At 43.0% G+C, this 144179-nt stretch overlaps 5 protein-coding genes across 6 annotated transcripts; 2 read left to right on the top strand and 3 right to left on the bottom strand.

Annotated features, from left to right (window-relative positions):
- Nucleotides 1-19584: 19584 nt before the first annotated feature.
- Nucleotides 19585-22376, top strand: LOC308361873 (olfactomedin-4-like; the record flags this gene model as incomplete). The annotated part of the gene is made up of 5 exons (XM_080834347.1): nt 19585-19644; nt 19986-20108; nt 20666-20884; nt 21239-21392; nt 21547-22376. The coding sequence occupies 5 exons, from the start codon at nt 19585-19587 to the stop codon at nt 22374-22376; spliced, it is 1386 nt and encodes a 461-aa protein (XP_080690473.1).
- A 17496-nt stretch (nt 22377-39872) lies between these two features.
- On the bottom strand, nt 39873-49846 carry LOC308362621 (adhesion G-protein coupled receptor G7-like; the record flags this gene model as incomplete). The annotated part of the gene is made up of 17 exons (XM_080835352.1): nt 39873-40085; nt 40284-40443; nt 41306-41464; nt 41594-41675; nt 42337-42671; nt 43162-43274; nt 43503-43655; nt 44072-44244; nt 44339-44449; nt 44923-45059; nt 45266-45354; nt 45552-45704; nt 45812-45921; nt 46032-46136; nt 46393-47096; nt 48075-48345; nt 49810-49846. The coding sequence occupies 17 exons, from the start codon at nt 49844-49846 to the stop codon at nt 39873-39875; spliced, it is 3105 nt and encodes a 1034-aa protein (XP_080691478.1).
- Nucleotides 49847-59563: 9717 nt separating this feature from the next.
- Nucleotides 59564-66121, top strand: cnppd1 (cyclin Pas1/PHO80 domain containing 1). The gene is made up of 8 exons (XM_080835905.1): nt 59564-59717; nt 60431-60533; nt 60971-61052; nt 61251-61371; nt 61750-61878; nt 62503-62564; nt 62825-62942; nt 63082-66121. The coding sequence occupies exons 1-8, from the start codon at nt 59655-59657 to the stop codon at nt 63706-63708; spliced, it is 1305 nt and encodes a 434-aa protein (XP_080692031.1). The 5' UTR covers nt 59564-59654; the 3' UTR covers nt 63709-66121.
- A 1990-nt stretch (nt 66122-68111) lies between these two features.
- Nucleotides 68112-72290, bottom strand: mylz3 (myosin, light polypeptide 3, skeletal muscle). Its single transcript, XM_080834883.1, has 6 exons — nt 72140-72290; nt 71584-71677; nt 69562-69705; nt 69075-69245; nt 68872-68949; nt 68112-68620 (listed from the first exon to the last, which is right to left on the bottom strand). The coding sequence occupies exons 1-6, from the start codon at nt 72209-72211 to the stop codon at nt 68592-68594; spliced, it is 588 nt and encodes a 195-aa protein (XP_080691009.1). The 5' UTR covers nt 72212-72290; the 3' UTR covers nt 68112-68591.
- A 3043-nt stretch (nt 72291-75333) lies between these two features.
- Nucleotides 75334-98963, bottom strand: lancl1 (LanC antibiotic synthetase component C-like 1 (bacterial)). Of its 2 annotated transcripts, none has more exons than XM_080834191.1 (10): nt 98865-98963; nt 96467-96566; nt 96062-96179; nt 94414-94618; nt 93739-93886; nt 93279-93425; nt 92030-92212; nt 79854-80030; nt 78716-78788; nt 75334-76632 (listed from the first exon to the last, which is right to left on the bottom strand). In XM_080834191.1, exons 2-10 carry the CDS (start codon nt 96542-96544, stop codon nt 76556-76558), a joined length of 1206 nt encoding a protein of 401 aa, XP_080690317.1. In that variant the 5' UTR covers nt 96545-96566; nt 98865-98963; the 3' UTR covers nt 75334-76555. The 2 variants fall into 2 exon arrangements, with proteins under 2 accessions (XP_080690317.1, XP_080690318.1); XM_080834192.1 differs by lacking the exon at nt 98865-98963 and adding an exon at nt 96955-97006.
- Between the last annotated feature and the right edge of the window lie 45216 nt (nt 98964-144179).

The following is a 144179-nucleotide window of genomic DNA, read 5'->3' as shown; positions in this document are numbered from 1 at the left end:
AAAGAGAGTGCTTGGGTTCTGTCCAGATGTGGTTCTGTCCTTTCAGGATTATCTGAATAATTAGGCAGTGTAAGCTTGTTTGTGTGTGTGAACGTATTTAGGGAGTGCTTGACTGTGTTGACAAAACAGGAGCAATACTTTTTGGTAAAATGATCCCATGATCCACTGGCGCCTTCCAGTGTCCTACAGAAGTAACTCCCTGTCTGACCATAGTGAAATAAGCCCTTTTATACTGTACGTGCCTTTCCAGTGAACTTTGCTGGGTTGACTTTTCCAGCGTGGCGGATGGTGTCTGAGGTCACCGCGGAGCACTGCGGACAGTGAGGTCACTGTCTAGAGAGGAAGAGGAGGTGTGATAGAAAAGATCAGAAGTACAGCTGAAGGACCAGACTGCAAACACCAAAGAGGAACACACATTGTCCCCTTGGGCCAGAGCCCTCAGACATGGGACAAAGCAGGTCAATATTTCTCCACTTTTTTTAACCCTTACAAAGAGTCTCTGCCAGGCATGTAACAAGAAGGCCATTTGCTAAACTGGTTGATGCCTTGTGGCAGGTCAATACATGTGAAGATACGTGCGTGCGTGTGTGCGTGCGTTCATGCTCAGTAGAAAAAAATTGCCAAGCATATAAGCACAAACAACACGATAATTGTAAATATCTGTATACAGTATATCTTGCATATCTTATGTACTTAAAGTAGACATTTACAGTGGGCCACTTTGAAAAGGGCATGCTCTCAGAATCATGATAAACCTTTTTTTCTATTGGCCCTCAGATGTACAGAACCAGACGTGAAGTATTGGATGACATTCATTGAGGCAATATGAGGTGACTGACTGCTGTTAAAAGTTGTGTTTGCAATAACATTTTGCAATCATGATAAAAGATCATTACCCTCAAAGAGGGTCCATCCACACGTCTGCTGAGCTAGTTATCTTGCACCTGTGATAAGGATAAAGAGAGTGAAAGAGAAAGCAACCCGGTGTAACAGGCCATAGTAAACCCCGCAGCCCGGACTATACCTGGGGTTTAAGGGGCCTATAGGCTAGATTTTACCCCGGGTATAATATGGCCAAGGCCAATTTATACTCCAGGGTTTAAATTGGCCTAGGCCAATTTATACGCCCTCGGGCCAGATTATACCCCCATGATATCAGAAGGGTTGAGTGATATACACAAGAAGTATTTAATTTTTCAACATTTTATTGGGGGTTCAGCTTTGTCAGGTAAGTTAAGTGAGAAAGCTAACTGACTTAAATCTTCAAACTCCTAAACATAGACTTTTATTACTTCAACCAGAAAAAATATTAGACTTTCTCAAAGATCAAAGATTACTACGTCCTGAAACTTCAACTTCTCAGACTGGCAAGTCCTCCCTACAATATAAATGTTCAAAGTTTAACACTGAGAACAACATCAAAACATCCACAAAGATCAAAGATTACTTCAACACTTCACGACGACATCACATAACATAATCATTGACAGTTACTAGGCCTCTCGAGGATTTTTGTGTTCTCCAAACCTATTTTTGAAGCCACACCGTTTATCTCCCGTTATTGGAGTGCATTGTGTTTTATTATGACCGTCGCGCGACAGCGGCCATATAGGTTTAGTCGGATTTTTTTCTTCTTTTTTTTTTCTGTTTGCCGATTTTCTGTCAACGATTCCCGGGACAGTGAAACACCGGGGTGCACGAATTTTGGTTGTCATGTAGCCCCACTAGATTAGCGTGGAACCATTGATTTTTGTTTTGATCCGTTGCACCCCCGTCGGACTGGACCCCTTTTAAAGAGGGTTGGGCGATTCAGTTTTCTGTGAATAAGTCGAAAACCGCATTTTTTGTATGTTGGTCTTAAGAGGCCACGTCAACCATTCCACTACCACTTATTTCATGTAAAGAGCCACATAGATACAAATGAAAAAGCAAAACTGGAGTGTTGTAAAAAATGTGAATTGTAAGTTGACAAGGTCAGAACTGCACGAAATCGGAGGTGTGGAATCATTATGACACCTTCTGATTGCACGTTAAGTTTTGTGGAATTCCGTTCACGGGGGGCATGCAATAAATTGATTTATATGGTTATACACCAACTGGCCTGTAGGTTCAGTCTCCTGTTCCACCAAACACTAGATTGTATTGACATTATATTGTATACAAAATGCTTACAGTTTTTTCTCAATTGCTTACACACATTTTTTGAAAGCATGCCTCGCTTTCTCAAAACTCTAAACACAAATCCGAAAACATCTGACAAAAAATACAAAACCCTTTATATCTCCTGCAAAATGCTACTTTGCTTTCAAAAAATATTGAAAGTGTGTGTTCTTCCTCCACAGTGTGGGTCTCTTTGAGTCTTGCAAAATACAAATACTGTGAGTACTGTGAGCACTATATTCTATTGATATGCAGTATTACAAGAACAAGGCAAACAGATTTCGTACCTGTTCTCCATCCTGAAGGTTCTAATGAAAAATCATGAAAACATGGTCTACCACAGCGGCCCAAATCTCATTAGAGATGACCATTCTCATTCTTATGTCTCCTCCTCCTCCTCCTTCTTCTCCTTCTCCTCATTCTCTTCTTCCTCCTTGTCCTCCTTTTCCTTCTCTCGCTGTCGATCTTTTCAAAGTTCTCAATAGTTTACCAAACAAAACAGAGGCTCAAGACACTTTTATGGTGCAGTCCTCACTGCAAATTTGTCAAAAGACCTGAATGTTTAGAGATTTGACTATTTGTGTCTTGTAGGTTGATGCTTTGAGATTTTACTTGAGAAGTGTGTGCAACAACTGTACATCCCAAACCATGACACAGCCTAGCAAAGGACATACACATTGCCATTCACTATTCCCCCGTTTCAGATACAAGAATGGTAGGGAGTGTGCAATTGGGCTAGTAGAGCAAGTTAGGGGATATACAGTGGGTTGCCAAGATGGGGATCTTCCCAAATAGTGAGCCCGCATCAATGTATAAAAACTGTGTTTATAACTCATTTATAAGGGCTTATTTATGACTTACAAAGGGTTTACAACCTAATTAATAACCTATTTATAAACAATTTATAATGGAGTCTTATTGTAAAGTGGTACCCAACAAACTGTATAATAAATTCTTCACGATACACAATAACTTCATCAAACACATCAGACCAATATATTCCTCAAACTACACCTACCTTAAGGGTATCTACGTCAACACCATTCCAAAACACAACCCAAACTAATAAAACACCACACCACTTCAAACTATTTAATTTACATTTCTCAAATATGTCCAAACAAACTCATGAAACACATTGTACTTCATACCAACCATGGATCAGAAAGGCTTTGGCATTTTATACACAGTAAAACAAATATAAATCAATGATCCTTATTTACGATATCGTTAACAGAACACAACATTACAAAAACAAAACTACAAAACCTTACACTCAATCAAACAGTATATTTAAATATTTTTTTTCAAGTGCTCATTACAAAACCCAAAACCCAAATGTTGCCAGTAATAAAACATACCAATTACACAGTCATTATATTATGACAGCATTGCCAAAAGTTGAGATGAAGGTTGCATTAATACATACATACATAATAATAATAATAATTCATTTTGTTTGTTGAGCACTCTTCATTCAGGTAGAATCATAGAGTGCTTAAAACAGAGCTCAGCAAAAGCACATTTAAAAAAAATAATAATACGTTTTTTAAAATGTAGGAAATGCTTTTCTGAATAAAAAGGTTTTTAGGCCAGTCTTCAAACAGTCCAGTGTCTGTGTTGCCCTTAAGTGGTCCGGGAGGCTGTTCCACAGTCGCGGGGTTGCAGCGGAGAAGGCCCGGTCGCCCATGGTGCGGAGCCTAGTGTTTGGGACCTGCAGGAACAAACTGTTATTGGATCTGAGGGGGCGGTTTGATGTTTGGGGAGTGATGAGTTCTTGCAGGTAGGGGGGGGGGGGCATGACCGTTTATGCATTAGTGGGTGAGTAGGAGGACTTTGTAGTCAATGCGGGACGAGAGAGGGATCCAGTGTAGTGAGTGTAAAATAGGGGTTATGTGGTTGTATTTCCTGACTCTCATCAGGATCCTGGCAGCGCTGTTCTGGATGTACTGAAGCTTTTGGATGTCCTTGCCAGTGGTCCCAGTGAACAGTGAATTGCAGTAGTCCAGTCTTGAGGAGATGAAGGCGTGGACGAGCTTCTCAGCATCTGGCAGGGTTAGAGTGGGGCGGAGCTTGGCAATGCTTTTGAGATGGTAGAAGGAGATTTTGCACAAATGCTTTATATGATCTTTGAAGGTCAGGTGAGGGTCAAACCTAACTCCTAGATTTGTGACTGTGGTGGAGAGGGGTATGACCTGTCTGTCGAAGGTGAGATGAGTTATGGAGGATGACTGAACCTGGTGTGGAGTGCCAACAAGAAGCGCCTCGGTTTTGCTGCTGTTTAGCTGGAGAAAGTTGTTTCTCATTGATAGCTCTGAATCCAGCAATAAACTGTAGACAATGGAACCACGAGGTGAATCAAATATCTTGGTGTTTATTTCCTCACGTGCGCCTTCAGGGAGTCAATTCCACATCAAATAGACAGGGTAAAGACTCAATGTCGATGTACAGTATGACTTTTTATAAGGTCAGCTATGGGAGGTCACAGGTCAAAATGGGGGTGTGTGTTACTGTTTAGGTACTGATTAATCATGGGATACCTTTGGGTGATAGGCCCAGTTGGGCAAATGGGGGGTGGGAGTGGGAGGGGAGGTGAGGTGACCACCAGCCCCCCACGGAATGTTCCGGAACATGCTTACCTAAGGTCCTGGTATGTGTATTACATAGGCCATGAATAGGGAGGGGATGTCTAGAGAGGTTCCGTTTAGCATAGGCCATGGGTGAGGGTGGGGGACAGATTGTGAGTACACATGGCACCCACACACACAAGAGCATTCATGTATGCAATGGTAATTATATGACTATATCAATTTCCATCAGTCCCCTATTTGAATATGTAAATATTCACATTTAAAAACAATAACCTACTCAGCCATTGGATGGGACTTCTCTCCGCCATGCTCACACCTATGCAATGTTTCTACGCTGGGGAGCTGACCCAGAGGCAATAGCCTGAACAGTAACTGGCTTGGAGGGGACAGTGGTGACTAATACAGAGACATTCCATTGTCTTGTAGACGGCTAAGATAACTGTGATTGCCAGGAAGATACCCACCAGGCCTGACACCGCTGCCCACACTCCCTTGGACGTCTCCAAGGTTATGTGGGACGGGCATCAGTATAACCTGAGAGCATATTCCGGCAGATCCAACAGTTAGTATTATTTAAGCTCTCTGCATAGTCAACCATCATCCCAACAGCCAAGTTTTCAAGGTAGCTATGAGCATAGGCAGGGAGGAGTGCCAAAGTAACGTACATAAGGGGTGATAACTATGGTATCCCACGGCCGACCAGACCGAATATTTGAAAACAGAGGAAGCGAAATGGATGTGGAGAATGTTTCAGACACCCTGCATTAAATGGAAAATAATTCCGTCTATTTTGAGGGGTTGGTCACAAACGACAGGATGTTAGCCCTTCTCTCACAGGCAGAAGCGAAACCTCATTTAGATGGGAAATTCTTCTGCAGCCTTGCGATGCAACAACTCTTATTGTAAGCTGTGAGTGATAGTTGCACATCCACCAACCCAACTCACCAAATTAATTCCTTTCCCTGCACAGACTACTATATTGACATATATGAGCCTTAACATTCAAGGGCAATTCAGTTCATTGAGTGGTAGTGCCGACAACGTCCAGTTGGAGAAGGGGTTGAAGGAAGTCCGTGGTTGATGGTAGGACCTCTTGTAACCGCGCCTTGGGTGTGACTGAGACAGTTGGGGGGGTGGGGGTGAAATGGTAGAATCCTCCTGGTCTGCGATGCGCCCTCTGGACCCAGATGATGGAGATGGGGTTGTCAGCCTGCGACTGTGGCGGTCAGGAGGTGATGGTAGGATCTCTCCTGGTCTGCGATGCGCCCTCTGGACCCAGATGATGGTGATGAGGATGGTTGCAACAGCCTGAGTGTCTCCACGTCCGAACAGTATCTGAGGAGACAGGGAACAGGTGACAGTATGTATAGCAGAGGCGGTTGGCAGAGCAGTGCACTGATTGACATAGGCAGATTTACGGAATATGCACATTACATTTCACAGTAGACACAGACAACCCATGGGACATGAACATAAAGACGAGCAGGGCCATACCAGACCTACTTACATATCAGGTATGACCGTCATAAGCAGTAAGTTAGTACAACATGCAACATTTAGCCGGCGAGTAGTCAAGCAACCTCTTGATTTGGGAAAGATGGTACCATATAGATTTTGATATGCACGTGTCCACTAACACTGATGTGGGAGTGGCCAAACCTATTGGGCAAGGTCCCTTAACTTATCATGGAGAGTCTAAAGCATCTTATCTTATTACCAATGTAAGCATTATATTAAAATTCCAGATCAAATTGAGTTTAATCATCTGTTCTATGCTGGAAGGAAAATGCTTCAAAGTGGTCATTTTGGAGGGTTACAGACAATGATTTATTTTTCTAACATATTCTGATTTGTACATTCATTTTAAACCAGTTACATAGGGCTGTTAGTGTTGGAGCTAATTCAGCGACGCCTATATTGACTGTTACTTTCGTTTTTATGTCTGCTTGATCGTTCCCCTCTTGTTCCATACAATACACTGTGCGGTAGTACTTGTGAAAGCAATGCCACGACAGTCGTGATTTTGTTGGCGAGACTAATCGGTGTCTATAGTCGTCAAGTATCCCCTCTTTTTCCAAACAGGTCTATAAGAAAGGGCTGTGTGGAAAACATAATTGTCGGCATCTGTTGAGCTGTCCCCTATTAGATTGCATTAAACCATTGCCACCTTTAAAATTATTATTGAGAGGTTTTGCGATGACGCTGTAGTCGGGAATGTATTACGCTTGTAGTTCAATAAGCCTAGAAGAACGAAAACCTGAAACAGTCGTGGGTACAGGCAATTTACAAATAACTTAAATTCGTTCTGGCAAGGGGCTCGACCGTGGCTACCAATACGTGACAGAAAGTAATTTCAGATAACCCAATCGGAAGGTTACGGAGATTCAGTTTGACTCATTTACATTTTACATTTAGTCATTTCACTGACGCTTTTTTTTTGGTGTAACAATATATAACGACATAGAAAGAAAAGAAGTGCGGCCTGTTACTGCATAAGGGGAGGTTAAGCCAAGGTGCCAGTTAGGAAGGGAGGTGCTCTCTGAAGAGTTGGGTCTTCAAGAGCTTCTTGAAGGTAGAGAGGGACGCCCCTGCTCTGGTAGTTGTTAATGCATTTATGTCGAATTAGGAGTTGCCACAATCATGAGCTTGTGTGGGGATGCTATCAATAAATTATCACAATATTGCAGAATACACGAAGGTGCACATGAATTAACAATACTAATAACTGATTTAAGCGACAATGTGGATTCGGGAGTAAAAGGCAAATAATCATAAAGCCATTAACTATATATTAAGCTGAAAACATAATGGGGGGGGGGGGGGGGGGGGGAAGACCTTGGCTCGTTAAAAATCGTGAATGGGTCAGAGAAATGTGGCTGGAGCGCTCACCGATGTTTCGGGGTTCGGGCACCTTAAAAGTTTCTGAAGCATAGGCCACTAATCGTTATGCTGACTGAGGTTTAACGTTCAGCAAAGAATTTTCGTACTTGTTTCATAAGCTTAGCATCTCTGTTTAAGTCCGATTTACTGGTAGAATTACGCTTGTTATCCCGTTTGAAATTCTTAATCTTATTGGGACATTTGTCAGCCCAATGTCCATCCTTTCTGCATACAAAGCACTGTCCTGGCTTAGGAGGGTTCACTTGCGATGTGTTACCTGCGGGAGTAGTATACATGAGAGAAGGGGCTGTTAAATTTGAATAGGAATTGGGGGAGTTCTCTGTAGCACATTCAGCAGCGGCTATGCGTGTGGCCGACACATTCAGAGAGTGCATTCTCTCAACTAAGCTGACATCAATTCGCTGGCCCCGTTGTATAAAGTCAGGCCAAGTGTTGAGCGGGGGCAGGGTGTTAAAATATCGGGCCTTCAGTTCAGATTTAAGACCTGAAATTGCGGTGAGAATCATTACATCAGAATTAAATATAACCCAGTCTCCCGTCACCTCACAGTAACGCCTATAGCAATCTTCGAAACGTTTAACATAATCAAAGAATGGTTCTTCCTCAGCTTGCCTGACCGCACATGAATCAACAGCGCTGGCAAAGCCATTTCGAGACAATTCTTGTTCATTATATTTAAAACAATGGTGATAGTCTGCAGTAGTCTGTGAGTAAGTGTCCACTGGAAGTTCGTGTCCCTGAAGTGGAACTGGAGCCATAGGGGCGATCAAAATATGCGGACAATGAACAACGGGAGAGCATAGGAGAGCAGAAACATTACGGGAGTTAGGCCTAGTTGCATGGGCTGGAGGGGGCGTAACCTCTGGTTTAACTGCGGCAATAGTCGCATTTTTGTCCTGCTCTGCATCGATAGATTGACCGTTAAGGCCCAATAAAATACCATTTTGCTTATCAATCAACAGAGCACACAAATACATGCCATAGTTTGCCTTTTGTTGTTGGTTCTTTAAACCCTACCACCAGTCCAAACTCTGTCCAATAGCCCACCCGCTACTCCATCCATCTCTTTTCATTTCATCGCATCTCTTCTTTTGCGTGTCGAGAACAAAGCGCGCTAAAGAGACAGTTGTAGGTTTTAAAGTATCCATATTATTTCAGACCAAGAGATTGCTATGACCAGACAACAAAGTTAAACACAATACAAAGCACGCTTGAAACAGACGGCCAAGATATCTGATTCGTTATGGTTCTAGATATAAACAATATAAATCAATTATAGTGAACAGGACTTTTTATTTTATGTGCAAAGGTTTCTTTTGTTTGATGTGAGATCTCCCTACTTCTTCCGATTAAGGTTCTTCAGGGTTAGCACCCGGTTGGAGAGGCTTTACGATAGAGGACGTCTCTGTATGTACAGCGTTACACACAGAGTCCACCGGTACTCTCGGACTCACTGTTGTCCAGACACGTGGCCACAAGTACTACAAATCCGACGCCCGCGTCTGTATGGGGCGCCGTTTGTAAAATGTTGCACGTTCTAAAATCCTGCTCAGTTTTGGCACATTTAGCATTATAATACGGGGGAAAAGCACGACAATATTCACATGTCACCTTTTCAAACATTTAGAGAGAAATTGTTGTTTAAGTTGTTGTAAATAAATGTTAATGTTAATGTTAAATGTTATATGTAAATGTTATATATATATATATATGTAAATGATAAATGTAAACGTAAATATTAAATATAAACTTAAATGTTTAATGTTATATATAAATGTTAAATATAAGTGTTAAATGTAAATGTAAAATATAAATACTTAAATGTAAACGTAAATGTTAAATGTATATCTAAATGTTAAATGTCCGAATTATGTTCAGTCTACATTTAAGATTTGGCGCCAGAACATTACAATATTTACGGTAATTCGCTCGTGGAGCGGGATGTGGTGTTGGTTGCAGCACTTGTTCCCAATGTAGGTCGGTTTTGGAGAGCCGCCCTAACGCCAGCTGCAACAGCTCTCTCTATAATTAAAGCTAAATCTAATTAATTTGGACTTGCCATCTTGTTGTCTTGTCGTTATCTCGTGAATAAAAGACCGCGCTTTTCTCCATTCAAAAAACCCGTTGCTTCACGAGCGAATTACCGTAAATATTGTAATGTTCTGGCGCCAAATCTTAAATGTAGACTGAACATAATTCGGACATTTAACATTTAGATATACATTTAACATTTACGTTTACATTTAAGTATTTATATTTTACATTTACATTTAACACTTATATTTAACATTTATGTTCTGCCCCCGCTTCTGTGTGTGTGTGTGTGGCTAGGTCCGTCTAGCTTGCTACATCAGCTCGGCAGATAGTTAACAGTCTTTCCCCAAGTGAAACGCTGAAGCTTCAAATTCTTTTGAATTCTTTACTGAAGAAAATACTGTAAAACTAAAACAGACATACAGAATGTATTTTAGTAATAATAATACGCAACGTTGTCTTCAAACCACAAGAATCTACAACATCTAAATCTAATTTATATGGGAAACTATAGACGTTAGCGATTTAGCATATTCATATTCATATTAATATTCATATTCAAACCTTTTAAACAAACTTCATGTCACTACAAATGTATACAAGTAATATTTAAACAACTGTTATCAGGAAAACACTTACAGACAAACGCTTTTTGACCATTTAGATCGGCAGGAAAAATCGTACTGCTCAACTTAAATTTGTATCGTGTTGTTACCACGGAAACACTGTCAGATTAATACAACTGTTCGGTTGGAACTCTACACCACTAGAGGGTGCTATTTCCCTGCACAAATGACAACAGAACAGCACACTCCCCGCCTGTTATATTGCAATATAACATTATTCCCCTTTAACAAGTAAAACAACTTCAGAAACAGGTCTAGAATATACCCTTAGAGTACCCTCTCTCACAACCCTTAAGTCCACTTTGCGAACTTTAGAGTCTTTGCTGGGAATGGCTTTCACCACAACTCCGACAGGCCACTCATTCCTCTTGACTTGTGCATCTTTGAGCAACACGACATCTCCTTCGCTCAGGTTTGGCTTGTCTGTGTGCCACTTCCTCCTTGGCTGGAGTGTCACCAAGTATTCTTGACACCAGCGTTTCCAGAAAGAATCAGCAAGAGCCTGGACCTGTTTCCACTGTTTGCCATAGAGGTCATTGAGGTAAGCTACTGCTGATATAGCCATGGTGGAGGCGTCGGTGAAGACACAGAGTTCTCTGTAGTTTGCGGAGCCTAGAGAAACGGGTGTGTAGGGTCTTTCAATCTGAAGCTGTTCAAGCTCACAGAGCGAGTCTCTCCACTGCGTCCACTGTTCTTCTTTTAGTACTGGGAGGGGGGCATCCCACTCAGCTTGGTCGGCGGACAGCTCTCTAACCAATGCTTTACCTTGGATGGTTACAGGTGCCACATATCCCAGGGGGTCGTAAAGGCCATTAACAGTGGATAAGATTCCTCTTCTAGTAAAGGGCTTCTTCTCTCTGGATACGCAGAAGGTGAAAAAGTCAAACTCTAGGTTCCAGGTGAGTCCCAGACTGCGCTGTACTGGCAAGGGGTCGACGGTCAGCTCTAAATTGACCATGTTTTTGGCCCTCTCTTCGGGGGGAAAGGCATCCATCACTGCACGTCTGTTAGAAGCAATTTTATGAAGCTTGATGCTTGACTCAGCTAACATTTCTTTTGTGCTTTCAGGACAGAGATGGCTTGATCCTCGGTGGAGAATGAAGTGAGCCCATCATCCACATAGAAATTTCTCATTACGTACTGCTTAGCTTCAGCACCATGTTCCTCTTCTCCATGCAGGGCCGCTCTTCTCAGGCTATATATGGCTACTGCGGGGGAAGGAGAGTCTCCAAAAACATGCACTTTCATGCGGTACTCGATGATCCGTTTGCTTGGGTTGTTGTCTTCAAACCACAAGAATCTGAGGAAGTCGCGGTGTTCCTCCCGGACGATGAAGCAATAGAACATCTGCTGCACATCCGCAGTCACTGCAACAGGCTCTCTGCGAAAGCGCATGAGGACCCCGAGGAGGGTGTTATTCATATCCGGGCCGCGGAGGAGCACATCGTTGAGTGAGATGCCTTCATGCTTGGCACTGGAATCGAACACTACTCGTATTTGGTCCTTTTTCTGTTGGTGATAAACACCGAATATTGGCAAGTACCAGCATTCTTGTTGGGGCTTCAGCGCTGGGGCAGGCTCTGCGTGGTCTGCGTCAAGCATTCCTTGTACGAATGTGAAGAATTGTTCTTTCATGCCTTGTTTTTTCTCCAGCATGCGGCGCAAGGAGGTGAAACGGTTAGCAGCATGCTGTCTGTTGTTGGGTAGACGAGGCCTGTTTGGCCTGAAAGGCAGTGGTGCTACCCAGCAGTTTGCATCGTCCATGTAGACTTCCTTGTCCATGATATCGAGGAACAGTTCGTCTTCAATGGACATGCCAAGCTTGTCGTCGTGCTGTGTCCTCTGGAACACATCTCTGCCCAGGCTGTCTTCGTTCTGGCCACCGCTAGCTGTGTGAGAAGCACTTGGAGTGGCGTGGAGTGGAGCAGGGCTGTCAATCTTCTCTTTCACCACTAAGCGGCTGGTGCACGGACGCAGTATGGAGTGGCGCCCGGTCATCAGCACGCTGGTTCTGAAGATGCTGGCGATGGCAGGTTTGTGTGCTCCTCCTAGACACACATCTCCGATGATCACCCATCCGAGGTCGAGTCGCTGTGCAAACGGTGCGTTGTGAGGCCCATTACACTGCTCACGTACCTTGTGCACCTGGATAAGGTCTCGTCCGAGGAGGAGTAGGATGGACGCATCTGGGTCCAAGGCTGGGACTTTGTCTGCCAGGTGCTCAAGATGAGGATGGTGTCTAGCTGCCTCCGGCGATGGTATTTCGGACCTGTCGTCTGGCAGCATGTCACACTCGATCAGCGAAGGCAGGGGGATGTGTGTGTTGCCGTCCAAGGATTCCACAATGAAGTTGCTGACTCGGCGTCCGGCAGTCTCCATCACTCCTGAGCATGTCTTCAGAGTGTACCTTGATCCCGCTCCATCGATACCAAAGTGATCGAAGAATTCTGTTCTGCCCAGTGACTTGTTGCTTTGCTCATCAAGCACAACATAGGTCTTCATGGCTCTGTGTCTTTGTCCAGCAGGATACACAAGAGCAAGACAAATTTTGGAGCATGATTTTGATGTGTTCACACTTCCACAGATTTCCGTGCATTTGGAGGTCACAAACGGGATGGTCTCCCTCCGCTGATGCTCCCCGCCATGCTCTATACCGCTCACCTGGGCAGCAACTTTCCATGGGGCAGGTCCTGGATGCAGGACTGATGGGTGTCTGTCGCTGTTGCACTCTTTGCACAGCACAGGCTTGTCACAGTCTCTAGCAACGTGGGTGGACGAGGCACAGCATTTGAAACAGATGTGTTTTTCCATCAAGTAAGCTTTTCGTTCATCCAGTGTTTTGTTTCTGAAGCTGCGGCACTTCCTCAGTGGATGAGGCTTGTTATGCAGTGGGCACTGTTTGTCAGGGTCATCATTTCTCCTGGCTGCTGCGGTGCTGTCACCGTCGCCGCCATTAGTTGAGACTTCGGTCTTTCTGACATCAACTGATGTTCGTGCATATTGACTGCCAGACTGGAGAACACTCTTCTCAATTTTGGAGGGACACCATGCTCCTGTTATGCTGGCAAAGCTAGGATCATTGCGTGTTTGAGCTTGATCAGTGACAAAGTCCACAAAGACTGCAAATGGAGGGTATGGCACCCCGTGTTGTTGCTTGTAGCGTGATCCAACAGTAATCCACCTTTCCTGTAGGCTGGTCGGAAGTTTCTGGATTATAGGGCTGACGCCGCGGGAGGTGTTGAGGTACGAGAGACCAGGTAAGTATCCATCCGCCCTCGCTACTTCAAGTTCCATTAGAATGTCTCCCAGTTCTCTTAACTTTAGATTTTCTTTGGCTGAGATTTTGGGAAAATCCTCAACTTTCTTGAGAAGCGCGTCTTCGATTACCTCAGGTGACCCATAAACGCCCTCCAGTCTTTGCCACAACATCTTGAGGCCTGCAGGTGGGTTGTGGATGTTAACTGCTCTGATTCGTTTTGCTTGCACAGACGATGAAGGCCCAAGCCATTTGCAGAGCAGGTCAAGTTCCTCTCTGGCAGAAAGCTTTAAGTCATCTGTAGAGCTGAGAAAAGATGCCTTCCAGGCCCAGTAATCCTCTGGTTTGTCATCAAACTGCAAAAGACCTGAACTCACCAGCTCACGCCGCATCAGATATTTCCCCAGGTCAGTTGCAGCCGTAGTATTTGATAGGCTTGTGTTGTACACAGGGAGTGAATGTGCATAGTGGGGCTGGATAGGCTTGAAGTCATCGCTGCAGTGTTTTGAGTCGTGGGGGAAGTCTCTGAAACCGCATGCTTTTCTTGGTGCCTCCACAGTGCTGGTTGCCTGATGTGGTATCCAGGTAGCTTGTCCTCTGAGCGAGCGATGTTGAGCCCAATTCAATTCATGGTCACTGATCACACTTGGTGGCCTTTCACCCTGATTGTCACGTGTCCACGCTTCACCGTTGTCCATAGTGGGCTGGCGCGCTGGTGAATGTGGAGTCATGAGTGGTGTTACATTTGGTTGTGAGCTTGTGACTAAATTGGCTGTTGTTTCCCTCTGATAGGACAGATGGCCTGGATGTATATAAGGTCTCTGTGTTACAGCAGTTACACCATACATTTCAGCTGAATTTGAGGTCTGAGACAGCCTGATGTTTCTGATGGGTTGAAGTGGAGTTAATAACTGACATTCCTCTTTAGCAGCTGCTTCTAGCATTTCGGCTTCTGCATTTGCAGCTGCCATTGCCTTTTGTAATTTCAGTTCGTGTAAACTGGCATTTAGAATGGCTTGTTGTTTCAATAGCTCCGCCTCTCGTTTGGCGAACTCTAGTTCAGTCCGTGCAGTCTCAGCTTTGGCTCGCGCTTGCAAGGCTAGAGAATTAGCTATTAAATGTCTACTGGTCCTTGAGCAGTTAGATATTTGTGACCTTGTTTCTAGATCCTCAAAATCCTCTTCTTCTCCTCTATGTGTCATGGTGACGGTTTGTGTTGGGTTTTTACTCACAGAAAAGATGATCGCTGGCCGTAGAAAGGGTTGTCTTTTTACTGTTCTGCCCCCGCTTCTGTGTGTGTGTGTGTGGCTAGGTCCGTCTAGCTTGCTACATCAGCTCGGCAGATAGTTAACAGTCTTTCCCCAAGTGAAACGCTGAAGCTTCAAATTCTTTTGAATTCTTTACTGAAGAAAATACTGTAAAACTAAAACAGACATACAGAATGTATTTTAGTAATAATAATACGCAACGTTGTCTTCAAACCACAAGAATCTACAACATCTAAATCTAATTTATATGGGAAACTATAGACGTTAGCGATTTAGCATATTCATATTCATATTAATATTCATATTCAAACCTTTTAAACAAACTTCATGTCACTACAAATGTATACAAGTAATATTTAAACAACTGTTATCAGGAAAACACTTACAGACAAACGCTTTTTGACCATTTAGATCGGCAGGAAAAATCGTACTGCTCAACTTAAATTTGTATCGTGTTGTTACCACGGAAACACTGTCAGATTAATACAACTGTTCGGTTGGAACTCTACACCACTAGAGGGTGCTATTTCCCTGCACAAATGACAACAGAACAGCACAATTTATATATAACATTAAACATTTAAGTTTATATTTAATATTTACGTTTACATTTATCATTTACATATATATATATATATAACATTTACATATAACATTTAACATTAACATTAACATTTATTTACAACAACTTAAACAACAATTTCTCTCTAAATGTTTGAAAAGGTGACATGTGAATATTGTCGTGCTTTTTCCCCCGTATTACAATGCTAAATGTGCCAAAACTGAGCAGGATTTTAGAACGTGCAACATTTTACAAACGGCGCCCCATACGTCTGAGACTTTGTTTGAATATATATTGGGATTTAAACCTGAATACGATGCCTTTCACTGTGCTGCAGTGTCGGGTAAATATATATAAACTACTTTACTCAATGTGTGGAAAAGCAAGCGCTTTCCACAACTTTATCTCACTCACTCCAAACAAAAAAAACAATTTTGCACATAGAATGAAGCGTAAGTCGCTTACCTGTTCACAATGTTATGAGGATTCAGTGCTGATTCTTGGAGAGTGAATTCTCCCAGCTGCGAAGGACCAAATATGATAGCTCTGAATCCAGCAATAAACTGTAGACAATGGAACCACGAGGTGAATCAAATATCTTGGTGTTTATTTCCTCACGTGCGCCTGCAGGGAGTCAATTCCACATCAAAGAGACAGGGTAAAGACTCAATATCATTGTACAGTATGACTTTTTATAAGGTCAGCTATGGGAGGTCACAGGTCAAAATGGGGGTGTGTGTTACTGTTTAGGTACTGATTAATCATGGGATACCTTTGGGTGATAGGCCCAGTTGGGCAAATGGGGGGTGGGAGTGGGAGGGGAGGTGAGGTGACCACCAGCCCCCCACGGAATGTTCCGGAACATGCTTACCTAAGGTCCTGGTATGTGTATTACATAGGCCATGAATAGGGAGGGGATGTCTAGAGAGGTTCCGTTTAGCATAGGCCATGGGTGAGGGTGGGGGACAGATTGTGAGTACACATGGCACCCACACACACAAGAGCATTCATGTATGCAATGGTAATTATATGACTATATCAATTTCCATCATCATCCATGCCTTTATCTCCCCAAGACAGGCAGTGAGACATGACATGGCAACAGAGGGGCTTGGGGCAGTTTTGATGTACAGCTGTGTGTCATCGGCATAACAGTGGAAGGACATCCCATGTCTGCTGACAACACAGCCGAGGGGGAGCATGTAGATGATGAAGAGGATGGGGCCGAGGACAGACCCTTGTGGAACACCACAGGAAACAGGGAGCTGTCTGGAATTGCATCTTCCCAGTGAGACATACTCAGTCCTGCCAGACAGGTAGGACTGGAACTACTTGAGTGCAGAGCCTGACAGTCCTACGGTGGTGTGGAGGCGCTCTAGGAGGATCGTGTGATCCACTGTGTCGAATGCAGCAGTAAGATCCAGGAGGCTGTCATCAGCAGGTCATTCGTCATCCTGAGCAAGGCGATTTCAGTGCTGTGGGCTGAACGAAATCCTGACTGGAATTTTTCAAACAGGTTGTTGTGTTTGAGGTGGTCCTGAAGTTGAGAAGCAACTACCTTCTCTAGCACTTTGGACAGGAAGGCAAGGCCGGTAGTTGGCTAGGACCTCCGGGTCCAGGGTGGGCTTCTTGAGAAGGGGACGGATGACAGCGACCTTGAGAGCCGGTGAGACACAGCCTGACTGAAGGGAAAGGAAAATAATACATACTTAATACATATTGATACCTGTGGTTAAACTTTTATTAACAATTAGACAACAAATGACAATACATACATTTACCATTGGCCAAACATAAAAGATTTTAAATGAATGTCTGATCTTGATGGGTGTGTGAACAGTTTTAAATAGATAGTACAATTCTGAAAACAACATATTGTGTTTGGGTCAATTCAACTTCCTTAAAAACTTTATGTGACCTGTTTTAACAAACTACATTGCAAAAGAAAAATATACCAAAACCATCCACAAAAAAGTAGTACACAAAACATTACATAACCAAATCATCAAAATCTATCACAAATAATTCCTTTAATACATAAAAATGAAACACAAACCAATTTACACACACTAAACACATAAAAACACACAAACACACTGACAACCATGACTCATTCTGTGCCCAAACCTACTGAACAGTTCGGCGGTCATATTTTGTAACGCTTTGCGTTACGTCTCGTTAGTGTAGGGCATCATCTTATCTGTTAAACCCTCATTACTCACACTAGGTCCTGTCTACATGACATATTATAGCTATACTCACTATCAATATGGATTGTGGCTTCTTTGCCCTAAACCTGTGTAGTTCTTGGTGTAACAAGAGTCTGATGGACCATAGTGTTACCTGCAGGTTAGTTCTCTTCCAGCTTGGTTTGATTACACTACAAGCTGATTACACTACAATCTGATTACACTACAAGATGATTACACTACAAGCTGATTACACTATAATCTGATTACACTACAATCTGATTACACTACAACCCCAAGGGAACCATACCACTGAGTTCACCCATCAACGGCTGGGCATCCCTCTACTCCCTCATATCTACTCTTTCAAAGCACTTTCTTGTTGTATGTCCCTTTTGGCTAGCCTGGCCATTACCAGCCTGTGACTCCACTTCTTTCCATCAGTCAGTCTGGCAAAGCCCTATGCATTTTCGTTTCCGAGATAGGCGGGTGCTTAGCTTGAGGTTTAAAATCATTGGAGTTCCCTTAACCAATCAGCAATGTTTGGTAAGCATTCGGTCTCCCGTCTCTCCATTACTAACGGGGCCATCTGGTAGATTAAACTCTTCCCAAAGCCAGTTGGGAGAAGAGCTACGACGTCCTTTCCAATCATAAAACTTACAAGACAATCCTCTTGTTCTCCTTTTAATTTTCTGATGTTCTCGAGAGTTGAGACAATGCTGGTAAACTACAAACTCTGCTGTACTACATGCACCTCGGCAAGGCGAGTTTTGCATCACAGCTCTGAACTGTTCGCTGATTGGTGCGGTTGTAGGGTGAAGCCTGGAAACGATGTTAGGCGGGCCTGGGCCAGACTACGTATGAGCTTGAAATCAAATCAGGCGGAAATACGTAGGCTGGTGTCACCAGGCTACCTTTTGGCCACAACTCCAGCATGTCTGCAGGCCATTTCCATTATACTGTATATTGTATTGTTGTACTGGGCAGGGGCAACTGCACCCAATATGGATGTCCGTATGCTGGTGGTAGGAGTCCGTAAATTGTAAATTGGGGAGGGGATGCTGGCGGTAATGGCGGCTGCAGTGGGAATGGGGCATATACTGGAGCAGGCGTGACATCTGGCCACAGTGCCTGGGCTGGCGCACTCACCATTGGTGCTTGAACCTCCTCTTTGGCCCTTCTTTCATCATCCAACTGCTTTTGGACCAGTTTCCTCTGCCTCTCTGTGTCCTGCTTTTCCAGGCCGGCCTCTGTCCTCCTACGCAGATTAATACTTACTCGGTGAGGGATTTCCATTTAAATAACATTCAGTTTGTTTAATTTTTTGTGTGTTGGCAGACGGCGAGGCAATTATCTGTCTCAGAGATGTATTTTTACTGAATAGTTTTTTCAACTCTGATTTTTATTCATGTTTGATATCTTTGTCATGTTTGATTTTTATTCATGTTTGATATCTTTGTCATGTTTGATTTTTATTCATGCTTGATATCTATATGAAGATGAATAAGATGAATAAGTAATACTCGTCCTGATAACGGCTGCATGTTGAAGACACACTGGAATGCCCTGGATGAAGCCAGAGAAGCTGTGCTGTGACATCACACCATGTTTTGTGGCTCTTAAAGACTTAAACAACACATTGGGCTTATGAATGGAGAACTAGAGGGGCCACAATATGCATAAAAAGGAACTTGGGAAAAGGGAAAGAGGAAAAGAACATGTCTACAGTGGCAGTTTCGTACGTGTCAGCACCTTGTGGTTCCAAAGTGACCCTCATCCGTGTATCTCTTTGCTGACCATACAATTCATATTTCACAACTCCTTAACTTCTTCATTTGAACCCGTTTGGAAACATGGGCATGTCATCCAATCAGAGCACAGCCCCTCCGGAGTGAATTTGAAACCTGTCATGAGACTCAAGGGCAGAGTGGTTCTTCTGGGTTCTGAGGAAGTCTAGTCCATTTCCCTCTCTTCATCCTTCTCTCATCGGGAACATCATGTCTTTACTGGCGTCTACGTGGAGGACAGTCGGGGTGTTCTTCATCCTCCTCATGCAGGTAGATTACACACACACACCTTTTTAAAGAAAAAACACTACAAAGCCCAATTTACAGATGACCCATGACATTCCCTCAGATACTGACAGGGCTTGAATCAGGTACAAGGAAGAAGTACATACAATAATTCTTGATTTTAAAAATGTTCTCTGACCTTTGATGTCTGAGATGCATAAAAAACATCAGTTTGTTGGGTGTTTTGCAGCCTTAATTCATACTCTATAGTGAAATTAAATGTTTGCTTCTTTGCTACTTATAGTGTGAAAAATGTGTCCACTTCAGCAGTTTTATATAGCAACCGAATGTCTGATTGAATATGTTTCCTTTTTCTGTTTGGCAAGAGTGTGAGTGCCACTGACTGCACTTGTGAGCTGACCAATGCTGAGAAACCCTTCCCTAAAGGGGAGCTGTTGAGTATTGAGGCCGCTGCTGTGGAATGCAATCAGAAAATTCAGTCAGCAAAGGTACACGTTCAATCTGGGAAGAAAGACATGTACAGCACAGAATATGCATCAAACAAATGAATGATTAGAAAAGAGTTTTGGCAATCGGTATTTGAATATTTCTTGGGTTATATAGTGTACATATTTCATATCATTTATTATATATTGCTGTATTCAAGACCATCAGAGTAGCACACATAGCGAGAGAGTAGAACTCATTTAAAAGTTTCGAAGAGCCTTTGATAAGTTCTCATTTACTTGATGTCTTAGCACCTTAAACAATTCTTTATTATACTTTATTAGCATCATCTTTTTCATCCATCTCTTGATGTGAATACTCATTTTTCAATGAGCTGTCTACTGTGTACATGTATGTACTGTAGATGTCTGGGATTGTCACGTCATGTGTAGGGGTCTAAAATCCATGTTCTATCTTTCTGTTGTGGAGTTTCAAGGCAGCTGCTCTGTTTTTTCTGTTTCTGGGAACTGATGTATTTGCCTGTTCTTTCTCCACCTCACTAAGCTGTAGATATCTGACCTGCCTGTCTCTGTCGTCTGTATTCCTTTGTGATGGGTAGAGGACGGAGGAGGCTGCCCTGCGGCTGGGTCTGCACCAGCGTCTGCTGCAGCTGCAGGGTGACGTGTCAGCGCTGGAGCGGGAGGATGACGGTGGGCTATATGGAGCCGTCTCACTGAGGATCATAGAGCTGGAGCTGGCAGAGATCCTGCAGCTCCTCGACAAGCTCAACAGAACACATATCACGCACCGAAGCCTCAGCACTGACGTCAACGCCACAGTGAGTTGCAGAGTGTTGTGAAGACAGAGAGAGTGGTGGCATGGTGTTAGAGGATGTTAAATGTCCCTTAGTCAAGACAGAGAGAGTGGTGGCATGGTGTTAGAGGATGTTTAATGTCCCTCTGTCACAGAGAGAGTGGTGGATGGTGTTAGAGGATGTTAAGTAATTTGATACCGCACCTACACTGTTTGTGAATACATGTAGGATTTTAACTGAAATCAAACTTCAGATATTTCCACCACTTCCCATGAACAACCATCTGAGCATCCATTCAAAGGGCACTTATGAAAAACCACTGGAATACTTTTTTTCTCTTGAGAAGCTAAAAAAAAAAAAAAAAAAATTCAATTCTAGATGCATGAGGTAAGAGCTGAGCTGAAGCAGCTGGAGAAGTATGATCACATGCAGATTGCACAGAAACTGGAGGAGAACAAACATCTGCAGAAGAATCTGGCCCAATGCCAGGAGGAGCTTCAGGCAACACCCCCACCTCCTTCACCTACCCCAGGTAAGACTGCATACACCCTACACCTGCCTCAGTTAAGACTGCACAGACCACACCCCCTGCACCTAACCTCAGGTTAGACTGCACAGACCACACCCCCTACACCTTACCTCAGGTAAGACCTTATTTTCAGGTTTTGTTTTTTTGTCACCCCCAGGAAACTGCCCTCAGGGTCACCTTGTAAAGGTGGAAGGGCCCAGAACGTACACGATCACCCAGTATGGTACCTCTTATCACTATGGAGCCTGGGGTCGAGACCCGCGGCCCGCACCCGGAAAGGAGAGCTGGTACTGGCTGACACCACTGACGAGCAGTAACGCATTCGCCAACTATGTTCGTCAGTACACCAGCCTGAGTGCTCTGATTGCAGGGGTGGCTCCAAAGGATTTCCCCATAGCCTCTGGCAACCCCACCACCAACACCATCCAAGGGCCCAACATGGTGATGTATGGGGATGCTCTGTACTACGGCTGCTACAACAACCCATCTGTCTGCCGCTTCAACCTGACGTCGCGAGCGGTCACTACAGCCTCCCTCCCCCAGAACTCTGGGATCAACAACAAGTTCCCCTTCTGCCACCTGGAGGCCTGCTACGTGTACACCGACTTAGACCTGCTCACAGACGAGTCTGCTGTGTGGGTGGTGTACACCTCAGCGGAGAACTACGGCAACCTGATGATCAGTGAAGTGGAGCCCGGTGACACCCCAAGGCTCCGACCCCCCATGAAGACCTCCCTTCACAAGCGCACTGCCACCAACACCTTCATGGTGTGCGGAGTTCTCTATGCTACTCGCTACGTGGACAAGGAGACAGAGGAGATCTTCTACTCCTTTGACACACAGAGTGGGCTGGAGCGCTACAACCTGAGTATCCGCTTCAAGAAGATGCAGACTAACATACAGTCCCTCAACTATAACCCTTTAGACCACAAGTTGTATGTTTTTAGCGATGCATACGCCATCACATATGACGTCATTTTTGAGTGAGGTTTTAAATTAGACACGGTGCTTAATCAGATTGGGTATCCTCACCGTCAAAAATACAGTTAGGCTAAGACCTGCATTATTTTATTAAATGAATTCAAATTGTGCTATGAGTGAGCTTGAATAGTACCAGGCTCAATGTAAACTTTCTGTTCCTGGATCAATTAACCTTTACCACAGTTGTCCTGAAAGATCACTTTAGAAGGACTTGGAAGTGAACCCTTTATATCTGCATATACTAATTTCATCACTGAGCTCATTATACTCAAGTAGATTTGGTGGGTTTAATGAGACTCTGCAGCCAATCCCCTGAATGATGAAAGAAGAGAGAATTTGTATTGTATTTCATAAAATCCATGGCAAATACTTGTCTGAACAAGAAAATAAACTATGAGGAATCTGATGCTTTGTTGTGTAACTGACTGACTGACACGACTTCTTTACATTTTGTTATGTTGCAGTCTTATGCTAAAATCATTTAAATTCAATTCACAAATCCCCATTGTGCCACTGTGCTCTTGGGAACCTTAAATACAGCAAAATCTTCGGTACCACTTAAACCTAGTCTAAAATCTAAAACTTTAGATTCTAAAGCATTATAAACACATTTACAAACAATGACGCAGCATTTCACATAAGGCATTCTTAGAACTTTTCCAAAGTAGTCACAATCTTCTTAAAAGAGATAGACCAACACAGAGTCTGACACATAAGACATCCACATCACAAACATATGAACATATATTAATTCCCGTCCCCACCCCGTGTACATGATGACAAGTGATTCTGGGTCGTAACTTTAATGCTATCGATGTAGTTTGTTGAGTGCGGTACTGGCAGAGGGGACAAAACGTTTCCATCTTAAATTGCTGCATCTGGGACCAGAAGGTAGCAGTGTGAAGAGAGGATTAAGGGGATTATCAGTGTTCAAATTACCCTGCACTTCCGAGGGGGGCGTACTGTAACTAACTTTTACACAGGCAACAGCTATGCAGAGCAATACAGCCAAGGCATAAACTGCCATGAACACTGTCACATCTTGGAGGAACCTCTGCCACACACAGGTAGCACGAATACACAGCAATAGGCCATAAACATCACTGTCAGCCACATCTACTGTATTTACAAAACATGGCACTCACCATAACCACAAACAGTAAGGAAACCCACCCAAATGCATAGAAAGATTGCCATCACTATAAGTGCTGAACCTAAAGGAAACTGTTACTACCTAATTGGTTGCCATCAACTGAGCAAGTTGTGGAGATAACTGGCTAAGCTCAGTGTAACTGAAGAGTAGAACTAAAGGTCATATTGGACACTGCATCTTTCATAACATTGTTGCCATGGTCATAATTCCCTTTGCTTTTGTTTTTTACTTCCTCTCTCTGTTATTAATAATTTAGCGTCTAAAGCTTGGTGATGCAGCAGACGATTCATGTAAACCACCAGAGAGTAGCTGGTGAGCTGAAACAGCGCCCCCTGCAGTGTGGCTTAAAATTACATCCAATGAGATGGCATTTCATCACATCAGTTTGAGAAATGAATGAATATGAGATCAGAATGATTAGTCATCTGCTATTATTTGTGCCAGACGTGTGGTGTCTCTGTCACTCATGTCTGACTGGCTGGGAGTGGGAAGGCTGATGATTATGGAGGCATAATGCATCATGAGGAGTTTAATGATGAGTGAGATGCCATCTGGTCAGCCTTAGTCTGGTGGTAGCGCACAAAGTCGTTTACTCTTTCACAATAAATGTGCTAAATGTATGGAATGGTCTGTGAGAAAGTTCCGACAGACAGTTCTGCGTCTGCACTTCTTGACAACTCATGTGAGCGTTTCTTGAGGTCCTGCAGGACGTACTTCTGTCTGTGGAGACCAATCTCAGGAGCTGATACTGAATGTGTGATGGACAGGAACATCTTCCTGAAGTAGGCTGTCCTCACCGTAAACAAAATGAAGATCTGTAAGCCCTGCGTAGGCACAGCGTATGGACAGTCAGACAGACAGGCCGACAGATAAAGGGTGTGATACAGCAAGACAGATTACAGTTACCCACATATTGCCTTTAAAAACTGTCTGAAAATACATCAAAGGTTCAATCAAGTGTCTGTTTGGGCTATGAAGAAATTGGTTAGAGTTTATTTGTGTATACATCTATCTTTACTGACCTGGGTGGTGTTACACACACAGAATAATATGCTGAAGATGTTGCTCAGTGTGGGGTCACTGGTAGAGATTACCAGGTAGCCCAGAACCCAAGTAAGGCCAAGGAGAGCCCCCAGAGAGAAGCTGCTCATGAACAACTTCTTCAGTGAGGTGCTGTTTGTGCTGCAAATAACATATAAGAGGAACTACTGTAGTGAAGTGCTGCACTGCCATATTATGCTTCACTCTAACTGGAATTAGGCTACACAAGGCATATGGTAACGTACATTTCATTGTGTCAGGATCCATGTGACGTGTGTGTGTGTGTGTGCCTTGTCTGTGTCTGTGTTTGTGTGTGCATTTAAGTGTCAGCCAGACATGCAATTGTTTGTACTTCTATAAACTCTCTTTCAACATATACAGCCGCGGAAAAAATTAAGAGACCACTTCAAAATTATCAGTTTCTCTGGTTTTACTATTTATTGGTATGTGTTAAAGTAAAATGTACATTTTTGTTTTATTCTATAACCTACTGGCAACATTCCTACCAAATTTCAAATAAAAATATTGTCATTTAGTTCATTTATTTGCAGAAAAATGACAATTGGTCAAAATAGCAAAAAAGATGCAGTGTCTTCAGATCTCGAATAATGCAAAGAAAACAAGCTCATATTCATTTTTAAACTACACAATACTAATGCTTTAACTTAGGAAGAGTTCAGAAATCAATATTTGGTGGAATAACCTTGATTTAAAATCACAACTTTCATGTGTCTTGGCATGCTCTCCACCAGTCTTTCACATTGCCGTTGGGTGACTTTATGCTACTCCTGGCGCAAGAATTCAAGCAGCTCGGCTTCTTTTCATGGCTTGTGACCATCCATCTTCCTCTTGATCACATTTCAGAGGTTTTTTATGGGATTCAGGTCTCGAAATTGGGCTGGCCATGACAGGGTCCTGATCTGGTGATACTCCATCCACACCTTTACTGGCCTGGCTGTGTGACATGGAGCATTGCCCTGCTGAAAAAAACACTTCTCAGAGTTGGGGAACATTGTCAGAGCATAAGGAAGCAAGTTTTTCTTCCGGGACAACATTGTACTTTGCCTGGCTGAGGTTTGTAAAAGACCATAAGGATTGAACCAAAGCGGACTGGAGGGTCTCCTAGTTCGTCTTCTCTGATGAGTCCAATTTTCAGCTTTGCCCAACACATGGTCGTCTGATGGTTAGACGGAGACCTGGAGAGGCCTACAAGCCACAGAGTCTTGCACCTACTGTGAAATTGGACTCATCAGAGAAGACGAACTAGGAAACCCTCCAGTCCGCTTTGGTTCAATCCTTATGGTCTTTTACAAACCTCAGCCAGGCAAAGTACAACGTTGTCCCGGAAGAAAAACTTGCTTCCTTTTGCTCTGACAATGTTCCCCAACTCTGAGAAGTGTTTTTTCCAGCAGGGCAATGCTCCATGCCACACAGCCAGGCCAGTAAAGGTGTGGATGGAGTATCACCAGATCAGGACCCTGTCATGGCCAGCCCAATTTCGAGACCTGAATCCCATAAAAAAAACTCTGAAATGTGATCAAGAGGAAGATGGATGGTCACAAGCCATGAAAAGAAGCCGAGCTGCTTGAATTCTTGCGCCAGGAGTAGCATAAAGACACCCAACGGCAATGTGAAAGACTGGTGGAGAGCATGCCAAGACACATGAAAGTTGTGATTTTAAATCAAGGTTATTCCACCAAATATTGATTTCTGAACTCTTCCTAAGTTAAAGCATTAGTATTGTGTAGTTTAAAAATGAATATGAGCTTGTTTTCTTTGCATTATTCGAGATCTGAAGACACTGCATCTTTTTTGCTATTTTGACCAATTGTCATTTTTCTGCAAATAAATGATCTAAATGACAATATTTGTATTTGAAATTTGGTAGGAATGTTGCCAGTAGGTTATAGAATAAAACAAAAATGTACATTTTACTTTAACACATACCAATAAATAGTAAAACCAGAGAAACTGATAATTTTGAAGTGGTCTCTTAATTTTTTCCGCGGCTGTATGTGGTGGGAATATGCATCAGGGCTGGAAATCATAAGTCTGGTAAATAAATTAATTCTGTGATACATCTGTACAAAGTGTTTTGTCTATCCCATGAACAGCTAACCTGGTTTGTAAATTAGTTTATCATAGACACATCATAAAAACTGACCAACAATGTAGTTATTATTCCATAAACACACCTGATGATTTGTACTAAATGTAAACAAGTTACCTGCTTAACAGGGGATCCTTCTTGCATGTAGAATTTCCAAAGTATATTAACACTGCAGTATTAAAAAACAGCATAATAGCTACTGGAAGCAAAAAGCCCCAAAAAAGTGGCTTTCCAAAGCCAAACTCCCCATCTTGGTTCAGAGCCGAGAGCCAACAGCTGGAACATTAGTAACATCTGTACATTATCCACCTTCACCTGGACCATCTTAGTTCACCAAAATAACATCACTGATGAACTTAAATCAGTTTGTATTATTTCTTTTAACATCTTCATTTATGACTTTATTGGCTGTTACTACTCACAACTCTTCTCGTCGATAGCCCAAAGGATCATCCATTCTGTAAGCCACTCCCAGTGTGATTGCAACCACAACAGCAGGGAATCCTGTGAGAGAGAGAAGAAGATGACACCTGTAGCATTCTATCTCATATTATACAGATAGACCTGGACATGCTAAAAGAAACTCCCAGGTCCAGTGAGTAAAGAGTTATTTAAGGCACATAAATGGCTTAGCATAGTGTTCTCTGTTTTATGTAGTCGCTCTGGTGCATAAGCAACACAAGTTCTTCTTTGAACACCTCCCTCCATATACCAAAGCACATAACCTTTGTTGTGGGAAATGTCTCCTTGTGGTGCCCTACTCTGAACTCAGCATAACTTAGCATCTCTGTTACCTTACCGCTGTCATGTATGTTCACATTCACAAATACCATCCCAACAATTAAAGCACAAGTGTATCTGGTTCACCCCCAACTAGACTAGTGCTCTCTTTGTTGCTCCTGTTTCTGTGTTAGATGTGCATATATAACCTTTTCTCGGTCTGTGTAATTTCCATTTTATGGATTTATGGAGAGATCTGGCGCTGTTACTTACCCCAACCTATAGCTATGGACACCGCCAGGAATCCTCTAGGTGGACCTGAGAGGGTTTTTCTGATGAGTAAGAATATGTGCACAGCGTAGAGTGTGTTCCAGGTGAAGGTGGCTAACAGGAAGTACTGCATCAGGGCAGTGAGTGCAGTGCAGGGCCCTTTGTCAGGCTCCTGGTAGAGGTCAGAGGACGGGATGGTGTTCTCCTCTGACGCTTTGATGTCCCGGTCTAAACTGCCGTTGGGGTAATTGATTCCAAACAGGAAGAGTAAGTAGAAGATGGTCATACACACACAGATGCTGACCAGGAGGACTGTGGGAGCACTCTTTCTGGACTTTCTGTGAAGAACAAAAAACATTGTTTCTCCATTAAGGCAATGGGACTAGAAAGACAAAGTGTGTCGTCAAATGACCAAATCAGTATATACAGTATAGCAGTAGGTTATGTTCTAAAGCTGTTGTTATGACTTCTGAACACCAAATTAGTTTCTTTTCCAAATAATACAAATGAAATCAATTAATGCCATGTTAACTCTTTCCCAGTAGATGGCACTATCTTCTCAATATCAACATATTGAATTGGACGAGGGAGAATGAAAATGTTCAGGGGCGTGGAATCATTTGTAAATGTTTATGGGTGTGTTGTGCACACAAAAGGCTTGGTGCAATATTTTCTGTTTAATAAATTATGGCTGCTTTAAATAGCATGCAAATTTCCAGAAACACATGCAACTATTGGTTGAAATCGAATAACAAAGGTCTTAATAGCAAGCTTCTGTAAGCACCTACCTGGTGACAATTTGGAATATTATAGTTAATATCAGTCCCACGATAGATAAAGAGCACCCCACAATGCTGATCAAACTCAGTGCCTCAGCATACCTCGCATCTGCCCTAAAAGACTGGAAAATACAGATATGAATAAGCTCTCTTATAACTCACAGTAGCACACAGATGAATAAGACATATTTTAACATATACAGTATTTTTGGACACAATATATAATCTGTCACTTGAAATGTGCAAATTAAATGAAAAATTAAACAACTTTAATACACAAACCCAGAGGAAGTTCAGGTCGTTTTTCAAAGGTTAAGAGTGAAGTAAGCGATCAAACTGAACTCAATTGCAGTACTAACCATCAGCACAGCGAAGTTAGTAGTGTGGTTACAGCGACACTGGAGACTCCCAGTTGAGAGTCTCACTTTGGAGCAGCCCTTGGTGCTCCAGTCATTCAGGCTGTAGTTCCAGAACACACAGGCAAAGTCGTGCAGGACTTTGTTAGATACATTCTAGGGTAAACAAACCATGCATTCGACCATCTTAGTCCACAAATGTAAACAAACACAGATGCACTCATTCATGTTTCCCAGAAGGTTTAAGCTAGATTGGAAAACATCCAATTTTGCAGGCCACCAGTGCGTGACTGGGAACTATCAGAAATGTTGTTATTGTTAAGTTATTTAGCAGTGACTTCAGAACATATTCAAAATGTGGGTTTCGCTCCTCATGACGCTTGGCCTCATCCTTACTCTTAAAGAAACCACAAAGAGGTAACTTCTCCTTACCATGGGCATGAACCGTAAGTTAACTTGTTCGGCTTTGACATTTCCTAGACTTCCAGAGATCACCATCCTCCTAGTGTCAAGTGAGGGCTGGAAGGCTTTTGACCTGAAGAGGAGGTCGTTCTCATAGAGCACAAAACCAACACTAACACTTTGACTCCGCTCTGGCAAAGAAGCAGACAGAGAAGGAGAGAGAGAAATTGCAGTACAGACGACACTGACCAGACTATGCAGATACTATCACCCAACATGAAGACCATCAGTACATACCTGGGGGAAGTCTTATGAAAATCTGGACATCAGAGGGAAGTTGAGTATCTCCAATTTCTGAGATGTTCTTTTCCAGTTGTATTCTGTTTGTTGTAAAGTTATTTGATGTGCCTATTGTTGACGGGTCGGGAGAATGGGATCAATACTGAGAAACAGGGGCGGACTGGGACAAAAAATCGGCCCGGGCATTTTGAACCAGACCGGCCCACTAAATTCGATAACACACCTTTTCAGTCTTTTTGGTCTCTCGAATGTCTACACCAACCAGGCTTTTAGCTAGCAGGGCATCTGCCCTATAGTCTTCTAAAAATTAAGAAGAAATGGGACGCCCTACTTTTGGGCAGGATGGCCTAAAGAGGCCCTATTTTTCTCCCGTTTTACCTGTTAACTTCTCTGAATGTGACAAAATTCACAGTTTCAGTCGCTTCAGTGCTTAGCGAAGTCTAGAATCATACATATGCCCTGCCAATTAGAAAATAGCATTGCTGTATTCCCGCTACAACAACGTTACATCATGATTCCAACGAAACATTGATTCACGGGCTCGCAGATGCTACAGAATACAGGTGTCTCACCGCACGTCACTGAACCTACTACTTTATGAGTTCAACAAGAGTTTGTGTGTTAAGGTGGTGGTCTTAATTAATCTAAATTCAATACAATACAATATACATCATACACTTTAAAGTTGTGTAGAAAGTTGTTACTTTTTCTTAAAGTTGTTACTTGAATTTTGTACCTTGTTACCTAGTTTCAGTTACACTCACTGTTATTATTAGGGTGACCATATCCATAACACCAAATAACACCAAAAAGGAGGACACTATGCGGAATTTCGGAATACGGAATTCCGGAATCACGGAATTTCGTGGTGCTGTGAATAATTACATAGGACTCTGGCGTGCTCCCCTCTACAATACAACTTTGTGTAGTAGAAACAGGTTTATTTGTGTTTAACCTCCAGCGGGTTGATCAAGTGCATTAAGTGTTTGCAGTGGAATAATCATACATTAAAAGAAGTATTTGTAAGTGTTTGTGTGGTTTCTATAGAATAAAGAAATACAGAGTATAACATAAATATACATAACTCGCAATCTGTACTAATTTACGTAAATATATAAATATCTGAACAAAATACACAATAACCTATCAGTTATGAATAATGTATAATATATAATTCACTATTATGCACATCAGTGTATCAGCAACACTGTAATTGCAATGCTGTCACATTACTATACCACAAGCTACCAGCAATATCAAAACAAATGGATCTCCGTATTAGCGTCGTATACAGGCTAGAACAAGTCTGCGATAAATTACTAGTTATAGCAGCTAGTGCTTGTAAACATTAATATAAAGAAAGTAAAGCTAGCAGATACATGAATTACACTTACATTGTCGGTAACGCACACGGCAACACAACGTTAATTGTATGCTAGCATGATACAGTGAAAGCATGTCCACTCGTATTAGCAGCTGGCACGAGAAAGAGGAGGAAAGTTTGTGCGCGTTTACCTTGACTACTTATTTCAATGTCACAGCAACAGAAAATGCAGAAGCCATGCAAGGAGTCTCGACTGCTTTTTGATATAAAGTTGTGTTCTTTTGCCCACTCTGGATTGAAAGACGTCTGGCGTTTAGGCACGTTTCTTCTATGTGTGTTAACTGTCCTTATGTCAATAACAGTTTCTGTCAATGTAGCCAGCAGCATATGTATGACGTAGCCAGCACATGGAGCCTTTTTACATTTTTAACCAATGATATAGGGTTAGAATTGAATTTAAGCCAATCAGATATTAATCAGACACAGCTTTAAGCCAATCATGTGTTAGACTGCGATCCAGGCAAATATTCTAGAGCGCAGCTCTTTAGGCCCAGTGCAACTCCAAAAAGGAGGACAAATATGCGTCCGGTTTGATGCTGCGCCGGACGCCGGACAGGGCATTGGAAATCCGGACTGGCCGGCATAAATCCGGACGTCTGGTCACCCTAGTTATTATGTATTAAATTACTAAACATATAAATAAATCAGTGTAATTGCTCCAGACTTGTCTTGTATTTAAAATGCAAACGAACTTGGCCATAGAACATAGGTCCTAAGTCAAACATATTTTAGAGACGTTTTAATTCATGATCAGTAAGCTTACCGTAGGTCGTTGTATCGTATCTCCCTGGCTGTCATCCACGGGAGCTGATGATGGCCCTGCCGTGGCAAACATTTCTGATATTTTGGCACATTTGGCAGCGTTGGCTTGAAAAGCAAGCCTCTTCTTATCTCGCGGTTTCTCTGCACCCCCTTTTCGCTTTCTCTCCATTTTGGACTGGAGGATTCTAACGAAACGTGCGTTTCTGTGCACCGACCAAGCTAAAGGTAGAAGGTGTTTGGTGATATGATTGGACGAGCCCCTAGTCACTAAAGAAGACAGCCAATGGGCCGCAGACTAGCGTGCACCTGTCAAGCCATGGGCCAGGCTGAGTTTGTTTACCGTCCTAATGCATTATGTAGGCAGGTCCAAATCGAAAGGTGTTGGTGTTGGGTCAGCCCAGGGGATGTGATTGGGCCAGCCCAGTGTCAATAGGGCCGCTGATGAACTACTTTCGTGGGCCAGCCGGTTAGACCATTATATGGGGAAAAATAAAATATTTGAGTTTGTTTACCGTCCTAATGCAGTATGTAGGCAGGTCCAAATCGAAAGGGGTTGGTGTTGGGTCAGCCCAGGGGATGTGATTGGGCCAGCCCAGTGTTAATAGGGCCGCTGATGAACTACTTTCGTGGGCCAGCCGGTTAGACCATTATATGGGAAAAAAAAAAAAATTGAGTTTGTTTACCGTCCTAATGCATTATGTAGGCAGGTCCAAATCGAAAGGGGTTGGTGTTGGGTCAGCCCAGGGGATGTGATTGGGCCAGCCCAGTGTCAATAGGGCCGCTGATGAACTACTTTCGTGGGCCAGCCGGTTAGACCATTATATGGAAAAAAAAAAAAAAAAAAAAAAAATTTTTTTTTTTTTTTTTTTTTTTTTTTAAATCGGGACTGTCGGCCCATATTGCACGTCGGCCCACCGGGCAAACGCCCGGTATGCCCGACGGCCAGTCCGTCCCTGCTGAGAAAGGCCACCCCATTTGAGGAGCAAGCGCTAAAGACCCCAAAGCAAAAACCAACCAAGTCATCATATTCATGGCTTATTTGTTCTGTAATGTTTTATATGCATTAACAATATCAACTGAACAAAGGGATTTGTCAAGTCACAGCATAAAGCAGCAATTGAGACAGATATGAGATAGTGTAAAATAACTCCCTTCATCTCTTATACAGATTTGGGGCTGGTACATTCCAGGCCTTACAATGAAGGCAATGCATATATTTATGAGGCCTAGCTAGCACACTTTAATTTTACTGTGTTTATAACTATGTGTCCAACCTCAAAATACACTTATGCTTGTATGTTACAGCAGTTTGCCTCAGTAAATAATGTAACAAATGTATCTTTGTATTATCCCTTCAATGGACATGTGGGCAAGCTAAAGGAAAGGCCTGACTTGGGTTGTAATATGTATAAATATAACTCACCAGAGAGTGCACTGAATTGGATGCCTCCTGTCTGGTCACTTCGCACCTGAGTAGACTGAACCACCAGTCTGGGCTGAACCACCAAGGATGCATTATGACTCTGACTTACTGAAAACCTTTCCAAGGTTCCTGTTAGACTGAGGAAAATGGAGGTCAACACCCTCATGCACACACACAGGCACACAGTTTATATATCATCATGGGCAGACGTACACACACAGGTCTTAGTGTCTTACCTTAGGGTGGCATTGCTTTGCTCAGGGAATTGTTGAAGATCAGCAGTCAGTAGTTGACTAATTGTTGTCACAGCAGCTTCAGCTATCCTCTGTAAAGAGATACAATGCTGTTAAGAACACCTTAGTAAGGATGCTGCCCTTGTCTTGCTTCAAACAGGAACACTGTGGAGGATTTTTGTGATAGAGCACTGGTTACATCAAACAAACATACACCTGATCAAGGACTGCTGAAGTTATTCTGCTGACATTTTAATACTTGTGGCATCTGCTTGCCAGTTTCGGCACAATTTCACCGACTGGATATGGTTATGGCGGGCAAAGGATGTTAAGACTGTGTAGGCCAGTCTGATGGGTATGCCCAACAGTAATCCCATCATTGAACCACCACAAAGGGTACAATTAGTGAAAATTACAACAAAAGCCATTGGTGCAACCTAATGCAAGCTAGCCTGTTACATGACCTGCATGAGCATTACCTCTGTAATGTTGATGCTGTTGGACAGGATGGTATTTACTATCTGCGCTGCTGAAGTGATGTTTGAGGCAGTCAACTTCTCTGGTCTTGAAGTAAGGATCTGTGTACTGCTTGTTAGCTGCTGTGCTTCCACTGCCCCAAGTGAAAATGTGACCTGATCGGAGGACGTGGAAAGATTTGGATAAACTACAAAGATTTGGAGGAAAAACCACAAACAAAAAGGATGCAGATCTTCAAACTACTTACCATTACCTCAGTTACTCACATTGACTCGAATATTCTCAAGGGTTAATTCACATTCAATTTTTTCAATGGAATCAAATTTTGGGTTTCCATTGTTGTATGAGCACCTGGCTGAGGCTCTGGAAATACCAGCTATATGTAGTGGAGGTAGAGGAGGGGAGGGGAGGGGACACATCAATATATTTGATTTGCCCAAATGGCAATAATTAACTAAACATGTTACCAATCCTTGTCAAGAGGTTTACATACAGTTGGTTGTACCAGGTAGACACATTTGTGAAGAGTAAGCAAACCAGCCTAATACAGTTCGTGGGAACTCGAAATCTTCCAGTTGAGTCTTAATACAGAAGTTAGCTAAAATAAAGAAAATATAAACAATAGTTTAGGAACATAGCAAAAATCTGTACATACTATGCAGATTCGGCACATTAGTGAAATTAATCAAACTGTATAATACTTGTGCATGACCAGTGACAATGAACATGTCGATAATAATCTCAAACCCCAACTGAACATTACACGTTGGACATCATTGTAAATCCAAAATCAGCCAGTCAAATAGGGAAATGTACTGCCATCTTGCACATAATGCAAAGGAATGATCAGGAAATGATTCGCACCAATAGAGCAGGTGTCACCACTCCACTCATCTGGACAGATGCAGACTCCATCTTGCACCATACCACCATTGAAGCATTTTAGTGGGACTTGAGGGGCTGTGGTATTAGTAGGGGGAAGTAAAGTGGTATTGGGAGTAGTAGTCGTAGTAGTAGCTGCAGTACTTGATGTTTTGGCAGGAGTAGAGAGAGCTGTTGTCATAGTAAGCGTCCTTGATTGAGTCCCAGTAGACTGTGGACTGTCAGATACAGCAGTTGTTACACCGGCGAGTGTAGTATCAGCTGGGGCAAAGCTAACAGTGCTATAGTTAGTTTGGGCTGTATTGAATAGTGCTGTAAAAGAGATACAGGCACATTAGACGACAGATAAATAAGAAAACTCAACATAACATTTTAAGCGTATTCATGTTATGGAAATAAAAAAAATAGTATGAACCTGTCTTGTCATTGAGAAAAGTTAATTATTACCTTCAGTTTAACCTTAACTTTACTTTTTTCGTGACATTCAAATTAGGGAGCTTATTATGTGGCCAAAATGTCAAAGGGCTCATGTGGAATAAGAAGCTCAGCAGCTTTACAGCAATAGCTATTTTCTTGAAACACAATGGTGGCCAAAGGAAATAATTCATGAGGATAAATTATTCTTAATTTAAAGCTTAACATGTATTTAATACAATTTAGTTTAACTTTTGTCTATCATAATGTGCAATACATTGTGGTGGATAAATTAGGGTCACAACTATTGATAAATCTTTTAGTACATTTTTAGAAACACCACGTATGTCAAACATAGACTAAATGCTAATTGTTATCCATTTGGCAAATGCCCATGCTGAGATGATTAAGTAGATTTGCTTAAACAAATGAAAAACCTGCATCATACTATCAGCAGCCTTTGAAAGCAACTACAAATAAGGACAAATTAGTTGAGAGTACTTTCACCATGTTTGAAATGTATTGGTCTGTTAATAGCCAAGTGACAGCTGATTTTCCAAAGTGAAGTTAGCAATTTTGCATATTCTCCGATGTGCCATTTTACCGAACAGTTAGTCAGAATATTTTATTCATCATGACCAATGTTCTTTAATTGAGTGTGGCGTAATACTAACCATACTTCGTGGATTATACAGTAAAATACTTGCGAAATGAAACAAAAACACATCAAGTTTAATGAGTATTGATTAATTCACATCGATATTTGGATGACATGACAATTCTAAATTATGTCTACATGTATGCTATGTATGCAGTGTATTTACATTACTCCAACCAAAAGGTTTACAAAGTAATTTTCCACTTGTAAATAACCACTATAGGCTACTTGATGATATGACAGCTTTTTCAACTTTCAGGAATCTATTTTAAAGTACCTTACCTGACAACAGCACAAGTATCATGGAACAACGCTGCATTGTCCAGCTTCTTCTGTGTGGCCTCTAACTGAACCACACGTACCTTTTTAGATATAAATTTCCTGCGAAAGTGAACTATCTTTGCAGTGGGATGCAAAAAGACGAAATGACGAAATGAAACCAAATGAGTCTCAGATCACATAAGGGTAACATGTATAAATGGCACAAGGATATTATTTGTGGATGTTGTGAAAACAGTGCTGATGAAAAAAAAATAAAAAAAAGATTCACATAAAATGTTAGCAATTGTCAAATTATTCCAAAACACAATTCATTATTGATTAATTCATCATCATTATGGGCTTTTTGGCATTATGTAACAACTCTTTAGTACATATTTAATACCTTGATTTTCACAGCAAAATTACTATGGTCTGGGGACTGTATTTGCAGTTAAAAGCAGTACTATACAAAAAACAGTCAGCCCCACATCTGTTTGGCCATTTACTGATGGCTACTTGCATGCCTTTATTTTTTCTGTAGATTAAAGGAGGGGGCATGACAGGAGCAGTCTGCACTGACATGACACCTTGACAATGTGAAAGATGATGAGGGTTTACAGATGGGAGTTTACTTTAGCCTGTTGAATTGCAACATATCATTCTTGCATGGCAACTTTGCAGCATTGGCAATTTAAAAAAAAAAATCCAATTAGCTAATTCATTCCATTCTTTAACCTTTGCATCAATGTGTGAAAATGTCTCTCTCAATGTCTCTTCATTCAAGTGTGGAGCAAAACAACGGTAGCATTGTAAGGAGACTAGAAATTCTGTACTCACAACTCTTCCCGTCAATAGCCCAGAGGTTTATCCACCCTGTAGGTCACTCCAAATGTGATTGCAACCACAATTGCAGAGAACCCTGCAGCAGAGACCAAAATGACATATTCAAATAATACAGGCTGTGACGGTACGCATAGCGTCTGTCACGGCAGTAATATACTGCCTCCTTTGATGAACATGTAAAAAGGTGCAAATTTTTTCCTATGTGTTGCATGTCTGTTATCTGCTTCATATATCGTTTTTATGTTGGGTAACCTGATCATTCAACATCCAAACCTCCGTGATTCCCGTTGCATATGCTTCCTACAATCATTACACCTCTACAGTTTAAATGACCACACCATAAAATGTTTTGTGTTAAATGTTCCGTTTATTAAGTTTAAGAAATCATACATAACAATTTCATAGCGTTTTTCTGTATACAGTTGTTAAGTCTTGTCTTACGTTAGTTTGTTTATTTTGTGAATATGCCGCAATTATGCGCAAGTTTTCTAATGGAATATAACTTCCGGATGAACTCAAGTTTTTATAAGAATATTTATGCTGTGGTATCATGTGTCGCCTGTGCCTTTACCAAGCCACTGTTGTACTACCAGGGAGTAGTCTGTTTTCCCAGCTGTTTGGGTACGTTGTGTTAAAGTATGGCTGCTGATAGCCAGTGGCGCAAAAAGTGGGTATGCGCTGTATGCGGCGCATAGAGGCGCCGCACCATGGGGGCGCCAAAGCGATGGTAAAAATAAATAAAAATGTTTGGGGTATTTTCTATATGTAGCTGCTATTTTGCGTTTCTAAATCATTTCTGCATTTCCTTAATGTTATATAACATTTTAGAGGACTAAACAGGCTACAGTATAGGCGCCTAATCTCTTAAGATTCCATAGTACAATTTTGACATAGAAGAGGGAGCGTGAGCGCCGTGCCCGCTGAACACACAAGCAGTTAGAACTAGGCTACGAGTAGTGTGTTGGTTGGATGGAAGATGGATAAAGCAAAAAAGGTGTCTGGAGCTGAAAACAGAAAAAGAAAGAGGGAAAAAGAGAAGAAATGTCAGGGGATGCGACAGCAATTAAATACGTGGATGGTTAAAGGAAACAGGTAGGTTTTAAGGTGACTTTACGTTTGTGCTGCCTTGGAGGCTTGCAAATAATGTTAACAGACTCGCTAGCAGGCTAGCTAGCGTTTGCTAACATAGAAATGTAGCAGCCAAATGGGGGTTTATGGCTAGCTTAAGCCTCATCAATTAAGCTGATGAAAGCTTCATTTAGATTTTGGTTAAACCCTACCTTACCAATCCCATATATGACATTTCAATTTTATTAAGGCAAAATAATAACTGGTAAATATAAGGTGGCAGACGGGCTCTGGTAGCATTCACAGTAACTAACAAGAAGCTGGAAACATAACTCTGGTTACCATGGTTACCATTAGCTATTCATGTTAGCTGTGCTGTCAAACATACAGTGTGGCACGAACTATTTCATTTGATGCAATACTAGATAAATGGGCAAGTGCAAAGGCACGGCATGTTATTATTTAGTAGCAACTAAAGAGCACTCTAGAATATTTTGGTAGCAGCATTGTTACACCTGTTTTAATTACTGTATCGTACTGAATGTATTTTATGCCATAATTCCATCACTGAGCTGATTATACTCAAGTAGGTTTGGTGGGTTTCATAAGACTCTGCAGTCAGAAAGAGAAGAAGAGATGTGATTCTCAGGTTCTGACATTTGTATTGTATTTTATAAAATCCATCCTTTTTTACATTTTGTTATGTTGCAGACTTAAACAAAAAAAAAAATCATGTTTCCCCTCATCAAAGAATCACAAATCCCAATTGTGCCACAGTGCTCTTGGGAACCTTTAATACAGCAACATTTTTGGTAGCAGTACCACTTAAACCTAGTATCTAAAGGCAGCATTTCATCAGTGCCGTTATCAAGAGGTAAAAGAGGCTTCATTATGCATTCTGATACATAATGCTTTCTGTTCTGTACTGTTCTGTCTTAATGTTCATAGTGATGGATATGGACACAAAAATAAACAACTCAAAAGCATTACCCATTTCTTCTGCATTCTTAAAACTTTTCCAAAGTAGTCACAATCTGCTTATAAGAGATAGACCAACACATAGTCTGACACATAAGACATCCACATAACAAACGTATGAACATATATTAATTCCCTACCCCACCCCGTGTACATGATGACAAGTGATTCGGCGTCTTAACATTAGTGCTAGAAATTGGTTTGTTGAGTGCGGTACTGGCAGAGGGGACAAAACTTTTCCATCTTAAATTGCTGCATCTGGGACCAGACGGTAGCAGTGTGAAGAGAGGATTAAGGGGATTATCAGTGTTCAAATTACCCTGCACTTCCCAGGGGGGCGTACTGTAACTAACTTTTACACAGGCAACAACTATGCACAGCAATACAGCCTAGGCATACACTTCCACTTCATAGACGCACCTCTGCCACACACAGTAAGGACACACAGGTAGCATGAATACACAGCAATAGGCAAAACATGTCAAGGTCAGCCACATCTATTGACCAAAAATGCCATGTCACCACAACCACAAACAGTAAGAAAACCCACCCAAATGCATAGACAGATTACCATCACTATTAGTGCTGAACCTAAAGAAAATGATGTCTTCCTGAAAAGCCGGCAGAAGAAGGGACCTGCCTGAAGGCATTAAAGTTAATTAATGAAATAATTAATTACAAGTCGAGGTGTGCACACTGTTACTAGCTAATTGGTTGCTAAAAATGGTCATAATTCAAATGTCTTTTTTCGTTTGTTTTTCACTGCCTCTCTCTGTTGTTAATAATATAGCCTAAAGCTTGGTGCTGCTGCAGACGATTCATGTCAACCACCAGAGTAGCTGGTGAACAGAAACAGCGCCCCCTGTAGTGTGGCTGAAAATGGCACTTCATCACATCAGTTTTAGAAATTCATGAATAAAAGATCAGAATGCCTCTCTCTCCCTCCCCCCCCCCCCCCCCCCCCTACTTTTTCACAGTTGTGCAAAGACTAAACGTATGAAGTGGTCTGTGAGAAAGTTCCGTCAGAATGGTCTGTGTCTGCACTTCTTGACAACTCATGTGAGCGTTTCTTGAGGTCCTGCAGGACGTACTTCTGTCTGTGGAAACCAATCTCAGGAGCTGATACTGAATGTGTGATGGACACGAACATCTTCCTGAAGAAGGCCGTCCTCACCGTAAATAAAATGAAGATCTGTAAGCCCTGCGTAGGCACAGCGTATGGACAGACAGACAGACAGATAAACAGATAAAGGGTGTGTTAGAGCAAGTCAGATTACAATTACCTACATATTGCCTTTAAAAACTGTCTGAAAAAACATCATAGTTTCAATCAAGTGTCTGTTTGGGATATGAAGAAATGGGTTACAGTTTATGTGTGTATACATCTATCTTTACTAACCTGGGTGGTGTTACACACACAGAATAATATGCTGAAGATGTTGCTCAGTGTGGGGTCAGTGGTAGAGATTACCAGGTAGCCCAGAACCCACGTAAGGCCGAGGAGAGCCCCCAGAGAGAAGCTGCTCATGAACAACTTCTTCAGTGAGGTGCTGTTTGTGCTGCAAAGAACAAATAAGAGAACCTACTGAAGTGAAGTTCTGCACTGCCAGAGTATGCTTCAGTCTAACTGGAATAAGGCCACACAGGGCATATGGTAACATACATCTCATTGTGTCAGGATCCATGTGACGCGTGTGTCTGTGTCTGTGTCTGTGTCTGTGTCTGTGTCTGTGTCTGTGTCTGTGTCTGTGTCTGTGTCTGTGTCTGTGTCTGTGTCTGTGTCTGTGTCTGTGTCTGTGTCTGTGTCTGTGTCTGTGTCTGTGTCTGTGTCTGTGTCTGTGTCTGTGTCTGTGTCTGTGTCTGTGTCTGTGTCTGTGCCTGTGCCTGTGCCTGTGCCTGTGCCTGTGTCTGTGTCTGTGTCTGTGTCTGTGTCTGTGTCTGTGTCTGTGTCTGTGTCTGTGTCTGTGTCTGTGTCTGTGTCTGTGTCTGTGTCTGTGTCTGTGTCTGTGCGCGTGCGCGTGCGCGTGCGCGTGCGCGTGCGCGTGCGCGTGCGCGTGCGCGTGCGTGCGTGCGTGCGTGCGTGCGTGCGTGCGTGCGTGCGTGCGTGCGTGTGTGTGTGTGTGTGTGTGCATGCGCATTTAAGTGTCAGCAATTGTTTGAACTTCTATAAACTCATTCAATATGTGTTGTGGAAACACTGTGGTTGTGGTGGGAGTATGAATGAGGGCTGGAAATCATTAGTCTTTGTAAATAAAGGAATTCTGTGGTACAAGTTTTTTTGTCTATCCGATGAACAGTTAACCTGGTGTGTCAATTAGAGAATTAAAGACACATCATAAAAACTGCCGAGTGAACTTGTAAGAATGTAGTTATTATTCCATAAACACACCTGACGATTTGTACGAAATGTAAACAAGTTACCTGCTTAACAGGGGATCCTTCTTGCATGTAGCAATTCCAAAGTATATTAACACGGCAGCATTCGAAAGCAGCATAATAGCTACTGGAAGCAAAAAGCCCCCAAAAAATGGCTTTCCGAAGTCAAACTCCCCATCTTGGTTCAGAGCCGCAAGCCAACAGCTGAAACATTAGTACATCTGTACATTACCGCTGACCAACTCAGTTAACCAAAATTACATCATTGACAATCAGTTTAGTTTATTTCTTTTAACATCTTCATTTATGACTGCATTGGCTGTTACTACTCACAAGTCTTCCCGTCGATAGCCCAAAGGATCATCCACTCTGTAAGACACTCCCAGTGTGATTGCAACCACAACAGCAGGGAATCCTGTGAGGGAGAGAAGAAGATGACACCTGTGGCATTCTATCTCATATTATACAAATAGACCTGGAAGTGCTACAAAAAAGCCGATAAAGCCCCCCACTTACGGGCTACATTGCCCGAGGGGACACAGGTTCAAGTCTGGCCTGATGTCATTTCCCAATCCTCTCCCCACCTCTTCTGCACGCCTCGCTTTCTGTCATATCTTCAACTGTGCTATCCAAATAAAGGCATACAAAACGCCCCCCCCAAAATCTCACAGGTCCAGTGAGCAAAGGGTTATTTAATGCACATAAATGGCTTAGCATAGTGTTCTCTGTTTTATGTAGTCGGCCGTTGCATTAACAACATAAGTTCTTCTTTGAACTCCTCCCTCCATATAACCAAGCACATAACCTTTGTTGTGGGAAATGTCTCCTTGTGGTGCCCTACTCTGAACTCAGCATAACTCAGCATCTCTGTTACCTTACCACAGTCATGTATTTTCATATTCACAAATACCAACCCACCAATTAAAGCACAAGAGTGTCTGGTTAACCCCCTACTAGATTACTGCTCTCTTTATCGCTCCTGTTTCTGTGTTAGATGTGCAATCTGTGAACTGTCCCTTATTTTTCACAGTCTGTGTAATTTCCATTTTATGGAGAGATCTGGCGCTGTTACTAACCCCAGCCTATAGCTATGGACACCGCCAGGAAACCTCTAGGTGGACCTGAGAGGGTTTTTCTGATGAGTAAGAATATGTGCACAGCGTAGAGGGTGTTCCAGGTGAAGGTGGCTAACAGGAAGTACTGCATCAGGGCAGTGAGTGCAGTGCAGGGCCCTTTGTCAGGCTCCTGGTGGAGGTCAGAGGACGGGATGGTGTTCTCCTCTGACGCTTTGATGTCCCGGTCTAAACTGGCATTGGGGTTATTGATTCCAAACAGGAAGAGGAAGTAAAAGATGGTCATACACACACAGATGCTGACCAGGAGGATTGTGGGTGCACTCTTTCTGGTCTTTCTGTGAAGAACAAAAAACATTTCATCTCCATTTAGACAATGAAACTAGAAAGATTAAGTGCGCCGTCAAATTATCAAATCAGTATATTCAGCAGTAGGTTAAGTTCCAAGCTGTTGTTATGACTTCTGAACACCAAATTAGTTTTTTTCCCGGGTAATCAAAATGAAATCCATTGATGCCATTTTAACTCTTTTCCAGTAGATGGCACTATCTTCTCAATATCAACCAATTGAATTGGACGAGGGAGAATGGATTTGTTCAATGGCGTGGCATCATTTGTAAATGTTTATTGGTGTGTCCTGCACACAAAAGGCTTGGTGCAATGTTTACGGTTTGATAAAGTATGGCTGCTTTAAATTGCATACACATTTCTAAGATCAATTCTACAGATAGACAGGACTTGATCCACATCCACATCTAGAAACACATGCATTTATTGGTTCAGATCTAATAACAAAAGTCTTAATCGCAAGCTTCTGTAAGCACCTACCTGGTGATAATTTGGAAAATGATAGTTAATATCAGTCCCACAATTGATAAAGAGCACCCCACAATGCTGATCAGACTCAGTGCCTCAGCATACTTTGGATCTGCCCTAAAAGACTGAAAAAGACAGATATGTGTAAGCTCTCTTTAACCTCACAGTAGCACACAGATCAATACGTCATACTGTATCTTGTGTGGACACAATATATAATCTTTCACTTGAAATGTGCAAATTAGATGAAAAATTTAACAACTTTTAAACACAAACCCAGAGGAAGTTCTGAATGTTTTTCAAAGGTTTAGAGTGAAGTAAGCGATGAAACGGAACTCAATGGCAGTACTAACCATTAGCACAGCAAAGTTAGTAGTGTGGTTACAGCGACACTGGAGACTCCCAGTTGAGAGGTTCACTTTAGAGCAGCCCTTGGTGCTCCAGTCATTCAGGCTGTAGTCCCAGAACACACAGGCAAAGTCATGCAGGACTTTGTTAGATACATTCTAGGGTAAACAAACCATGCATTTGACCATCTTAGTCCACAAAAACAGATGCACTCACTCATGTTTCCCCGTAGGTTTCAGCTAGATGGAAAACATCCAATTCCACAGGCCACCAGTGCGGGACTAGGAACTATCAGAATTTGTGTTACTGTGGTTTACTACAGTATTGTGTCTGTAGCTTTAACAGAGATTTTTGTGATGGCTCTCACTTAAAGGCTGCACTTTTCCTATACCAAACAATGGCAGCTCACATACCAGAATAGAATATATATTTTTTCTTCTTTCTTTACCGGATCTCACCCTGTCTTGCAGGCTGTGATTTAGCAGTGACATACTGTACATATTCAAAATGTGGGTTTTGCTCCTCATCACGCTTGGCCTCATCAAGAAACCACAATGAGGTAACTTCTCCTTACCATGGGCATGAACCGTAAGGTCACTTGTTCGGCTTTGACATTTCCTAGACTTCCAGAGATCACCATCCTCCTAGTGTCAAGTGAGGGCTGGAAGGCTTTTGACCTGAAGAGGAGGTCGTTCTCATAGAGCACAAAACCAACACTAACACTTTGACTCCGTTCTGGCAAAGAAGCAGACAGAGAAGGAGAGAGAGAAATTGCAGTACAGACGACACTGACCAGACTATGCAGATACTATCTCCCAACATGAAGACCATCAGTACATACCTGGGGGAAGTCTTATGAAAATCTGGACATCAGAGGGAATTTGAGTATCTCCAATTTCTGAGATGTTCTTTTCCAGTTGTATTCTGTTTGTTGTAAAGTTATTTGATGTGCCTATTGTTGAAGGATGGGGAGAATGGGATCAATACTGAGAAAGGCCACACCATTTGAGGAGCAAGCGCTAAAGACCCCAAAGCAAAAACCAACCAAGTCATCATATTCATGGACATATTTGTTCTGTTACGTTTTACATATATTAACAATTTCAGCTGAACAAAGGTATTTGTAAAGTCAAAGCATAAAGCAGCATTTGAGACAGATTTCAGATAGTGTAAATAAATTCCCTACTTCTCTTATACACATTTGTACATTCCAGTGACCTTACAATGAAGACAATGCATATATTCCTGAGGCCTAGCTAGCATGCTTTCATTTACAGTTTGTAACTACGTTACCAACCTCAAAATAACTGATGCATGTATGTACCAGCAGTTGGCTCACTAAATATTATGTATTATCCCTTCAATGGACATGTAAGCAAACGGAAAGGTTTGACTAGGGTTGTAATATATATAAATATAACTCACCAGAGAGTGCACTGAATTGGATGCCTCCTGTCTGGTCACTTCGCACCTGAGTAGACTGAACCACCAGTCTGGGCTGAACCACCAAGGATACATTATGACTCTGACTTACTGAAAACCTTTCCAAGGTTCCTGTTAGACTGGGAAAAAATGGAGGTTAACACCCACATGCACACACACAGGAACATAATTTATATATTATATCATCATGTGCAGACACACACACACACACACTCACGCACTCTCACGCACTCTCGCGCACACGGACACGCACACACGCACCCATACACACACACACACACACACGCACACACAGAAAGATCTACCTTAGGTTTTAGTATCTTACCTTACGTTGGCATTGCTTTGCCCAGGGAATTGTTGAGGATCAGCAGCCAGTAGCTGACTAATTGTTGTGACAGCAGCCTCAGCTATCCCCTGTAAAGAGATGCAAAGATGTAAAGTACATCATAGTAAGGATGCTGCCCTTGTCTGTCACACTGAAACATGCTTCAAACGGAAACACTGTGGAGGATTTTTGTGATAGAGCACAGGTTACACTGGTTAAAGCACCCACACCCCTTCTTTGAAAATAAGTGCAAGCTAGCATGTTACATAACCTACATGAAAATTACCTCTGTAAGGTTGATGCTGTTGGACAGGATGGTATTTACTATCTGCGCTGCGGAAGTGATGTTTGAGGCCGTCAGCTGCTCTGGTCTTGAAGTAAGGATCTGTGTACAACTTGCTAGCTGCTGTGCTTCCACTGCCCCAAGTGAAACCGTGACCTGATCGGAGGACGTGGAAAGAAATAAACTTCATAGATTTGGAGGAAAACACACAAACAGAAAGGTTGCAGATCTTCAAACTGCTAACCATCACCTCAGTTACTCACATTGGCTTGAATATTCTCAAGGGTTAATTCACATTCAATTTTTTCAATGGAGTCAAATTCGGGGTTTCCATTGTTGTACGAGCATCTGGCTGAGGCTCTGGAAATGCCAGCTATATGGAGTAGAGAGAAAAAGGGAGGGGACAAATCTAAATGTTTGATTTGCCCAAATGTCATGAAATAACTCAACATGTTATCAATCCTTGTTAAGAGGTTTACATACCGTTGGTTGTACCAGGTGGACACATCTTTGAAGAGTAAGCGAACCAGCCAACTACAGTTTGTGGGAACTCAAAATCTTCCAGTTGAGTCTTATTACAGAAGTTAGCTAAAAAAAGGACATTAGTTTAGGAACATAGCAATAATCTGTACATGCTATGCAGATTCAGTACATTAGTGAAATTATTCAAACTGTATAATTCTTGTGCATGACCAGTGACATCGAACATGTCGATAATAATCTCAAACCTTAACTGAACATTACATATTGGACATAATTGTAAATCCAAAATCAGCCAGTCAAAGAGGGAAATGTACTGTATCTCCCACATTATGCAATGGAATGATGAGGAAATGATTCGAACCAATAGAGCAGGTGTCACCACTCCACTCATCCGGACAGATGCAGACTCCATCTTGCGCAATGCCACCATTGGAGCATTTTAGTGGGACTTGAGGGGTTGTGGTAATGGTAGGGGGAGGAAAAGTGGTATTGGGAGTAGTTGATAGAGGATTTGTAGTATAGGAGACAGTAGCTTCAGTAGTAACTGCAGTAATTGATGTTGTGGTAGGAGAAGAGAGAGCTGTCATAGTAAGCGTACTTGATGGAGTGGTTGTGGTATTGGTAGAGGGAAGTAGAGTGGTATTGGGAGTAGTTGATGGAGGAGTTGTAGTATAAGAGACAGTAGCTTCAGTAGTAACGGCAGTACTTGATGTTGTGGTAGGAGAAGAGAGAGCTGTAGTCATAGTAAGCGTACTTGATTCAGGGGTTGTGGCATTGGTATAGGGAAGAAGAGTGGTCTTGGAAGTAGTTGATGGAGGAGTTGTAGTATAAGAGACAGTAGTTTCAGTAGTAACTGCAGTACTTGATGTTGTGGCAGGACTAGAAAGAGCTGTAGTCATTGTAAGCGTACTTGATGAAGGGGCTGTGTTGTGGGCTGTGGGAAGTAGAGTGGTATTGGGAGTAGTTGATGGAGGAGTTGTAGTATAATTGACAGTAGCTTCACTAGTAACTGCAGTAATTGATGTTGTGGTAGGGGAAGAGAGAGCTGTAGTCATAGAAAGTGTACTTGATTCAGGGGTTGTGGTAATGGTAGAGGGAAGAAGAGTGGTATTGGGAGTAGTTGATGGAGGAGTTGTAGTATTTCTATTAGTAGTACTTGATGTTGTGGAAGGAGAAGATAGAGCAGTAGTAAGCGTACTTGATTGAGGGACTGTGTTGTGGGCTGTGGGAAATGGAGTGGTATTGGGAGTAGTTGATGGAGGAGTTGTAGTATAATTGACAGTAGCTTCAGTAGTAACTGCAGTAATTGATGTTGTGGTATTGGTAGAGGGAAGTAGAGTGGTATTGGGAGTAGTTGATGGAGGAGTTGTAGTATAATTGACAGTAGCTTCAGTAGTAACTGCAGTAATTGATGTTGTGGTAGGGGAAGAGAGAGCTGTAGTCATAGAAAGTGTACTTGATTCAGGGGTTGTGGTATTAGTAGAGGGAAGAAGAGTGGTATTGGGAGTAGTTGATGGAGGAGTTGTAGTATTTCTATTAGTAGTACTTGATGTTGTGGCAGGACTAGAAAGAGCTGTAGTCATTGTAAGCGTACTTGATGAAGGGGCTGTGTTGTGGGCTGAGGGAAGTAGAGTGGTATTGGGAGTAGTTGATGGAGGAGTTGTAGTATAATTGACAGTAGCTTCAGTAGTAACTGCAGTAATTGATGTTGTGGTATTGGTAGAGGGAAGTAGAGTGGTATTGGGAGTAGTTGATGGGGCAGTTGTAGTATAATTGACAGTAGCTTCAGTAGTAACTGCAGTACTTGATGTTGTGGCAGGACTAGAAAGAGCTGTAGTCATAGTAAGCGTACTTGATGGAGGGGCTGTGTTATGGACTGTGGGAAGAAGAGTGGTACTGGTAGTAGTTGATGGAGGAGTTGTAGTATTTGTAGTAGTAGTACTTGATGTTGTCGAAGGAGTAGAAAGAGCTGTAGCTATAGTAAGCGTACTTGATTGAGGGGTTGTGGTATTGGTAGGGGGAAGTAGAGGTGAATTGGGAGTAGTTGATGGAGGAGTTGTGGCAAGAGTGAAGATAGCTGTGGGAGAAACAGGAGTGCTGGATGGAGAAGTTGGGTTAGGATTGGAGATGTTGATGCTTGTTTCTGATGGTTGAGTCCCAGTAGACTGTGGACTGTGAGATACAGCAGGTGTCACACCGGAGAGAGTAGTATCAGCTAAGCCAACAGTGCTAGAATAATTAAAGCGAAAAAGGAGAATTGTTGTGCTGTAGTCTGGTTTCGTGGTTGGAATAGTTTGGGCTGTATTGAATAGCGCTGTAAAAGAGATATAGGCACATTAGAAGACAGATAAACAAGAAAACTCCTCATAACATTTTAAGCTTATTCAGGTTATGGAAATAAAAAAATAGTATAAGCCTGTCTTGTCATTGAGATAAGTTAATGACAGCTATAACCTTCAGTTTGACCCTTAACTTTACTCTTTGCATGCCATTTAAACTAGGGAGCTTATTATGTGGCCAAAATGTCACGGGCCTATGTGGTTTAATAACAAGAAGCAAAACATCTTTATAGCAATAGTGTTACGAATTGGAGGTGGGGTGTTGAACTCAAACGCACGACTCAGACACAAGGGGTAGAATGAAGAATAAACGCTTTACTGTCCAGGGTTCGGCACACGAGAAATATCAAATAATACTGTGAACACGGAGGAACACTCAAAAAACACTGAGAACACTGGGAAACAAACACGTAACATTTATGACGAACCAGCAACGAGAGACAAGAACACAAGGAGTATGAATACACACACAACAGATAACAAGGGACAGGTGAAGACAATCAAGGCGGGGCAGACAATGAAACACAGGTGGAACAAACAAGGGAATTAACAGGAACATATAACGAGGGACAGGTGAGAACAATCAAGGCGGGGGGAGACAACGACAGCAACGAGGGCACATGGTATACACAAACAAACACAGGGAAGCACATGGTGAAAAGCACATGGTGGGAACAAGGAAGCACAAAGACTAGACAAGGAACAAAGATCACATGACACACAAGGGAGACAAACTAATAACCAGCACAAGCAGAATAAGAAGGGAAGGGCGTGAGGAGACAGACACGAGGAGACAAGGGTAAACAAACACAAATGAAGACACACGTGAGAACACAAGGGATACATAGGGAAACAAGACAGGGACAGAACACAGACCTTACAAATAGCTATTTCCGTGAAACACAATGGTGGCCAAATGAAATGATTCATGAGGATAAATTATTCTTAATTTAAAGCATAAAATGTATTAGATTCAATTTAGTATAACTTTTGAATATCATTATGTACAATACCCTGTGGATAAATAAAGGACACAGCTATTGATACATCTTTTAGTACATTTTCATTTTTATGTCAGACATAGACTAAATGCTAATAGTTATCCATTTGGCAAATGCCCATGCTGAGATGATTTATCAGATTTGCTTAAACAAATGAAAAACATTACATCGTACTTTCAGCAGCCTTTGATACCAAATGAAAGCAACTCAACCAAACTAAAACAGAAATGGTACACTGATGAAAGACATTGAATAACACGGAACGCAATCTGTAACATGATATTCACTTCTAAATTATGTCTGCATGTATATATGTATGCAGTAATATTTACATTACTACATCCTAAAGGTCTACAAATGAATGTCCTACTCTAAACCACTATACTGGATGATATGACAGCTTTTCTACTTTCAGGAAAGTATTTTAAAGTACCTTACCTGACAACAGCACAAGTATCAAGGAACAACTCTGCATTGTCCAGCTTCTTCCGTTGTTCCTCTAGCTAAACCATATGTATAATTTTAAAAAACAATTTCCTGCAAGACTCTGTTACAACACCCATCGCTTGTTAATGATTAATAAAGCTATAAGGAAGTCCTAACTTATCACTCACCTCAGCCCACTCAGAGTTGAAATACAGTGCAGTCAATAAAGTGCAAACAATCCTTAAATACCTCAAGATGTACAGCATGTATTGTCTTTTGTCAGTAGCATGGATGACACTGAATAATATTTCTGATGTTTGTAGCTCAGAGACACAGTGGGTCAGTGTTCCTGTTTGTCATATCCGATACAAAACAGGATAGAGGATTTTATGGCTGCAATAACTGCATACCCAGGAAAGCACCGCAATAAAACAAGCACTTTTGGTCAGTAAACAACATAGGTTCAATACTTCACTAGACTGACACAATTCATATATCATTTCATACCAGATTGGGTTACATTTCATCTGGGCATGGCTCATTTGTGTACCGGTATATCAAAAAAATAGTCGAGCAATCCCAAGCCATAACAATTCATACAATCATATTTGGGACAGGTAATTTACAATGATTAACATTAGGATGACATCAGCTTTAAAAACAGGAGGCATTTGGCCAGTACTGCATATACCGTATATATATTTTACTTCAACTACCTCTTTTTTTATTTCATCTGGCATGTCAGCCAACGATGACTAACCATAACTCATTAAAACTAAACAAACAAAATTCCCACACATCATGCTGGGAAGCCTCTCCCTCTATATCATATTAAGCTGATACTGATAGTAATATCCTATATACTAATTATACTTGATAGGTGAAAATTCACCCTAGTTACCTCAGGACTCTGGTGCTGTATTTCAGAACATTTATTAGAAAAACCACAACAACAATTGCAGTCAGGCTCCCCTCCCAACACAAGGCTGAAAGTGAAGCAAGGATAAACACATCACACAAGGTTTATATAGACAGAAGTTAAGCATTCAGCAGGGACAACCACGTGGTGGATCTCTGACGTCCGAGGCTCCCTGTCTTGCAAGGATGCCAGTTTTGCACAAGGTCGGAAGAAGCAGTTCCCTTCTTATCACCTCTGGTCTAAACATGCTCTTGTACATATGCAGACTAAGTGGCACCTAATACACACACACACACACACACACACACACACACACACACACACACACAGAAAAGCCATGTTCCTGCTTAAGCACATGATTCATACAAGGAATATATTAATACAAGGTACTTGATTAATATATTCTTAAGTCATTAACAGTGCTTGGAAATTATCTCCATCAATGCTTTTGTTAATTTTAATTAAATTGAGTATATACTGTTTATATCTTGCATGTCTTAAATATACATGAACTTAAAGTAGACATTCGCAATGGGACACTTTGAAAAGAGCATGCTCTCAGAATCATGATATACCTTTTTTGTGTATTGTCCCTCAGATGTCCACAACCAGAAGGTGACTGACTGCAGTTAGAAACTTGTGTTTGCAATAACATTTTACGATTATGATCATATATCATCACCTCAAAGTGGGGCCATCCGCACTTCTGCTATGAGCCAGTTATCCTGCACCTGTGATAATGATAAGAAGAGGGGAAAAGAAAGTGACTCGGTTTCTTTACGTGTGTGAGTTTGAGAGTCAGCAAATGTGGGCAAGAAAGGAATATGTGCTACCCAGAATGGCACCAGTGCATGATTAAAAAAACAATAAAACAGAAGAGTGTTTTTAGTAAGAGATATTTAGGATTCTTTTTTCACTCTAAGAGGTGAACAGGCAAGTGTCATAACAGCAGCATTTTCTTAACTGGCAGTGAGTTGATTACTGAAACGTTATTGCACTTATTGAACAACCCTCAGAGGTGGGTCCTATGGGGCATCAGTTGGGCTAATATCCAGGCAGTTCACCAATCAGATTAAATGTTATAAAAAACATAGTAATAAACATTTGTATCCCATTATAGCCTAAAGACACAATGATACTGAGTTTTGTGATGTTTGCCGTTGATGCAGCCAGGGTAGCACAACTAAACTGACATATTTTTGTTGGCACATGCAGCTTGTGTGCATTTTATACACTATTCACATTCACAAAGGCCACTGTGCCTTTCTGGTAACCAATCTTATTTGATGACTTAGGATAGGGGACTTTCCATCATTCCCCTCAACAAGGCTCCCAATTATGTGAATCATGACTATCGAGGCTGCTCCAATGAAATGGCAACGTTGGTGGACACTGTAAAATCAAAATGTTTGCCTGATAAAATCAGGTGCATTTGGCATTGCATGGCAAAAAGCTGAGTTACAGATGACAGGAAAGAATCCAGAGCAAGACGGACTGACCAAAAACCACGCTGTTGCCTATCAAGTGTATTCTTTTGAAACACAAGCAAGACACGAAGGAGTGTTAGAAATAGTCAACACCTTGGACATAGTTATATTAGCAAAGAACACATTTTCTCCAGTTACCATACATATGTACGCATCAAAACAATGTGATCTGCATTCCTGGCTGGTACATTGCATTGATGTTGCATTAGCTTGAGTCATGATTCTTTCTGTTTTTCATACACTGCAAATATGCAAACATGTAGCAAAAGTGGGAAGTGAGAAGTTACCACTAAACAAGAGAGCAATGCCTTATTTGCAATGACGGAATAACCTCAGGAATAGTTATACGCTTGGATCATTTATTGGTGCAACAGTGTTTCTCAAGGTTTTAATAACTATTGTGTGTCCCTCCATACAACATGAAATAAATGTATCTTTGCATCAATCTGATCACCTATGCAGGTTTTCTTTAATTTTTTAACTACCTTGGAAGAAATGTTTATCACATACAATGATCAGCTTTTGTGTACTCAGAGCTTTTTTACTACTGATTCTGGGAAAAAATCTTAGAGGAGAAGGAGACCCCCCCCCCCCCCCCCCCCAGGCAACAACAGCAACTACCACGTAGGCTATAGCCTAATATATGTGTGACAGTGGCGAGGAAATTTGGACAAGATACTAGATGTCGACTACGCCACCTAGGGAGTCACCCTAGGAATAGACTTTATCTTACCTCACATATAACAAGGCAAACAAGTTCGTAACACTCATTGGCAAGAGACAGGAATTCCATAAATAATCATTTATTAACAGGCGTCAGGAGAATAATAAAACAGGACAGGACAAATACAGAACAATTTCAACAAGGGCCGTTGCCTCTCACACAACTGACCATATAGGGCTGTTTTAGACACACCTGCATATCATAGCACACACAGCAACTAATGTAGTACTTCCAGCCATAGACATACAGATGGAAATGGCATTCGATAGGCTAGGGCCCCAATAAGGAGTCTGCGAGAAGGGTCGAAGCTTTGCTGATGGGCCAGTAGCCTGGGATAGTGTAGGTGGAGCAGGGCAAGGGCTTACCACGGCGAGCAGGACTTCCCGATAGGGGGAGGGGAGAGGCCCAAAAGGCACACCACACGTGTATGGAAACAAATATGCACTGCAAAGTAGGGCAACCGTTGTGCTCACAGCAAGGGAAAAGTGAGAGGGGGGAGCTCCACCACCTGGGGGTCCGCCTGTCGCTCGGGTAGCACCCACTGCACCTGTCCAGGGGGAGGAGAGGGGTAGAGAGGCACTGGAATTAGTAATATCAACCAAGAAGGCATTAAGGGTAGCCGAAGTAACTACACTGCGCTGCGCTATGGATAGCTACTTAGCTTTGGGCAGGAGGGTTAGGGACAGAGGACCTCTGGCAGTCCACTGGAGCCTCAGGGGCGGCCAGCAGGAACGAACAGTCCTGATAACAGTGACCTGTAGTACTTCACACACACACACACACACACACACACTTCGAGAAGCAGACTTAGGTTATGTGATGAGCAAGCCAGTCCCACAACCACAATTAACAAAACAGGCAGTAAATCAAAGAAACAAAACAGAATGCACTAAAGCACCAGAGATCATGCACTAATGTAAAGACACAGACCAAGCAGATGCGCGAACACAAAAGAAACCAACCAACAAAACAATCATGCGCTAAAGCAAAGCAGCAACCAAACGAGATCATGCACTAAGCAAAATAAACAAATAAACGGGATCGTGCGCTTACGTAAAAGAACCAAACAAAACAGAATCATGCGCCAAAGCAAAATAAACGAACGAAATCATGCATGAATGTCAAGGAACAGGCTATACAAGGTCAGGCGGAAATGGACAGCAGCATCACCAGAGCAAGCCCCGTACATGCGTAAAACCAATAGGGACACCGACAAGAAAACATGTACTAATACAGTCACACAGAACAGCAGCCTTGAAGTGGAGCGGGGACACTTGTTGGGTCTCTGCGTTGTAGACCGAGCAGCAATTACTGCAGGCTCAGGAACAGGCCACGAACGCAGCTATGGAAGCTCTGCTCCGGCTAACGCAACAAAGAATACAAATAGTATTGTCATTCATGCCTTAAAAGTGCACGTAGAAAACACAGCGCGGTATGATTAAACGAATCAGCCTACCTCCAGCTGATTCCCACTGAGCACCCGGTATCCACGCAATGTAACACTAGCCTTGCTAGTAACCGCAAATTAATCCCACTGCAGACATGTAACACAGCAGTATTAAAACCTATGAAACGGTCTAGCACTGGCCGATGTGGCTAAACGCCAAAAGTGGCTTACCTTAATTAGCATTCGTCTGAACGTGCCAGATAAGAAAGCCACCCCACCATTCCAACTAATGGGGCACCCCGGAAGCAACCACAACAGGTAGGCAAAGAGTATCTACTTCTTCTTCTTTAGAGTTTTGTTGGCAGTTTGCAGACTTATGCATTACCGCCATCTGCTGGGCTGAGGTATGATCCTATTAGGTTTAAATGACTACCATTCTACGTAAACGTAAATAAACAAATAAATAAAACAAAACAAAACGAACAAAAAAAAGAAATAAAAAGAGAAAATAAAACAGTAAATAAAAAATTCAAACCAAAATTAAATCCTGTTAGCTAAATGAGTGTTCTTTAAATAACTGATGAGAGCGGTTTCTGTATTTTTTCCCATGGGCTGAGTTAACATATTCAAAGTTACTTCTTTCTTTATCTTCTGTTTCATTACTTCTCTTTCCCTGGAGTATTTCCTGCAACTTATCAGAACATGTTCCACGCTCTCTACCTCTCCACAACTCAAGCACTCTCCAGAAGGATGTTTCCCTACTATAAATAGACCCTTATTTAAACCTGTATGTCCTATCCTTAATCTGGTGATCCAAGTCTCCTCCTGTCTCCTCATTTTGCTCTTTTTAACCCTGATTTCCTTCTGTATGTTATAAAGATGTCTTCCTTTCTCTTCTTGATCCCATCTCTCCTGCCATATATTATTTACTTTGTTTTTGATAATTGATTTGATTTCTGTTTTGCTTAATGAGATATGACACTCCACCTCCTCTGCTGTGACCCCTTCTTTAGCTAATTCGTCCGCCTTTTCATTACCCTCTATACCTTTATGTGCTGGAACCCATATAAATTCCACTGAAAGATTTTGTCGTCTGACTGAGAAAAGTATCTGATTTATGTTATCCAAAATATCCTGCCTGCTTGATGATATGCCACTCTGCATACTACACAGTGCTGACATAGAGTCAGTACATATTATTACCCTATCCTTTTTGTTTTCCTCTACCCATTCTAAAGCTAACAGGATTGCCACCATCTCCACTGAGAAGACGGCCAGGTGATCTGAAGTTCTTTTCTTGATCTTAATATCATATTTTGGAATGAATACTCCTACCCCTGTTTGGCCATCTAAATCTTTTGACCCATCTGTGTATATCTGTACCAGATCCCCATACATCCAATCCAGGTATTGATTGACATCCTCTCTGCTCTTAACCTTATCTTTGATCTCCATATGTATTATTGGCCAACTGAAATGCCAAGGTGGAATTACAGGCATGCTGATCGTTTTGCTGCATGGGATGTTGTCTATCCCCATTTCCTTTGCCTGCTGATTCCCCTCCCATCCGAAACTCTCAACTTTTTTGCGGCCATATTCCCAACATTCTATTAAAACTTTCTTAGTTAAATGATTTCCCTCATGTCCCTTCAAATGAATCCAATATGTCATGGCTATCTGTAACCTTCGTAAGTCTAGAGGCATCTCTCCTGTTTCTACCAGAATTGCTGGGGTTGGTGATGTTCTAAATGCACCACAACAAATTCTTAAAGCCTTTGCTTGTACCCTATCCAATTCAATCAAAGTCGTCTTTGCTGCAGATTTGTATACTATGCACCCATAGTCTAGTACAGACCTTATTAGTGCAGAATAAATCCTGCCTAGTGATATTCCTGTCGCTCCCCAGCTACACCCTGAGAGACACTTCAGAATGTTGATCCCTTTCTTGCATTTGTCTACCACCTTTTGTATATGCGTCTTAAATGTTAATCTTTTGTCTAGCCATACCCCTAGGTATCGTATGCAATTGACCTGGTTGAGTTTCTGTCCTTGTAATCTTATGTCCAAACACGGATTTGTTCTCTTATTTGTAAAGCATATTACCTGTGTTTTTTCGATTGAAAGATGAAACCCCCATTCGAATGACCATCTCTCCACCTGGGTTACTGCATACTGCATTTGTAACACAAGATTGTCAATGTTTCGGCCCCTCACCCACAGAGCTCCATCATCTGCATACAATGCTTTGCCCATCCTCCTGTCCGTTTTGTCAAAGATGTCGTTAATCATTATATTAAACAGCATCGGACTACAAACACTCCCCTGTGGGGTGCCATTTTCTGTTGCAAATATGTCTGATGCCTCTACTCCTACTCTTACCTCTATCGTTCTGTCCTTTAGGAAATCCTTGATCCAGTTAAACATGTTCCCGCCTATACCCATTTTGTTTAGTTTAATTAAAAGACCCTCCTTCCATAGCATATCGTACGCCTTTTCTATGTCAAAGAAGATGGCTACCACAGCTTCTTTGTTTACTTGTGCCTTCCTAATCTCATTCTCCAAACATACAATTGGATCCATAGTTGACCTTCCACTCCTAAACCCACTCTGGCAAGGAGAGAGGAGACCTTTTTTTTCAATTTCATATCCTAGTCTTTTAGTTATCATTCTCTCCATTACTTTACATAGGTTAGAAGTCAAGGCTATTGGTCTATAACTCTTAACCTCAGTCCTGTCTTTACCTGGTTTCCCTATTGGAACAACTACTGAATGCTTCCAACTACTAGGCAATCTTCCTTGCTTCCAGATTTTATTGAATAGTTCAACTATTACCATCTTTGCTAGATCTGACAGATTTTCAATCATCTTATAACATATCCCATCCTTCCCTGGTGATGTATCTTTTGCACCAATTATTGCCTTTTTTAACTCAAAAAGTGTAAATTCTGCGTTAAGAGCACAGTTATCTGATTCTTTCTTTTCCAGTATAATTTTATTATCCTCTATTACTTTTGTTCTCCACACTATCTCATCCGCTGTTAGGTTTTGCATACTATGTACTTTAACAAAGGCTCTGGCAAGTATCTCAGCCTTCTCTGCATTTGTCACTGCCTCCTTACCATTTCCTTTAATGACTGGCAAAGAGAAGTCCCTTCTTATTCCTCCCATTTTTCTGATCATTCCCCAGACCTCACTTATCTTAATTTCTGGACCTATGCTGCTGCAAAAATCTCTCCATGATTTCTTTTTGGCTGCACGTATGGTCATTTTAGCCTTAGCTTGGGCTCTCTTATACTCAACTAAATTATTGAAGGTATGATTTGACTTGACAACTCTAAATGCCTTGTTCCTAACTTTTATAGCTTCTCTACACTCCTCTGACCACCATGGCACCATTTTCTTCTTCTTATATCCAGATGTTTTACCTATTGTTTCTTCTGCTCCTTCATATATTATATTAATTATCGCATTATTACTTTCTTCAATATTATCACTTAAATTACTAATTTCAATTAGTTTGCTGCTTACTTTAAAATCATAGAGTCCCCAATTAGCCCCTCTCATCTTCCATCTGGGAATCCAATTTTCTTCTAAATTTATGTTTTGATTCCTTATTTTAATCCAAATTGGGTAATGGTCACTGCCTATTGCGTTTTCACTACTCACCTCCCACGTGCAGGATCCTGCTAATTGTTGTGAAACCAAAGTTAAATCTAATGCAGACTCTGCACCCTTAGCCGTATCATATCTAGTTCCTCTTCCATCATTTAGACATACTAACATATTACTATCCAAGTATTCTTCTATACTGTACCCATTTCCATCATTTCTTACACTTCCCCACAAGGTACTATGTGCATTGAAATCTCCACACACAATAATTTTGGAATTTTCCACATCACACACTCTATCCAACATTTCAGTAGATATTTTTTGGCAAGGATTATAAAAGTTGGCTATCCTAATTTTAGTTTTATTGACCCACACTTCAATTATAACTAGCTCAAGCTCTTCATTATAGCTAACAACTCTATACGGAATTCCCTGTTGGATAAAAGTAACAACTCCACCACCTGCAGTTGAAGTTCTATCCTTCCGCACTACTGAGTATCCATACATAATAAAATCAAATGAGGGTTTTAACCATGATTCCTGAATACATATTATATTCGGTTTATCTTGTAGCTCTTCAATGTGTTGCTTTAACTCTTGTCCATTGGCAATCAGACTCCTGGCATTCCATTGTAAAATGTTTAACATCCTTCATTTCCGTCTCCTGTAGACTGCGATGATACCCCAGCTATCCCTGCTATTGTTGCATTGATCAGCTCTATTGACAGCTCTTCCATATCCAGATATTTTTCCGCTGCCTTTGCAATAATCTTAACCCTTTCTGTTCGGCAAGAGTATCTACTGGTGCTATACCACGGACTTATACATCAACACATGAGCTCAACACATGAGCCCGCCAGCCAATCGGTGTTGCCATTACTCAACGCATTGCACCTGGGAGGTCAGGTTGCCTGGGGGACTAACTGTGGAGGCGTTGCCCAACCTGCCACATATGCACACAATACACAAGGGTGACACTATGGATAGTAGGCTACTGGACAACAGACCAAAAACACCCACTAAGTCAGCATGCACTTGTATGATTTGTGTGAGTGTTTGTGATTTGTGATCTCAACCAACCTCTCTTGTCAGCTTGCTGCAAACATTGGCAATTGCATGAAGAATAGAAAAAACATTTGACTTCTGCGACTTCCCACAACCGAACAGCATCTCAGGTTACTCAAAGGCTTGCAAAGCTTTACTGACAACATAACTTAGCTGAAGATTAACAGGTAGACATCCATATTCTATACAAAATTAAAATGTGTGAAATAGTGCAAGAGTTGATGAATATAATGTAGGCCTACTATTTATGTATTTATTTTTGCATGCGCTAAAATCTAGAGTCTTCTCTACGTGACCATGAAAAATTACATGCATATTTCAAAGGTCATTTGAAATGTCACGTGAAAAATGATTTTTTAAAACGCGTTGGTCCGAAAGGTTAGACTTTGCACGGCAAATGAGACCACCAAATGAGAAATTCTGGCGAAATAAAGTGGTTTATCTTTACGCCATACGGTCAAACAGCAGAGGCCGACTCCTCCTATCACTTGCCCACATGAGGATGTGCAATCATGTACAGTACGTGCTGTGTTGTTGTTGCGTAACGTGTTACGTTCCAAAGGAGGGAACCGTCAGAGGGCTTAGGAGCAGGAGAACGCCCTCGTGCCGCGCTGTGTGCTTTTTACGATTTTTATGTTTACATGTTGATGTTATTCGGAGAAAATGGATTTTGGTGAGCTATTTGATGAGCGGACATTTTCATTTTCGGACTTCCAGGAGTTTACGGTATGTGACTACAAATTCTGTCGCTTAAGGCTGTCTAGCTAGCTAGTTCGTAGCAGTGGTTGCTTGTCACCTTAACGTTAACATGCTAATGAGCTTTACCAGCTAAGTGATCAACAAAGGCGAGGCCTAACTTATACTAACTGAGTAGTAAGACACCTAACTTTAAAGAGTACCTAACATTGCATTAACCGAATATGACAACTGCAGCTGGATGTTAAGTGTATTTCTAGCAACGTTTATAGCTAGCTATATGATTTCAGGAAATAGCATTGGCTGGCCCTTCCCAATTCGCTAGCTAGCATGTTTCAGACTAGCTACTGGCATTAGAGTCTATACGCATTTCAAGTTCTTGCTATGTTAGCTAGCTAGGTAGCTGTAACTTCAGTGTGTTAGCTACAATAGCCGAAGCAAGTTTAATATGGCCGTTCCAGCTTTGAAAGGATTTGACGTTGGACTACAGCTTGAAAACAACTTTAATGGTCTAAAAACGGTTTATTTTATATGTGTTGATGCCAGAAAACATCGATGTGTTCCGCCATATGTCATTATAACGTTAGATTTAGATTTCCTCATACAACCGATACTGTCGAACACGCTAATACGTGGAGCTAGAAGTGGTTAACTATATGACGTTGTCAGATGTACCGTTTCCCTATTGTGTCTGGTATCACCAGATAGATGGATGTGTATCTAGCTAATTGTTTTTGTTGCAGTTTCTACCCGGTCACCAACAACTGGCAGACCGTGTTCGTAAGCGTTTATACTACGGCCTTGATCCGGATACTTCGTTGGATGCCCTGACGTGCCCAGTAACAGGTGAGTTGCATTATACTGAGACAACAAATGATATTTAAAACACCCTGGGAATAAATGGTTTGCACGAAACTCCTAGATTATGCTGCATGGTACAGTACTACATTAATGTCATGCAAGTTGCCTGTTATCTAGATATATTTTGTAGACACATTTGATATGGTTTACTTGTGTATAGTGACAAATAACTGAAGGTATGGTCTACACAGCTTTATCAGATGGCTGTGTACAGTCAGTAAATGTTCATGTGTTTTACTTATTTTATACTTATTTTATCTCTTTTTCTGTGTGCAGCACTTTGGAAACCCGTGTGTTTGTTTAAACTGTGCTATATAAATAAAGTGGATTGGATTGGATTGGAGTAAAGATGAGCTTGTTGTTTTATCATTCACCTCTGGTGAAGTCGGTCACTTTATATATCACATTTCTCCATTCGCTAGACATTGCTGTGGAGCTGCTCCAAAAGTCAGCGCCAAGCCCAATCCGCAAACTCCAGAAGAAATATGCTGCCCATGTGGCCAGGTGAGTTTCTCTAGCCTAAGGGCCCAGGTGTACTCCAAAACTTTCAAATGGACAGGTCATGACTATGCTAGACAGGGTTCATGGAAATGTGTTCGATTAAAGTTAGTTGAGCTCTGAAAGCAGACCAGTCTCATCCTAACTGTTTGTTGCAGCTCTTGTCTTAAAAACTGAGCTATGGTGTTTTGTTGTCACTCTCAGGGAAGCCTGCATCTCACCCTGTGCAATGATGCTGGCCCTGGTGTACATTGAGAGACTACGACACAGAAACCCTGAATACCTGCAACAGATATCCTCCTCAGACCTCTTTCTGATATCCATGGTACGTGTGTGTGTGTGTGTGTGTGCGTGTGTGTGTGTGTGCGTGTGTGCGTGTGTGCGTGTGCGTGTGTGTGCGTGTGTGTGCGTGTGTGTGCGTGCGTGTGTGTGTGTGCGTGCGTGCAGTGCCCATGACTACTTCTTCATGATAAAGCAATCTGTGTGTGAGAATGTTTTATTTCTTATCTGCCAGTTAACGTATGTTTCAAACAGCTGATGCCATAATTATGACGTAATAAACCAGCTAAAAATGATCAAACTGTCAAATGGCTCACTCTCATTTGGCCACTTTCTCTGTAATAATCCTGAAAGAAAAATGTTTCTTGATTGGTGCGAATAGTCAGTGGTGAAAAACAGTAATGTTAATTTTGCTCATATCCAGATGGTGGCCAGTAAGTACCTGTACGATGAAGGTGAAGAGGAGGAGGTTTTTAATGACGAATGGGGAGCCGCTGGGAAGCTGGACGTGCAGACTGTCAACACCCTGGAGATGAACTTCCTCAACGCCATTGTAAGTGTGGGATCACATTTCACATGACACAGCATGTCCAAGTTACATTGTTTTTTTTAAAGATTTTAGCTTATTTTAGTAAAAAATAAAGAGCATATGCCTGAGGGCAAAACAAGTTTGTCTAATGACTTTTTGGATCAGGGAAAAAGACAAAGGTAAAGGTCAGGTATGTAGCAGACAGTCTTATCTAAAGCAAATAAGAAACACCTAGAGACAGTTAGGGGACGAACCTGCAGGGTCTGCTGACAGGGTGGCTGTGCTGCTAACCATGGTGCCCCAAAAAACTAAGCTAAACTCACGTCATTCTTATGAGTGCATCGAACCTGTGTTCCTCAGGAAGAAATTACGCTGAAAATTGAGGGCTGTATGTATGTGGTCTGAGGGCACTTGATGAAAATAAACTCTAATTCTTCTCCTCAGTGCCTTTCACCAGACACAAATGTATTATTGCCAGTGTAAAAGCCTTTCCATACTAACTGGCGATGTTAAACCTTGCAGCCCAGAAGAAGTGAATGTTGTGCGTATCGTGCTTGATGTTAACCATTAGGTCTGGTATGAAGGTTTTCCATAGCTGTAAAAATGTACACACAGCAGATTGTGAGGGTTGTGCCTGCTGTATTTCAGGAGTGGAGCCTGTACACTGAACCCAGTGAGTTCTTTGACATCCTGAATCAACTAGAAGCAAGGTTAGTGACTCGCAGTTCACACACACACACACACACACACACACACACACACACTCAAACATACACATACACACAGTGCCGACATTTCTGCCTTTCTAGCTCGCTAGTCTAGAGTTCCAACCTGTTTCAAAACCTGTGCAATAGGGGACTGGGGTTATTTTCCTAAGGTCAAAGGTGTTATTTACGAGAGAAAGAGTCTAGTAAATATTATAACCTCTCTACACTCTACATTTTTGTTGATTTCTCTGTGTCAACCTCAGTATTGCAGAGCGGCAAGGCTTAAAGCGCGGCTGGTTCACCTACACAGACCTGTGCGTGCTGTTGGAGCAGTCGTCATGGCGACAGGCTCTGATTGCCATGTACCAGCACTTTACCAAGGTGAGCATCTCCGCCTCCCTCCGCACTAACCCCCCCCCCACGCCCACATACACACTCTGCTTCAGAGACTCCAGCTACCAGCTGCATGTCCCTGTAAATATGAACATTCTTTCTCTCTTCTCTCTTCTCTTGCTCACAGGTTGCCTGCATGCTGGGTCTCCTGTACCTGACCAGCGTGGCCAGTCTGATCGCCCTCTCTGCAGTGCTCCACCAGCTCAGCACCAGCTCTGCCCGCACCGCCCGCACTGCCCACCTCGCCCACCTCGCCGACACTCCCCTCATCCCTGTGTCGCCCACAGGCCACTCCAACTGCTGTGTCCCGGACAACGAGAGTCAGGACCACCACGACCCTTCCACCTTTACCTCGCCTTTCACCATCGTCTCCCACACCCGCCCGACTGACGCTATTTCCCCGAACTTGGCGCTCTGTTTCTGGGACTCGCTCCTCTCCTCTCTGGCCTCCTCCGATCCAACTGTACCTCCCTTGCCAGACCCCCAGGTCGAGTTCCCCTCATCTCTGCTCAAGGTGGGATGCACAGACCTGCACAGCCCCTTTCAGTGTCAAAATGCCTCCCTTGCCCACTGCAGCCACTGGCTCCCCTCTGCACTCCGGGGTCCCTGGCTTCCCCCTTCAGCCCTGCTCAGCGGCTCTCCTCTGGTCCCGGACCCCCACCCTAACAGATTGGTACCCCTGTCGGGGCACAGGTGCTGCCTGCAAACTTCACTGCCCTTTGGGAAGGTCCCGACTTTGCTTGTCCCTGGCTAGGCAGGGCGTGAGCAGCTTCTTCACATTACTGAGGAGAGGCTTTTACACATAATAAAACCAGCGCAACTGCATTTCTCCCCTCCCTGCTCCTTATCTTCTAAACCATAACACCTCCTTTTCAATCTACGGCACTTAAGTGAAAGACAACCCACCTTTTATGAAACGTTAATGGCCCACAAGACGTTGTGGCCCACAATTTTCAGTGAATTCTTTTCAACATTTTTGCCTGAAAGCAACAGGCCCAGTCACGTGTCCGAACTCCCTATCAAAATGATTTCAAGAGTCCTAATTGATTATTGAATAAAGTTCACCCGGAAGCTTTGCAGCTCAGAGATACTGCAGGAAGTAGAGAGCTCTAAGGCTTTGTCGACCAGTGTCTGTTCTGGTGTCGTAAGGAGCAATGGTGGCTTTGCTGAGGTGTCTTGTGTCGTGTGTGTGTGTGTGTGCTTTGCATTGTTTGGTATGCTTCTTGAGGCTTGGTTTGTTGTTTAAGCTGAAGGGACATGAGGTGTTTGAGTGCTTGTCCATTACTTTAGAGTGTCTTTGTTCATTAATACAGTTTCACGAAGAAAGTCTTTGGCTTTGTGTGTGTGAGTGACTAGTAATTACAAACAAAAGGGTTTCTTTTTTTTCAGCATTGGTTTGGTCAGGTGATGAATGAGATCAGGTAGTGCTAAGAGAATTTTGCATTAAATTGGGTATAAGTTTATCTAAGGTGTTCGCCAAGGTCTGCCTTAACCCAGTTAAGCTGGTGGCATATTCAGTTATATTAAGCTAGCATTGGAGTTTAATCTTTTGCAGAAGGGATGGTGTGTAAATGAGTTTGCAGTGAAAGGCTATTTTGAAAGTTTTTGTTTAAAAGGATAATAAAAAAAATAGAAGATCTTAAAAGAGACCGTCTCCTCAAACGAGACTAGAAAATCTTTGTCGCCATTTTGTTTTCCAATCACCCTCCATATATACGTGCAAGCACTTGTATGTGCGGTTGTTTTGAAACGAGAAAGACAACTTTGCTCAGTCTCTTAGTAAGTGAAATCAAAGGAGAAGACCTGCTTCGTCGGAGTGGAGTGCGTTTAAAAAATAATAGAATTACGTGGAAGTAGCAAGCAGAGCAGAGCTCAGAAGGTGCTGATGTGCTACTGTGTGGTTGATCTTGGTCAGCACTTCATTCTGTAGCTAAGCTTTCCCGAAAAATCATCTTGGAAGGTCATTTCATGAATGTGGATGGTTCAAAAGTTCAAACTTAGGTCCACTGTGACGGCCTTTCATGTGTGAGTAATCTTCTTTCTCAACTGTGTCCGGGGCAACCGGGGACATGCAAATTTGCATTTTTCACATAAAATGGATGTATAGACATGACAAACATTATTGAGATTTTGGGCAGGAGGGGAGAATAACTTGTTTACAAAAAAGTTTTTTTTTCCACAACCAATGGGATAATGCATAATTTGAATGTAATTTGAATACATTTGGTTTTTACATTAAGCATTTTGCCAACCGACAACCACTGCACTGAACTGAGAAACAAAAATGGCCATGTTCCTGTTGTCTGTTAGCATCCTAAGTACCTCGGTATGGCCTGTCTGGTCTTTTCTCCTGCATTTACATCTTTTGAATTTTAACTTCCTACTAATTACTAAAATTTGTGAAGATTTTGTTCATGTTTGGGTGTTATCAGTCAAACCGTACCTCAGTAGACCTCTCCGAAATGTGATATAACCTGATCTGGTAACAATTTTGAAAACTTAAGATCCTCTGAGTTCAAGTTACATTTGAGTACAAGTTATTTTTAACATGTGCATTTATACAGACCAGTTGTTCATGCTAGGCAACCATGTACTTGCTAATGCTTCGTTCCTTGAACACCTTGCAAGACTGTACTCTTTTTTTTTTTTTAGAGAAGAAATTAGTTTTCTTCTTTCTCATGTGGAGTCACGTGAAGCGGGGCGTGGCCATGAGTCAGTCCTGATATGTGGCCCTCTTAGTTTCCAGTGCTGTTGTCTCAGCAGACACTGCCCCATAGGGATGTAGCCCACACACACACACACACACACACACACACACACACACACACACACACACACATAATACACATTAAACGACTCACAGGCTATACGTGTCATCATCCTAGCCCAGGCCAGCAGATCCCGTTCCCTCATACTGAGATTAGAGACACACACACACACACACACACATATACACACACACACACATACACACATACATACACACACACACACACACACACACAGATGTAGTCCCTCTGCAAACCTGAAGTTCTGTTCAAAGAAGCATCTTGGTTGCCATGTGCCATTCCGTAGTTTTTGGCAAAGCTGGCAAGTTAAACCAGCCTTTGGTCTTGAGGTGCACAGTGTCCTGTAGATAACCTGTAAAAAGTGCTCAAACTTGTGTAATAAATCAGCAATTTCAAAGTTCGCAGCCTTTCCTTGTCATTTCTAAAAGACCGTAGCAATTACTCACTTTAGTGTTAGTTGTCTTTGTAGAGGTGTACAGCTAAGTGCACAATAAACCATTAACAATCATTAAGGGCCTTCTGTAGAACTGAATAATAAGATAAGGGCTCCTAGTTAGAAATCAGGTTGAAAAAAAACGTAAGTCTTGGTTGCTCTTTTGTGTTGGAGTGAGCTAGACATATTTCTTGGGAATCAAGGATATCAGTAATGTAGCAGGAGTGTAGCGCTGTTTAATCACTTGTACTTGAAATGGACATCCAGTTTATATGTTTCACTGAGAATGAAGTGAAACCAGAGGAATACATATATTTGTCTACATAATAATGCAAAGTCATAAACATCCATCAATCATGATTTGCAGAAGCCTTTGGAACCACAAGAGGGTGCTATTGCTCCATGTTTTGACAAGTGCTACTTGCTCACTGAAACCAAATGATTAAGCCTACTTCTGTAAAACATTATTTTGGTAGATTCATTCAGAACTGAGGAAGTGTGCGCTCAAAAGTATAATTCTTGTTTAACCACAAAAAGGCAGTCGCATCTCAAAGCTTATTATAACACCATATCAAGGAACTTTTTATTGTGCCAGAACTATTCTCACTGTCGGTTCCATGTCCTCTTATAACTGTTCAGTACCACATCTTCAACAATCAGTGCAAACTCCAGAAGCTTTCATAATCAATGTCAATGGTAAAAGACCACAAAACAGCTTGGTATGTGTTTAGGTGTTTTAATGTGTTAAAATACTTTTTTAAATCAGAAATAGGCTTGACAAACACTTCAGTTTCACCAATCCATGCTCCTTCCTATTGAGTTACTGTCATGGAACACAATGTTCTCACAGTTAAACTGGTGGAACACAGTGCTGTCAAATGCAGTCGTGTTACTTACTTTAATTTTAAAGTCACACTATGCAACAATTTGACACTTTTTGAGGTATGGTTTTATAGGCAACTAATTTGGTACCATCCTCAAATTCATTTTGATAGCATATGGTCATGTGAAGGACAGATAAACCCCTGTGTCTTCCCCAATAGCCATCCAGGATATGCCCTATGTAGTTCTATATACCGGGTTGAAACACATGACATTGGCAGCCATACTTCCAAAACACACAAGTTAGTGTGTTGGCAAGCTTCTATTAGTGTCAGCTGGGCAGTTTTGCATGCCTTTTAGGTAGTTAGTTTACTAGTTTTGGAACAGAACTCCGTATTGCTAGCCTGGGTGCCAGCCGAACTTAGCCCTGCCCACGACAATTGAGATGGGGAAGTGCGGTCTGGCATTGCTCCGTTGGGAAGGAACTATGCCAGCACCAGAGCTGTTCGTACCAATCAAATTGTCCAGGCGGGCTTTATACGATGATGGACAAATGATCAACAGTAACGTAATCAACCACGTCACCAAAGAGCGCTTGGTTGAAATACAGATCTCTAATATCTGATCAATAATTAAGACTACTATAAGAGATTGGATATAGGATAAAGCTGTTATGTACCTGTACTGTACTCGTATCTGTATTTACCCATGGAAGACGATCACTATTTTAAGTATTTTATGATCTGTACTTACACCAAATGAAATGGATAACGTTGTGATTGGCACCGGCATTAAAATTGGTATCTGTATACAAGTTAAATGGAGAAGGATAAACGTGTTTTAATGAGAACTTTGCAGAATGGTAATGTCATTTGTGGTGTAGTATGTATATTCTAAACCTTCAGATCAGATTAATACCACACATAACTGCTTTGCACGGAAAGTGATGGAGAACATATTGTCAAGTCTCTCTTCATAGGAAGTATACATACACATTGATGCTACATTTAGGAATAAAAACTATATTTATATACATATATCAATGTAACAGGAGCAGAGCAATAATAGAAGGAAGTTAGTGGTAAAGGTCAAGAACCAAACAAGGTGGGTGTGTACTTTTGGAAAAGGTTTTATTCTGAGTGAAAATAAAAGACGACTCTGTGGGGAAGGGAGATGGGGGGGAGAGTGTCGGCGATCGGTCCACAGGTGTGCCAGGTGCCTTTAACACGTCTGGCTGGTGGTGAAGTGACCAGGGCAAGTCAGAGCAAGGCAGGGGATACCCCCACTTCATGAGTGGCCCACCCTTCTTCCCCCGTTTCCTGCCAGACCAGGGACCACCACCCTAGGGGTAGGGGGGGGGGGGGGCAGCAAAGAAAAAAAAGAGAGAAGGTAACGTCCAGATAGAGGATGAGCGGAGAAAAGGAGATATGGATGAAAAGGACAAAAAAAAAAAAAAAGTACAAATGTGTTTTTCTTCAATGGTGACATCCCATAGTCCTTTTTTTATTCCCTTTGGTTGGTCTTAGAAACAGAGCTGGATGTCCTGACACCCTGAGGGGATCGACTTCTTCACCACTCCCACTTGGGGGCCTCTTACACGGACATGACGTGCTTGACGAAAGCTGTGGGTGGGAGGACGAGGAGAAGAAGGGGGGGTGGGGGTTAAGGAAGGAGGGGGTGAGGGGTGGGGGAGGAAACATTTAGAGTGTCTCACCATATACCGTTTAAGGACATCTCTGTAAATAAACAAGTCCGCCACTAAAATGGCTTACGACAGCAGTGAGCTGACCATGCGTTCGGACAAAATATAATGAGGTAAGGGGCATGTAAAATGTCTTGAAGTCTGCTAATAAAAATATGGTACTAGACTTACCCTCGTAGTGGATTGCACCATTGTCGTCCTCCTGACCCCCGAGGAGGGCCTCAATCTCGGTCTCCTTCATCTTCTCACCTGTGGATATAAGAAGGAAAACAGGCTGTGATCCCTGGGAATGCCGGTAAATGTAGTCCTAAGTCTATGCTTAGTAGTTTTAAAAATAGACTACATCGCCCATGGTTCTCTGGTGTGTCACTCACCCATTGTGCCCAACACGATACGCAGCTCAGCGCCCAAGACTGTGCCGTTACATTCCTTGTCAAAGACACGCAGACCCTCAACGTAGTCATCATAGGTACCCTTCACAACGGCGTCCTGTGCTTTAAGCAGGGGCAGGAAATCGTCAAAGCCCATACGCTTGTTCTCCATATCTGCTCAGAAAAAAACACACAGACAGAACAGCATGGTTAATGTCTGGCATACACAGACACACAACACAGGCATCGCAAGCTTTTCTTTTTCGATCCCCTTTTCAATTAATACTACACTGTTGATAGCCCATAGATTGCTATATAATAAAGACGAAGCTAGGACTAAATGCACTAAATTATACAAAAATGAAGCGTAAGTGTGTCTATATAGTAAAACAACTACTAGAGAAATATGCATATACCCAGTTTTTTACTGCAACATATGAGAGGGTCATTTGCCTTGGCGTTCATAATGTGTTCTTCAGAACATGCTTACCCTCCACGGATGGACTGCCCAGCAGTTTCTTCACTTCTCCGTTGGTGGGGTTCTGGCCCAGGGCACGCATGATGTCGGCAATCTGGCTGTATGCAACCTGGCTGTCGCCAACTCTGTCGAACAGACCGAAGGCTTCCTTGAAGTCTAGGGAATGGGAGAGAGAGGTGATGTTGGTGATTAGATAGAAAACACCTGGGCGGTTTGTCACTTACTACACACTACTCCTACTCTCTTCTACTCTTAGTACACATTACTATTACTACTACTGAGGATTCGAAGTACACATTGCCTAGTTACATTACTGCGACAGAAATTCTCTCATAGCATAACGTGACAAACACTTCATCATGGTGCACACTCTTGTCATGTGTGATGCCACACATTGGTCACATGTTTGGGCCGCATTCTTTCTTGGCACCTGTTCTACAGGGGGATCAAATGCATTTCTCCTCTACTCTCCATCTCTCTGTCCTCCACTAATTGGGTTGGACAGCTGGGTATACAATACCCAGCGGAAAGATAGTACAAAGTACATGACAGTAGGTGGGAAAAACAAGAGATTGCAATTTGTATGGGATCCACAGGGGTTGTGGGATTGACAGGGTTCTGCTGACAGATTAATGTTCATGCATGATTTTGTGCAGCCACAGCTGCTGCTAGCCAGATCATGTTTAGGTGGCATTTAACGGAATGCTCTGGCAATCGATACGCCCCTTAGGAACCAACCCTGGCCGTAAAAGGCCAGCAGAGGTCTCGCCGCAACCCAAGTTGCGCACAAGAATGCTGACAGCAGCGTAATCAACACCCACCAGCATGGGCTCTAGCTGAGGAAGCTACAACTCATAGCCACACACCAATTTTATTGAAAGCTGTACCCAAATGTAATGCCAAAGGACAAATTAATCCATGGATGAGAATTAACTAACATCCACTTTCAGGAGAAGTTGTTTTACAAAAATGTTGTTAAAACTATAGAACATGTAGATAGTACCAAAAGTTCACTCCCAAAGGATTTTTGGCCCACACTTCCTCAAATTGACTTAAATATATTTGAGAGATAGATGTGTGTTAAGCATCCAGCATCATGTTGGCTTTCTGAGTGATAAAACATGGATGATAAAGGACATCTTAGCAAGAGCTGTGACGCTCAGTGAATGACAAAAGAATGAAGGGGCCAGAGGGGGGGGGGGTCGGTACAGTGCAAATGCCTTTTGAAAACTGACCCTACACCATCTTTGTGTCTTCAGCTTTTATCTGGAGATTAGCACAAAGTCCAAGGACCAATGTGCAACCGAAGCCCGTCAGACCACCACTGCGAATAGAATCGATAAGAATGGCCTCAACAGCTGAGAAACATTCTCCGACACCTTGTGTTGCTACTATATTTTCAAACGAGAAGGTGTTCGTGGACATTTTAAACTTTAATACACAAGGCACCATAATAACATAATCTCTTCCTCCTTCTGAGAAGAAAGATTTTGTTTTGAATTTTGCTCTACCAAACGTTTCCACCTGCTCTGGGTATAAAGAATGGGTAGAAAGGGTACCTGTCCAATCAGAACCAAAACTTTTCTTTCTGAGGTTTTGTTCAAGCTTAACAATAATTCTGGGTTTAAAAATGTGTTGAAGATTGAATTTCTTACTTATCCTGAAAGCTATTTCATATGACAATCATCACATCTACGACAAGGAAACGAGAGACAGAGGTCAACTGGTTGTGACACCCATCAACAGATGTAACAACCCATCCTTCATCTTGTACATATATACTTCAACACTGTAAGATAAGGTAGCCCTCAAACATGCCCTGAACATTAAAACAAGAAAGCCAACAACATTTTTCCCAGAGAGGGCACACAACCTACCTATTTTCCCCAAACAGTAAAATGAACTGATGTAAACCAAGTAAACCAAACTGAACTACGAGTACGCTTTGCTGTGACCTTAAAAGATGCCCTTTTGACACAAGGTTTGACACAAGGTTTTACACAGTTAAAGTGTTGTTAAATGCAAGAGACTTACCCTCAAGCTGGTCTGCTGTGAACTCAGCAGGAGCAGCGGGAGCCTCAGCGGCGGGTGCCTCTGGGGCGGGGGCGGGGGCGGCAGCAGCATCAGCCTACACAAACACAACATTAGTTTTGTCAGGATAATCATCAATACCACAACACAACCACCCCCCCCCCCCCCCCACACACACACACACACACACAGCCTTAGACATAGGCCGACACAACTCTCTCCTTCAAACACTGTATGTCCATCTAGAAGTTACTTATGGTAATTAAGGAATAGGAATGTCTTCGTTTTTTTTTTTTGCTCTGCATTATCTTTTTCTGAGATAGAGAGAAGTGTTTTGAATTCGTTTTGATTGTATTATTATTTTGTATTTAATAAAATAATCATTGCTTCATATGTCCAGCATCCGTTACTCAGAGGCAAGTGCAGAGTTGGATAGCAAGTCTTGACAGGTTCGGTTAAAAACATATCCTATATTCGCAAGATGTGTTGGCAGCCAAAGATCCAGAGAGAGAGAGAGAAACATCATCGCCAGAATAATGCAAATATCCATAGTACACACCATTGTAGACAGAGGAACGGTGAGGCAGAAGTCAACAGAAGTCGGAGTCCCAGGAGAGTGGTCCTGAAGCATGAGCGTAGACCCTTCTTATTTAAGTTCAGACTGTGATGTCACATGTCGGATCGAGTGTCCCTTTGGATGTTCTTTAACTTTCTTAGGGCAAACGAGGAAGGGGAACGGCGGCCTGGGCTTGGGGAGCGGGCACGGCTCTAGAAGGGGAGGGCGATATATTTAGAACACACTCAAGGACGGTTGGAAGACTGCTTGGCTTGGCTCAGCAATTTAATTACTTCAATCTGAATAACGGGTCAGTCATGTGTGCATATAAGATTGACACTAGGGTTCAACACAGCTGACATGTGAAATGTATTATTCAGTCTTGTTGGATTTGTTCGTAATTATTCATCACTCCCACCTAATGGCCCAAAAAGCATCTCGTTTAGCCTACATGGCGTGGTATTTTTAACCCGCAAGACGGTTGACGCGTCCTCTTATGGTTGGATCGTGGGTGCAGTAAAAAGCTAATGAAAAGCTTGACGTTTTTCTTTGACTTTCTTCTCGTCTTAACAAGTGTTGCATTATGAGTGTAGTCTGAGATTCCATCGCATGCGCTAGGCTTGGGATGCAGCTTTCTATTTTCACAGGTGAATTGGTCTGGAGTAAACAACTTCAACTGTCTCAAATACGTATGTGTCACAAGATCAGGGATTTTATTTTACATGCAGGCTCCTCACAGCTACTAGTGAATTGTGACGATTTTGGAGCTATCCTTGGAACTGATGAAACCCAAATGATGGTGCCTGAATGCAACAGTGTTTGATGTTGCGGAAATGCACCACATAAAATAGGAAAACAAATATCACGACATCGCAAGTGTCGCGGCGCCTGTTGCATCATTATTCAAGTGACACAAATTCAGGCAGCCTCTTTAATGCCAAAGCAGTGTTGTATTGTAGAATGGTGACACTGTCACCTGCAGGCAACGTAATATTTCCGCCCTTTGCATACAGTTTTACATTTAGTCTAGCCTAAAACACACATCAGCCCTATGGTCCCACCTTAATAGTGTTTATCGATGGGAACAGTCATTGAAGAATAAGATACTCCTATATTTAATATTAATATATAAATATTTATAAAAACAAATAAACATAATGTGTTTTTATTGGTACCTTTTAATGTTTTAATACACCTGTGTGTTTTTTTAGCTAGGAAATATGGCCCCACCTGCATGGCCTAAATGGTTTTTAAGACGGACTTCCAATGTTTCAAAGAATATTAAAGTTACCAAATAACAGGCGCCGAATTAATTTCTATGAGTGCATGCCCAAAAACTCTCATACATGCGCATATACAGTACATCTTCAACGCTCTTCTGTATAAAGCAGGCCTGAAGTTACTAGCAACAGTGGGAGTACTGAGTACATTAATTAGCCATCACGTAGAAGCAATGAAACGACGGATAAGAGCACAGTGGAGCATAGCCTGGCTTTCTCCCGCTTCTCTGTGCTCCGGTCTGGAAGAAGTGCTGTTAGGGCCGCGCCTCAGAGCAGATGAGCCCTATATTTAGGGCCTCCGTCTTCGGCCGTGTCGCGTTTCTCCAAAGGTATTCTCTGAGCGAATTCGCTAGCTTCTCAAGGGATCGACAATATGCCTGTCACTCCACTCCACCCCAACATCAACCCCTTCCCCTATCCTGACACAGAAGTATGCAGGCACGCGCGCTCGCACGCACACACACACACACACACACACACACACACACACACACACACGCACACACACACAAAGATATGCAGTTGGTTCTCCTCTTCCTAATCAAAACACAACAAACACTTAATTTCTGAAGGTCACAAAAGGCGTTTAATAAGTATTACAAATAAAAAATGAACTTCTACACATTTCAGAGGACACAGGTTCTTAATGAGATGTCATAACATTTTATTTAAAGTGTCATAGCTTCAGTCAGCCATCTTTGATAAATATAGGGAGTAAGTGAGCATTAAAAATGTCTCCAAATTGGCATTGCCATCACTGAATACAGCATATTTCTAGTGGAACAATATCTCTCAAACGATTACTTTTAAGATTGTTATAGAATTACATGAACTGTGTAAAACATGGGAGTGTACAGGCTTGGACAACTCTTTCATCAAACGAGTTACATCTCACGGGCAGTCTTCATAGGTATTTACTTTAAATCAATTTGATATAAAATTTCATGTCAGACATATCTCGTTCACTCAGATGGACGCAAGTAGAACAATGGACCAGACATCAAAACATTCCCACAAGAAACTCCTGAGACTTCCTAGTCTCAGCCCGTCATAAGAGGTATGGATCACATCTCATACAAAGTGCCAGCTCTGCCTCTTAAGTACAAATAAGTCTTTAGTGCCACTTTGTGGAAAAACGATGCTACTGCAAGCTTATGTCACTTGAACTGACCCAAAAGGTAGAGCTCCTTACTTTCAACACACGGCGTATACAGTGTTTCTCACATTTTAGATTTAAATGCGGTACATGTTATTTTAAATCAGTTTTGTTAATGTGAAAGTCCAACAAATGCAGTACATTGTTTATGGTCCCTAACTATCAGTAATCCTAACCCTATCACTAGAATGAACAAAAAAAAACCTCAGCTTACTCTAGGATTATGATGTATACATGGAAAACTGTTATATGGGCATTGGTCAGTTCATTATGTGGCAAGTCCAGTGACAGCATATAGACTTCAGGTCATTTGTGATTTGTGCCTGCGTAGAAAGAACAACTTCAGCATAAACCACACTGGTAGCAAACAGGAACAAGCTACACAAAATCAGTGACGCCTTACAGCCCCCCCCCCCCCCCCCCCCAACCCACACACACACACACACACACACACACACACACACACACACACACACACACACACACACACACACACACACACACACACACACACACACACACACACACAACCCAAACAGATACTTATCTATAAAATACCTTCTCAAGTTAACAACTTGATCTTACTTAAAGATGCAGTCTTCCAAATCTGGCTTGTGACAGCATATAGACTTGGTAAAGGTGATTTGAACCCATACAAGATGTTTGTGTTTTTTCAATTGGCCAAAATAGTTTACAGCTGCTACGAGATCAGGTAAACACGCTCACCGGTGCATAAAGAGTGCAAACCAGATGGACAGACGTAAAAATATTATTTTATTATTGAGCTAATGGAGATGTAAGAAACAAAGATCAAGCAATGTCACATCTACATGGACTAGCTCAGTGAAGAGGCTTGCAGTTACACTGTTTAGTACTTATTTACAGAGCCATATTAATGCCATAAAAAAGAAACTGCCTGCATAAATAGCAGGCATGACAAATTCAAATAAAAAATAATATATATGTATAGCCATGCTAAGTGATTAAAGGACTTAGAAAAAAAAAAAAGAAAAATACCCCCCAATATCCTTATGATAAAGCACACGTGCCTTTCAATCACACTGGCTATATCCACATACAATACTGACACTGAAACATTTTTTTTGCTTGTAAGCAACATACATGTAAAAATGAATGGGCAGCACATTTGATGCACACAACTAGGTACCATACATGAATTTGATTCCTATCAGCACGACTTGTATGTCTTTGATCAGTCACTCCTTGATGGCAAGCAGACAGCATTGCAACACCCCCACCCCTCCTACCCCACGCACACACACACACGCACACACACAGGCACACAGACCCACACACACACACACGCACACAGACCAACCCACACGCACACAGATCAACACACACGCACACAGACCAACACACACACACACATACACACACACACACACGCACACACACACACACACACACACACACACACACACACTTCCTTAAGACAACTCTTATTTCAGAGCAATTTTCTATTCTGTGAAACCTATGATGCCGGCGGACACATACAAGCTCTTAGCATGCAAACCAACACGGCAAGTGCAAAGAGTATTTGCCTACAGATCACTGATCTCTTAAACTCACTTCCTTGGAAGTTTTGGACCCAATGAATATTCATACACGTATGGGCAATAGGCTTGAGCTCAGGACCGGACCGAACCAAATTATACAAGGACTTGTACATATATAACGAGACTTCTGTGGGTTCACACTGACTTGCACGTCTTTTTACCGTGTGTGGGCCCAGAATGTGTGTAGTAATGTGAAGTTGTTTTGTCATCTCTGTGTTACATGCCAACTTTTTTTTTTTTATAAGAAAAAAATTCGAAGCATGTTGCCACGACAATAAATGTGTATCATGACTTGAGAGTTCTCATGTGCAAACAGAAAGAGAGAGAGAGAGACGTGAAAGAGCCTTCCAGAACATGGTAGTTGAAGTAGCCTTGGACTCCATAAAGGTTGCCATGGATACCTTTATATCTCAAAGGCTGGGAACTTTGACCTCATGGGCTGAAGCAGGTCAGCCAGGAAGTAGATGGTGCCCGCCATGCCTGTTAAGGAAAAAAAAAACTTTAGCATTAAACATACTGGTAGCAAAAGCCTTGGAACAAGCTACACTACACCTGCTGTAATGTACTCAGTACTCCCACTGTTGCTAGTAACTGCTATATTCATTGGCAGAAGAACGTTGAAGATGTACTGTATATATGGGCCCACACACATTACTACACACATTCTGGCCCCCCCCCCCCCCCCCAACAAACAGGCACCGATCTAGAACTCATCTTAAAGTTGTTGTACATAAGACTGCACACATACACACTGCTTAATGTTTTCATGGTTTGCAGTATGAGAAGAACATAATTAAGATAAATAAAAGCCCTATATGCCTACTTATTTTATAATAATAATAATACAAAAAACGCTTTTGTTTTTCCAGGGTAATTAACAAATCCTTACTGGTATTTAGTTGATATATATTTTGTATTCCTATACGTATAAAACATTTTGGTCAGTCTATTATTGGCTATAACATGTCCAATTACTGGTCTAGTAGAGACGAATGGCAGCATTTGCGCTCATGAATATATTTCCAAGTGCGAATCATGAAGGGGATTTTAAAATGCGCTTATAGCGTATATTGTCATCACTAAACCACCAAATGACAGGGGTTATCCTCTGAAACCATGGCCTTGCATCTCACCAGATAACCCACAGACAACCGGAAAAGCGTTTTTCTAAGCACAGAGAGTTGTGGAACGCAAGACTGGCCTGCGTTTGGGACCATTGCTGTGCCTGGGTAGGATCATATACTGAGAATGCATGAGGAAAAAGCTTTGTGAGGCAAACTAAAGTCTAATGTATAGACTGCTGGTCATTCATAAGGAAGTCAATAGCGACTGGCTGATCAGTTAGCCTAAACGCTGACGTGCAGAATGAATAAAGAATGACCGGTGAAATATATACACTAGACTGTTTAGAGTGCAGCTACCTGACAGAAACATCCCAGAACATACTCACAGGCTTAGGTTTTAGTGTGGACAACAAGGATGGTTTTTAGGGGAGTGGGTCACCACCAATTATTATTCCCATACTAACTTCCAGAGTAAACCTACATACAACCTTGCAAAACATAACTCTGGCTCTACACAACACTGCAATCAGAAGACAATTGCATGGATGCATAGAGATCCCTTTCCAATAGGCGCTGATTGGAAAACCCTTAGGCTCATTAGAACATGTCAGTTGGTACTGAAACAGAAGCGAATCTGGTCAAAATCAGATTAACTACAAATAAACATTATTTTAAAAGCAGTTTTTTTTTTAGATACAGTTTAGTTAGGCCAAAGATAGATTGATGAAGGGGCGTTTTAAAGTTGGAGAAACTAAAACCATTCAGCTACTTCATGACATTTTTTATTTAGAGATGTCACCTCTGGGAGAGTGGCGTTCGCATGCTTTTTCATGCAAAGATCTTAGATCAAATCTTGGACGCTCTCTATGCAACATTTTTATAAATGAGGCCCCAGGACACCAGAGCTTTTTTTTTTTGGCGCACAAGCTGAACAGACAGCTAGAGGAGCGCCACGAGCAATTCGCTGAATTTGACAAAAAGTATATCGGACTAGAATCCTGGACTGCACCTTTAAGGAGCTCCCCATAACATAAACACACTGATCTAGAACATACCTTCTCAAGATAACACACTGGCCTCAAGTAGAAGAAGTAAACATTGAACTGACGTGAGAACAGTTCCTTTGTTATGCCTTTCTTTTCATTCAGTTCTCACACAGATGCTGATCAGCGGGCTGAGAGGACTTAAAGTCAGCAGGGTAATACAGGCAATTAAGGCCTAGTCCTCAGTAGCCCACAATCTCCTTGCTGCAAGCTTGTGTGTAATTGCTCACTAATTTCAAAACACTCCTGCCAGTAGCCTAAGTGCTAAACTAATCTATGACCTGAGTAAATCAAAATTAGGGTGATGAACAATAAAAAAAACACTAATTAGGAGGCACCAAAGTTTAATTACCCATAATTAGCAAGGGAGGCACATTTATATAAAAAAAAAAAATGCAGATTATAATGAGGCATCATCAAGTTAATGGATTGGCATGGATTTTCTCTCTGCGTTACCTTCAAACAGAGAAAATGGAGTGTCTGGAGTTCGGCAGCCATGTTTGCCATAATTCATGCACCAGTCTGCGAACTACAAGAAGAGACAGACAACATTAGTCATCGGACAACTTTCCAACAACCTTGAGGGAATTGTCCCTCTCCACTAAAGCAATCAACAACGGTGTCAGATTCTTTGTAAGTAACGAACGCACAGCTGAAGTACATTTCCGGATGTGGATTCCGGATGAATAAAAGAGCATCACCCACAGCTCTACACACTGTAGTATAAATGTTGTGTTGTAACCACCAATCGCATTCAAGGGTCCACACACAGTCGCACACACGCACATGCACGCGCACTCGCACACGCACACACACACACACACACGCACACGCACACGCACACACACAATCCCAGTGAAAAACAAAGCTTGGTGTGAATGTGTATGGAACCTTGGCCAGTGAAGGGTAGGCGTGCCTATTTTCGGGACGGATATAAATACTCTCCACCTGATGAAACTAGCCTCGAGGGGGCCGGCCACTTAGAGGACCCCCACAGCCTTGTGCTGGCCCCCTCCACTGATGCCAGTGACAGCAGCCTACCAATCGCCCATGGAAAAAAGATGTGGGCATTTCAGCGGACAATTCAGACTAATTCAAATCGCAGTATAATTTTCCATTTACACTTGGATGTCTGCCAGAGGCTGCAGGAGGCAACGCTTGGCTGCACAGCGAACAGCAGTGTATGTGTGTGTGTGTGTGTGTGTGTGTGTGTGTGTGTGTGTGTGTGTGTGTGCCCTCGAGAATGCCAATGTGATTCTCAGCAATCACCATGGACCTGTCTAGGATACTGGCCAACACCTTCTGGAACAACAAAACAACAAAGCCCCCCCCCCCCACCCCTCTCCTCCCCAATTCATTTGAGACTAGGATGGAAGCATTCCTTGGTAGGACTGCAAGCATACGCCAATAAACAGTAATGCCCTGCATAGTGCACCTTCACCTGGTACCTGAGCTAGTTAGTCTAAAAAGGAGAGCCATGGGTTTACCCACAGTTACCTTCAAAATATAGTTCTCCATCCAACTCACCACTTTCGCATAAGTAGAACAAACAATTGCCGCCATTTTCCCCTGTGGGTCTCCCTTTCCCTCTTACCATGCAGGCGCGGTAGAGGTGCTTCGCCTCGCGAGTGACCTTGAAGAGTGCCAGGAAGCCGTAGGCGTTGCCGGCGGCGCCGTGGCACAGGCCGTAGCCCTTCTTGAGCAGGCCACGCTGCCAAAGCACCTCGGCGCACTGGGAGGCATCCTCCAGGTACTGCTTCACCCCGAACACCTGCAGAAGAAAGAGAGGAAGAGAGAGAAAGAGAGGGAGAGAGTGATGGTGATGATTGACTGAGACAAAAAAAAACTGGCAGCGACTGCAAAAAAACCTGCTACTTTCCCTTCATGTTTGTGATGAGGTAATTGGCGCACACACACACAACACACACACACACACACACACACACACACACACACACACACACAAACAAACAAACATCGGTCAAATGTTTAGGGTCACTTAAAAATGCCCTTTTCCACTTGTTGGCACAGCTGAAAAGCTGGCTATGAGGCAATAACAGTGGTCGTCTTTAGACTAGTTGAGCGTCTGAAGCATCATCAACTGTGGGTTTGATTACAGACTCAAAGTGACCAACGTTCTTCTGGAGCTTGTCAGTCTATTCTTGCTCTGGGAAAAGAAGGCTATTTCATGCAAGTAATTGCCAAGAAACAGAAAGTCCCGAAACAACGCGGTGTACACCTCCCTTCACAGAGCAGCACCAACTGGCTCAACCCAGACTAGAAAGAGGAGCGGGAGGCCCCGGTGTACAACGGAGCCAGAGGATGAATACATAAGAGCCTCTAGTTTAAGACACAGATGCCTCACAGGTCCTCAACAGGCAGCTTCATTAAATATTGCCTGCACCACACCAGCCTCAACATCAACACTGAAGAGGCCACTCCGGGATGCTTTACAAAAAAAACCCAAGCTATATCTTAAGACTGTCCATTAAAAACAAAAAATGTATATGGGCAAAAGAACACAGACACTGGACAGAGGAAGATTAGGAAAAAAGGAGTTATGGACAGACGAATTTGAGGTTGAGGTGTTCAGATCACAAAGAAGACCATTTGTGAGACTCTAACCAAATGAGAATATGCTGGAGGAGTGCTTGACGCCATCTGTCAAGCATGGTGGAGGCAACGAGATGGTCTGGGGCTGCTTTGGTGCGGGTAAAGTGGGAGATTTGTACGGGGTAAAAGAGATCTTGACTTAAAGAAGATAAGCTATCACTCCATTTTGCAACGCCATTTCATACCCTGTGGACGGCACTTGCCAGTGGAGCCAGTGTCCTCCTACAACAGGACAGTGACCCAAAGCACAGCTACAAACCATGCAAGAACTATTTAGGGAAGATACAGTCAGCTGGTATTCTGTCTATAATGGAGTGGGCAGCAGTCACTGGTTTGACCTTATGGAACGTAAGAAGTGTCCATCAAACCAATCCGACTTGGGGGGAAGCATGGGGTGAAATCTCTTCAGATAACCTCAACAAACTGACAACTCGAATGCCAATGGTCTGCAAGGCTGTAAATGCTGCAAATGGTGGATTCTTTGAGGAAATCAAAGTTTAAAGGACACAATTATTATTTAAATTAAAATATCAATGTCTGTTTTTCCCATTAATTAAGCTACATGTCCTTTTCAAACTAATTGAATCTATATTGTCATGAAAAAAAGGACACTTCTAAGGGACCCCAAACTATTGAACAACAGTGTACACAAACACACACACACACACACACACATACCGCAAAACCATCCAAGCACAATAAAACAAGACAAACTGACTGCACATGAAATCTGAGAAAACACAGTCCTTTCATTACATAATCATCATTAGATCTGGCAGAATTTTATTTTTCTACAGAAGAAATACTACATACTCCACTTTCCACCATCTGCATCAATTTACAGTCACACTATTATGAATAACAGTTTTCAGAGATAGCCACCAGGTGGCAGCAATGGCTTTGATGCAAATGTCCATTGGTCTCACCGAGACTGCAACGGTCTATTTTATTGAAAGGGTCATGTCCCTTTTGCATAGAGGAGGAGTTGTGGGTGCAGTATTTCTAGATCTCCGGAAAGAGTTTGACACGGTCAACCACAATATACTTCAGTCTAACTTTGATCAGTTTAACTTTTCTTCTTCTGCAACCAACTGGTTCGAATCATACTTATCAACTCGAACTCAGTGTGTTAAAATAAACAATGTATTATCCGACTTAAAAAAATCGGTCTACAGGTGTTCCCCAAGGTTCAATCCCGGGTCCACTTCTTTTCAGTCTATATTAACGATTTACCATCCGTATGCCAAGACTGTGAAGTTCTGATGTACTACGCAGACGACACTGTGATCTTTGGGTGGGGAATAATAAGAATAACATAGAGGTCGCTGCTAGGCTTACAAAGGTCATGGTTGATGTGTCTGACTGGTTAAACAAATGTTGTCTTCAGCTTAACACTTCCAAAACCGTTGCTATGTTTTTTTTCTAAAACCAGCAAGTCTCACACTGAACCCGATGTTTTTTTTTCTGATCAAAGAACGTAAGTTATGTCCATAACTATGGATCTATGAGACCGAACGATGACCGTCACCACGGTCTACACCATGAATGATACCTCTTCTCGTTACCTATCTCGAGACCATAATACCAAAAGGGTCATGTGAGTGACCGGGGCTGACCCCGCAGCATAAAGCACGTCCGGGGACACGCCCCCTTTCTCTTGCCTGGAACGCCTCAGCCTGCCCCGAGCGACAAGAGATGGTGACGGTCATCGTTCGGTCTCATAGATCCATAGTTATGGACATAACTTACGATCTATTTCGACCTCACTCAGACCGTCACCACGGTCTACACCATGGATGACTCATACCATCAAGGTCGCGAGGGACAAGGAACTACGCCTCTACAACCTCCTCGCCACAGAAAGCACCGCTTCGCTCAGTGGAGCTGGTGCTGCCACATTGACCCTATAAAAACGCGCAAAAGTGCAAGGTGCACTCCATGAGGCAGCTGCGCAGATTTCCGCTACGGAAACCCCTCTAAGAGCAGCCCAAGAGGTGGCCATACTTCTCGTCGAGTGTGCCACCAAGTTACCAGGAACAGGCAGACTTAGACTGCCATAGGCCTGTGCGATGGTGTCAACCACCCAGTGTGACAGGCGCTGCTTGGACACAGGATTGCCCCGTTTGGCGCCGCCATAACAGACAAACAGCTGTGAATGGGTGTGCCTCAGAGACTGCGTACGTGCCACATAGGTTCTTAGCGCCCTTATCGGGCACAGACTCCCCAAGTTCTCCCCAGGTAGGGCGGGTTCTGGGTGGAAAGAGCTGACCTCAATCACCTGATTCACCGTCTGCGAGTTCACGACTTTAGGGAGAAAGGATGGGTTCGGCCACAGTGACACCCCAGTGAAGTCGGCCTTCCACCGAAGACACGGCTCACTGACGGACAGAGCATGAAGCTCGCTGACCCTCTTAGCGGAACAAATCGCAAGGAGAAACACTGTTTTTTGTGTAAGAAACTTAAGGTCAGCCTGGTCTAGTGGCTCGTAGGGGGCCAGAGCCAGTGAGTGCAGCACAGTGGCCAGGTCCCATGATGGAGCTCTCAACGCCCTGCCTGGCCGCAGGCGGCGTGCCCCCTTGATAAATTGAGAGACCAGGGGATGTTTCCCAACCGTCTGTCCATCGACCGGCTGGTGACCGGAAGAAATGGCTGCTGCATAAACTTTAACAGTACTGGACGCTCTTCCCAAGTCCAGAAGTGACTGAAGGAAGCCCAAAATGCTGTGCACGGAACACGTCACTGGGTCTACCTGTTTGATGTTACACCAGTCCAAGAATGCGCCCCACTTCTGGCTGTAGCCAACCTGCGTAGAGGGAGCCCTGGCACTCCTTAGGGTGTGCATAACTGCCTCCCCTAGCCCCTGCGGGAGGGGCTGAGGAGTGGCCACGCCCACAGCTGGAGAGGTGCTGGATTGGGGTGCCAGATCTGACCACCTGCCTGAGACAGGAGGTCTGCCCTGACTGGAAGGGGCCATGGCTGCCCCTGAACCAGACGGAGGAGAGCGGGGAACCACCATCTCCCTGGCCACTTGGGAGCTATCAGCAGGACCTTGTAATGGCCTGTGAGGACCTTGTGGAGGACATAGGGGATCAGGGGAAGAGGAGGGAAAGCATAAAGCTGGCACAGCGGCCAGTCTTGGGACAGAGCATCCTGGCCCAGAGGTGCCCATTGGTCCCTCATGGAGAACCACCTGTCGCAGTGAGTCGTCTCTGACGACGCAAACAGGTCGACCCGAGCTCTGCTGAACTGAGACCACAGTTGCGCTACCACACTCGGGTGCAGTCTCCACTCGCCCGGGAGAGGGCCAGTCCTGGACAGGAGGTCTGCCGCTCGGTTCTGCACCCCCGGAATGTACACTGCTCTCAGGGATGCCAGACGGGCAAAGGCCCACACCAGAAGTTTCCAGGCTACCTGGAGGCTGCGCAGGGACCTGGTGCCCCCTTGGTGATTTATGTGGTACACCGTGGAGGAGTTGTCCGATCTCACTAGGACATGTCTGCCCCGGATAAGGGGGAGAAGTTCCATGAGGGCAAGATGGGCTGCCCTCAGCTCCAGCACGTTTATGTGCTCGCCACTCCAGCGGGAATCCCATGTACCCCGCACTGTCCTGCCTTCCCAAACTGCACCCCAACCGGTTTGGGAAGCGTCTGTCGTCACAACCGCCCTGCGGGATGGGATGTTCCCCAGTGGGGCCCCATGACCTAGGAGGGCCATGTCTCTCCAAGGACGTAGTGCGTGCCTGAATGGCCTTGTGACCTTGAGTTTCACCCGCCGGTCTCGCAGGGGATGAAGGTTGAACGCATTCAACCACCTCTGCAACGGCCGAGCTCTGAGGAGGCCTAGTGGGACCACTGCAGCTGCCGCCGACATAGTACCCAGCAACCTCTGATACTCCACCAGCTCCAGACGTCTGCCAAGACGGAACCGGCTCACCAGCGCTAGGAGCTTGGACACCCTCTGTGGGGTTAGCGAGGCCCGCATTGTGACAGAGTTTAGTTGCAGTCCCACAAACGTTATGTTCTGTGTGGGACGGAGGTTGCTTTTCTCCAGGTTCACCCTGAACCCTAGGCTCTGTACATGCTGGATGACACTGTCTGTGTCTTTCAGGACTTGGGCGCGATCTGGGGCGCAGATTAACCAATCGTCCAAGTAAGGCAGGATCTTCACGCCTGATGCCTGGAGGGGGGACAAGGCTGCTGCCACCACCCTTGTAAAAACTCTTGGCGAGAGAGACAGGCCGAAGGGCAGAACCCTGAACTGGTAAGCCTGTCCACGGAAAGCAAACCTTAGGAAAGGTCTGTGGAGTGGGCAAATCGGCACGTGAAAGTACGCGTCCTTCAAGTCGAGGGACGTGAACCACTCCCCGTCTTCGACGGACATTAAAATTTGCTGTGTGGTCAGCATTTTGAATGGCAGCGCTTTTACGAACCTGTTTAGACGCCTTAGGTCTAGGATCGGGCGCAGACCTCCGTCCTTTTTCGGAACTATAAAATACTTGGAATAAAACCCAGCGCGCTGTCTGTCGGAGTTTACCCTCTCGACAGCTTCCTTCTCCAGAAGGGTTAAAATCTCTCCATTTAAAACTTCTGCCTGAACTGGGTCTTTGACCACGGTCATCAGAACCCCAGAGAAGGGAGGGGGGCGCCGCCGAAATTGAATCCTGTAGCCGTTCGCCACTGTAGCCAGCACCCATTGGTCTGACACGCTCTCTACCCAGCTGCTCAGGCATAGCTGGGAAACGGCTAAGGCAGGCGGCTTCACACCGCTAGGAGGCTCTACCCCGAGAGCCTGCAGCCTTGGTGGGTTGCTGCTTCTGGGGTGATGCCCTGGGGAAAAAACGCCGCTGGTGTGCCGGCTGCCGCTGTGGGGGTCTTCCGCCCCTAGGGACGGCAGGCTCCACGAACTGTCCCCTGCCAGTGCCGCTAGCACGGGACTGAAAAGGTGTAGGGTAAGGGCCTCTGTGCCGGTATGACGTAGCGGCCGCCCTGCCAAAGGTCAGACGAACTGACTCTCTCGTTTGTCGTGACTGCTCAGCCGAGTCGAAGACACCCTGAGAGTCGGGATGGAACACTTTCCCTGGCATCACTGCCATCTTGATCAGGTCCTTCCTCACACTCTCTGGAAGGGAGGTCTGTGCCAGCCAGATCTGCCTGCGTGCCAACACCGCTGAGGACATGGCAGCGCCAATGTCCCTGGTGAGCTGGGAGTGGGTGATGAGCGCAGAATCCACCAGCGACATGGTGTCCTGATCCTCTGGATTAACAGTCTTCCTGATCGCTGCCAACAAGATGGCCAGCGCATTACCAGAGCGTGCCGCCCGTGCAGTCGCATTGTAGGAACGGCACACAAGGGTGTCCGTCTTATGGCACTCCCTGACTGGGCACCTGGGGTCAGCAGTCACCCGAGCTGGGCCAAGAGATGTCAGGGCCGCTATCTCCCGCTCGACTGGTGGCATGTCCGTCAGGCCTGAGCCTACCTCAAGCTGGTCTTTAGTCAACCTGCGACACCCAGGGTTAAACTGCGGTGGGGCCGTTGGATTATTCCATGACCTCTTAAGCATCTGCAAGTAATCCGGCGCCGCCGGGACAGAGATGACAGGCTGGGACTTGGAAATGCCAGCCCAGACCCCCTGGGCTGGAGCCTGGGCTTCAACCGGCGCACTCAGACCCACAACCCTTGCCGCAGAGAGGACCCTTGACAGGACATCTGTGGCTGAAAACTCGCCCTCTCCTGTGCTCTCATGAGTAGAGCCCGCACCCGCCAGCGAAGACGTGTGCCTCTCCTGCTCAGTCACTACACTAGTGTCAAGCAGAGATTCCTGTGCATACAAAGACAAAATGTCCTCTTGCTCAGCACTCTCACCCTGATATCAGGGCAACTCCTCGTGAGAGGGTTCACACAGAGCGACGGAGCCACTACCTGTGGTAACGTGCGCTTCCACCTTACCCAGCCTCTCTGAGAGGCCCTTTATGGCAGCCAAGATCTCAAGATGGGCTTGCTCCTGGGTTACGGGGTCACTTACGCGTTGCCTCTTGGAAGACTTAGCCGCGCTGCGTGCCAGTTCACCCCCAGCAGAACGTGCGCTTGTGCGCCTCTTTTGCGCTCTAGTACCCTTCCTGCCCCCTCTGACTGAGGGAGATGGGGAAGACGCTCTCGGGGTTTTAGCCTGCCCTATCCTCTCTGCTCTCAGCGCCCGCTCGTCCAAAGGGAGATCCAGAGCGGCCACGCATGGGTTCTCAACATCCTCAGTCACATGTGCTATCCCCAGGCAGATGGGGCATTCTCTATGGCCATCACGAGGGTCCATAGGTGCCGAGCAGGACCAGCAGGCATGGGAAGCCATCTCAAGGCTATGCTAAGAGCACACTGCAAGCAAGTGCCTTATCAAGGTAAGCAAGTAGGTAGACTTACCGAGTGCGAACACCCTGCTAATGCAACAGAACCCCACTAAACACCCACTGCACGCGGACGCACTGTTTGGGCCACCAAAACAGGAGGACTTATTGTGTGCGGACACACAGCCTAGACACGACACACCACGCCCAAATGGGTAGAAAACAAGACTAACTGTGCACGGATGCACTGCTTTGTGAAGCACTGTTTAGGGCTGAGAACAGAACACACTGCCTATGAAGACAACAAAAAAGGCCTACTGTGAATAATAATAATAATATTCCTGTTGAGACTAACAACCTGTATACTTACCGCAACTGACTGACAGGAGAATGGCTAACTGCTGGAAAAACAATACAATCTAGCTGTGTGCGGACACACTGCTCAGTTAGAAGAAAGCAACTACCGTCTCCCAGAGACTACTACATATAAACAAAATCAGCTTAAAATGAAAAATAAAGCTTCTTTACCCAGCAGTAGACTGGCGACAGTGAAGGCTGACCATGCGCGGACGCACTGCTTAATCAAACAAAAGAAACAGGCTCACCGAGTGGGCACGATAATACGTTAGCAAACAGCAAGGTTTACTGTGCGCGAACGCACTGCTTAATTAACAAAGAAACAGGCTCACCGAGTGGGCACGATAATACGCTAGCAAACAGCAAGGCTTACTGTGCGCGAACGCACTGCCTAATTAACAAAGAAACAGGCTCACCGAGTGGGCACGATAATACGCTAGCAAACAGCAAGGCTTACTGTGCGCGAACGCACCGCTTAAACAAACGAAAAACGCAGGCTCTTAAGAAGTGTTGAGCACAACTACGGCCTAGCAAACAAAGTTTTACTGTGCACGAATACACTACTTACCGCACGAGGGAAGTCAACAAACAATTCCCACTGCCCAACTCTGACAATACAATAAGATACGGACTTACCACACAATCCACAGGGACACTAGGCGCCTGCCGCGAAGGAACGGATTGATCTATCGTGGAGTCCAAACAGCCAAGGGAAATTTCCTTAACACACTTACCGGTCCGAGATGAGGCGAGAAAGGCAAGAGAAAGGGGGCGTGTCCCCGGACGTGCTTTATGCTGCGGGGTCAGCCCCGGTCACTCACATGACCCTTTTGGTATTATGGTCTCGAGATAGGTAACGAGAAGAGGTATCATTCATGGTGTAGACCGTGGTGACGGTCTGAGTGAGGTCGAAATAGATTCAAGATTGTGAAGGAATACAAATACCTTGGTATCTTGATTTATAATCAACTTATTTTTAAAAAACATGTTAAAAAAAAATGCAAACATTTTAAATTCACCTTGGCCAGCTTTAGGCATCTTAGAAATCACATGTCCACAGAGGCTGCTAAAATGTACATGTTCTCGCTGATTTTATCTCACATTAACTACTGCTTACCCACCTGGTCTACAGCCAACTCCACTACCCTTAAACCAGTCAAGTCTTTTTACAAACAGGCTCTCAAAATACTTGACAAAAATCCTAAATCACACTAATCAAGAGAGAAGTTGTGAACAGCTGTGGGTTCAAAACCTTAGAATGTCAGCCTAAATTCCCCGGAAAACACAAAATAAAATTGCATCGAATGCGATTAAACTCGATTTCATCAACTTTAGTCACTTTTTAGGAGTTAACTCACCCTCTTCCAGAGAATATTTTTTTTTTATCAATTTAGAACATTTTTCGTGAATTTCAAGCATTTCAACTCAGGAATTCCTATTCGAATGGTCAAAATTTGCATTCAAAAGATGGATGGAAACCTCAACGCTCCAAGCACAGCGCAGCTAGGGAAGGGGAGGGTCAAATCGATTGCAGTCCATTTCAACCAAATGGCTCTATCAAAGTGGGTATAAAATACTCATTGGAGACAAGACCACTAAATTAAGGCCGCAGATGGAGTGCCTTTTTACCTCAAATTCACAGCCCTGTTGCTAGATGGCACCATTTATGTGCTAAAGGCCTTTATGTGCTCTTCATCAGCTGAGTGGCCCCTGAATCAGTTCTGCTTACTGACAACCTCATAAGAGGAGTTCAGCCAAGCATGTGAAGAACAAAGATTTGTGACACAACATGGGGAACTTGTTCCAAAGAGATACGGTGTTGAGCTGGAATGAGAAATGGTAGCAGACACTGGCAGCTGGTGCTGGGTCGTTCACCCACTGGATAAGAAGTTAGACAAATCATCAGTTTTGCTAGGATTGTTCTGTTCTCCATACCTACTTTACTGACTGAAGATTTCAATGTTAATGATCTGACATGATCTCAGAATTTCAGTTAGCTCAAATCTTGCTAGGGTGCAAGATTGTTTAATGTTTAAATCTGTAACCTATACGATTTCCAACGATGGCCTTACTTTCTCTATGAGTTCCCGAAGTAGCTCCCCACAAATGTATAATTCATTCTGACAGAAGTAACCATTTCAGTCCAGATGGAACAATTTAAATGAGAGGTTTTTTTTAAACCATTACCCATTGATAGAGCTGGGAGTAGAAATAATTGGGTAAATATGAATTAAATGTCTTTTCTTTCACCCATTTCCTAGTGATTTGTCTTTGTCTCACTTTGACACTGGGAATTAAACGTAATGATAAAAAGGCAATAAAGGCTGGTGAAGTGCATGACCGGCTGTTCACCACCTACAATCAGACTTTGATTGGTTGAGTATGGTTTTGAGGACCAGTATATACTGTGGCTTGCAAAAGCATTCAACTGAAGGTCATCACCATTTTCTGTTTTACAAAAGATACTTTTAGATAAAGATACACATATTTTTCCCCTACACATTAATACTTGGTCCTGAAGTCCTTTGCTACAATAATAGCCTCAAGTCAGACTTAAGTGAGACAGTACCGGCTTTGCACATTGTTCTGCTGTGTTCTACCCCATTCTTCATAATATAATTGATGTTGAACATCTGGCTGATGGCTGCAATTCTGGTCTGTAGTGCCACAGATTCTCAGTGGGATTTTGACCAGGGCTTTGACTGAGCCATTCTAGAATGTTCACTTAACTGTTTTTGAGTCACTCCAGTGTTGCTTTAGCCTTGTGCCTTGGGCAATTGTCCTACTGGTAGGTAATACCTCTCCCAAGGCTTTACAACAGACGGCAACAGGTTTTCAATTCATCCTCCCTTCAATTATAAAAAGTTCCTGCCGTCGAGAAATATCCCCACAGCATGGTGCCAGCACTGCCATATCTCATGATTGGAATGGTGTTTCTTGAGGCATTGGCAGTGTTAGATTTATGCCGCATATATAGTGCTTTGAGGATTGGCCAAAAAAGCTTTATTTTGGTCGCATCTGTTCATAAAAACCTTTCCCCATGTCTCCAAACATGCTTTAATGTGGATCGTTTTTTTGCCACCCTCCAATAGAGTCCGATTTTAGCCACTGAACTTTTTAGATTTTTTTGGGGTGATGTGTGGACAATGATGGTAGTATAGGTTTTTAATATATCTATTTTAACATTAGCAGACAAATGACTTATTTTGCCTTTGAAAATAAACTACGGCATACATGTTAACAATACAAATACAGATTGTGAAATTCAGTGTAAGGATCTTTTTATTATAACTGTGAAATTGGTGATGATTTTCCGTGGAGTTAAATACTTTTGCAAGCTACTGTATCTGCCCTTTCGAAGGACAAAGACCCAGAGTTTGAGCTTGCTAAGTTTTTTTTTTCTAACTGTTCTATAAGCCTGCAACAGCTTATGGAAGTTTGGTAGACCAAACCTGTTGATTCTTCTAGTAATACAAATACGTTGATGACACTGCCATACTGGGACTCAACAACAATAACTATGTTGCAGCACATACACACTCAATTTCACACTTCTCACGGTGGTACTCTAACAATAATCTCCAACTGAATGTAAAAAAACAAAGTACAAAGGAGCTGGTTATTCACAAATCAAACACATCCCACCATGGACTGAACCAGACCTCCATGCATGGATAGTCAGTTGAACAGGTCAGCATAGACAATAGCTTAGTTGTGATGAACACATCACCGACATACACAAACACTCTCAGCAAAGTTGAACATTAACTCAGAGCTCTGTTGCTGTTACTTTATAAAAGCAGAATTCAACGCATCCTGTTGTACTGTTCCCCCTGTTTTTTCAAAAACCTAACTCTTCAAAATGACACACACTGCCTCCAAAATAGCATTGGTACTTGAAGCAGTCATAGCCACCACTGGATATGTGAGAAACGATACCAAACTCTTGAGCGGTAGTGCACACGTGTGTCCTCACCCTGCTCCAACTATATCCAGCTCTTCACGTCATCAAGGCCAGACTGTGTTCAGCTAGTCAACAACCAGGTGGGACGTTACATGGTACGTACAACACTCGTAGTTTTAGGGTCCATGGTTGAGAAAGAATGGCTTATAACTGACTGAGGTCAGTATTACATTTTAACTGCAAATCAAGACACCGTAGGTCACCCTCAACTTGTATGCCGAACCACAAATGAAAGAAATGAACGCGAATGATAATGCCCACGTAAATATGTCTCGTGCCAAATGTGTGTTATCTTTTCATTATTCTGTTTCATTGTTAGGTTTGTTGTTGATTTCTTAATACATAATATATAAAATGTCTTATTCTAAGAAAACAGCTGCAATCTAATCCAAACCACAGGACACACCTTAGTATGGCATGCAAATCACAGGCTGCACGACCCCAACCTTGCAATCTTTTTTTCAAAAATGAAATAAAAATAAATAAGATTTCTCCACTCACCTTGTAGGCCTGTAGCAGCATGTACATGACCCCCGGGGAGCCGTGGCACCAGTGCACCAGCAGGTCACGCTCGTCCCCCACGCACGGCGGGTAGTTGCCCGACGGGAACTTCAGCTGGCACACAAAGTCCACGCTGGGCTTGACCAGCGTCGTCAGTCTCTCCTGGCCCACCACAAAGCCCGGCTGCAGTGTTCACACACACACACACACACACACACACACACACACACACACACACACACACACACACACACACACACACACACACACACACACACACACACACACACACACACAAACCAAACAGACACTTATTGGTGTTGCTGTCACAGTGCATTTGTTTGTGGAGTGGGTTAAGAGTTGGAAGGTGAGTGTAGTCGATGGGAAAATGTTTTTGACATTCTTCAGAGCTATGTAGAAGCGCCTTCAAGAGCACCTCAAGAGGACTTTAAAAGGCCATAAGCAATAGGATGCCCATGCTCTGAAGCTGTCGTCGAAAAAAAAGTCATGTTTTAGATCCAGAGGTGGCAACTGAAAATTACTACCTTTCCCCCTTTTGAGTGCTCATGTGTCCTAAATGAGTTCTTTTTTTGCTCAGGCATCCCATTCACTTCTATGATTCACTGCTGCTTTTTTTCCCTGTGAGTGCTTCTCCTGCTCTACTAAAAGCCCCCAAAGTACTTTACAGGTCTGTGACTCAGACTGTTTACCACGCGGTGAGCTGTCATGAAAGGTCCTACACCCTGCCCACCGGGAACAGCTAGAAGTTCAGCACCTCGTTAAAGGGCACTTTCACACGCAAAGAGGGTACGACACGCAACTCACACAGGCAGCTGGTCCTCTGCTCACGAATTTGAAGGACTCTTCCACATTTTGGGGCTTGTCTTTAATGTTTTTGGTTGGGCTACTCTTTCTATCTTTGTTTTTGCCCTTGGTGCATAAGAAACTGCATATTTGGGAGCGGATAACGTTCGATTAGATTTGATGACATGAGGGATGAAAAGTAGAACTCTTCATTGACTCATTAACTTAGCATGCAGCCTTTGCAGCTAAGAAACCACTAAGTTGACAGTGTCTCCTTTGGCCTGTTAAATTCAGCTTTTGTTGTCAGTGGCAAGTGAGCCATTGTTCTCATCCACAGACAGCTACTGTATGACTTGTTTTAATTATATAGTGAAGCTGTTGTGGAGCCAATGAAGTACTGCGCAAATCAGGAGACGGCCACTCTGCTGAGCCAATCAAATTGTACCTGCATGAGGAAGTAGTAGATACCGGCCAGGCCATGGGCGGCACCGACGTACTGTTCCTGGTACCACTCGTACATGAGTGGACTTTGCTCCTGTGTGCGGTTGCGCTTGGCCAAGCTCTCGCCTGAGGCCAGTACCGCGTCGCAGATCTGATCCAAAGACATATCACACAAACCAACACACAAACAAACAGAGTCAGTCAGGAGGAAGAGGGTTCACTTTCATTTTTCTCGTCTTCCTCTACAACATTGTTTTCATGTACGCTGTCTGCCTGGACTTGTGATTTGAATTGAGAACTGAGAGTATTTGTTGAATTACAAAGTCATGGCCCATCTTGGTTATCTTTTATCTAACAACAGAAGGGTAAACAAGAGGACAATGCTAACCGGCACAAAACAGCACTGCAAAGTAAGCCTGCCTAGTAGGCAACCAGAATGGTTGATTCGTATCTCCTAGGCTCACCTGTTGGATGTACTGCATGGGAATCTTCTCCTGGCCCAACTGCTGGTTGATGAAGACCAGGGAATACAGGTACCCCACACGGCCATACAGCAGCTCATCAGGCAAGTTCCCCACTCCTTTTACCACGCTTTGGTGCAGCTGCAGCAACCTGCACACAAACACATGCACACACACACACACACACACACACACACACACACACACACACACACACACACACACAAATGCACATACATGCAAAGGCACACACACACATAAATGCACATACATGCACAGGCACACACACACACTGAAAACCAATTTCTTCTCTTTGAGGCCATTGGCTAAACTCAGTGACAAGGACACACTTTTCTTCAGGGACCTAATGACCTTGTTTTGCAAGGTACAACTGACTAGTTTCACATTATCTATTGCGTAGGACTCACAAATCAGATTTCTACCGTTCTTCCAGGGGCCTGCTTTATCGCGTTATTGCCAGGCGATAATTAATCTGATGAAGCACCTGGGAAATCCGCTAGGTGTTAAAATAGATGAGGTCAATTCAGTGTTTGAGACTTGCATGAAATGAATCATACAGATGATGAATCCCCTATAGAAATTGAATGGCCAAATGACCACAATATCAACTGGGATCAATGACTCCCTAAGCGGTAGGGAGGCAGAGATGTGAATCACCTGTTGACACACTCGTCCGCCTCCTGGTTCCTCTGCAGGCGGTGGTAGACCACAGCAGCGATGGCGAGCGGCCCGGCGTCGCCGCACAGGAAGGTGATCCAGCGGCCCGTCAGGCTTAGACTGCGGCTCACATAGTCCAGCGCCTTCTGCAGGTAGGAGGGCTCGCCGAATACGCCATGCAGGTGCAGATAGAGCAGCGCGATGCCTGTGTGTGTGTGTGTGTGTGTGTGTGTGTGTGTGTGTGTGTGTGTGTGTGTGTGTGTGTGTGTGTGTGTGTGTGTGTGTGTGCGCGTGTGCGCGTGTGGGAGGAGAGAGCAGAAAGTGTTGAGTGTTATTACATACCACATATTAAGAAGCTGTATACTGTATTTTATAAGTTAGTAAACACTTAGGACAAAAGAGAGATATTTAAGATAGGGTGGGCAACTTATTTTAGGAGTATTGTTTGTTATATTTCTTGAAACATCCTGACAGCCATGAGTAAATAAAAATGCTCTGATAATTAAAAAGAAAAAAAAACTTTCTACAGAAGTAGAAAAGGCTCAACCAAAAAGAGGTTGGATAAAGCAAGAGGTCAAGCCGGCTGTGTTTGTATTTCAGTGTAGGGATACCATTTTACTTGTGCTGGATGACGAAAGTGCGACCAGAGCCTTCATGCATATAGGCCAGCGTCTCCGGTGGAGTATGCTGAGAGAGCCAATGGTGGAGGAGAACCGCAAAGAATTCAAGGGCTGTGTGCCGAAAAGGCCTCCATGGTGAACAAACACAAACTCTGTGACACAAACTTAGAAGGACAGCCCAATATGAGGGTTATGGGAGTTGCACAGGCACAGCCACCCAACATGCCTCCTCCTCTCAGTCTGGTTGACAGTCAACCGACCACTCAGCCACAGAAGTCTGTGGGCAGCACAGGAGATAAAGACGAAAGGGTCCAGAAGCCCAGCTTGAAAGTTCAGTAAAAGCACCCACTGCAGGCACAGAAAGCTAGGCAGTTGTTGGTTTGTAGTTGGTGGTGCGACAGTTAGCATAACAATTTATAACCTAGCCCTTCAACACAACGCAGCCCGAACAAGTAAGGAGTTAGCGAATGGCGACAGTTGAGGTAGTTGAAGGGCCTGGAAAAGTGATGCCATGGTTGCTGTATTTCTGTTGGACAGGTAATTATCTGGTTTGTTTTGTTTTTGGGTGAATTGTTATTTTCCTGGCAAATTACTCTTGTTGGTTTCTCCAGCATTGCCTACCCTACCGTTAATTGTCAAGTAGGTAGAGTAAAAAAAAAATCAATAAGGACATATCTGAAAAGTAATTATTAAACAGACAAAGTTAAAAACACATTGTATTAACAAAGTAGTTGATCAAACTATTTGACTGATTATTTGTAAATGTTTGCACTGTCAGAATTGTATGTACAATTGTATGTTTCCTAGTACCCAGGCCTACATCATACATGGTTTATGAAAATATTGAAATGTATACTACATTATGTCATAGTATGAATAGTTCAAGTTCATCAACAACTCTTCACATCACAATGATAAAACAGCTGGTATTTTACAACATACAGTAGTTGAATTGAATTTAGCATAGTCAGTAACAGGCACAGAGTTGAAAGACTTGAAAAAAGGAACTGTGAGAGAGCAGGCCTTACCGGCCCATCCTGTGTAGCCTGTGCAGTCCCTGGGGTCTGCCGACTTCAGGCCCTTCTCCATGGCCGTCAGAAGGTCATTGATCTTATGGGTGATCCGGCCAGCAAAGGATGCAGTCAGCTGAAGAGATGAAAAGGGTCAAGAAGAAACCACAAACATTTTAAGTTACACAGCACAGTGTGTGCCAGAATGGTATGTCTGAACTCTTTTGAATAGTTGAGTGGATGACATATGGCCTGGATGAGGATGAAGGGCTCTTACAGGAAAAGGAAGAAATGTTGATGAACTATCCTGCATTTTCTGAAGATGCTTACACTTTGTCACAAGCACGTTGACAGATCAGATGTTGGCAAATTTGCAGTCACTTTGTTGCTCCTGTAGGAGAACAATGACGTTACGGTACTTACGTTTCCTTGAGCGTCAAACAAGGTTTGGGTGCCATCGTAATCTTTGTATGGGTTCTTCAAAGCGCGCTCGTCAGGCATTTTCTAGTTTCTGGGTCAGACTCTGGAGAATCGAGACAGGAGACAGACAAATGATGATGCACAATGCAGGATGCTCAACATCTGGATGCTCAAGTGTCATTCGAAAAGTCTAATTTACTGAATAAGACAACACGCAGACGTCAACAACTAGCCGATGCTACATGATTTACGGCAGTATTAGCAAGCTAGCTGCCAAGTGGCAAACGTGATCAAGTTAGCAAGCTGGCAAGTCTGTCAAAAATGGATCCATTGAAACGCCCCCCTTAGCTATTGAAGCTACAGGGGCTCTTTCTGCAAACACCGGGTCGCTGATTTCAACATTTGAGCATTCACTGGAACAGTTCCACGTATAAACTTACCCTATATGCTAAATATATTTAAACATTAAGGAATATTTAAAGCAAACATACCAATGCTTGGTGCTACCTGCCGCACTGTTGTTGAATCTGCTCTTTCTTCGTGTGTTTTACAGCTATCCAAAATGTTCTACGACATGTGTAGTAGTGACATCCAGTGGTCGGGAGGTGCAAAGAGAGCAAGGCTGGTTCCCTGACCGGCGCAATTCATTTGAGTCAAGTGTCCCTCTGACCCGAGGCAGGCTGTCCATTTTCATTTATATCAAAGTATTCATTCATTAAAGGTGTCAGCCTTTTTTTCCATGAAGCGGCATAATTCAGCAATGGCATGAACTCCACAAAGGTTGTGTCTGAAGCCCACAATATCACAAGTGAAGATTTGCAACATGTTTTTTGAGTATATCTATAGGCCCTACTTTGTTACAAATTGAGGAACTAACTAACCCTACCACATAACATCAGCTAAATGTGTATTGTACTAGTAGGGACTTACAACAGGGTTAATAAATAAAAATGAGGAAATAAGTCTTAGTCAAGCGATAATCGTTTATCAGCTCAAAGAGTTGGCTAATCCAATTTTTCCAGAGTGGTGTCCCATTTCACATGCTTAGAGATGTTAGCACTAGTATGCAACAAACTCAATTCAGTGAGCATAGTGCTGGCACACTACCTTTAAATCCACAAGACACACTCTTCCAAACTGCATAAAATGCATCAAATAAAGACTATAGAGAGAAGGAACATAAATCCGAATTGCAGAGTGACAACAACTTGTGCAGTGAAAAGAAAGCTGCCTGAATTGTAAACATCCGGCCGAAGTGCATTTGCACTGCCGTCTTCTGAATCCTGTGGAGGAACAGGATTACACACTGGGCAAACAGCATGGCGTGCTCGAGCAGCTGAAGTAATTGTGAGAAAATTGTGCGAAAAAAGCTGTGCTCTCTGGGTTCTTTGTATTGATTTCCTGAAAAAGAACCCAGAGAAGTTCTACTTAAAACAAGAATGTAATTCAGCCCTACCAACTTGCACTCCCACATCAAAATAAGATTTAAAGGTACAGTCCACGATTTTAGTCCAATACACTTTTTGTCAAACTGAGCAAATTTCGCTTCACTGCTGCCTAGCTTTCCGTTCAGTACACTCCGGTGTTCAGACACAGTCCCAGGTCTGTATGTGGAAAACATACATAGTGGCTTGGGCCGAGCCATCAACAAACCATGTTATAACAGGACAAAAGGAATGGATGTCATTAAATTGGCTGTTGAGCTCAAATGTCAACAACAATTATTTTGAAGATTGAGCTTAAAGGGAAGATGAACCATCATATTTCTTTGTTCCAATCCTATTCCCACAACAATTGAGGTATGTTGGGGTTCCAAATATTGTTCAACTGCAATTAATAGAGGATTGTGGGTCAGAAGCCTGAATCCTTCACCTGGAAAAAATACATTAATTGGCAACATAATATTTAGACAATCTGTGAAACTATAGCCTAGGTTGTAAGGCAATGCACTCATCATAGTCGATCATAACCGACCATTTTTTTGGCCACCTCGGACCATACAGCAATGCAATAGTGATATGTTATGTTAAGTTATGTAATGTCTTGTCTGTATACTGTATACTACTTAGCTCTAAGAAATGTTTATCTGTTGTGCCTGTGCCACTTTATATGTTTCACTGTGGGGAGAGTGGGAAACGTTCTTTCGACTGCTTTGTATGTTCACATGTGAAGTAGTTGACAATAAAGCTACTTTGACTTTGACTTTGATCCTGCAAGAAAAAAACAGATCTTTGAGGGACATCGACTTTTTCTCATTCTATTTCGTATCCACTGAGCAGACTTCTTCATGGTGTATTCCTGGCTCCTACCCCACATCATGTACAATGCATTATCATGTACAACACACAGACATCCAAGTGTTACAGGTACTAAAACATTGCCATCTTTTCAAGCGTTATACCTCCAGATTAAATCACTTGCTGGAAGCTCCATTGTCGGATGGAAATTGAAATCCCTCTTTGCGGTCATGCTTCATTAGCCACTGTCATTATTCGCCTGATGTGCGGGATCACTGTGTAATTGTGTGATGACTAAGTGCTTTTGTGTGCTGTCCCATATGTCACGTTAATCCCTCATCATGGAGCGGGTCCGTGCTCCAGCTGATCTGTCAGTGACACTCAGGGGGTGCCTGATAAGGTGAGCTGTAGGCGTCCGCATCTTGGACGGATTAGTGATCGTCATGGGGATAGCTATGGGAGTCGGAGCTTGGAGAACACTGAAGGGTTCGGACATGCTGCTGCCATGGCGATGTGAGAATTCCCAAATGTGCTTCCGTCAACTTGCCTCTGCGAAACATATCTGGCCCAGATGGATGAGTGACAATCGAGTATACAAAAAGGAACTCTCTCTGAATCAGCAGATGCTAGTGTCTCTCACACAATATCTGAGATAATAATTGAATGCAATATCTAGTATCCTAAAAGTCACGTTACATGATTGTACATACCATACATATTTAATATGTTACTCCTGGGTATGGGTATGGGTCTTGGCTATATTATTTATTGTGAAGAGGCATATGTCTGTCATTGGCACAGTGTCAGCATTGAATACATTACTTTGTTTTTCCTATGATAAATATTAATTTTGTGTCACAGTTTCCTCATGTACTAGAGGCCACGGGGTCTACATTGTATTAGCATAGCTGGCGTACAGACACGACCAAGACCATGTCCTTCCAATTTCTAATGATTTGTTTTGTTGACACAAATCTAGTTGGTGCCATGCACATAAACATGTCGCAATTGACACAACCTCCTAACAGCCCTCCAGCAACCTGCAGGGACCCATACAGATGCATCCTGGAGATGCTGTCCGAGAGAGAGAAAGAGAGAGTGTGTGTGTGTGTGTGTGTGTGTGTGTGTGTGTGTGTGTGTGTGTGTGTGTGTGAGAGTGAGAGAGAGAGAGAGAGATAGAAAGAGAAATTCTGAAAACTAGGACAAGATAACTACCTTTTTCCAGACACATACATTCAATGCATGCATTCAAGCTGTCCAAGTAAGGAGCACGGTGGTCTGACAGTGTTGTGAGACTCCGGTGACAAATCATGACAGACACTTCTTGGATCCATCTTTGACACAGCACCCTGGCTGAGCAGAAGATCTGCCTTTTGCACCACCTCAGTGAACTTCACTTGGTAGTGAAGCCTGTAGCTTCCCAATACTGTCCTCTCTCTCTGTCACTCTCTCACACACACACACACACACACACACACACACACAGTGAAATACGCATAGGCCAACATTCTCAGAGAGCATTTCTGAGGCATTAATTATCGTTCTTCAGCTCTTGCTGTCTTCTCCCTCAGTAATTTGATACAACAAGCCCCAAGGAGTCACATGCTTGCTCAGAGCGTTCAGTCCCACAGATCCTCTTGACAAGTTTAAAAACCACCTCAAAAGGACCCGAAGACTGAAAAAGAAGAAGTAGAAGAAGAATGAAAATATGAAGAGGAAGAAGGATATTCCTGGGCTGTTCATGGGAGATCTATGAATTTAGAAGAATCAACAGCAGAGAGGTGGTCTCGGAATCTCATTTTGCCGAGCAGGAGTCACTGTTGTGCTCTGAGGCAATATGATTGCATGCGTGTGTTTTCATGATAGCTGAGAGCTATTAAGTGAATGTTAACATTCAAACTCTGTATGTCACACAGCTGTTTGTCAGATTTTTCAATGTACTGCATTTGAATTTGCATTTTTTAGCCATGTGACGCAGTGGAATGTCTTTCTAGAACAGTCTTTAACTTTCCAGATGAGAATGCATATGGATAACCCCAAATTTGGTATGGCACTTGATCTTTATTTGGATAATGAATGATTCTAAATTTGTATATTGATTCTAAATTTATATTGACCTAAAATGTACAAGTGTTATACCAGGGCAAAAACACATTGAGTATGAACATCAATAGTATTTTAACAATGTTATTAAACGCAATGCTAGTTTTGCCATGACACCATGGCCTGTTTTAGACTAGTATCCCACCAAAACATATGTCATGTAGAGAAAAAAAAGGGATAGGGATAGGGATCCTTTTTCAGGCATTACAGGACTAAAATACTTGGACACATTAACCCTTCACCACTCGTAGAGCTGTTTATGTCCATGCAAATGACCAGAGCAGACACCCTGGCCGGAAAGCAGATCTGTAATAGTCAGCTCTGAGGCCTGACAGACGAGATAAGGAACATTCCGGTCCCTGACACACAGCCCTAGTTCTAGTCGGGAAATATCTGAAAATAGAAACAGGGTGGGGGTGGGAGTTGTGGGGACTTGTGTAGCCAAGCCGGAGCAGTGCATGTGGGAGCGCATGTTGAAATCCCCAGCCAGCACACATCTCTACCATTAGGCCAAGAGGGAATAGCATGGCAGGTCACTTTGGAGTCACAATGGGAGTATTACTGAAGTGTGCTTGGAGTGCGAGATTGCCTGTCAGATTGAAAGGGAAACAAATCTTTTTTAGGTTTCTCATTTTTACCACTGATGACTATAACACAGTTTAGACTCCTGGGAGTTTTGCCTATTTTCACTCGGTGGCGGCATTAACACGCTGTAAAACTCAACTTGATCTCACTCTTGGTTTATCTTTCTGTACAACTTATTTGTTATGACATGTCTGGAACACACCATTGAAAGAAAGTGTTTCAACATCTCAGTCCAACCATACATTCACAGAAAAAAATGTAATTGGCTGAAGCTTTGCCAGGCTGGCAGGGCAGAGAGGGGGAATGATGAGTTGTTCGCAGTGTTATGATTTTCATAAAAGGACAGATTGAGTTGAACACCATGAGCCTGAGGTATTGAGAGCATTAATCAATGGCCACTAAAGATGTTAGTGCTTTTCCAAATGTAACTAGACATTTTGTCAATTAATTGTTTTCATTTAGAAAGAGAAAACACACAATCAAAATCATAATGGCGTTTCAATGTAGTTCCAAGTCGTGTGTCCTACAAACACTAGCTGTGTTGATCATCACCTGAATCCTTCCACAGAACTCAGAACCATGACATGTTGCCAAATGGAGTCATGCCAGGTAAAGGGGGCCGGATAGGGGAAGGGTCGGGAGAAGGACGAGGAAGGTGAGTCACACCTAAGTCGAAACTCGCCCGTTTTCACTAGCATCCCACCAAATTGAGTTATGAAAATTTGATCAGGATGTAAATACAAAAAAAAAAAACATACCGCCAGTTCTCTGTATCTCTTCCCCATTTACCGTGGTGAGAAAGGTGAGAATAATCAGGCAGGCATTTTTCTCTTTTGAATGGACGGAGAGGAGGAACGGAATACTAATCTCTTTCTATTCTTCAAGTGAAGTGCGAGGTTTCGCTTTCTCGCTAACCTGTGCGTATATGGCACCTCTTCCCAAACCGCTTATCCGAGCAATTGTTTTTATTATTTGGCATGAGGGCGCGCCGCGCGGCTTACAACAAAGGAGTGTGTTAAACTTGTTGCTGATTGTTGCACGGTCGCGAGGGGTCGGGATGTAGGTGGTCATTATGTCTTGGATGCGTGTGATTACGGTTGGTTTTCTTTCTGAATAACCGAGCTCTGCTGCACGTATGTGATAGGGAGCACGCGGACTGGGACTGCTTGAACAATACCTCTCTCGCACACACACCAATTGTCTGTATAATTATCAAGGCTATGGGGAACAATGATGGAGTCTGAGAAGTAATTGCACAGGTATAATCCCTTCCTCCCCCTCTTGAAGAAGTTTTAATATCCAAGCGGTGGTAGAGATGAATATTAAGTATTGTGTTGAATGCCAAGTGGGCTTCTCTGAAGTTGAAGACCTGTGTGTGAATGGAGTATTGGCCAGGGGAAATGAGAAATGCATTTTGCCCTCCCTCTCATTCTCTCAGGCCCGTCTATCTCAGGCTTGCCAAAATCTTTGAATTTTAAAACGTATTTTGAGCTCAGGCCATTATTTTCCGGTTTTGGAGGTGTGAGCATGCAGCTGCTGGCGGAGTTCAGGCTGGTATCCAGGCTATGCAGCTGCCACTTTTTTCAACATCTATAGTTACTCACACCAGGCTTAATCAATAATAAGTTATGTAAAATTAAATTCATAAAATGTATGCATGTATGATATTTACCATTATATACTACCAATATTTCTTTTTATTAAATAAAAGGAACAGAAAATCAATGTTAAAGGCAAGCCAGGTGTCATAGAAAGCTATGACTGGTTTCTCCATATCTCGAACCTTCTGCACTCTCCATACTCTTTCTGGCTTGAGGTTGCTATGCCCAAAGTCAGTCTCTAGGTGTCAGTATTGTAGTGAGCACGTACCGGGCACAACTCTTGAGAGAGATCGTGTTTGCCTTGTCGCTCCATTTTCTATCAAGGTCTCTGACTCATAAAGTTTTCCCTTCACTAAAAACAGCACCTGCAATATTATGCAATGCCTCTTTGGCCTCTCTCACAGACACTAACTCACTCTTTCTCTCTCGGTTGGCCTGTCTCTTAGTGTCTCTCCACTCAAGTGCATACTATGTGCTGTGCATGTATATAACCACCTTCTCCCGTCTGTCCATCTCATAGCTTGAATATGTGCGCGCGTGTGTGTGTGTGTGTGTGTGTGTGTGTGTGTGTGTGTGTGTGTGTGAGTGTGAGTGTGTGATTCATTTATGATGTAGCAGTCTACCCAACCACAACACAAACATCAACCTGTCTCACTCCCACCTCCCTTGCCATGCCGACTACTTAGCTGCACCTTATCTGGGAGTGGGCGCTAACAGCCTCTCCAGGCGGCTCCCTGAATGGACTTAATAAACACACTCCTCATTAAAAGAGGCCTTGATTTAATTGCGTGGGGGCCCGGGCCTCCCCCTCTGTTTGCCCTCGTGGGGAAAAGCCTTAATCAGGTCTAAAGCCACATTCATTGTTCCGTGCAGTACACCTGCATCCCACTCTAGAGAGAGAGAGGGGGGAACAGTGTGTGTGCGTGTGTGTGCCTGTGTGTGTGTGTGTGCCTGTGTGTGTGAGTTGTGTCACAGAGAGCGAGAGAGAGTGTGATTGTGTATGTTTGTATTTGAAATAGAGAGAGGGGTGTGCGTGTGTTGTTGTGTTTGTGTGTGTACTGACAGTTACACTTAAAGGAGTGATACAGAAACAGACTATTGATCAAAGAGAGGGAGAAAGGATGACACGATTAAAAGACACACACACAATCACACACACACAGAGACACACACAGATACACACACAGAGACACACACACACACACACACACACACACAAACACACACACACACACAAACACACACACACACACACACACACACACACACACACACACACACACACACACACACACACACAGTAGAGAGGACTGTGAAATTACAAGACCAACAGACCACATATATCAGAAAAAGGAAGTCAGAATTCTCTGGAAGGGTAAAAGTCTTATGACAAATGATTTACGATTTTTGTGAGGCGCCAGCACTGAATGACTTTGACCACAGAGACGGGTAATTTTGGATGATACCACAAACTTCAAAACCCTTCCTCTGAAGGTCTTAGAAAACGCGTCAGAAAACTCACTTCCCAGATACTTTCCGTGTCTAAAGCACAAACAACATACAAGTCGAATCTTGAAAATTGGTGCCACGAGCTACTGCCTCAGCCCCTAACCTTCTCAGGAGGGTTCGATTCCTACAGGGTGTGATTGAAGGAGGAAAAAAAGAGATGAATAGTGAGAAGGAAAAAAAATACTTGTTTGCAGTCTGGGTATTGTGCTGCAAACCAATCTCTAGGCCTTAGCCCTAACCCAAGCTAATGCAGGGGCATCAATACAGTTGCCAGAATATAAATAGATCCTCTGTCAGCAACTTTTATGAGGCGTTTGTGGCTGCATATTCATCCGTTGAGAATTTTCTTCCTCACCCTGAGAATGTGTGTATGTGTGTGTGTGTGTTTGTATGTGTGTGTGAGAGTGTTGTCCTCTAACACACAGTCCTCTTAACCTGTCTCTCCCTCTCTCTCTCTCTCTTTCTCTCTCTCTCTTTCTCTCACCCTCTCCAGCACATCTTCAGTCTCCCGCTCAATCTCACTATCTGGAGTCCTAAATCTTTTGAAGCACAGATGGAAGCTGACAGCGGTTATCTCTCATCATAGCATGGCAGTTTCATGTGTCACAAGCACTCAATACTCCTTTGATAGAACTATATAGTCGCCATAATGAAGCACAGCGCACGAACCTGAGCGAGCCAGACTGCCAGCCGATCTGGGCAACTGCCAATACTGTCAGGCCTCATCCCCATCGGCGTAGCCTGTGTGAGTAGTGCAGTGGAAGAACCCCCAGAAGGCTTCAGGAGAGCCAAGCCAGCATGAAGGGGTGCCTGGTGGTGGGCCCTCATCTGTTCAAAGCCCCCCTACTGCACAGCAGAAGTGGTATGGGAGAGGTATGGCGCTGCGTTTGGTTTGAGTTCAAAGAAGGAGGAGAGGGTTGGTTTTGGGTGGCTGTGAGTTTAGTGTGACTGTGTGGTGGGTAGCCTTGTGTTTGTTGAATTACTCGTCTGTTCAAAGCCCCCCTACTATCATCAGAAAAAGAAAGACGTATCGGATTACAATGGGCAATGGAGTACAAAGGGATGGGGTCGTATTTTTTTTCTGAAATGAGGTACCTGTTATTGCGATATGCCTGTTTCGTGCATTGTCTTGTGTGTTTTGGAATCTGTTCATGTGAATTTGATGAATTGCTCGTGTTCCAGGCATGTCTACTCCTAACAAAAGAGACAGAAAGATATGGAACTTTCATGGGTTGACTTCAAATGAGGGGGAAATATGATTAGCTATTCCTGCTTTGAATGTACCTGTAGGGGCGTTTGTTGGAATTGTGGATTTGCAGTCAGGTGAGTGACTTCCAGTAATTCTAAATCAGTCTAAAAAGTCTAAATAACTACAAATTGATGGAAATTGATATTACCATTGATTCACATATTTACAAGTGCATTGCAAGCATGCAGGCTCTCCTTTGTGTGTGTTTGCCATGGGCATTGATCACCCACGGTGAGGCCCTATGCAAAATAGGCCTCGTCACCTTTCCAGACTTCCTCTCTAGCCAGGGTGATTTAATACACACCACCTATTTTACATGTTGCCTTTGTGCCTTTGTGTGTTGACCTTCCGGAAGCTTCCGTGGGTTAACCTCCCCTCCACTCCCACTCACCTCCCCTGTCCCACCTCTAAACTGTAACACACCCCCAGTTATCTGTGACCTCCCATAGCTGACCTTATAAAAAGTAATACTGTACATTGATATCCAATCCGTTACCCTGTCTTCTTTGATGCGGAACTGATTCCCTATAGGTGTACGTGGAAATAAACCTTCAGAACCTTTGATTCACCTCGTGGTACCTTTATCTTGTCTACAAGTTTAGCCTCAGCCATAATTCTGTCAAAATGTACACCTCTCCCTGCAACTGTCAACTGAGACAACTGAGTTTTGTCTATGCTCGACCTCAAACAGTTGGATATTTCAGTTGATCTAAACGAATCATGATTCTCATGTTACACTAACCCCAGTGGCATGCATGCCCCCAGGCCAACCCTTTGTGGGCTCTGTGGTTGTGCTGGATGGTTTGCTCTAACTATCCAATTATCCGCACGCATTTAAACAATTTCCGCACAATCCCAACCATTGTGAAGAATTACTGGGCCAAATGCGCAATTTTAAACACGGCTCCTTTGGAGGGGAAAATGTGTAATTGTGTGGATGATCGAATCAATCAGGCCCTTGCCGGAGCATTGGAAAAAAGGAAGAATGGGTGGGTGGGGGGGGGGGGGGGGGGTGTGATGGTGGTGGTGGAGGAAGAGGAGGGGAATATGAATTTGCCTGAGGACTCTCTTTTTCAGTCTACTATGATGTGCATACTTTCATGAGCTCGGGGGATTAGGAAGGAGGGAAATGAGTATTATAAATATTTACCCAATGAGAGTGGTGGTAGCGGCGGGCCGACAGATTGTGGAGCTCTCCGTCCGGCTCGTCAGTCCTGAGGCTTCGCTGGGGCCCCCGATGGCCCACTGAAGCTCCAACACCATCCCAGGCCGGGCCGGTGGTCACTTGTTTTGGTTTTGCGCGTTTGTGTGTAGGTGTCGTCTCCTCTGACCTGCTCCTTGCTGAACAGTATGGCCCAATGACAGCTTGAGTCACACAGTTGAGCTCGCCAGAGGGGACAAGAGGCCCTTTACTACAATTACATCATATGGAGGACATGCAGTGGTGTGGCTGAACAGATGGAGGTATGGAGAGAAAAAGACAGGGAGTTGGAGGAAGACACAGGTGAGGAGACAATTGCAAAGATGGAATAGTGTTTGTGACAGTTGTACGTCAAACTGCATCAAAGAATCCCTTCCATTCTTTCACTTTCAAAAGTCCTGCAAAAGGTCATCCTCACCTGGCCTTCAAAGCATTAGCATGTAAGGGATAATGTATAGACTGCCAATCATAATGGATGTGGTGGAATATAAATGATTCCGTTTATTATAAGGTTACTTGCCAAAACAGTGAAAGTTCACACAAAACTTCACCCAATATTTTATTTTAATAATTGTGTCGTGGCTACCATTTGTTTCATGTCTTGGATTGTCCACACACACATGTTTTGGGGTCTTGTCGGACATATCTGAAAATCTCCATAGGCCAAGGTTTGGCTACAATGTCAAAAGCTATCATAATGGATAATTAGTTTGCTGTATAATAGCAACACACTTTAATGCATGACCCAGGGACTTGGAATCCATCATATCTCATATTTCAGCTTCTCACAAAACAGCCAACCATTAGAGTGCAGTATTCCTTTTACATTTGTCTCTTATTCACTGCCTTACCCATGAGAAGAGACTCAATGTTGAGCCGCACACACACTGAACTCTCGTGATTACCTCACACCAAATGGTAAGACACCATATTCAGTGGGAGCCGCAGGTCTCTGTTGCCTACTCTTGGTGAGAAGTACATTTTGCTGGCCTGTGTTCAAATTTGGAAAGGCCGCCAAGTATTCACCCCAGGAGGCCTGACCCATGGCCAGAGCTTCACTACAAACCTGCCATTCTCTAGGAGCTTGACAACTCACATTAGAGTTTGCTCAGTGGCTTCCATTCACTCAGCACAGTGCAGCCAGGGACAGAGAGAGGAGAGCAGAGGGAGCCATGAGTTGGTGTTTCTCTCCTCTGGCGAATGCTGATGCGCTTCCTCCATTTTATCGCCACCTTGATGGTGTCCCCTGGACAGGGTGTTCAGGTGAGTCAGTGTAGAGGAGCATCATCAGGGTTGCCAGGTCTGTGTGACAAAACCAGCCCAATGGCCAATCAAAACCAGCCCAAAACCAGCCCAATGGCCCATACAACCAGCCCAAAAACCAGCCCAATATTAGACAAGGTTTTTCCTTCAAAAAAAATGTGCGCGCGAGACTGTCTTAACGTGACAGCTTATTAGTAGATATCTATGTTGGTTTTTTTCGTGACCGAGCGGTGGGTCTGGGAGTCTCGTGGCAGGCTGAGAGCATGGCGCTTGTGTGTATGTGGGCGTGTCCCACGTCGCGTCCCATGCCCCATGTGTGTACGTGCTGATCTGAAGTCCGTTTGGTAGGATTTGGGTATAAATAAATAATTGAATTTAAAATATGGATTTGTATTCATGTAATTTGCATGCAAAATAGGTCTTCGCGAACCAGCGGACAGAGAATTTAACCCGCGGCAACACTTCAAAAGAAGCCCAATTCCGCGGTAAAACCGCGTACCTGGCAACACTGAGCATCATCTCAGTTCCCCATTCTTTTAGAGTTCTGATTGACACTTGACATTGTTGTCATACTCTTTTGTTCTTTGGCAAGATCTCAAAGGAGAACAATTAAACATTCCTGTACACAAGCTACCATAGCTAACCACAAGGTTTCATAACAGATTAAAACCTTGTCACGTGACAATAACATAGGTTGTTATGGTGTATGATACAGTTTGTATAGCATTTGCATAGTTATATAAAAAAAGCTCATATATAGCATATGAGTGCACTCATAACAACTGTCAGGGTTAGGGCTAACATTTGTCGTGACAACATGTTAACTGACATGTGGTATGGTAATACGTTAACTGACACTACAACACTACACTACTACAGGATATGGCATTTGAAGCGATGTGTATGAACCATGTCTTGTGATTGAGGGAACAGGTTTTCAAGGATAGCTGATTATCAAATAGGTTCTGCTTCAAACCTCTCCTCAGTAGTGGTCAAATCTTTAGACTCTGAAGTTCAGAGATCCCATATAAATGTACGTTTTCAAGAGAAAATGCGGCATCAGCAATCTAACAAAGGGGTATCAGACTAAGCAGAGAAAATTGAATTCAAATGATAATGTAATCTCGGCCATTACGTGCAGATCAGTCCGTGCCTGTGTTTAATTATTTGGTTGTGTCTGTCACTGTTTTGTAATTCAGCTTTGCAAAAACATTTAATCTAATTCTGTTAACCATATACAGTTTATTCAATATGTGATTTCACATCATTTACAGCAATTATCTTTATGAAGAAAAATAACTAGTTTGCAATGTCTTTGGCTGAAGGGAAAAAGAGTTTTTACTTTGACTTTAACTTTACCTGAGATTACACCTCTACTGTGCAGTGAATTCAGCTTAGTGCCTCTTCCCAGGTGGCTATGATTAAATTTGCTATGATTGGCCAATCTCGCGACCATCAGTGAATCAGCAAGGCAGCAGAAAACATTGGCTTTTGATGAAAGCCTCCAATTTGCAGGTCCCCTCCCTCCCCGCCCTTGCGTGCTCTGAGACTGTGCACCGCAGGTGGGGGTTCCCCTCGCCTGAACCCATGCCTGTGAGAAAGTGATCTTGTTATGCACGGCTCGTCAGCAACAGGTCCAGCTCATCTACAGACTCATTTTGTCAAGACGAAGTCTGGTGCACACTCACTCACCTATCTGTCTCTCCTCTCTCTGCCTGGTTCTTCAGCCCTATGTGTTCGTGTTTTATTTCACTATTTCTTTTTTCTCTTTTTTTCCCTTCCCCCCCCCCCCCCCCTGGTCAATTTATGTGCTGTCTCGCCTCTCCTCACTCCTCCTCGCCTCCTCTCCACATCCACGGCCACGCTGGTTGTCGGTGAGTAGGGTGCTGGGAATTTGCTAGAGCAGAACAGGACTTCGTGTCTCTGCCGGTGTGCTGTGGAGCGGCGTGTCCGGCCGCCGGGTCGGCTGATGAGGAGTAATAATGGGGAGAGCGCGAGCGAGCGAGAGAGAGAGGGGTTTGCCACAGTCGGGGGTCCTGGGAGGTTCACCAAGGCCGGGAAGCATGGTGCCCCCCCCCACCCACACACACCAACCTCCACACAGCCCTGAGGTCCCCTGCCTTCAGCATCAGCAGCCCCCGTAAGTGTGGCGCATGCGCTGTGGAACGCGCCTGAGGATGCAGCCTTGGGCTCAGGTGGGCCAGATTGGACGAGGGGGGAAGGAGAGCATGACTGAGGCACAGGGAGAGCATATGGTGTTTTGGTCCCTTCAATAAAACGGTCTCTCTCAGACATGGTGTGAGGAAAACAGGTTCATTTTTATTTAGTCAGCTATGTGACAAATTTCTTACGACAGGGTGGCGTTTATCAACAGAAACAGAAAAAAAACAGAAAAAGGTTTGCCATTCGTCACAGCTTCATAATGGTAATGCTACTGCTTATGATGACTGCTATCGCCATTATTTTCTGGTTATAAAAGTGCAAAAGTGGCTCAGTGCCAAAGTGGAGAAAACAGACATAGAAATAGAAATAGTTTTTGGATGTCTTTGGTTCTCTCCCTAAGATAGATGGGGCCCACCAGTAGGTGTAAAACTGCACAGCTTAAGTCTTGCTCACAGCAAATGTTCAGAATTGGCATCGCAAGCGTAGAAATAAAATGAGTCAGACACATAGACACCGGTGCCCTGGTCCTCTCTCGTCTTGATGTGCTTGCAGGAATTATTAGAGGGCTAAATGAGATGGAATCTTGGATCAGCGTATTCTCCATTATTATAGACGGGTTATTGCATCGCTTCCCTGTTGGGAATTACAGTTGAGAGAGAGAGGAGCTGGTCTTTTAGTAGAGATGGATTAGTTTCTGCAATCGAGAGTTTTTCTGTCTTTTTTCTTCATGTGGAATTCAATATTACTCAGTGTGTTGCGAAGGCCTCTATAGGGCCCATAGAGTGATTCTTTTGTTGGGGGAACAGTGAGTCAAAATGCCTGGGAAAAATGCCAACAGCAGGTGTTCTCTCTCTTCGCCAGAAATGTTCAGATGAGAACAAAGTGACGAGGGGAAACCTAATTAACACCCTGATATCACTTTGAGCAATTTCAACTCACATTAGAACATGCCAGTCCTAGTAATGTTCATGTGAAACAGTATGATTTCCTAAATGTGAGCATCATTATCGTCACTTGAATACAGTCTATGATTACATGTGTGATAAACACAACTGCGTTCAAGGCACAAAACCAGCATTCATTAAAAATAACGTACCTCATGAAACAGCTGTACAGCCTCTTCACATTAGTGTGTCCTTGCAATGTTGTATTGAGATGGAGTGGTGTGTGTCTGTGTGTGTGAGGGTGGGAGTGGGGTAGAGCCAATTCAGTAGGCTCATGATGGGACACTTGAGAAAGCATAGCAGATGAAGTGACAGACTAGCCGAACTTGCTGAGATACAAACACAAATACGAATAAATACATCGACAACTCTCACAAGCCACATACATATTACAGTTACAGTTAAAGCTGAAGCCTCAGTTCTGGTGAAATTCTGGTGAAAGTGCCTAAAATAAATGGCTTCCCTCTTCTTTATATGAACTACATGTAAGACTGGCTAGCTATCGGCTATCAAACTAAATTATTTCATACTACCGACCCCAAGCAGATTGGAGGCAGTATATTACTACATATGACCTGCCTTTTCTCCCTTCAGAGAAGTAACCGAAAGGTTTGGCCAAGGTGGCGGAGGCTGAAGGCTACATGTATCATGGAAACACTGACTCTAATCGCCAACTCTACACACCGATATTAACACAAAACGGAGCACAAATACACCCACACTTGCATGCTACAACATTACATTAATTACATGACATTACATTAACTTAGTCGAGGCCCTGTAGGTCTTCATTTAAGCACTCAAGCGTTTGACTCACTAGTGCCTCCTGAGGTACAAAGTCGTCTCATAAGAGAGGCTGGAGTGGCTCCATCCGGCTAGCAACACAGTGCACTCTGTGTTGACATAACTTCAAAATGGTTACTTCTTCGCATTCGGTCGCTATTTCAAGATCATTTTTGAACCTTTCAAACGAACATTCTTAAATATAGCACCTTTAAGATCTCTGTTCATATCCCCGAGCCTCACTTTCATTCATGGATAACATGGTTAAGCTATCTTTTAGAGCTTAGCTTCAAAAGACCCTCTCAACACAGAGCAAAAAATAATTTGGTTTAGACATCTGGCTGAGCTAGTCTTAATTTCTTTGCTAGGGAGACGAGGGAAGTCTTCTGTGTAGCTGTGTTGCAAATGATCCTTCTACATATTCTGCCCGCAGCCAGAAGGAAGCCTGCATCCTCCTCAAAAGAGTTTGCCTCAAGCAAACATGAATTTTTCAGGCAACTCAAAAACTCTCCCTCTCTCTCTCTCTCTCTCTCTCTCTCTCTCTCTCTCTCTCGCTCTCTGTATGTGCAGAGCAAAGAGAATGTGATAGATGGCTTTGTATTGGTGTTGGTGGCTGGTCTGTAAGTTACAGAAGAGAGTCGTGTCTTGGTAACAGGGGACACGCCTCTTTCAATGGAGCTCTAGAGGAAAGAGATTTTTTTTGTATGGACTTTTTGGTTAATTCAATGCAATTCAATACAGTTTTGCTGCCATTCAAAGAGCAGTTTTAATTGTAATAGTGCTAAGAATCTCCTTAACTGTACAGGGAGATGTCTAACATGAATATATATCTGCTTATTTTCACAGTTCTGTTATTTATCACTGGAAAACAACTAGTTAGTTGCACTCACTGCAACAATTTGCAAATAAACTGAAATAGCTGCAGATAAAATGTATTCTGAGTATCTGTGCACTACTCATATATTATGTAGAGATCATTCATATAGATAGATTACGCCCTCCTCATAGACATAGAACAATTTGATTGGCTTTGGAAGGCAGACCTCAGAATGAGTAGGGATAGGCGCGCTCTACTTCCAAAAAAGAAAATGCTTTTTCGGGTGCGAGTAAAGGAATGTTAACTTTGAGTAGAATAAAACCGCACTCTCAAGCTATTCTCATTGCTATTTAGACCAGTTTATTTCCAGACGCGTTTCGGCCTTAGCCATCGTCAGAATGAAACATGATTGGATAAAATCTGTTTTCTCTTTATGCTGTCCAATGGAGTATGAAGCGGCCAGTTTTTGTGACTTGCATTAATCAATAAAATAAGATAGCAAAAAATAAGATATAGTTCTGTATTATTAGTTTTTAAATTATAGTTGTTTTGCTATTGTTTAGAAATGTTACCAGGAAAAAGTTACAGGCTAACGGAAACCTTGATGCATGTTAAAGGCTATCTGTAGTGCTTGTATGGTTATTCTTTCATGGAGTAGGATTTGAATCACATAAGCCCAGGGGATGACGCAGGTTCCCAGGGTTAGGTGTACAAACATACACACACATTGAAACTCACACAGAAGGACAGAGAGAGCTCTCATAAATGTGCACATAATGTACATCCTCTGTATTCATATATTCATACTTTCATACTTCATATGTATTCCTCTCAGAGGAAAGGACACTTGTTTGGAGGGATGCATCCATCCTTTCCATAGGACGACTGGACAATATCTTTAAAAAAAAAAAATTGAACAGCTGATTACACTTACATCTGGTGACAAAAAACATTCAGCACGAAAATTATGTTCAATTAGGTTTCTTTTAGTTCCTGTCACTGATTTTCCATTCCAAAAAAATCATTGTTTGGATATAATTCACTGTTTGATTCTGCACTTTTCTCTTGTGCTTTTCACGTTAATTAGGTCTGCCCCACACTGGCATTTACAAAATACACTTAGTCATCTCGCTTTTTAAATGCGGCTCTCATTTTAAGTAGACACAAATTGGCCTAAAATGATATGTTTGATAATTAGCATAACAAAAACATGCTTATCTGATCAATTCCCCTGTTTGGCAGGAAAGAGATGCAATTAGGCATAGTGGAAAGAATCTTAATGTTGGCGTCTTTCATGCTAAACTGAGTTCTCATGTGGCAAAACAGTCAGAAAATGCACCGCTTCTAGAATACTTAAGAAGATCTCCTGTTTTATAACAGTCATATTATAACAGCAAAGACCTTGATGGCCTCTTAAAGCAACTTAGTTTGATTAGTTACATGTTCCTTAATTCAGTCCTCTTGACATTAACTGCTCAGTGCTAATCCTTGGGAGTGAATTTTACACATGCCATATTTGTTGTGTGTAAAGCTCTTTTTTAATTTGTTTAATCTAGTCACTCTTCATTTTATCAAGTCACTCTTTGGTTGCCAGTAATAAATGACATGTGACAGGTGATCATTTGGTGATCTCCAAATCGTCTGTGATGTCATGATGATCTCAAGAATAACTTTCCTGAACATGAGCAGAACCATACAAAAGTCATGGAGACATGGTTATCATTATAAATCATGTAATGGATTTAATGATGAGTGCAACTTTCCTGAATTCTATCATGGTGCAGTACATAGTATGTATAGCATGTTGACAATAACTTACATGTATTGTGATATGCAGCACTTGTGTTATAGGGTGTATAGGAAGCAATGTGTGTATGTGTGTGTGTGTGTGTGTGTGTGTGTGTGTGTGTTGACAGGATTCTATCATGCTGGACTCCTAGCCCACATTCTTGTCACCTCTCAGTGTTTGCTTGTCTTTAGGCACACTGATTGGCCCGCTCTCTGGGCTGGTCGGGACAGGAGAGTGGTCAGCTTTCACTGGGACTGATGGGCCCATGATTGCCTTGCGCTCCAGCTGCTGCTGTCCTCCGCTCTCTGAGGAGCCTGACAAGTCTCGGCCATCTCGAGTTCTGATGACTCCCCACTGGTCACACCACCTGCAGTTCTCCTAAACCCCCCCACAACCCTCCCCCACCCCCCCCCCCCCCTTCCCTGTCTCCAATTGGCTGTAATGAGGGAAGAGAGCCAGAGTTGGCACACAGAATCGCTCTATGCCTTTATGCTGTCTGTGTTAACTCTGCAGAGGCCCTGACAATAGTTTGTGTTGATCCAGTGGTCCCCTCTCCTTCAGCTCTCATTTCATTCATCAACAAACTTTAATGGGAGGAACTACATTTTTTTTAATTTAAGGTCTGGAGAAAGGAGAGCATCACAGATCAACTGTGATTAACATTTGAGCCTGGATAGTATTACAAATGTCTGTGTAGTGTACGTATTGGTTTATTACACGTACACATTGGTTATTGTGTAGTTGTTTTTTTTATCTCAAGGCTAAGAGTCTATGATCGTGCATCGCAGACACGAGACATGAGTGATGATGATCGGTTGACATAGAGCTGCATACCTGTCTGCTATGTAAAGGTCACCTCTGCATATAGCCTCTCTTACTCACTCAGACACCCTGAGGGATAGTGGCATTCAATCTCAGCTGAAGGATGGGTGGTGTCTCTGGAAAGACAGACAGCCTCACTTCCATATCTGCCCCCGGAACAAATGAAAACGCAAAAAAGATGTCTTCATAAGATGGAAAAAGAGAAGCACGCTCCGTCCTATCATTTACTGAACATGATGGGATATTGGGCAGTACAGTAGACCAGAGTTTTAACACATAGCACTTCATGTCTGTAGCCATAGCACTGTTGTCCTTGGTGTAAACTGCTCCTTGGGGTATGTTTATGGTCCATTCTTTTTTTTTTTCTTAGCTTTCTTTTTTTCTCCCTCCCTCTCTTTCTCCCTCTTTCTGTCAAGGCCACAAAGGATTTGTCCGACCTTGACACTGTAATGGCTTTGTGTGTTTGTAACTGGGGAAGGGAATGAAGCACACCCGCCTGAGCCATCTCCCATGACAACTTTTTTTCCCCCCAGTAAACATGTCGGTGTCTGAAAAGAGTGGCAGACAGAGGGTGCGTTTGCATATTCCACATCCATTAAGTCTCCAATTAAGACCTCCACAGACAGTGAGGAAATGAAAGATGTAAATAAGGCGCAAACCCACTAATGAAGGAAGATGCCTGAGTCCGTTTGGGTATATTCAGACAGCAGCTGAGTTCTGAAAAGGATCCGGCCCGGATCCGGTAGGGATGTGGGCCAGATCTGGGCAGACCGTATTCAGCCCTCAGTTTCTGTCTAGGGTGCAGAGACTGATCACAGTGATCATTAATGTGCGACCTCTTCAGTTCTTTTCAAGTTCTTGACACATCTTTTCATGATGTATGAGGTTCCAAAGCCTTGGCAACTCGTCTGTGACTCGTCGTCTATTGTACTCTGCGCTAGCAGCGGTGGTAGCAGGGATGTTATGTGATGTCATTCTCTTTTCTGTTCCTATGACACACACTCTCGCTCCCCCCTGCCTCCGTCTGGCTGTGACTGGCAGGGTAATTGAATCTTAGTCCCCGTCACATGGCTCCCATACGTTAGAGGCCTGTCAGCCAGGGCCACAGGATGGGTGTCTTGTCCTGGTTCATTGGTTTGTGATGGGAACATTCCCTTATGTGTCCCGCAGTCCTGCTCCCAGAAATGCCTCATCCGGCACATTACGACTCCCCTGTCCCGCCAACCCGGGGAGGATTTATGACGTGGCGCCAACAGGGACGGCCCTGCAGCTCTTCTTCCTGATAAGGTGCAGCCGTTCATTCGATGCTGTGTCACTGTTAATATGGTATTAGATCTACTCACACTGGAGCAGACAAGCCATGTTGGGCAATTCTGTGCAGTTATATGAAGAGAGTATGCATTTGATGTGGAGTCCTCACTCTTAAGTGGAGCTATACAAAATTGCATGATGTATCCAAATCACGATTGCTCCATAAGAATATGTATGATGTATCCAAATAGGTTTATCAAGGCTATAGAGTGCTTTCAATTACTGTTTGATGGACTTCTAAGGCTTCATTTACTTTGGTCTATATGCATGCAGTTGGGTCTCATCTTCAATTCTACTGGTCGCCAGGCCAACAGGCAGAATCTCTGTATGTGCACAAATACATCAAGCCAGCATACGTATCGGTCCTCGAGCTCATCAGCAGGCCTTCAGTCTGTTAAACTGATTTAGTCAACACTGGATAGCGCTCATCTTTCTGAGCAGTATAGGCCAGACCACTCCAACTACAACAAGCAGAATCGTGGCTGGTCGCATTCCACTCTTCAGGAGGCACTGTGGTCAGAGCCCACTTAAAAAAATTGTACCAACTGACTCCTACAAATAATACAATAACCCAAATAATTATTATTTAGATAATTCTTTTGCATTATGGTGATTGGAAGACATATACCTCCATTGCTTCTTAGTCTTGTAACAAACACAAGGGGCACATTTTGAAGGGATGCATTTGATTCTATTCTATCAGTTGGCTTAACATTGGTCTATATAAACAGTATATATATTCTGTCTGAAGCTATTTAATAGCCTCGTGTAAAATGGTGGCCTGCTCTCCAGTTATTGAAGCCATTTCATTATTAAGAGAGTAGGTGTTGTAAATGAAAACATGCCACATGACATGAAACAGTCATTTTTTTTGTTTCTTTACAGTGATTGAGGTAAACAGACACAGGTCTATCTCTGTAGGGATCCTTCCCATGTAGTCAGACACTTACATTACATTACATTACATTACATTACATTACATTACATTACATTATAATCAGTGGCAGGAAAACGCATTTTACTCTGATGCGGATGCATGCCCCCTGGGATTACATTGCATTTAGCCATTTTGCGATTGCCGCTTACATGTATAGTGTTGTAACTCAATACTGGACCAATTTCAATCGTTTTTGTCCCTGGTAAAAATACTGGCAGCATGGTGCAGCATGGTATAAGTCAGAAGACCAAGCACCTCCACATGGACTGGCTCTAATTAGTTTTTCACACCATAAAACACCCTAAATAATGGAGAGAAGGTGTATAACAGACTGGGCTGGAGGTGAGAATGGAGAGGAGGGACAGAGGAGCAGAATTGACCACAGTGGCACCTCTTCAAGTTCTATGAGGCAGGCAGTGTAATGCAGTGATTCCCAGATTTTTCATGGCAGGCCCCCCCCCTCTGACCCCAATCCTTACACTATGGTGCAAAGCTTGAGATGCTCATATATACTATTAAAAAAATGCACATCAGCTGTTGCATAATAATATTTTCTTAAACATTGTTTCTAGATTTGAACACCAAACATTTTAAATTTAATTTCATCAATAACACTTATTTGTATCAGTTAAGCATTTATTTCATTTTATTGGATCAGAGCTCTTGTTTAAAATGAATCAAACCTGGCCGGATCGATTATGGCTCTATGGGGCTATATATCTTTGGATAGATTCATGTTAGACACATGTCTGTTGTGTTAATAACCAGGCTAGCTGTTCCCTCAGACATATAGGCTAAACAGTGGGCCCTGACCATATTACATAAGTACAAAGTCTATAAAGGCTTTAAACTCATCACCAAACAGATTCATTACCTGGACTATACTGTAAGAGCACTGCCACACTTCATTTGAACAGTAGTTGTTTGGTTTGCTTGTTTAGGGGTCCATTTTTACCCTTTAACCCGTGCCCCCCTGGCCATGACTCCGCCACCCCACACACTTTGGGAGCCACTGCTGTAAGGATACACACACACAATCTCTCTCTCTCACACACACACACACAAACATGCACACAGGCACATACACACACACACACACACACACACACACACACACACACAATCTCTCTCTGTCTCACACACACACAAACATGCACACAGGCACATACACACACACACACACACACACACACACACACACACACACGCAGACACAGACAGGCATGTTTTTTATGCACCACACCATGATTTAGCATGTTAAGCTGATGTTATTGAGTGGATGGTTTAATGGTTAAGAGTCCTTGGACTGGAAATGCGGAGTTCTGAAGGAAGTTCACTGGAAGTTCTAAAGAAGTTGGTTTTATCGAGTGGCCCTGACTTTGAAATGGGAAGCTGTTGAGGGAGGAAACTGAATGGAGCATACTAAGATGGAACCCAAGGCTGTTTCACAAGAAGGACACTATGAATGACAGTGACTCTCCATTGGTGCCTCATATAAGCCCGGCTGTCAAATTGATCAGTTAATGTGCAGAGTAAGGATCTGGGTGTTTGGATCCTGAAATGTATGGAACATTTCAAGTGTAAAACGTAATTTGGCAGGTGTGATAAGGACAACCACACATTGAAGGAAGATGGATTTGAATAGACTAATACAGTAATCTAAAACAGAGTGAGGGTACCATCATAAACCAAAGTCAAAATGTCTATACAGTAAACAAACTTCTGATATTTAAGATGCTTTGCTCAGCTCAGGGTCATTGTTTTCTCATCAATGAAAATCCTTGAAAAATGTACAATCAGTTGATTTACCACAAGGAAGAAATGTTTGATGTGAGGGAAAAAATAGCTTTCTTGTGTGTCACATTTGTGATTTCTTAAATTGCGCAAAGGTCCAAGCCTCCTGGCTATTCAAATTTACATAAGTACTTTCCAAATCATGTAGACAGGGTAAAGACTGAATATCACTGTACAGTATGACTTTTTATAAGGTCAGCTATGGGAGGTCACAGGTCAGAATGAGGGGTGTGTTATTGTTTAGTTACTGGTCAATCATGGGATACCTTTGGGTGATAGGCTAAGTTGGGCAAATGGGGGAGTGGGAGTGGGAGGGGAGGTGAGGTGACCACCAGCCCCCACGGAATGTTCCGGAATATGCTTACCTAAGGTCCTGGTATGTGTATTACATAGGCCATGAATAGGGAGGGGATGTCTAGAGAGGTTCCGTTTAGCATAGGCCATGGGTGAGGGTGGGGGACAGACTGTGAATAAGCATGGCACACACCAGAGCATTCATGTATGCAATGGTAATTATATGTCTATATCAATTTCCATCAGTACCTTCATCAGGTAGAGAAAAAAACAATTATGAAATTGCAGCGAAGAAATTATGAAAGGTGTGAATGTCATACCTCTAACTAAAGAAAGCACTGATGCTCAAGAACAAAGTGTCTTTGTTAGAAAATGGTTCAACTTTCAGGCAAATTTGTTGCACATTATCAGAGACACCCTCAGGTAAATGCAAAACCTATGGAAGTGGTGTTTTCCAGGCTCACGGCTTTCACGGATATTTTGGAGAACTGGGGCGAGTATTTAAATTAGACACAGATTTTAATTATTTTGTCGCAGTGTAATTTCCTTGCTTGAGGCTGTGAATTCCTCGCTGAGAATGTCTGCATTACCATAATTCCCTTATATCTTCCCTCTCAGCTCTGGATGCTCAGCCCTCTGATATTACACAGAGCACAGTAATTGAAATAAAAGCGTCAGCCTTGCAGGTTCTCCAAGTTGATATTTGGAGAGCAAATTTTTCTCATGGGGTGTTAAAAACAAACTATGTCATGTTGCGTTAGACAGAGGGTTGTATATGATATTCAACCTGTTACAAAAAAAAAATCCAGTATAATCCAAATAAAATAAAAAGTGGATTTCAATGGGAATCATGGTGAGTACATACAAAAACATACATGTACATGCGAGTAACAGTTTAATGATACACTTGATTCTCAAGCCGTCCTTGTTAAGCCATGCATTTTATAGTTATGTGCTGTGTAATGGGCTGTAGGGTCTGATGTGTCATTCTGGAATTCCAAAAGAAATGCTGGTTGCAGTGCAGTAGCAAAAATACAGATTAGCAGTGAAATGATCTATATGGAAAAAATATATATGATATTTCCCTCTTCATTTCACATTTTTACATATGATGCACAGGAGTAATGGATTCAGAGCACACATAGAAAGATGACATTGGTAAACCAACTAAAACATCACTATGGGTCTCATTGTTATTATATTTTGTAATATTTAAGTACACAAAAACTAAAAAAATACTTCAGCTAGGTCTTGTCTGGGTGTAAGATATATATTATGCACCCTGGTGTACACTTGTGCGTGTCTTATCGTACCTATCACTCTATTAGGCCTTGCCACCTCGCAGTTCTGGTCTGGAAAAGTACATCACCATTGTGATAATAAACACAATTTAGGCTTTTACAACATCAGATATTGATTACTCTCTGTCCAACTCAAATTGTATCAATCAACGGGAGTCCAAGTGAAAGTGTGATGCATGCTGAGGAAAAGGTTGTGAGAGAGTGGATGTTGCCAGCTCTGCTGAATTTAGCTGTAATTGGAAAGAGTCTTGACAACAGGACGAGCGGTGTGGAGGCACTGGTGATGCCACAGTGGAACATATCTTGTAATGGCTCCATAGTTACGAACACCATGTGAAAGTCAGACGCTAACAGCGTGTTTTAGAGAGATATGTTTAACTTTTACCTTGAGAGGTTTGCAATGGTAGTTTTTTGTAAAATTCCTTATCATACATCATAATTCCTTACTTTTAATTCAATGAGACATTTCATTTTATATGGAGTAAAATGAAGAATAAGGAACCCCTATGTTTAAGAGCCAAATTAACCACATTTTAAACAACTGTGTTTCTGAGACAAAGCCAATATTTTCTATTAATCTTATCATTATAGTTGAGCGGTTGCTAGTATTGAATGGGGGTCAAACATGGTGTACACACAACAAACACAGGAAAAAAGAGAAAATGAGATGTATGATGCACGAAATAGCATGCGACTAGACAGCAGGAAGAATTAGTTAAACGGTTCATTGGATATGCAAGTACAGTCAGTCTCTGAAGTCAGATGGTGCCCTGGAGCTTAACCCATGTGGAACAACAAGAATTTCCTGGCTCAATTTACTCTGGCACAGAACTGAATGAAGAAATAGTTTGTTTGTGTGGCACACTTTATCAGCCATTTGATCTGCAGAGCCTTTGAAGACATGTTATGAGCTGACAATCATTGGATACAATTGCTATTTGCTGCATGATTTGAGGGCTTTTTGTAGTGCTGCCATCATGCGTTGCAGTCAGTGGGACATATGGCCGATTAACCTCTTTCATCCTCTGTGACAGCTTCCAGTTAACGGCCAAGCAATAGACAGCAGTCACTACACACACACACACACGCACACACACGCGCACACACACACACACACACACACACACACACACACACACACACACACACACACATACACACACACACACACACACACACACACACAAATTGAAGACAGTAAAGGAATACTGATCTAAGTTACATCTGACAAAGAGGTTTGTAACAATATAAACAAATATCAGTTCTCTAACAGTATTTAACCATAGTCGTTGTCAAGATATAAGAGGTCTATACGTGTATGCCTTAAAAATCTCTTTGTGCAAACACAGATATCTTTCTAATATTCCGGGTCAGCAGTCCTATTTCTTGAGAGGGGCAGACTGAGAATGGATCCAGGCCTGACGAAGATTTGAAACCCTGCCAAATGTAGTACACTATGGTGACGTTATCATTTATATAAACCTTCTTACCTTGGTTCTCTAGCATCGCTAGGTCTCTGGTTTGTCTGTTTAAGGCATTATTGTCGCTTGCTGACATGCTTTGCTATGCTGTTGTTGTACCACCTACTGGAAGGCATGTGAGCATGAGCAGGACATCTCCACAAACATCCACACATCTCTATCACATCACCACACACAGAGGCACAGCTGAGACACAAAGATGAGGGGGGGGGGGGGGGATTAACACAGTAAGGCTAACCAACGAAACAGAAACAACAAAAGAGTCTGACAGTGTGGCAGGGATGTGACTCCATTTCGCTAGTGCCACCCTCCCACTTCCATCCTTTTTGGCAAGCCGGTCACGACTGCTTGCCCCTGGCACGCACGCTGTAGTCATTACAGCCAACGGGTCCCGGGGTTGTCTTGCTATTAGAAAGAATTACTTTGCCTCCTGTGTGACATTGGCCACGCTCTGGCGTGAAGGGGCAGGCTAATCTGTGCGGAACTGATTCAGGATTTCCTGTCAGGGCTCACAACCACCCCCTACCCCTCACCCTAACCCCCCCCCCCCCCCCCCCTCTCTCATCCTCTCAACCACCACCACCCTTCCACCTTCCCCCCTCCTCTCCCTGAAGTGTAAGAGGGACGAGAGTGGAATTACATGGTACAGACATCACAGTGCTCACAGAGGAGGATCTAGTGCCCAAAGCTGGAGTATGAAGAGCCCATCTTGCTGGCGGCATGTGCTGAAGAATAGATGTGGGTGGTGGGAAATTGTAGTGTTGGCTCACTTGTGAATGGGTTCTGCAGCTGCACTGTTGATAAAGTCGTCTTGAGAAAAGCTAGTGGAGCATATGTAATTAGGAAGCTTGGCTAGTAAAAACCACTCATAAAGAAACATTGTCACAATAAAGAGACATAACATTGAAGAATAGCCCGTTTCTCATATGAGATAGTTGAGTATTTATGCACACATCCAGTAGATGACCATTGCCAGTACTTTATCCTCTTCAAGTGTCCAGTTTGGCCAGGGTATATGGTGGTTTCATATGAACTGCATGACTTCTGTCAGATTTTCTCTCCTTCTTGTTTTTTTTAGAGATGTTCAGAGGTGTGTTGCCCACTGGATCTGTGCAAGTCATGTATTTCTTGCCAATCCAAAACTCCCACTCCTCCCCTTTCATGCCAAAGCAGAGACAGAAAGTTAACATTGAAATGTACTGACAGTAAAAAATTACGGTCACCCAAAACAAATTCAAATTGAAATACATTTTTTTTTTAAACCACACCGAAAAAGGCTGTAATGGCACAAAGAAGAAATGTTAATTGAAAAGCACATTAAAATAAACACATAAAAATTTACTTTTTAATTACAAATATATGGTCTGAAAGGATCAAGTGTGTTTTCTTTGTTCTTTATTGGAAGATTTTGATGAATAATAGATCATTTGATCATTCCTTTTAGTTTCCCAAAGGTAATTTTAACACAACTGTTTCAATTTTTCAGTGTTGAATTTTTCAATGTTCAATTTTTAGTTTAGTTTAGTTTTAATCAATGATGTAGTTTTGTTTGCAATGCTAAACTTAAAGTCTCTGTATTAGCTTTATACCTCCTTTCACTTTAGAGCAGAACACCTTAACATCTTAATGTCATAGGAGACAGTAAAAGGCCTGCTTTACAGGGTTGGACAGAGAGAAGATTATTCTTAAATGTATGTATGTTTGAAAGGAATTCATAATCTGAATAAAATAATGTTTGTTACATCTCATTTAACTGAAGCATGCAGGTGTGTAGGATGTACACTTTCCCAGGACCCACAATTCGACATCTGAAAACACCAAAAGGAATACAGGAGCATGTTTAGCCATGTGCTGGGATATAGACAAGGCCACAGTTCTACTGTACACTGTACACGAGGTTCATAGGTTCAGTCATTAGGGGGGTGAATGAATTCCCTATGAATTATAGATAAAGTAATGCTTATAGATACATGATAATTATACAAGAAGATTACATGTGGTAAATAATTTGAAAGATAAAACGTATCACAGAATAAGAACATTTGTAGACAAAGGAGTTCATGAATGAGTCGTAAATGCTTGAACAAAAATGCCTGAAAACCCTTAGAAAAGGAACAGAGCACAATCCGAAAGGAATGTCCCCGAGTCTCAGCCTTAATTGATATCTTTCAACACCAGACTTGCCGAAATTAATGAAGCTCCCCAAAACAAAAAGACAAGAGGTAGTCAATCACCCTTTTGATGGACAGCCTTCATGGCCGCCTCCATTTTATTTCCCAAACACTAACTCTGGCACTTCAGTTAAGTGACAAACTGGCATTGTTGTTTCCTTGTGCCTGTTGCCAGGCGATTATTTTTGCCGCTCTCTTGTGCCGCCTAGCAATAACTGGTTCGGCACATATCTAAAGGCTACTGGCAGTGCCTTGGCTCCCTCGCACCTCCAGTGCTAAGTGCTCAGCAGCATAGGTCTGCTTCACCTGTTCTGTTAAATACTGGACCCATTCTGTCAGCTGTCAAACTGTCAGCCCATTCGGTCAGCTGTGTTTCAAATGCCTCATTGGAGACAAGAAGAAAGCAAAGTGCTCTTTGCCCGCCAAGTTACATTTTTCTCTTCACCTATTTAAATAGTGCACTCAAGTTAACAGGTCTGTCTACCCATTTGTCAAGATAGTCATTTTTGACGTAATGTTCCTTAATGCATTGCATTTGTCCTCCAATATTTTTATGTTAGTGGTTTAATATCTTTAGTTTAGCATAACATTTCTATAGCACACGAAACAAGATCCCAGAGCAGATTTAATGCACAGCTTTAATGCAGAAATAAAGACTGTGCGCTGTCAAGTGGGATTCAGAGGTGGCTTGCATGTTTCCTCTACTGGTTTGCTTCTGCATGGGTGGAGGACTTGCTTGGCTTTTCTGTGAGAGTGGCTTGTTTGTTTAAAGCTGTGTGCCAGCATCATTTAACCACCATAACCCTTTATTCTAAATGCAAGCCTTTGTTGTCGCCAGCTGCTTAATTGCTCATTTGAGGTAATCACTGGTCGATCAGAGCTCTCGAAGGAGGCCACAGCCTTATGGTGGTGGGTGATACCATTTTTGTTTTGTTATTTTGTGAAGGCTTTATTTTGTAGATGTACTGCCCTCACCCCAGTCCTCACATTTTACATGTCTTTTTTTTAATTCTACCTTTTCACAAGCCTGATGTCTTACTGGTATATCAACCGGCCCTTTACGTTCACTTTATTCAGTGCCAGGGATGGTGCACTGCAGTGAAAGTTACCAACGCAGAACCCATTCTGCGAACCATTTCGGGGGGGGGGGGGGGGGGGGGGACTTTCTGAATTCTACTCCTTCTTTGGGACTCTATGAGTTTCATGTTAACAATGCAGTATCTGCAATTCCATTGTCACAACACGAGTGTCCAGAAATGGAACTATACCTGAAAGACTAATGGCGATGTGAAGCCCTATTTTGCTCTCTGTGATGCTGGCCATAATGTTTATCTGTCATATTCCATGACATGTTCATATCAGATGGTAAAGCACACCATAGTTGTCAAGAAGTAAAATGCTGGTTTGTGTGAGTGTGTTCTGTGATCATGAAGAACCCTGTGGCAGATCACAAAGGCCTTTATCGTGTTTCTCTGTCCCAGTAGTGCATCTTCTCTGACAGACAAAAGGGGCGTGTATTTTTGGGGAGTCATGACAACCCTGCAGCATCAGAGCTCCAGATGAGTCTGTTGTCCTGGAGAGAGCTGGAAGGTTTGACATGAGTGTGAGGAATGGCAAATCACAATGTTTTTTGTGTCACACACATCTCCAAAGGCTTTTTATAAGCCACATAAACGCTAACACAGAATATGAGCGAATATGTCAATACAGCAAAGAAATCCGATCCTTGTACATTTTTAATTGGTGCTTAATTAGTACAGTAAACCCAATCCCTGGCATCATGTCTTGTTAGACATCAACTTGTTCTCTTTTTTCTTTCTACCACAAAAACAGTCAAGGGGAAAAAATCCTGACAAGGAGACATAATATAGATACTCTAGGAACTGGGTATGTGAACGCCAAAAAAGATAGAGCGGGAAAGAGAGAGAAAGAAAGAGAGAGCCAGATTGCCAGTTGCAAGCACATGTCAGTGTTTTCAGCAGATGGTGCTGTTGAACCTGCTCTGTGTGACTTCCACATCACTCTCTCTCATTACAGAAAGAAACATGGCATCACAAAGGAAAACTTTCTTTCCTCTTCTCAAAGCCTGTCAGTATGTATGTGTATAGCCTGTACATCGGGGGAAGTGCATTGCAGCTGTGACAACATGTTTTCTTGTTTGGTGAAGGTTTCCTTCCAGGATGAAAAGACATAGACAAAGCTCAGAGAACATGATCACAAACATCAGGACTTAAGTTCCTGGGGGAAGTGGGATGTTAAAGGGATTCAAACGGCCACTCTCATCTCATTTTAGTATTCTTGTATTTATTTTATCGATTAATCGCTAAGTAGGGCCAATAAGCTATAACTTAATACGCTTTTAATAATAAACCATAGCCTGTCAATTAATGTGTGTGTGGGTCAAGCGCTATCAGTGCTCCACAAGAAAGGGGAACGGATAGACCATCATTTCTGATATCCAAATAGATTGCATAGACTATTAACCATGTTATCAATATTTACTTTGTATACGTTTATATGTTGCCTGACAAAGGAACTAGAGTTAATTCGTTATCATTGACAACAAAGGTATTTTTTGCTATTTTAGTTTGTTGATAAGATTAACGTTGGGCTATTGCTATAAACATTAGGTCAGTGGTTCTTAACCTGGGTTCGTTGAGTCACTCTCAGGGGTTCGGCAGGGGTCAAGACACACACAGTATAGCCCGGGTCACACTAGCAATGTCGGGCCGTTTTTATATATACCTATGTTTTGAAGAAATTATATTTGTATTTTTCCAATTACGAAGGGTTCGGTGAATGCACTGATGAAGCTTGCAAGGTTCAGTACCTCCAATAAGGTTAAGGACCACTGCATTAGGTTACTTGGTCCATTGCAGGCCGATCGATATGTTTCAAAAGTGGTTTCATTTCACAACATTACTGAGCAATTCATTCCTAGACAGGGAGAGGTGGATGTAACAACCGGTTGGTAGTCCTCTACCGATATGGTAGTCCTGCACATCGCGCATGCTCAAACACAAACAGTTTCGGGCAAAAGGCTCAACATCAACATATAGGGCTTGTTTTAACGTATAATGTGGGTTTATTTAACGTTATATTGAATAATGTTGTAAACGGTTTACATCATAAGGCTCAATGTCAACATACGAGGGTTGTCTTCACGCAAAATGTGGGTATATTTATTGTAATATTTAATTATGTTGTAAACGGTTTACAGCATCAGGCTCAACGTCAACATATTGGGGTTGTCTTCACGCATTATGGGGGTATATTTAATGTTATATTTAATTATGCAGTCGACAGTGTCGCAAAGTGACGCATGAGCGTTGTGCGGGACTACCATCGGGGAGCGATTGATCGGGTAGTGCGCATGCGCGACTACCATCCGGTAGAGGACTACCATCCAGTTATTACAGTGGATGTTCTTCCTCAGGGCACTCAACTTGCGTGCGTTAACTTCAGTTTAAGATAAGGGGGGGAGTGCAGGTCTCGCTGAATTAGAACCCACATGCAGTTATCTGACACAGTTACGGCATTGACATTTGATGCCATAGCTCATAGTTTAAAAACTCAAATATAAAATTTGAAATGGAAAAAAAAATCCCTCAAAAAAGTCAGAAGGCGAAAAGACAGGTGCTTGAACACCGTCTTGGGTCTATCTGTTCACTTCACATGCCTGGGTAATAATTAAAGCAACAGCAACTGCTTAACAAATTCAACACACTCTTAATGAACTAAAATATGCTTGTCAACTTTACTAACTATCAAATTAGCTTTTGAGACAAACAACGAAAGACCAGGTAGACGAGGTCAAGGATTTGAATCTCAGCGTGCAGCCTGTGCAGGTAGCTACTCCAAGCACAAGCTCAGGACGTGACTGACTGGCAGTGGATAAGGCATAACATTTATAAATGGCAGGTAGTTTAGTCAGCAGACATTAGTCAGCATCATTCTAATAGTCACAAAGTAAAGAGAGGAATGACGTCTGTACCGGTGTTTCCATTGACGACGCAGATAATTCCAATCTATGCACAAAACAGCCAGTGTTGGGATGTTTACTTTATGATCATCCTCTTCGGAGAGCCAAACAGGCTGAAAAAAGCAGGGGAAGATTTTTATGGCAGGAGACTATTTTCTGAGTGGTTCGGGTCCATCAAATCAAAGCTTGCATGGATTGTCTAATAAACACGAGAGACAATCTATAGTTGGTTGAGTTTTTGTGGTGTACTATTCAAATAAAGTCGGACCAATCTTCTCTCAGGGAGCACAGCAGGAGACCAACAGCAACAGTTGTTGACTAACTAGTTTGTCATAATGTCAAAGTCAGCACGTTTCAAGAGATTTCGTTAGTTTTAGCCGCTAGCATATCATAAGAGATTAGCAATTGATCCGGAATGCTACTTTAAAATAAGCTTTTCTTGAGACAAGACATGATTTCAATTATCTTATAATTTACATTTACATTTAGTCATTTAGCAGACGCTTTTGTCCAAAGCGACGTACAAGGGAGAGAACAATCAAGCTAAGAGCAATAGAACCTGGTGTAACAATAAATACTGCTCTTTAAAAAAAATAAATAATTGAAAACGACATAGAAAGAAAAAGGAAAAAGAAGTGCGGGACTGTCACTGCTTAAGTGCAAGTTAAGCCAAGGTACCAGTTAGGAAGGGAGGTGTTCTCTGAAGAGTTGGGTCTTCAAGAGCTTCTTGAAGGTAGAGAGGGATGCCCCTGCTCTGGTAGTGCTAGGCAGGTCGTTCCACCAATGTGGAACTACAACCTAGAATAGTCTGGATTGCCGTGCTTACACAGGGGGCAGTGCCAGACGACGCTCACTGGATGAACGCAGCATCCTGGGTGTAACATTTACCCTTACAAGAGCATTAAGGTGGGTGGGAGCAGAAGCGGTAAGCACTTTGTAGGCAAGCTTAAGTGACTTGAACTTAATACGGGCAGCTACCGGCAGCCAGTGGAGCTCAATGAGTAGCGGGGTGGAGCAAGAGATAAAGAGTCAGTGTTGATGTTGATGTATATTATAATATCCAGTAGGAGATCAAATGTGCATCATGTCCTGGAATCCTACCGGAGTTAATGGTTGAGGGGAGTTGACAGATATGCTCACTTAACCATCTTCATCTGTGCAGCCAGTGGTGCGCAGTGCATCCCCCCCACCCCACCTCACCAACAAACAATGATTCATCATCCCAACAAGGCAAGCAGAGAAGACAGGTTAACACATTTCCATCCCCAAACGCCGTGGTTAGCTGTGTGTGTGTGTGTGTGTGTGCTTCTTCTCACACACTCTCCCCATTCAGCCTTATCCTCATCACCACCACCACCACCACCATCATCATCGTCATCGTAGGTGATGGCAGTAATGAATGTGCAGGACCCCTGCTGTGACTGATAAAAAAAGAGTGGAGAGCAGTCTCTGTGCCACTTCCTTCTAATTAAATAAGAGGCACTGCAGAACTGATAAATACTCCTAATTGGGTCTCATGAGAACAACTGGATTGCCTAGCCTTTATTAAGAGCAGCCTGTCAGCAAATGTGGCCAATCCATATTTAACGAGGCTCCCTTGATTTAGGACAGTGTCCACTAAAATGTTTAACAGCGGCAGTTCTTCTAAAATTATCCAGTGTGCATTTCAATATAATAGCAGTCTCCATATGATCCATGTGATCAGAGTTGTATGTGTCCATAAAACATTAAAGCTGAAAACTCTATATACAGTATATATATTTGCACCATATATTATATACGTTATTAATGACTTCCAATTATTATGGCCCATTCAGAAATTGTAATGCATCGTTATAACCATCAGATGTTGTGTAATGATGCAATTTTCTTGAAGAAAAGTAGTAGCAGTAAAAGAAAAAAAAAAACATTATTCGTGCCATGTCCTCATATTTAATTGCACATAGTGAGCCAGGGAGACTAACAGGCAGTGACTTATTGCATGTGGAGCACCCAGGATCACTGAATTATGAGGTCACAGACTAGTTGTGGATGTCAAATATTTTCTGCCATTAGATGAACTTTCACCATTCTGTATTTGTAGTCCATGTCTTCAGCTCGACAGTCAAAGTAAACTTTAATCAAAAAACAAGCATACCATAAAACAAACCACTCTCAACCAAACCATGATTATTCAAATATGTCCAAATATTGGTCATGTTTTTCATTGCCACCTTAACATCATCCTTTAACCTTTGTATGGCCAAGAAAAAAACATGTTGTGTCGTTCTTGGGCTGTCAAGCCAGCATCTCAGATCTGCAGGGGTTTATTTGAGTCTCTGTGGTCATCTAACTGAAGGAGGAGATGGCAGAGAGCTCACATAGGCTTGCTCGACAGTCGACGTCTTGTTTCATGAAAAGCAAGAGTGATCCAAATACAGCAGGGGCTTCTCAGATGAGTCTGGTAAGGCTGTCCAGTCAACTTCAACCAAAGCCAACATCTTACTCCTCTTCCTCAAAGTAACGCCTCGTAAGGGTATGTGAGAGCTCAAGAGAGAGATAGAGATAAAGAAAGAGAGAGAGGAAGACAGGGGGAGAGAGAGACAGAGCTCAAGAAAAAAAGAATACCTGGAATTCTTGAATACCTGGATGATGTACACATGTCCTCTTCTCTGGACATGTCTGAACAAAAGAACAGAGACAGGAAAGTTAAATAACAAAGCAATGGTTTACTCCCATCTGCAAAAAGACAGAGTAAGAGTAAACACATTCTTTTGCCATAAAATATTGAAAGAGAGACTTGAAGTTTGGATACAACAGTTTGTCCTCAGTAAACCTCATGAAAGTTTACTGCTTTAAAAGTGTCTCAGTGAAGAGTACTTTTTACACCCCCTTCATTCTTTGGAATCAAGCCTATAGTGTGTGGGGAAAATGTACCAGACTTTTATAACGTCAGCCCCTGTCTTTATCATTACCTCTGCGGTAATAGTGAAATTAACTGAAATAGTCTCTATTTTTTCTTTTGTCGGACACAACTCCAGATGATTATTCAAGATCAATTAAAATGGGATCGTAGGAACCAAACACTTGTCATGGACTGATGAAGTCCAACTAAAATGGAGAGAAAATTAGAAATGACTTAAACTGAAAGGGCTTCAGCTGAATTTTAGATTTGAGAACCAGCAGACACTGACCTTTTAAGCCAGCTTTGAATAAAAATGGACATAGTTATGAAAGGAAGAGTGGGGTGGTGGACTTTCACACAACTGAAGAAATTCTTGTTGAAGAGGTCAATTTAAAGCCTCCACGTACTTCAACTGGCAATATGCCTGGGCTTCCAAATCAGTATATTAACAGCTTATAACTCACATTTAGCTTTTCCAATGTATTCATCCCCATTGCGACAGTGTGATGTGTTTCAGGATGGATTCTTTTTTCCTGTGCCTTATTCTCATGTTTACAACTGCCACGTCCAACAAAGCTCTTTCATCGGATCCAAACTGTGGCCTGATGAATGCACAGGCTAAATGCAGATGACAAAAATAGATTAGCATGGAGATTGCCAACTGATGACTTTCAAGACCATCATGACATGCCAGAAATATGAAGCAGAGGACCCTGAGATGGTGCAGTGTCTTGGGTGCTGCAGCACATTCAGGTTGATCCTCTTTTTGTATGCTTTACTGTATCCCTTATGAAACAGTAAATTATTCAAGGCTCCTTCAAAGCACATCAGCTATCGTTAATTATCCCTTGGCTCCCACCGACCATAGTGATGCTGCCGGTATTTTTTTTATATATCCACGCATAAAATATTTATGGTTACATATACAGCACTTGTGCTTACAAGTACTTGAAATGTGATACTTCTGAGCAGGTTTAAAATGGCTGGACTGCGAGGTGGTATTCGTAAACAGCCTGGCTTAAACTGTGTTCTAAAACTCTTCCCTCTGAGGAGAGCATGGGGTAATCTAAGGTAAAATCTCCAATTGTGGAAAAAAAAAAGAAAAACATCATTCTCTCATAGTGGAGTACTAGCAGGGCCTAACTACAAAAGATGTGGAAGACCGTCTGGGCGAGGCCACTCGGATATTGTTTTGTTATACTCCCTTCTGTTTTTTTTCCCTATTCCCTCTGCTCTTCCAATGGCAAACTTTGCATTTTTGATAAGAAAGACCAGCAGTGTGTTGAATATCCAAGTGCATACAAGCAAGTAGACAAGAGCACTTGTGTGCATACAGAAAGGCCTTGTGCACACACAAGAGCTTTCATGTCTTCTTTTCTGGAATATTCCAGCGTCCTGGCTGGAGTTCACATTGAAGGTCCTAGCATAGCTACACGTACAGCTGGGTTAGAAAAATGGACGAAGAAAGGAGAAATGTATGGGCTAGGCCATTGGGCAAGTGAGTACATGAATGTACTTGTCCTGATACATGTTGTGTTTGCCTGGATCCTCTCTGTACACTGACTTGTGTCAAGACATCTTTTGTTGAATGGGTCACTTGTCCATTTCAGAAACAAAACCATCAGATTTTTTTAGATGCATGAAAAGCATGTCGAAGTCATCAGGGTAGTTTCTGTGATAATCTGGACACCTACAGCTCCATAGGAAGAATTTTGACTACAGGTTCAGTTCTGTGGCGGTATTCACAATATTGTAAAATGTGTGTCTTGTCTGGAGTGCAAGTTACCTTGGCTTGAACAGATTCTGTTGTATAAATAAAAACCATTAAAACACCACCAGAAAAATGATAACCAAACTGTGCTTTCCAGTTATATTATTGGTAGGCTAGTGGGTCATCATAAAAAAAAACACCTTTGTAATAGCTTTGTAATATTTACTGTGCAGTATACAAGTATACAACATCATGACCTAATCAAACGAGTGGTCAATTCTGCATTCCCCATGCGCAAGCAAGAAAACACTTTAAAAAACTACTGAAAACAGGTTTGACTGCTCCAGAGAGTAGTTATGAATCTGAGGCCCTGGGCCAGTGCATTCTTTACCTCTTCATGCCGACGATTACAAATTCAGATGATGTGCTTGATCACATGGAAACATAATTGAGTTGTCAATTGAATATCAGACTAAACATCATAATTGCACAGCAGCAAGTCTGGCAGCAGACTTAATTCTAATTACTCCGCATCATTTAAGCACAAGGATTTACCTGTGCACAGGCTTTGCATGAAAATGGTCCGCCAAGGCTGGGCTGAATATGAATTCATTGCCCTCCAGAAGAATAAAAAGGCTTGTGTTTATTGATGACAGCACGACTTCAGAGGAAGAAATGCTTCATTACAGTTCGGTCACCCCCTCTCTAACAGCAACAGGGCTTACTTTTTTTTACATGTAGCCTACGGAGGGAAAACAGGAGGCACTTTTATGCTTAAAAATTATTATTAATTTTCAACCCTGTAAGATATGTGCTGAGCTTTGATGTAAAAAAAAAAAAAAAAAAGCACAGCTTCCAAATCAGGGAGCGAGTTTTGGAAAACAACTCCGCTGGTAGCGGAGGTTCGTCTCCACGACGCCTCATTTCTCACATGCATGCCTCACTGGTTCGGCAGGAGTTCCGGAACATTCTCGTGCTTCTCAAACACATCACCCGACCTGTCCGATCTTCATTGTAATATCGGAGGTATTGCTATTTCCATCCATCACCTTGTGACGTTTATTTGTTAGAATGTGTGGTTGTTATCAGTAATATATGTTCCAGATTGGTGAGTGCAATCCATCTCTGGCCTGTTCCTTTCTTGCAGACGTGGAGGAGGCCAAGTTTCCCTTTTAAGCCAAAACAAATAAATTAGGCCTCATGCCTCCACAGCATCCTCAAAAGTCTATAGTTCATAGCGCAAGAATTAAATTATGGGATGGGGGTCCACTGCAAGGTTGCTATGACAAAATCAATGAAAACAATACACAGCCCTATTTCCAAGACTTCTTACAGTGATGGAGGCTTTGGGTTTACAGTTTAAAGGGATATGTCAGCATATTCCCCTCCCGAGTAGCTACTAGTAAGACACAGGGAACTTTTTTTTTGTTGTCAAAAATGAGCACAACCATTACGGAGGAAACGTATACCATAAATCCTGGCTAATTTCACTTTTAAAATGTTTCCATTCCGGACATGAGTGTCTGCATAAGTGTCATTGTAAAGTGCATGTCTGATATTGCTAAGGATTTGCCCTGCTAAAGGACATGGTTCTGACCAACGATGAAATCCAAATCATAAGGAATTTCTCTCCCTCCCATCTGTAAAGACATTAAAGTTGGCTCACCTTCGCTACGTTATTAATATGTATGATAAGGTTTTTTGCTGTCAGTGTGTATGATGGGTCCACTTTGGTGTGCCTGATGTCTGCTACAGTTTTCTTTTCTGGCAAAGGAACCAAGTGAAGAGACCCCCCCCCCCCTCTCCTTCACACACACACACATCGAGCCTTTCACACAATGTGGGAGATGTGTGATAGGCTCAGAAGACTCGCCCCCTCTTGGCTCAGAGAAAATAAGGACTCGAGACGTAGACACTTTGTGGGATGCCAACTTACAGATTTCTCATATTCACATTTCCTCTTCTCCTTCGCCAACAATCTGTTGCGCTTGTGCTACTAGCCATTTTAGACTTTCACATGTTTACAGAGTTCACCACCCTCATTGCGCATCTTTCTCTTTTTTTGAGAAATGTACAGCTATGAAGCTTTTGATGCTCTTTTTTTTATCTCTCCCCCCAAGCCGTGTTAACTTCTGTCTGCCGTACCGCCTTTAAGACACAAACTATCACCCCAGCGTTAGCTACAGTGTGCCGATGCTTAACCACTCCAGCAGTGTTGAAGGCATTCAAGAAGGGCCCTGTCGTGTAAATGGGTTTTGTCATGAATGAATAACTGCTGTAATGGAAGCGTTTTCATTTTCTCCGGTTGGCGCCGAGTGAGGAATGAGAGGCTAAATCTGCACTGAATGGACATGTGAGGTTTGCTTTATGGGAGATGACAAGGCGAGCGCTCCCGTCTTTCTGTCAGGAGACAGTTGAAAGAGAGCTTAGCTCCACAAAGAACGCCAACTGCTGGAACTGACTGCATTAATGGTTTATGCTCTGTTTGTGACACAGGAAGGTTTGAGTTGTATTGAAGTTGCTATCATTATAATCTAAGAAAAATGTTTCGAGAATATTTATCCCTCGGTTTCTTTACTGTCATTTGTATGTCTTGTCATCTTTGTTCACCTGTGCATACTTTTCTTCCCGAGAGGGAATGTTTGGCTGTCTTGACAAATGCATGTTGTAATCAACACAGGCACACAGACCACATTCATAGGCATAAGTATGTTGCAGTGAAAATGCTCTCTTTTTTTTCTCTCTCTCTCTCCCTATCTCTTGCACATCTCTCTCTCTTTCTCTCTCACATATACCTTATCTGACAACTGTCAACACACACATTAATTTACGTCTGTTTTTGCAACAATGACAATAGTTTGACAGTACCTGCCACTTCTCTCAAGCATACGTGCTGTATGTATGGTCATACCATATGAAGACACGGAGACACAGCCGCCAGCAAAACACCCTTTCATCCGTAGGCCCCGTGTTTGCCTCCCGTTATCTCGTACAAGTGTTTACCCCCGGTAATTACATCATTAATCAAGTTAATGGAAGAGCCTCGAACCAAATAACTTCTCCTCTCCCACGTCTCTGCCACAGGATCCCCAGGGTGCCCCCTGGATAGGTGAGACTTTCAGGCAGAGAGCCAGAGAGAGAGAAAGGGAGGAAGAGAGGGAGAGAGTCAGGAAGGAATATAGGGAGAGAGAGGGAGGGAGGTAGATAGGGAGAGAGAGAGGGAGGAAGAGAGAGAAAGAGGGGGAGAGGGAGGAAGAGAGAGAAAGAGGGGGAGAGGGAGGAAGAGAGAGAGAGAGGGAGGAAGAGAGAGAGAGGGAGGAAGAGAGAGAAAGAGGGGGAGAGGGAGGAAGAGAGAGGCAGAGGGAGGAAGGTAGGGAGAGAGAGAGAGAGAGGGGGAGGGGGGGAGAGGGAGGAAGAGAGACAGAGGGAGGAAGGTAGGGAGAGAGAGAGGGGGAGGAGGGGAGAGGGAGGAAGAGAGAGGCAGAGGGAGGAAGGTAGGGAGAGAGAGAGAGAGAGAGAGGGAGGGGGGGAGAGGGAGGAAGAGAGAGGCAGAGGGAGGAAGGTAGGGAGAGAGAGAGAGAGAGGGGGAGGGGGGGAGAGGGAGAGAGAGAGAGAGAGAGGGAGGAAGGTAGGGAGAGAGAAAGAGAGAGAGGGAGGAAGGTAGGGAGAGCAGGGCTCCCCTCCTGTCTGTGTCTATTGTGGGCCTCCCACAGGGCTCTGCTGCGTGTCGTGAAAGCACCACCAGGCAAGAGTTTTACCTCAAGGTTGTTTGCATTCCTCAGTCTCTTGCAGTCGATCTAATGTGTGTTATGTCTGAAGCGGCAAAATTCAGTGAATTTCTTACCCTTTGCAACTGTATATGGGTTGTTTTTACCCTATTCTTCATGGCTTCTCTTTTGAGTTTAGCTAGGGTGGGTGATTATAAAACTCTTGGGTTATATCTGCTGAAGTTGGATCATAATGGAAACTGAACATCATCTTCAAAGAGATTATTCTACACGCTTCCTCTGTAGACCATAAGTAGTGTGCATTATAAAGTGGATAGATCAAATTGTCAGTGGTGACTGAATTGGTTTGTTTGAAGCAGCGCTATGTTCTCTGACAGAGGCACACAAGTCTCCATGGCTAGACATTACATCTCAATTGGCTCATTTTGTCTAGTGCAAGCTTGTTCATATTGCCCACAATTCCTGGTATTTAACAACAGTTGTAAATTGTACAGCTATCTGACCTATCAGTGAAAAGGATCAGACTAATGATGTGTGCTTACATTAGCAAAGGTCTGACCTTTTAAATGCAAAACTGTTCCGCTTAACCTGTTGCAGAAAAAAAAAACGGTATCACTGATAACTACGTAGGTATATAGCATTTGAGTGTCAGATCTCAATGTCTTTTAAAAATCACGCTTACACACAATAAGTACCGGTAACTATTTTACAGAAGCACCCATGCTCCTCATGCATGCCCAGCGTTCTTTGTGAATTTAATACAAAAGAGGGCTACATCAGGCACAATACTGTTTCTTATCTTTAGTCATTTAGCAGACGCTTTTATCCAAAGCGACTTACAATGATGTATACACATTCTACATTTACAGTGATGGCACACTGCACATCAGGAGCAATTGGGGGTTCAGTGTCTTGCTCAAGGACGCTTCGACAGGGAATCGAACTAGCAACCTTCTGATTACTAAATTACTTCTCTACCTCCTGTACCACTGTCGCCCCCTATCTAAGCTTATATTCATGGTTTAGCCTGGTCTTGCTGTTTATGTAGCTTGTGCAGGAGATATGATTACAACTTTTAAGTGATTGAAAGTGATCTTTAGTTTTTAGCAGTGTGCTTCCATTATTATTAGACTTCTTTTTAGGACTCCACATTCATTTATTAATGTCAATGGTCACTTACAAAAATGTGTGGTGCTGGCTGAAACTCGTTTGTCATGCAATTTAAGCCTTCTTTTTTAGACATTAAGGTAAAATAATATGTTTTTTAAGGCTCATTAGATTTGTGTTTGTTGTATAAGGTAGAATGTAAATGTTCTTGTGGCTGAAAAGTATATAAAAAAAGTCAACTCATTATTTCAAGTACTCAAATAAAGCAATTCTGACTTAAATTATTTCTGACTTAAAGTATTTCTTTGTAAAATAAATGTGGTTGGGGTTGCATCTGCACGTTTTAAAAATGGATCCATGTTCACCTAACGTATGTATTCCCGAACTGTGCTCTCCCTGGGCTCAGCACAGACTTGCACACACAGTACCCGATGCTCGTAACGTGCCCGCCAGACAGGCTACAGTAATTGCCTGTCAGCGCTGTCAGCTCACCTTCTGTCTCTATGCCCTTGACACCAAACATATATTTACACATGAAATGAAATTACTCGCTATCTCCCAAACAGGACTTCTCAGCCCACAGTAACCAGTCTACCTGTCTAGGAGTCACTGACTTCAGTCTAACACTGAAATTGTGGATGCAATATGAAGTAAGGTTGTGATTTAGGGGCCTCGCTCTCTTCAAAAAGGAGACTTGTCTGCTTGTTCCGTCAGGGAGATTGTGTAAAGGAGTCCTGGATGCCTCACTCTGCCTCTGAGCAACAGTGAAGCATGGACTCTCCACACTACAACAAAGCTGAGTTGGAGTTGATGAGAAACACGTAAGTATATACTTAGGTGTATTTTGTTCCTGTCCTTCAAATGGCAAACTTCACCGTGCCATGGGTCATTGGTCATGGGTCATGGGATATAAACCAGGGAATACACAAAATGAGGGAGGGAGGTAGATAGGGAGAGAGAGAGGGAGTGAGGAAGAGAGGGAGAGAGAGAGATGGAGAGGAAGAGAGGGAAAGAGAGAAGGAGAGGGAAGAAGAGAGAGAGAGAGAGGGAGGAAGAGAGAGAGAGGGAGATGATGATTGTGAACACTGTGAGGAACACTGAACATACACATGATAGGGTAGCCCAATGACCAATAACCATTACCGCAATAACAAACCATTATACTTGAAGATCCCCTTACATTTGCAAGTAAATGGGGAAGGACGGAGTTATCGGAAGGGGACACAGAAGTGTGTCTTGGTAGAGTCCTGTGATGTTTTGTCACCCTCCCCACTGATGAACCTAATGTGACAACCTTTGAAATGTAAATGAGCTTTAGCCTTTAGCCGGCCCAGTGTGCTCCATGGAAGAGTCCTCTTTGTACTGAAGGGATCTGGAATACTATGGATATGAATTTCCTCTTTGTACTGAAGGGATCTGGAATACTATGGATATGAATTTCTCTTAAAATGCAAGGATGGAGCGTGCCATTTCACGTTGTTTGTAACCATTATTACACACACATGCAATATCAAACAAATCAATTGGTTTGTCAGTGGTCTTGAACTTCATTTTGGGACAAAATAGCGAGTACTTTGAGCGCAATGCATTTGAGGAGTATGCCTGGGCCGTGGCACTAATTGGTACTACGGCAGTTTGTCTGTCTGGCACAAAAGGGTAAGAACTAATCAAGATCTGAAATAACTCCTCTCAGTCCTCCATGGTAGTGAGCGCCTTGTCCTTTAAAAGATTCCCTTCAACTGAGATGAAAAAAATCCTTTTCTCGGCCGGCAGCACCATTCAGATGGTACCTCAGCAAGACCAATCACTGGCTATTTATGCTAAAAATGTATATGTGAAGGTCAAGGATCAAGACAGTGCATGTATCCATGCCACTGATGTCCTCTTAAGTGCATATGACTGAATTGAGCCCGACATCCGGAGAATAAGGGGGGGGGGGGGGGCTATTTCTGGCTGACAGGAACATGATGTGTGATGGAGCCAAGGATGGAGCATGGTGAAAGGAGACGGTTAGGTCCTGGGGAGGATATGATTGATATTCCCATTTCCCCTCTGACAAGGTGAGGCCACGGCTTGTATAATGAATTGTGACATTTTAATTAGCTTGTCCAAGATAAACAATATTAGACCAGCCTTGTTGTTTTGCCAGCCATCGCTTAACCCATTACTGGTCGAATGGCAATGCTATACGATGACGATGAGGAATGGGCTCCTATGAGCTATGTGGTATAAAGTGTGTGTGTGTGTGTGTGTGTGTGTGTGTGTGTGTGTGTGTGTGTGTGTGTGTGTCTGTCTCTGGGTGCATGTGTGTGTGTGTGTGTGTGTCTGTCTCTGGTCGCATGTGTCTGTGTGTGTGTGTGTGTGTCTGTCTCTGGGTGCATATTTGTGTGTGTGTGTGTGTGTCTGTCTCTGGTCGCATGTGTGTGTGTGTGTGTGTGTGTGTGTTTGTGTGTGCGTGCACACAGCGCTCATGCTTACGTCAAAGTACCAAAACATTGTGAGTCAAAACCAAAACAAACAGGACCAGTGAGTCAGCAGTTGAACTCACCTTGGCTGCTTCTCTATTTAACCAACGTCACAAAAGCTGTGTACTTTAGGCAGCCTTTTTGCATGGATTAGAAAAAAAATGGATACCGTTATGTGTCTACATTTTGAATCTGTTCATCACAGTATTCTTTTAATCAGTTTTTAATATCAGAGACCTCTTTGGGCAAAGCATATGCGTCTATCATTTGCGTAACCTTAATTCTAGATCCAAATGAAGGCATCAAAAATGCATGCTTTTGTGAGCGTTCACTAACTTTGCTTTTGCAAGCCCTGCTATATTTCCACAACTTTTTAAAGATCACTCCACTCTTTGACTGGATGAGTACGTGTGGAGGGGTGAGCAATTGTGTATGAGTGTGTTTGTGTGTGTGTGTGTGTGTGTGTGTGTGTGCGCGCGTGTGTGTTTGTTATGTCTGCTTACCTGCCGGCTGTGTGTGAAGTTCAGGTCAGCGCAGGTGTAAGTATCGATGTCCCCACCCCACCACCCACGCACTCCTCCCTGGTGCTCCGGCCCGGGTGACGCTCTAAACGACTAGAGTCGGCCCCCCTGGGAGCTCATTAAAATCCTCAGGAGCACGGTGTCACTGCCGCCCCCGACAAATAGCAGCCTCCGCGCAGCATAGTGATGGGGCCGGCCTGTCTGGCCCCCGCCAGGGAGACTGAGGGATGGAGCGCGTGAGGTGGGGAGGCAGGCCAGCCCGATACTGACAGCCATGAGAGAGAGAGAGAGAGTGAATGAGTGAGAGAGCGAGAGAGGGAAAGAGGAAGAGGGAGAGATGGAGAGAGGGAGGGAGGGAGGGAAGTCTATGGGCAGCACCATCGTTATTAGACATAGCAGAGTTGGCAAGTGGAAGCATGGGGGCCAGGGGGTCGGCGATAAGCATTCATTAATTTATGTGCCTTTGAATTTTAAAATGCTGCTCAGAGAGGCCACGGCAGACCCACACACACACACACACACACACACACACACACACACACACACACACACACACACACACGGCAGACCCATTTGGCAATCAGGCAAGATGAACCGGGCAGGATGACAAAGGGCAGCGATTTCACTGTGGACAACGCAGTGAATGTGTAAGCAAGCAGAGGAACTTCAGGACCACGGAGAGCTCCCTGGATGCACTGCACAGGCCAGGCCAGACCAGGATGATGTTAGAATAACAGTAGTAAATTCAGCACTTTGGATTCAATTTAAAAACAATGTACACAGAGTCTGTGATTCTGTGATAACATACACAACAATGCGGTATAGGGATTTCGGCAGCATGCACACTACTTAACAAGACAGTAAACCAAGATGGCGCCGCGGATGTTGCGCTCTCTCGTGCTTTTTATGTTTTTGTTTATTTATATATTGTATTGTGTTGTGTTTTTGTATTTTTTTGTATTGTATTGTGCTGTGTTTGTTTTTGTATTCTATTGTAATGTATATTATGTATAAGCACAATGAAAGTCAGTTCACCAGGTCAAACTCCTTGTTTGTTCACACTTACTTGGCCAATAAAATCTGATTCTGATTCTGAACGCCTAAGTAACGACTGTCCTTTCAGAACCACGGAACAGCACTGATGGTCCTGCTAAGTTTGGACCCCTTTTGGCTTCACTGGCGTGCCAGATAAAGTGCATTTGGAAGAGAGGAATTCCCATTAGGGGGAAAGTCACTCTTGTTGAGGTAATTTGTGGAGACTTCAGAAAGTCCAGAGGAACTCAAGGGGGTCAAGAGGCCTGTGATAGAGGCTTGCTCAGAGGAGTTCTAAAGAGATGGAGTGAACTGACTAAAGAAGTGAATGGGGTTTTAAACAGGTGTCGCTCCCTTGGCAGGCCTGAAACAGAGACAAGTGGAATGGCTCTAATAGTATTCCACTAAGCAACAGAATGGTATGGTATTCTAGCAATAAGAATCAAAATATTGGTCTTACTCACACATGATGATTATGCTGAGACATCATGCCCTGTCAACCTACCAGACACATGTAAGCAGGGGCGGCTCTACCACATTAGGCGCTCTAGGCGAGCTTCACTCCTGGCGCCCAACCCCCCCCCCCCCCCCCCCCCCCCCCCCCCATTGCAACTTTCAAACGCTATTTTGCCTTGTAAGACTGCAATTATTTCACATAAACACAACGATCGCAGCAAATAGACTGTGTTACCGTCATACACCTGTATAAACTCAGTCCCAACACAGAACAACGACATGCAATAAGAACAGTAAGGAACAGGTACATCGTTAGTGCATTATCACACATAGAAAAGTATATGCGCCCGCCGCACGGCATTATGGGGCGACTATGCTGGCATGTTACAGTCAGTATTATCATTATTTGTTAAATTTAGCTTTGTGGCGAAATGTATTTCCTCGCTTCAATGTCGTTAAAAGAATACGTTACTTTGCGCATAGGCCTATGTGATATTGTTGGAAGAAGTTTGATTTGTAATTAGTTGCAACAGACGAGGACCTGTCGAGCGGCTGTTCCCATAAATCCATGTACATGTTCTCATTCACAATAATGTTTGATAACCCCCTGAAGAAGTTGTATTAATGTTTTCCCACGTGTTGTCTATCTGCTCATTATACACTGTTTCTCCAAAATCAGTTTGATCTCTGAAATACTGTGTTCATTAGTGTTTTCATGATAACATATTGTAGCAACCCTTAATGTGTATTGTACACAGTGTTGGGCAAGTTACTGAAAATTAGTACTTAGTTACAGTTACTAGTTACTTCTTTCAAAGGTAATTGAATTACTTCCCAGTTACTGTATATCAAAAGTAATTAGTTACTAGGGAAAGTAACTTTTAAGTTACTTTTATATCTGCGTTTAATGTAATGAATATGAACAGTCAAACACAATAAACACATTTTTTAACCTATTTATTTTAAACAACAGGGCAACATGCCTTCAAATCAAGCAGTAGTATAAAAGTCCCTTTTAACACTTAACTTAATACAAAATAACTGTCTTAGTCATTTAACAGTGTTTTTTTGTACTACATTAGGCCCAATGAAGTTAAAGTGATTGGCGTAGGCTAGAGTATTAACACCATATAAAAAGTAGGTGGATACAAAATTATCAATTAGTGGTTCAGTTAACCAAATACCCTGAAACACCCACATAGTATTCACAGTATGCTAAATATATAATTAGAATAATATCTTTCTAATACATCCTACTCGCTGGCATGTAAAATACGACATTGTACTCAAATGCGGTTGGCAAAACCATTTATCTCTTCCCCATAGCCGCAACAGGGAATCCCCACCCTGATTAAGGTAGGAACTGTATATAAGTTCCCACTGGACCTGGTGGCGCTTCTTTCCCCGTTGCACCGACAGACAAGATAAGGACACGAACTACGTAAACAGTTGGTAATTCATTACACGCGTTTTCT

The sequence above is a fragment of the Sprattus sprattus genome (assembly GCF_963457725.1).
Source record: "Sprattus sprattus genome assembly, chromosome: 3".
Lineage (NCBI taxonomy): Eukaryota > Metazoa > Chordata > Actinopteri > Clupeiformes > Clupeidae > Sprattus > Sprattus sprattus.
Note: the sequence above shows the minus strand (reverse complement) of the source record. Positions and strands in the feature narration are given on the sequence as shown.

What these genes read in the sequence shown, in the direction of transcription:
- lancl1 (XM_080834191.1), bottom strand. Translation starts at nt 96,544, where the DNA reads ATGCCTGACGAGCGCGCTTTGAAGAACCCATACAAAGATTACGATGGC. An exon ending in AGGCTACACAGGATGGGCCG is followed by an intron (nt 94,619 to 96,061) that starts GTAAGGCCTGCT and finishes ACACACACACAG; the next exon opens with GCATCGCGCTGCTCTATCTG. An exon ending in GCGGACGAGTGTGTCAACAG is followed by an intron (nt 93,887 to 94,413) that starts GTGATTCACATC and finishes GTTTGTGTGCAG; the next exon opens with GTTGCTGCAGCTGCACCAAA.
- cnppd1 (XM_080835905.1), top strand. Translation starts at nt 59,655, where the DNA reads ATGGATTTTGGTGAGCTATTTGATGAGCGGACATTTTCATTTTCGGAC. An exon ending in CGGACTTCCAGGAGTTTACG is followed by an intron (nt 59,718 to 60,430) that starts GTATGTGACTAC and finishes TTTTTGTTGCAG; the next exon opens with TTTCTACCCGGTCACCAACA. An exon ending in CTGAATCAACTAGAAGCAAG is followed by an intron (nt 62,565 to 62,824) that starts GTTAGTGACTCG and finishes TGTCAACCTCAG; the next exon opens with TATTGCAGAGCGGCAAGGCT.
- mylz3 (XM_080834883.1), bottom strand. Translation starts at nt 72,211, where the DNA reads ATGCTTCAGGACCACTCTCCTGGGACTCCGACTTCTGTTGACTTCTGC. An exon ending in CCGTTCCTCTGTCTACAATG is followed by an intron (nt 71,678 to 72,139) that starts GTGTGTACTATG and finishes GTGTTTGTGTAG; the next exon opens with GCTGATGCTGCTGCCGCCCC. An exon ending in TATCGTGTTGGGCACAATGG is followed by an intron (nt 68,950 to 69,074) that starts GTGAGTGACACA and finishes TTATATCCACAG; the next exon opens with GTGAGAAGATGAAGGAGACC.